Source organism: Geotrypetes seraphini, chromosome 8, assembly GCF_902459505.1.
Source record: "Geotrypetes seraphini chromosome 8, aGeoSer1.1, whole genome shotgun sequence".
Classification (NCBI taxonomy): domain Eukaryota; kingdom Metazoa; phylum Chordata; class Amphibia; order Gymnophiona; family Dermophiidae; genus Geotrypetes; species Geotrypetes seraphini.
In genome coordinates, this window is record NC_047091.1 from 71,192,451 (window position 1) to 71,323,079 (window position 130,629).

Below are 130,629 nucleotides of genomic sequence, written 5' to 3' on the forward strand. Positions count from 1 at the left end.
TAGATTCAAGGAAATACACTATCCTTTCTTTCAGCAACACTTCCATTATTTTTCCAACAACTGAAGTGAGGCTCACCGGCCTGTAGTTTCCTGCTTCATCCCTGTGACCACTTTTATGAATAGGGACCACATCCGCTCTCCTCCAATCCCCAGGAATCACTCCCGTCTCCAGAGATTTGTTGAACAAGTCTTTAATAGGACTCGCCAGAACCTCTCTGAGTTCCCTTAGTATCCTGGGATGGATCCCGTCTGGTCCCATCGCTTTGTCCACCTTCAGTTTTTCAAGTTGCTCATAAACACCCTCCTCCGTGAACGGCGCAGAATCTACTCCATTTTCTCGTGTAACTTTGCCGGACAATCTCGGTCCTTCTCCAGGATTTTCTTCTGTGAACACAGAACAGAAGTATTTGATTAGCACATTTGCTTTCTCCTCATCACTCTCCACATATTTGTTCCCAGCATCTTTTAGCCTAGCAATTCAATTTTTTATCTTCCTCCTTTCACTAATATATCTGAAAAAATTTTTATCTCCCTTTTTTACATTTTTAGCCATTTGTTCTTCCGCCTGTGCCTTCGCTAAACGTATCTCTCTCTTGGCTTCTTTCAGTTTCACCCTGTAGTCCTTTCTGCTCTCCTCTTCTTGGGTTTTTTTATATTTCATGAACGCCAACTCTTTCGCCTTTATTTTCTCAGCCACTAGGTTGGAGAACCATATCGGCTTCCTTTTTCTCTTGTTTTTATTGATTTTCTTCACATAAAGGTCCGTAGCCATTTTTATCGCTCCTTTCAGCTTAGACCACTGTCTTTCCACTTCTCTTATGTCCTCCCATCCTAACAGCTCTTTCTTCAGGTACTTTCCCATTGCATTAAAGTCCGTACGTTTGAAATCTAGGACTTTAAGTATCGTGCGGCCGCTCTCCACTTTAGCCGTTATATCAAACCAAACCGTTTGATGATCGCTACTACCCAGGTGAGCACCCACTCGAACATTAGAGATACTCTCTCCATTTGTGAGGACCAGATCCAATATCGCTTTTTCCCTTGTGGGTTCCGTCACCATTTGTCTGAGCAGAGCCTCTTGAAAGGCATCCACAATCTCCCTACTTCTTTCCGATTCCGCAGTCGGAACATTCCAGTCCGCATCCGGCAGGTTGAAATCTCCCAACAGCAGAACCTCCTCTTTCCTTCCAAACTTTTGGATATCCACAATCAGATCCTTATCAATTTGCTGCGATTGAGTCGTAGGTCTGTAACCCTGGTCTCCCTCACAATGTCTTTGATGTCAGCTCAGCTCTTTGGGTTAGGCACCTGGAACAGGATGTACAAAAAGGTGAGATTCTTGAGCTGGGCGCATGCCGGGCCTGGAGGAAGTCCACTAGGTTGAAAGGCATCCCTTCCCTTACTTTGGGACAAAGTGAGCGTAAGTGGCGCCCCTCCCTTGCCCTCTTCTCTGCCCCTTCTCTTCCCCCATACCGTTTTTAATTTTCCAGGTGATAGCAACAGCACGAACTTGCTGCCCGCATTGTTACAGCTATCCCTCTGACATTAGTTCCTAGGCACGGTGCCCAGAAGTGATGTCAAGAGAGAAGTGACGTCAACACCGATGCAGGCAGCAAGCTCATAATGCTGCTTGTGCAGGAAAATTAAAGAGGTACGAGGGAAGGGAAGGGGCACATGTGTGCGGCCGGGGGGGGGGGGGGGTGTCAGGAAGGAGGGGGCAGAGCAGAGGATGGGTGCCTGTGCCCTTTACAAAGACTGTGCCCAGGACAGACTGTACCTCCCCCCTCCTTACTACACTATTGTACTACACTATTATTCAACACTTTCACTGTACAAGTAATGACCAGTGGGCAATGGGTAAACTCCAGAATGCAACAGGTATATGAAAAGGCTAAGTCACATCTGGTAATTGACCATGGAAACCAAACTCATATCCGATGGTAATTAAATTCAAATCCCTCCCATCCCTGGGATGATGTTCCCTGGCACTGGTGGCCCAACCAATTCAGGATTGAGGCTGTTCCACTCCCATTCCAATCCCGCCTGGGCTGTTCTTTCCCACCAGGCACACAGTCTCACTTCCAGTTCCCCAACTGGGGGAACTCCTATTAAGTACCCTCTGCTCTCCTGCAGAGGTGGCTATGGCCAACAGCCCTGATCCACCTCCTCACCCTTGGCATTATGTGTCTCAACAGGGGCTGGGCAACCAAAGACCCTGTTACAACAATTCAACCATTTTTATCACCGTGCCTCTTTGGGTTGGACCCTCCCCACTTCCACCTTCCTGGGCAGTGCCACTGCTTAGCATCATGGTAGTGACCCCCATGAGATTGGCCCACCTCCTATTCACAGCAGAAGCAGTTTCCTTGGGGGAGTGTGTGCCAGATATTGTTATAATATTAGTGCCCTCCTCAGGGCAGGATTAATTCATCGAGGGCCCCTAGGCACCCAAGTACACTGGGCCCCCCTGCCCCGCCCCACCATGCGCACAGGCGGAAACAGGAAGCTGCGTCAGAGGAAAGCTTTGGGCAAGCAGCACCGCTTGCACAATTACAGTTCCCGTTGCCTTTCTTACCCGCGTTGCTTGCTTGTCTTTCTTTCCGTTGATGGGGGGGTGGGGGCCCGTGTTGGCGATCGATGCTGGAGGGGCCTGTCGCCGTTTGGAAAAAACAATGTTGATGCCCTCCTTCATCGGGACCTCCCCCCTGACCATTTCGGGCCCTAGGCACGTGCCTACTTGGCCTATTGGTTAATCCTGCCCTGGCCCTCCTTTCCAGGTGAAGGTGTTATAATAGTAGTGAGCCCCTCTTGTATTATATTAGTGCCCTCTAGGAGTACATGAGTAGTGATAGTACCACCGTGTTATTGTACTGAAATATTAGTGTCCTCCTCTCGAGGTGAAGGGATAGGTGTTGCTATAATATTACAGCCCTCCTGTTGAGGTGATGGTGCTTTTTGTACAGTATCATATTAGCACCCCTTCCTCCTGGGGGTGTTTCTGGCTCTGGCAGGGGGAGGAGCCGTCGCTCTCGATTCCGTTTCTGTCCCTTTTCTGAAGCGGTTCTGTCGTCTCGGCCGGGGGGTGGGGGGGCCGGTCTCGGCGCCAGGATGTGGTTCTTTTCCCGGGACCCGGTCCGGGATTTTCCCTACGATGCGGACCCCGCGGGGCAGCGGCCGGAGGAGGCTCCGGGTCCCGGGCCATGGCGGCTGAGAAGCGGCAAGAGCCGGGTGAGAAAGGGACTGAGGAGCCCGGGAGTGGGGCTAGAGGCAGAAGGCGGGGGGGGGGGGGGGGGGGGGGCTGAGGGCTGAGGCCGCCTTCGCGTTATTATGGCAGCGAGCCTCTCTGCGCCTGGTGGCCGGACCTGGCTGACGTGGCTGCGGCGGGGCTCGGGCTGTGCAGCGTTCGGGCCTTGGGCCCGGCTCAGACTCTCTATTGGTCTCTCTCGTTGGAGCCCAGTTTATTGGGGGGAGGGGGGGTGTCTCGTGCTTTCTTTTTATACCTCTTAATTGCCCTGGGGACAGGCTGAACTGCCTAAGACAGGGGTAGGGAACTCCGGTCCTCGAGAGCCGAATTCCAGTCGGGTTTTCAAGATTTCCCCAATGAATATGCATTGAAAACGGTGCATGCAAATAGATCTCATGCATAGTCATTGGGGAAATCCTGAAAACCCGACTGGAATAGGGCTCTGGAGGACCGGAGTTGCCTATCCCTGGCCTGAGGTCCGATGCCTCTGGACCACTCTTCCCGGCTTTGTTAAGACGGTGGCTTCAGTGTCTCAGGCTGCCCCGAAGGGTCCCTTCCAGCCTCATAAGGTTTAAGACTCTTATGTGGTCACAGGGGCTATCAAAGGAGTTGAGAGTCTGGATGTGCTGCTTTAGCTGGTTCGGGAACTCTCTGGCTGTATTTGGGAGTTCTAGCCTGTTTTGGAGAGTTTAGGAAGCCTGCCCTGTGTAGGAGAATCTTTCAGTATCTTGGGATTTCTTTGGATCATAGCTTAGTATTTCATGCTGTCTCTGGGATACCTGACTTGAGTGTTTTAGGCCAGTGGTCCCCAACCTTGTCCTGGAGGACCACCAGGCCAATCGGGGTTTTCAGGATAACTCTAATGAATATGCATGGAGCAGATTTGCATGCCTGTCACTTCCATTATATGCAAATCTCTCTCATTAGAGGTAGCCTGAAAACCCGATTGGCCTAGTGGTCCTCCAGGACAGGGTTGAGAACCACTGTTTTAGGCTATTTTTATTCTTCTTCAATTTTCTATACTGTTCTCCCAAGGGAGCTCAGAACCGTTTACATCAGGGATCTCAAAGTTCCTCCTTGAGGGCCGCAATCCAGTCAGGTTTTCAGGATTTCCCCAATGAATGTGCATTGAAAGCAGTGCATGCACATAGATCTCATGCATATTCATTGGGGAAATCCTGAAAACCCAACTGGATTGCGGCCTTCGAGGAGGGACTTTGAGACCCCTGGTTTACATGAATTTATTCAGGTACTCAAGCATTTTTTCCCTGTCTGTCCCTGCAGGCTCACAATCTACCTAATGTACCTGGGGCAATGGGGGGATTAAGTGACTTGCCCAGGGTCACAAGGAGCAGCGTGGGTTTGAACCCAAAACCCCAGGGTGCTGAGGCTGTAGCTTTAACCACTGTGCCACACACTCCCCTTTCTGGAGTACTGACCTGCAGCTAATAGTGGGTGAGGGGATGTGACACATGTTGCGATTTAATTTTCATGCTTCTGTTTTGATACTTTTCTGAGAGCAGGCTGAATAGGAGAGTCAAGCTTTTTCAGCGGTCATCTACTGTGTCATTTTGTTTCTGGGGTTCCAGCTATCCCTGCAGGTCCCAGCACATGTCTCCAAGGTCCTTGTTTGATAATGTCTAGAGAACAAGAGGATGTATTTTTCATGACAATAGTACAGGATGGTCCTGCTGTCTTATGGCAAATAAAGACCACAATGGCTCATCTAGTTTGCTCAGCAGTGATTTGTCTACATTGGGCAAATTCACATACAAATGCCCATTTGGAATCCAATTTAAAAAATGGGAGCACATCACCACTTTTCATCAAAAACTTCACTGGTTGCCAGTAGAGTCCAGAGTTTTATTCAAGTTCTCTTGTATCTGTTATAAAGCAGCCTTTGGGATGCTACCAGATTATCTTGCTTCTCAGTTTTCTCTAACTCTAATAAGAGTACACGTAGAATAAACTTATTTAATTATCTTGCTCTAAAATCTTGTCAATACAAGGAGTTTTTCGATAGAATTCTATCATTCCAGGCTGCTAAACTGAATACATGGCTTGGAAAACCGATATTAGAGGCTTCGTCTTACTTAGATTTTAGAAAGTCACTAAAGTCATGTTTGTTTGATATGCGCACATTTTAACAGGGGTCATTGCTCTAACTTTCCATGCTTGTACCTGATGTACTCCTATCGACTGTCTTATCATGTATTTTATTGACTGACTGTATATATTGTCTTGTGAACCGCTTCGAACTTTTGGTATAGAGGTATACAAAAAAAAATAAAAAATTAACCAGACCCTATCCCCCCTTGTCCCTCACTTAAACTATTAAGATGGTACCAGTGCCTGTCACTCCTTGCAGGTTATCCATCCTTGTGGTTTCTTGCAGGTCCACTGGGAAAAGAGATGGAATTTGATATACTGCTTTTCTGTGATCAAAGTGGTTTTACTTATTATATACAATAACTTATTTTGTACCTGGGGCTATATGGAGGGTTAAGTGACTTACCCAGAGGTTTCAGAGTTATAACTTGTATTCTGTGCTGCTTGTCCGCAGTGCTGTTTTATTTGGGGGGGAGGGGGAGGAGGGTTCAGTGTGTGCTTTAAAGACAAATAAAGTAGACTGAAGCTGATAATGAAGTGGGAGTCAATGAACAGCGAAGTGGGAGTCAATGAGCAGTGAAGTACAGCGGTATCGCCTAACATTGCTTTAGTCTATACCCCTTCACTCCCTTGGTGTCCTGCACCTTCTGTATTGACTAAGGGCTCCTTTTATCAAGCCGCACTTTCAGTTTAACTCACGTTAAACCGCTGGCCGCGCTAGCCTCTACCGCCTCCTCTTGAGCAGGTGGTAGTTTTTAGGCTAGCGCATGATGAAATGTCGCGCGTGTTAACCCCGCTAGCGCGGCTTCATAAAAGGAGCCCTAAATCATGATTCTCAGACCTATCACCACTAGCCAGTCAGGTTATTTACGATGAATATGTATAAGAGATTATTGTTTCCATTGTATGCAAAATTTTGGGGTGTACATTCATTGTGGATAACTTGAAAACCCAAATGGTCTCCAAGGACATGTTTGAGAACCACTGGACTTTGTGCCATCTTTTAATTCAGAATATGACACCCTCCTATCCTTTTTCCCTACAGACTGCAGGTGATCCAGTTTCTATTTTTACATATGAGGTGAAGCCCCATTCAGAGGAGCAGACACAGCTGGCCAGAGCGGCTTTCAAGCGCCTAAAAACCTTGAGGCACCCAAATGTCCTGTCTTTTGTTGATGGCTTAGAGGTACATAATGTGTGGATGAGCTTGATTTAGGGAGACGTTCAGAGAAGCTACTCCCATTGTGTCCTATCCAGTATGTTTATGAAATACCTGACACTGCTCTGAACTGTTCATTGGTATTTAATAAGTAAGTTTTTGGCACTGGATCCTTTTTGGCCTTGTTTATAGGTATCCTTTCTTCTTCTGTTCTAATTTATTTTAAAGTAACCTAATATTTAAATAAATAAATATTCAAATAAATATTTGAAGCTTTTAGTATGTCTAGTTTTTTGTTTTTTTTTAATCTCCTGCCATTTCTGTTCTTTAGCCCTGTCATTAAATAGAAACATAGAAACATGATGGCAGATAAAGGCCAAATGACCAATCCAGTCTGTCCAGCCACAGCATCTACTATCTACTCTCCCTAAGAGATCCCACATGCCTGTCTCATTATTGAATTCAGAGTCTTTGTCTCCACTACCTTCATTGGGAAACTATTCCACGTATCTACCACCTTTTCTGTAAAAAAGTATTTCCTTAGATTACTCCTGAGCCCTCTTATTTTGGAGCTTCCTTTCAAATGAGAGATTCACTTCATGTGCATTTATGCCACATAGGTATTTAAATGTCTCTATCATGTCTCCCCTCTCCCGCATTTCCTCCAAAGTATTCATATTGAGATCTTTAAGTCTGCCTCCATATGCCTTATGACGAAGACCACTGACCATTTTAGTAGCCTTCCTCTGGACCAGTGGTTCCCAAACCTGTCCTGGGGGACCCCCAGCCAGTCAGGTTTTCAAGATATCCCTAATGAATATGCATGAGAGAGATTTGCATACCTGTCACTTCCATTATATGCAAATCTCTCTCATGCATAGTCATTAGGGATATCTTGAAAACCTGACTGGCTGGGGGTCCCCCAGGACAGGTTTGGGAACCACTGCTCTGGACCAACTCCGTCTTGTTTATATCTTTTTGAATATTCAGCTGGAGGTGCCGATAGAGTTATTTACGGATAGTGAAAGCCAGGCCCTGTCTAGACTTTGGCTTTGAATATCTGGTTATTTTTGAGTCGCCTAACACATAGCTGTTTAAGTCGATTTTCAGCACATAAGTAAGTGGCCTTGGGTTAGCTGATGGGTTAGTACAGGGGTAGGGAACTCCGGTCCTCAAGAGCCGTATTCCAGTCGGGTTTTCAGGATTTCCCCAATGAATATGCATGAGATCTGTTTGCATGCACTGCTTTCAATGCATATTCATTGGGGAAATCCTGAAAACCCGACTGGAATACGGCTCTTGAGGACTGGAGTTCCCTACCCCTGGGTTAGTAGGACAGAATTTTTTGTGATCCCATTTATGCATTCAGCTTGGTCACTTAAGGGCTGAATAAATCAGCACTTAAGCAGTCAGGTGCTGACTCCTCCCCTAGAGCACCCCCAACATAGACGACTTTGAGTTATGCGCTGCGAATTTCAGCGGTACCTAGCTGGTTAAGTGCCACTGAAAATTTGCAGTTAGCCCTGATCAAGCTATTTAACCGGTCAGTGGCTGGCTAAATTGCTTTGAATATCAGCTGGACAGTTTTTAGATGTGTTGATCAGTGATTCCTATCTGCTGAATGTGGCTCCTACTTCATACAGAATCAGGGCTGGAATCTGGTGCCATGAATTTTTATTTATAATGGCTTAGGGATTTTTCTTTTCTTACATTCCCTTCTACCCCAGTGTACCTAATGATGGCCCTTACCTGGAGGCCATGCATCAAGACTTTCTCCAGAACCCTGTAACCATGAGTCCTGAATATCTGGCCATTACTTGTCATCCATGAATGATAATTGCAACTTCCTCCCTAGCATCCAATTAGGGACCTTCCACATGGCAGTGTAACCGAGTCACCCTTGTTTTCATTCTTTACATGGGACTCTGAAAAGTTCTCGGCTTCATATACAGTTGCTGCAGTAGTGCAGGTGGTGTTGTCTTAAAAGATTTTAAATGCTGGATAATGATTGTGTCTGGATTGAGTTTTGGATAGAGCAGTGAGTGCCACTGCTATCCAGACAGTAATGATATTGAAACTATCTTACAACTTTTTAATGAACTCACTTTATCCGGATACTTATCCAGAGTGGGCTGGATATTTCTTCTCTATTGATAAATTTCAGCTCCACCCATGGACCACCCCAGCACTATCTGGATAGTGCCAAGGTGGTCTGTAAAGATATTCAGAGGCACCATTGAAAATTCACAAAAAGCTGAAATTAAGCCATTTTTCGAATACTGGCTATCATCCAGATAAATTGTTTTGAATATATGTTAAATATACAGTATATTATGCTGAAGTCCTGCTGTATATGTATCAGTGTGATTTCTGCATTGGGCTGTGATGATCTGCTCTTCAGCTATCTGTGCTGTATTCCTTTTTACATATATTTATGGAATGCCTGCATGGGGCGCTGATGATCTGCTCTTCAGCTTTCTGTGCAGTATTTGTGTTTTAATATCACAGAATAAAGAGTGAGAATGAAATACTGTAGTAGCTAGACGTTATTGTCCCACCCGACTGGTACAAAAGTGGCCATTTTGTATTTAAGTGATAGTGCTGGTTTACATTTTGCCCTGCCATTTCAAGCCCAGGAAATCTCAGCATTAGACCTTTCATTTTTATTTTCCTTTGGAGCAGGAAACAAGTTAATGAACTTCAGTGCACAGATGCGAAATGCTGTTCTCCTACTGGGCTTATGTCTCAATGGAGTCATTAATGTTTATTTCTCTGAGATAACTGGTACACAAGATGAGCGTCTGCTTCTTTTGTAAAATCCTAAAGAACTACAGATCAGAAATGCTGCTGTTGTGCACAGCACAGGCAATCGGAGCAGAAGCTATATTTATCTGAATAAGGTACATGGTATCCTTTAATAGCTCATCTAATAAATTAGAAAGAAGCTATTCAATCAATTTCATTAAAGACAATTCTAATGTATTTTCCAATGACTAGGTAAGACATTCTAGACAGGTGGGTTATTTCCCCATAGCAGTGTACCACAGCAGAAGGAATCTACGCCAGATTTTTCACTCTGCCTCTGCTGTACTTCACTGGGTTCTCTAGCTCCACCTACAGTTCTTTCCTTTTGCAAGCATGCCTGGAGGAGTGTTTGTTCTGCTCTCCCCATTATATTATTTTTATTCAGTGTAATTTTGTCCATTTATTGGGAATTTTGGTGCTTGGAGTGATTTTAAAGCTCTGCCAGCTTGAGAATACGCAGACTTTAATCTGTAGCTGACAGAGCGATCCCACTAGGTACCTACCTGTTAGCCAGCCTGCATAGTTTCCTCTGGAGCTCAGGGCCATCCCTGATGTGATCTCACCTACTGTTACGCAGGGGTCAAGCACAGGCTGTTGGGTGCCCTTAGGAGACTTGGCGGTGTCTCTCAGGGTGCTGGCTGCGCCTTTGCGCCTCTGCCCATCCTAGAGCGCATCTGTTGGTCTTCAGGGGTGGAGGTATAGTCAGGCATAGGAGTCTGACTGGCAGCTCAAAGATCAGCTTTGCAGAAGCATTCCCAGCATTATGGCAGTGAATTTTCTCATCCAGCTACTGTGAGAAAGCTGAGGCAGGCTGCAGCACAGATCTTCTGTCAGGTCACAGTGAGTTCGCAGGCCAATAGCTTGTGAGAGGAATTGGAGGAGGTTGTAAAAGTGGGGTTTTGAGTAAATAACCAGCCAGAATTTATTAATAACTTACTTATCCCATATAATCAAACTAGGACTTTAAGATCTACAGCTCACAACCTTCTTACCATCCCCTCATTGAAACATATAAGTACAATGAGGACTACAATTTTCTCTGTTAGCACCCCCTCTCTTTGGAACAGTATCCCAAATTACTTACGTGAAGAATCAAGTCTTGCCAATTTTAAGGTGAAGTTAAAAACATTTCTCTTTCTTGATGCTTTTGTAACTTAAACTGTCCTTTTAAGGGCGACTTAGATTCAAGAAAGGTTTTTACCTTCAGTTCCCCCTCCCTTTGTTGTTCTTCCCCTTGCTTGTTCTCTTTCTCTCTATCAATTATCGTTCTAACCCTTCTTCCCTTTTGTTCCCGTTTGTCAACGTCTTTAAAATTGTCATTATCCCTGGTTTGTTTCTGTTTAAAATGTATTTTATTTGGCACATTGTTTTGGTGTTTTTGTACACCGCCTAGAAGGCTTGATTGGGCGGTATAAGAAATATTCAATAAACTTGAAACTTCCCTTATGTTCCCCTTCCTGAAAAATTCTAAAATTGCTATTTTAGGAGTTTGGGAAGTGTGAAAAATATTGTGATTTTGTTGTGAATTTCTTGACAGCAGCCATCTTGGATTTTTAGCGATCTTTTTTCTAAAGCTCCCTGCTTCTTCAAAACTGCAAATTTTGCCTAGAAACTTGCTGGGATGGAGTCCTTGGGCTTTCCTCATGTGGAGTCTTGCCAGGATTGTACAAATTTAGCGCTTTGTGGCACAGCCAGGGGTGGCGGCAGCGTTCAGCTTAGCCTCTCCCCTGCTCAGCTAGCCCAGTGGGCTGGCCTTCGTTTTTTGGGGGGGTTCGGCACAGCTGGTAATTCTGTTCGCCAGGCTGCAGACCCTCCGCAGCCTAAGAAACACAAATTTAAGTAATTTGAGGGTGACTCTAAGCCCCAGGAGCCGGACACTTTTTCTAAATTTATGAAATTTTTGTGGTCTGAGTTTCAGAACAAATGTTCTCCTCTTGAGCAGTCCCAATCCGTCTTTGCGGCATCTCTTGTGGTGTTGTGCCTTTGGGCACATCCTTGCCTCGGCCTGAACCTAATCTGGAGGACCTTGATGCAGATGTTTTGCTTACAGATCCCTTGTTTGCAGGTACAGCGCTTCCCAGAGCAGAAGATCAAGGGCTGTGTGCTAGATCTGCGGATCCCTCTGGGGTCTTGGATCCTGGGGATTATCCTACTGTCCTGCGCTTATTTAAGCTTGCGGCTCTACCGGGCCTTAGGAATTGAACTCCTGGCTTTGTGGTGTGCGCTCGCAGTCTGCTACCTTTTCCTGGCACCATGATATGAGTGTTCTGGTCTCGGAGCAGTTTGAATCTCCGGAGGATGCTCTGAAAATTGCTAGAGCTATGTTATGCTTGTATCCCTTGGCACAGGAATGTCAGCAGCTTTTGGGTTAGCCCAGGGTGGATTCTTTGGTGATGCAGGTGACTAAGCGCACTTCTCTTCCCAGTGAAGGTGGTGTAGTGTTAAGGATATGCAGGTCCGCCGTGTGGATGTAGTACTCTGGAAACTCTTTGATGCAAGCTGCTTTAGGTGTCAAAACTGCTTCAGCGATGTCTTTTGTCACACACACCTGTCTCTCGACTGCGCACACTGGAGAGTGAAGCCGTTGGTCACTCTCCTCAATTTCTTTTGGCTGGGACAGATTACATGTCTGACGCATAAGAACATAAGAACATAAGAAGTTGCCTCCACTGGGTCAGACCAGAGGTCCATCTCGCCCAGCGATCCGCACCCGCGGCGGCCCATCAGGTCCACGACCTGTGAAGTGGTTTCTGAACACCTCTACAACCTACCTCAAGTTCTATCTGTACCCCTCTATCCCCTTATCCTCCAGGAACCTATCCAAACCCTCCTTGAACCCTTGTACAGAGTTCTGGCCTATCACATCCTCTGGAAGTGCGTTCCATGTGTCCACCACCCTCTGGGTAAAAAAGAACTTCCTAGCATTTGTTCTAAACCTGTCCCCTTTCAATTTCTTCGAGTGACCCCTAGTGTTTGTGGCTCCCCACAGTTTGAAGAATCTGTCCTTATTTACTTTCTCTATGCCCTTTAGGATTTTGAAGGTTTCTATCATGTCCCCTCTAAGTCTCCTCTTCTCCAGGGAGAACAGACCCAGCATTTTTAACCTGTCAGCGTATGAAAAATTTTCCATACCTTTTATCAGTTTAGTCGCCCTCCTCTGCACTCCCTCGAGTACCGCCATGTCCTTCTTGTGGTATGGCGCCCAGTACTGCACACAGTACTCCAGGTGCGGGCGCACCATTGCGCGATATAGCGGCATGATGACTTCTTTTGTCCTGGTTGTGATACCCTTTTTGATGATGCCCAGCATTCTGTTTGCTTTCTTTGAGGCTGTCGCACACTGCGCCGATGGTTTCAGTGATGTGTCTACCATCACCCCCAGGTCCCTTTCAAGGTTACTCACCCCTAGTAGTGTTCCCCCCATTTTGTAGCTGAACATCGGGTTCTTTTTCCCTATATGCATGACCTTGCATTTCTGTACGTTAAAACTCATTTGCCACTTGTTTGCCCAGTCTTCCAGTCTCGTTAGGTCCCTTTGCAGGTCTTCACAGTCTTCCGTGTTTCTAACCCTGCTGCAGAGTTTGGTGTCATCAGCAAATTTGATAACCTCACATTTTGTCCCCGTCTCCAGATCGTTTATAAATATATTGAACAGTAGAGGTCCCAGCACCGACCCCTGCGGAACTCCGCTCGTGACCCATTGCCAGTCTGAGTATTGGCCTTTTATTCCAACCCTCTGTTTCCTGCCTGCCAACCAGTGTTTGATCCATCGGTAGATATCCCCTTGCACCCCGTGATTCCACAGCTTTTTATGTAGCCGTTCGTGAGGTACCTTGTCGAAGGCTTTTTGGAAGTCAAGGTAAATTATGTCTATGGATTCCCCCTTATCCATCTGGCTGTTTATTCCCTCAAAGAAGTGCAGCAAGTTCGTGAGGCACGACCTTCCCTTGCAGAAGCCATGCTGGCTCGCCTTCAGTTGTCCATTGTTTTCTATGTGTTCGCAGATTGCATCCTTTACCATTGCTTCCATCATCTTTCCTGGAACCGAGGTCAAGCTCACAGGCCTGTAGTTTCCCGGGTCACCCCTTGATCCCTTCTTGAAGATGGGCGTGACATTTGCTATTTTCCAGTCTTCTGGGATCTCCCCAGTTTTTAGGGAGAGGTTACATATTTGTTGAAGTGTCTCTGCTATTTCGTTTCTCAGTTCTTTTAGTACCCTTGGGTGGATGCCGTCCGGGCCTGGTGATTTGTCGCTCTTTAGTCTGTCTATCTGTCTGAGGACATCCTCTTTACTTACCTCTAGTTGAATCAGTCTTTCGTCGTGTTCTCCGTTTATAAACACCTCGGGTTCTGGGATATTGGATGTGTCCTCTCTGGTGAAGACTGACGAGAAGAAATTGTTTAACCTGTCAGCTATCTCTTTTTCTTCCTTTATCGCTCCTTTCCTGTCTCCATCATCCAGTGGTCCCACTTCCTCTCTGGCTGATTGTTTCCCTTTCACATACCTGAAGTTTCTTGCTTCTCCTGCCAGTCTTTCCTCATATTCTCTCTTTGCTTTCTTGACCTCTTGATGGCATTTTTTCTGGTGTCTTTTGTGTTCTTCCTGGTTTTCCTTTGTTGGTTCCTTTTTCCATTTCTTGAAGGATGATTTCTTGTCGCTTATCGCCTTTTTAACTGCAGTTGTTATCCATGCTGGGTTTCTAGTTCGATTTTTTTTGCACCCTTTCCTAAACCTTGGGACGTACAGGTCTTGTGCCTCGAGCACTGTGCTTTTAAGCAGTGTCCAGGCTTCCTTTATGGTCTTCACCTTCCCTGAGCTTTTTCCCTACCATTTTCCTCATGTCCTTGTAGTTTCCTTTTCTGAAGTTAAGTGCTGTCGTTGTGGTTCTTTTCACCTTTGGTGTTCCCATGTTTAATTTGTACTGGATCATGTTGTGATCGCTGTTCCCTAATGGTGCTAGTACCACCACTTCCTTTGCGGGTCCCTCTAGCCCGTTGAGGATTAGGTCTAGAGTGGCCTCCCCTCGCGTTGGTTCCGTGACTAGCTGCTCCATGAAACAGTCCCTTATCACCTCTAGGAATTTAGTTTCTCTCGTGCAATTTGAGTGTCCAATGTCCCAGTCTATTCCCGGATAGTTGAAGTCTCCCATAACCACCACCCTTCCACTTTTGCACTCCTGCCTCAGTTCGGCCTCCAGGTCCAGGTCGTTAGCTTCTGGCTGTCCTGGTGGGCGATAGTACAGTCCCAATTTGATGTCAGCTCCTTCCCCTCCTGTCAGTTTACCCCATAGTGACTCCAAACTGTCTGCCCTTGTTGTTTCTGTTCTGGATGAATGATTTTATTTTATGCGAGTTTTGGCAAAGGTGTCAGCATACTCCATCTCTGCCCACAGAATGCTTTGGATCAGACAGTGGACTGGTGATTCCACTTCCAAGGTTACTTTGAATAGACTGTCTTTTAAGGGGCAGTTATTGTTTGGCAAAGGTCTGGACGACCTTATGGATTCTGTGATGGACCGTCACCCTAAGAATCTGCCTGATAGCAGACCCTGACCCTCCAGGGGTTCTGGTTCTTCTAATTTTTGTGGCTCAGGGCGATCCCGACCATATGCAAGTGCCACGTTGCAGAGATTTTCACAGGGCTCACGACAACGGTATACTGGCTACCGGTGATCCCAGCCTTCCACCTCACATTCTGCGCCCTCTGCTAAAAAGGCACAGTGACGCCAGGCTGAGATAGGGGCCGGCTCTCAGCATTTCTTCCTTTCTGGAGGTGCATTATGTCCGACCGGTGTGTCTTGGATATTATTTGGTTGGGCTACAAGCTGGAATTTGCTTGGCACTCTCCTACAGGTCACCTGGACAAAGCGCTCAAGGTTCAAACCACCGTTCAGCGCTTGCTGAATATTCAAGTTATAGAGCCAATGTTGCCCGACCACTCGGGCTCAAGCAGATACTCTATATAAGAACATAAGAATTGCAACTGCTGAGTCAGACCAGTGATCCATCATGCCCAGCAGTCCGCTCACGCGGCAGCCCTCTGGTCTAAGACCAGCATCCTAACTGAGACTAGCCCTACCAGCGCACGTTCTTGTTCAACAGAAACTTGTCTAACTTTGTCTTGAATCCTTGGAGGGTGTTTTCCCCTATAACAGCCTCTGGAAGAGCGTTCCAGTTTTCCACTACTCTCTGGGTGAAGAAGAACTTCCTTACGTTTGTACGGAATCTATCCCCTTTCAACTTTAGAGAGTGCCCTCTTGTTCTCCCTACCTTGGAGAGGGTGAACAACCTGTCCTTATCTACTAAGTCTATCCCCTTCAGTACCTTGAATGTTTCGATCATGTCCCCTCTCAATCTCCTCTGTTCGAGAAAGAAGAGGCCCAGTTTCTCTAATCTTTCGCTGTACGGCAACTCCTCCAGCCCCTTAACCATCTTAGTCGCTCTTCTCTGGACCCTTTCGAGTAGTACCGTGTCCTTCTTCATGTACGGCGACCAGTGCTGGACGCAGTGCTCCAGGTGAGGGCGTACCATGGCCCGGTACAGCGGCATGATAACCTTCTCTGATTTGTTCGTGATCCCCTTCTTTATCATTCCTAGCATTCTGTTTGCCCTTTTTGCTGCCGCCACACATTGTGTGGACGGCTTCATCGACTTGTCGATCAGAACTCCCAAGTCCCTTTCCTGGGAGGTCTCTCCAAGTACCGCCCCAGACATCCTGTATTCGTGCATGAGATTTTTGTTAACGACATGCATCACTTTACACTTATCCACGTTGAACCTCATCTGCCATGTCGATGCCCATTCCTCGAGCTTGATTATGTCACGTTGCAGATCTTTGCAATCTCCCTGCGTCTTTACTACTCTGAATAACTTCGTATCATCCGCAAATTTAATCACCTTGCTCGTCGTACCTATGTCCAGATCATTTATAAAGATGTTAAAGAGCACGGCTCCAAGCACCGAGCCCTGCGGCACCCCACTGGTGACGCTCTTCCAGTCCGAGTATTGTCCATTTACCCCCACTCTCTGTTTCCTGTTTATTGTACCAAAGAAAGGCTCTGAAGACAGGAGGCCTATTCTGGATCTTCAGCACATGAATGTGACTCTCAAGGTTCCATGCTTTCGAATGGAGACCGTGTGTTCGGTCATTGTAGTAGTATTGGCCCCATGAGAGTTTCTTGCCTCTCTGGATCTCACGGAAGCATACTTGCACATTCCCATTTTTTTGGCCCACCGCAAATTTTTATGGTTTCATGTTTTGGAACAGCATTACCAATTCTTGGCTCTGCCTCTTGGGCTGGCGACAGCACCCTGGACTTTCACCAAGGTGATGGTTGTCATGGCAGCTTATCTGCGAAAGATGGGATTTCAGGTTCACCCTTATTTGGACAACTGGCTGATCAGAGCTCCCTCATTGGCCAAGGGACAGCGCATGGTTGAGTGGGTGCTCCAGGTGTTGGAGGACCTGGGCCAGATTGTCAACTTAAGGAAGAGCCATCTGACACCCACACAGTTGCTGGAATACCTGGGACTTCTCTTTGACATGGCTGAGGGCCATGTCTATCTACCAGAATCCCACAGGCAGAAACTGTGTGCCCAGATTTCTTCCCTTCTAGATTCCGGTTGGCCCAGGCGCCTCAGGCCCCACCTGTGGGCGGGGTTTGAGCCGCCTGGGCCAATCAGGCCCTAAGGCCAGCCATTCGAGAGATGCCTGGCGGACGGACGGGCTTGGCACCTATCCGTCTAGCCAATGAATTTTGCAGGTACAGGGAGGGGGATTGGGGGTGGGGGAGTCGAAGGATCGGCGGGCGGGGGGGCCTATTGTGGGTTCGGGGGGGGGAAATCATTGGAGGGGCCTGGGATCCCTCCTGCCCATATCTTAGTGGGGGTGGGGGGTAGGGAGGTCGCCTGGCCAGGAGGGCTTGAGCTCCCTCCTGGCCTGATGTTGGCGGAGGGGGGTCATGGTTCGACGGATCAAGAGGGCTTGGGCTCCCTCTTGCCCTGATGTTGGCGGGGGGGGGGGGGGGGGTCGCGGTTCGATGGGGCAGGAGGGCTTGGGCTCCCTCCTGCCCGGATCATTGTAGGGGTAGTGATGTATCGCGGCAGGAAAGATTGGCTATCTCCCCTGCTGCGATGCGATCACCCCTCTATCGGAACTGCCACAAACTGCGGCAGGAGAGATTGGGCATCTCTCCTGCTGCGGGTCACGGCAGTTCGGGTACAGGGGTGATCACATCGCGGCAGGGGAGATGAGCCATCTCTCCTGCTGCGATGGTTGCGGTGGGGGGTGGGTAGGATGCCGGCCCGCTGAGCTGATAGCGCCAGCCGCCATCAGCTCAGCGGGCCCTTTTTCAGCACTTATACCTGTTTTGACTTGGTCTAAGTCAAAACGTATAAGTGCCGACTAGGCAACATGTCAAAATCTTTGGTTATACCTGCTGTACGCCTAGGTCAGGGGTAGGGAACTCTGGTCCTCGAGAGCCATATTCCAGTCGGGTTTTCAGGATTTCCCCAATGAATATGCATGAGATCTAGTTGAATGCATATTCATTGAGGAAATCCTGAAAACCCGACTGGAATACGGCTCTCGAGGACCGGAGTTCCCTACCCCTGGCCTAAGTCTAGGTCGGCCCACCTCCCGCCCTTTCCCCTCCTCTAAAAACACCTCTTTTCGCTCTATGCATTTAGAGGCAGGGGAAAGGCCTAAGCTGGTTTTAGATACGTCTAAAACCAGCTTTGATTATGAGTACTTGGACGATCAGGCTTTTTGATTGTCCAAGTACCCATTTAGGCCACTTTTTAAATATATATTTTTTTAAATTATGAACCCCATAGTTTATTAAAATTTGATTAAACGCTTTACATAAAATTTGAAGTGTTCGTTGTACAATAAAAGTTGTTTAAAATATAATTGGGGAACAAGCTACAAATAATAAACATAGTCGTATGAGACAAACCAATTTGAGGGGGAGGATGTTTGGAAAACAAAAGAGAAAAAAGGGAAGAACTACAATATGTAAGAAAAGAAAACTTAAATGGGAAGAAACAGTAGGGTATGATAGGGTAGGGATTGGTAGAGAGAGAAGAAAAAAAAAAGTGAAAAAAAATCCTAGATAAAAATTGTTTTAAAAGGATAAATCAGTTGTAGGCATCTTTAAAAAAAAATCATTTTAAACTACTCTTGAATTTATCCATATTATGTTCTGTGCTGATGTTTAGAGGGAGAGAGTTCCAAATTGAAGGAGCAGTGACCGAAAAAATAGAACCCTAACGGATGCCAATGATTTTTAGTGATGGGAAATTAAAGGCTCCTTTTACGAAAGTGCACTAGGGTTTTTAGTGCACAGTAGCCGAAAATCTACCGCCTCCTAAAAAGGAGGCGGTAGTGGCTAGCGCGCTCGGGAATTTAACGCATGCTATTGCGCGCGTTAGGGCCCAACTGCACTTTGTAAAAGGAGCCCAAAGAGTGTTTTGTGAGGCAGATCTAAGGGTTCTGGGGGGATCATATGGAATTAGAAGTCTGTAGAGTTTTGATAGTTAAAAGAGCAATTTTATAAGTGATCCGATGAGGGATGGGTAACCAGTGTGCATTCTTCAGCAAAGGGGTGACATGATCAAATTTTTTTGAGCTAGTAATGATTTTTGTTGCTGTTTTGGATAAGTTGAAGCCTTTTTATATCTTTTTGACATATCCCTTTATATAATGAATTACAGTAGTCAATTTTTGATGTGATGAGCTAGTGAATTAGGATATTAAGGGAATGTGGCACAGTGGTTGGATCTACAGCCTCAGCACCCTGGGGTTGTGGGTTCAAACCCCGCGCTGCTCCTTGTGACCCTGGGCAAGTCACTCAGTCCTCCATAGCCCCAGGTACATTAGATAGATTGTGAGCCCACCGGGATAGATAGGGAAAATCCTTGAGTACCTGATTGTAAAAACCGCTTAGATAACCTTGATAGGCGGTATACAAAATCCTAATAAACTTGAAACTTGAAACTTGAATTAAAGTCAAGGAGAGGGACATGATTGACTGTTGAAGAAACTGGATATGGGCACAATTCTTCTGCATTATTTGGAGGTCACAAATGAGTTTTGTGTCTCTGACCATTTGTTTTTGCTGACTCATTCAGTTAAGCAGGGCGTTCCCACTTCCAAGGCCATGATTTCCAGATGGATCTGTAGGGCCATTTTGTCAGCCTACATTATTTCTGAAAAACAGTCCTCCGTTTCTGTCAAGGTGCCATCTATCAGGACTGTGGCTTCTTCGTGGACTGAATCTAGATCTGTCTCACCTGAGAAGATTTTCAGGGTGGCAACATGGTCTTCTCTTCACACGTTTGCCAAATTCTACAGAGTGGATATGGTGGTCTTAAGGGTCCCACCCTAGCTTTTTGGGGACTGATTTTGTACGTCCCATCTGTCTAGAATGTCTCACCTATTGCACTGGAAAAAGTGATTATGTACTTACCCTGGTAAGCTCTTTTCCAGTAGATAGGTGAGACATTCAAAACCCCCACTCAGTCCTTACTGCGCTTACCTACTGTTTCAGTCTGTTTATGCTTCTCCAAGCTGATCCTTGGATGCTCGTCAGCCCTTGGGTACTGGGAAGAATTTGTATATATGTTTCAATTTTATATGGGGATAGTTTCTGAGCTCCTTTGAAGCCTGTGCTGGTGGTTAATTTTACTGTTGAGTTGATTCTTGAGCAGAACAATTTTTTTAAGTCTGTTGCTACAGGTGCATCTACTTCACGTTTATTGGGTGGATCTCAGTGCTTGGGTACTAACTAGGTGGAGCTAGAGAACCCAGCGAAATAACAGAGGCTGAGTAAAAAATCCAGAGTGGATTCCTTCTGCAGCAGCATGCGGCTATAGGGAAATAACCCATCTTTCTAGAATGTCTCACCTATCTACTGGAAAAGAGCTTACCAGGGTAAGTACATCATCTCTTTATATTAAACCACCATTCAAAAAATTCCACATTTCATTCTACATTCCAATTTTTAACATTTCATAATGGTGACGGGACTAAAGCGCGCCAGACAATTGCGCGCAGACAAATGAGCAGAGACAAATGCATTCAGGATGTCAGTGCACCGGATTAAAAGTTAAATTTAAAGTGCTCCGAGGGGGTGTGTGGGGGAGGAACCCCCACTTTACTTAGAAGTGTTGGCGCTGCAGTTGGGGGAGGGGAATCATTACAGGGAAAAATTACACTTTCCTCTGTAATGGGGTAGGGGCTTACCCCCCCCCCCCCCCGAACCTCCCAACGGCAGCGCCAACACTTTCAAGTAAACTTGGGGACACCCCCCAAACCCCCCCTCGGAGCACTTTAAATTTAACTTTCAATCCGGCGCAATGACATCCTGCGCGCATTTATCACAGCTCATTTGTCTGCGAGCGATTGTCCTGCACGCTTTCATCTATGAACCTTTCATAACATAACAATAGAAAAACACCACCTTTACAGTTCCATTTAAAAAGTAAAATACTCAAGTGATCACTATTGTATCTGCTTCCTGTTCTCAATCACAAAGAGATGATTAAACAACCTTGCTTCTAATCCTTGTAAAACTTGATGATGTCGAAAAGTTTCATTTAAACTTCTCATTCATTCGATTTTGCGAAAAGTCTTACTACACACACCCATGCCTTCTGCCCAGCAATACTTATTTATTTCTGCAATTATTTAGCCCGTTGTGTTGAATACGTTCAAAATGGATTATAGAATAACATATACAGTGGTAGCTCGGTTTACGAGTGCACCGGTTGCGAGTGTTTTGCAAGACGAGCAAAACATTCGCAAAACCGAGCTTTCCTCGATTTGCGATCTGGCACCCCCCCCCCCACGATCCAGCACTCCCCCCGCCATGATTCGGCACCCCTCCACCACGATCCGGCACCCCCCTGCCGCGATCTGAAGTCCCCCAGACCCACCCGAACAGGCATCTTACTTCCATCTCGGCCTCGGCACCGGCATCGGCATGTCCTGTGCGTTGGTGCTGGTGTCCGAAGATCAGCCTCCTCTTCTTTGCTGGGCCTTGAGCATCTGTGCTGTCTGTCGCTGTCTGTCTGTCTGTCTGTCTTTCTTTCTTTCTGTCTGTCTTTCTGTCTGTCTCTCTCCCTGGCCCCTGTCTGTCTGTCTTTCTGTCTGTCTCTCTCCCTGGCCCCCTGTCTGTCTCTCTCCCTGGCCCCCTGTCTGTCTGTCTTTCTGTCTGTCTCTCTCCCTGGCCCCCTGTCTGTCTGTCTTTCTGTCTGTCTCTCTCCCTGGCCCCCTGTCTGTCTGTCTTTCTGTCTGTCTCTCTCCCTGGCCCCCTGTCTGTCTGTCTTTCTTTCTGTCTCTCTCCCTTGCCCCCTGTCTGTCTGTCTTTCTTTCTTTCTGTCTGTCTGTCTCTCTCTCTCTCCCTTGCCCCCTGTCTGTCTGTCTCTTTCCCTGGCCCCTTGTCTGTCTGTCTTTATTTCTTTCTGTCTGTCTCTTTCCCTGGCCCCCTGTCTTGTCTGTCTGTCTTTCTTTCTTTCTGTCTGTCTCTTTCCCTGGCCCCCTGTCTGTCTTTCTTTCTTTCTGTCTGTCTCTTTCCCTGGCCCCCTGTCTTGTCTGTCTGTCTGTCTTTCTTTCTGTCTGTCTCTCTTTCCCTGGCCCCCTGTCTTGTCTGTCTGTCTGTATTTCTTTCTGTCTGTCTCTTTCCCTGGCCCCCTGTCTTGTCTGTCTGTCTGTCTGTCTTTCTTTCTGTCTCTTTCCCTGGCCCCCTGTCTTGTCTGTCTGTCTGTCTGTCTGTCTTTCTTTCTGTCTGTCTCTTTCCCTGGCCCCCTGTCTTGTCTGTCTGTCTGTCTGTCTGTCTTTCTTTCTGTCTGTCTCTTTCCCTGGCCCCCTGTCTTGTCTGTCTATCTTTCTTTCTTTCTGTCTGTCTCTTTCCCTGGCCCCCTCTCATGTCTTTCTTTCTTTCGTTCTCGTGTGCTGAGACGCTTCAGCTCCAGCCCCCTTCTCCCACCTACCCTTAAATCACTCCTTTTGCCGCCTCAACAACCGCCAACTACAGTCTGGATGCTGAGCGTTGGTATGCCTGCTTCTGTTATTTTTGTGCTGTCTTTGGTCCTGTTAAACAGAGTGAGGGCGGGAGGGGGAGTCGCCGCCTCCGTGCTTCCGTGCTTAAGATGCCTCCGCATATACAGTAGAAGGAGCCAGCGTCGCCGAGGGAGGGCGATGGGGAAACCGCGGTTGGCTCCTTCTACTGCGCATGTGTGACACGGAAGCAGGGATCACGGAGTTTGAAGTGCGCATGCACACTAAGGATTTTATTATGATAGATTGAACATTATACTTGGTAATACAAAACATAAAACAATGATAAAAATATTAGTTCTGGCCTGATAAATATAATTCAGATCAGAATACAGACTTAAATTAAGCTTTATGAAATCCCAATAGATCATTAATCAATCTTTATAGTGGGAGGATTCAAAAGAAATGAACTAAATGGACTTAAACAGGAAAATATATTGATGAAAAACAATGTGGAAAAAATAGATAAAAAGATAAGTGAAATAAATCAGGTGCAAACAACATTGATTAAAGATAACCTTAACCTTAGGAGAAAGGTGGAAATGAGGGAAAATAACATGCGGTTGAATAATCTTAGATTTTTGAACTTCCCAAAGTTTCCTTCTTTATCAGCAAAAGAAGTTTTGAAAAAGTACTTTTGTGAAGTTCTTAATGTTTCAAATGATGCCTTTCCCCCTTTTTCTAAAATATATTATTTGCCAACACCAAAAAATTTGGAAGAACAACATCCATTAGAACAACAAGGCCAAGGTGAACAGATGTATCTAACAACATTATTGGAATCTTCAATGAGGGAGGTAGCTATTATCCCAGTACAAGCAGGCAGATATTCTTGACTGATGGGTGACGGCACCGACGGAGCCCCGGTACGGACAATTTTAGAGTGATTGCACTCTAAGAACTTAGAAAGTTCTAGTTAGGCCGCACCGCGCGTGCGCGAGTGCCTTCCCGCCCGACGAAGGCGCGCGGTCCCCAGTTTCTTAGTTTCCGCGGAGCTAAGAAGACGCGTGTTTCCAATGGCTGTTGGAAAATTTTTTCTCATTTTTCTCGCCTTCCCGCTTGCGCGTTTTTTTCTTGTCGTGAAGTGTTCACGTTCTTGTTTTCTTAAAAAAAAAAAAAAAGTCAATTTTTTTCGACTCTTTTCCGGTCGGCCCTGGCGGGGCCTGTTGGCACCATCGAAGCCTCGGGCTTCGATTTTGCTACGGCCGTATTTCCCTTCATGCCCCCTTCACCGGGTTTCAAGAAGTGCCAGCGGTGTGCACGTCCTATTTCCCTTTCCGACCCGCACAAGTGGTGCCTTCAGTGTCTGGGTCCAGACCATAGGGCTGAAACGTGCACCCGCTGCAGTTCTCTCCAAAAGAGAACTCTAAAGAATTGCCAAATCCAACAGCGGATTCTTTTCGGTGCCGCCATGGAAGTTCCTCCGACATCGACACCGACAACTTCCTCCAAATCGGCACCAGTGACTTCGACGCTGCAAGATCCATCCTTGGTGTCGCACCCTGTAGGTAAGCCGGCTAAGAAGCCATCCCCTACTGTCCTCGGCCCGCCAGTCGAACAAGCAGTGAGTCAAGTCCTGCAGACTGCGCGCCGGCCCCGCAAACGCTCCGCTCCCATTGAAGTCACTGCCTCTTCATCGACATCGACTTCACCTGAGCGTCGAGCTGCACCGCAGGTACCGAGCAAGAAAAAAGCGGTACCGGTGCCATCGGGTCCTTCTTTGGATGAGAGAATAGCATCCATCCTTCAGGCCCAGCTTAAGGAGCAATTACAACACTTGCTTCCGGCTCTACTAACTCCATACCTTCCAGTGTCGGTACCTACTGAGCTTTCGGTGCCGATTGTCGAACAGCCTATTCTGTCGGCATCGACATTATCGGCACCGCAAAAATCTGTCTCTATGCCTGTTCTCTCAGCGGAACCGAAGTCTCTTCGACGCACCGCTTACTCGACTTCTGAGCCGGTACCGTTCTCTGACACCCGTACCGCTGTACAATCACCCGGTACGGTGTCCATGCGATCAGGTAAATCGGTGCGGAAGAATAAGCATACCGAACCTTCTACTCCCCTTTCTCAGGGCCGTCTTTCATCGGTACGGGACCCTGATTTGTGGGATGATTCTGACCCTCTCGGTACCGAGGCAGATTATTCCTCGGATGAGGATGATCCATCAGTGCAGGATCCTGCTAGTAAGCCAGAGCACTCATCCTTCACCAAGTTTCTTATGGAGATGTCAGACACCCTTTCCATCCCTCTAGAGTCTGACTCTAAAAAATCCAAGGCATTTCTTGATGCTTTGGATTTTGACCAACCTCCTAAAGAATTTTTAAAGTTGCCCCTCCATGACATCTTGAGGGAAACTTTTTACAAAAATTTAGAAACTCCTCTAACCGTTCCAGGAGCCCCTAGGAAGCTGGAATCGCTTTATAAAGTAATTCCTATTCCAGGGTTTGACAAACCCCAGCTGCCCCATGAATCTTTGCTGGTGGAGTCAACCCTCAAAAAATCGGCAGGCTCTAGTGTGTATGCCTCTGTCCCTCCTGGTAGAGAGGGCAAGGCATGGATAAATTTGGCAAAAGGCTTTACCAAAATGCAATGTTGGCCAACCGTTCAGGTAATTATGCCTTTCACTTCTCTTTTTACCTGAAACATCTAATTCAACAAGTGGCCTCTTTTCAAAAGTATCTTCCTGACCGTAAACTTCCTGCATTTCAACAATGCACTTCCAGTCTCTTGCAACTCAGGAAGTTTATGGTCCGTTCCATCTATGATACTTTTGAACTCACATCCCGAGCCACGGCTATGTCTGTGGCGATGAGACGATTAGCATGGCTTCGAGTATCAGACCTTGATGTGAATCACCAGGACCGCCTTGCCAATGCCCCCTGCCTGGGTGACGAGCTGTTTGGAGAGTCTATGGATACCACCACTCAAAAACTCTCTGCCCATGAGACGAGGTGGGATACCTTGTTGAAAAATAAGAAGAAGCCTCCTCCTCCTCGTCCTTTTAGACAGCAACCTTCATATCAGAGGCAGTTTTCTGCTCGGCCGGTTTAGCCTCATCCTCCTCAACCTCGGAGGCAACGGCAACAGCATCAACAGGCTCGTCAGCAACAGCAGCCTGCATCAAGCCTGTCACTCAGACGAAGCCGACACAGCCCTTTTGACTCCCTTCTCCAGGGCATTGCCAATCTTCCTCCCTCCTGTCCTCTTCCACAGCCCATAGGAGGTCGACTAAACATTTTTTACTCTCGATGGGAAGTAATCACCACCGACCAGTGGGTGCTCTCGATCATAGCCCATGGCTACTCCCTCAATTTTCAGACTCCTCCGCCGTTAGGCCTGCCAAAAGAGTCTGCTTCCAACAAGTCTCAGTCCCTCCTTCTCGCTCAAGAAGTTCAATCCCTCCTTCTTCTCAATGCCATCGAAGAAGTTCCTCAAGATCAGCAAGGTCAGGGATTTTACTCCAGGTACTTTCTAGTTCCCAAAAAGACCGGAGACCTCAGACCCATCTTAGATCTCAGAGATCTCAACAAATGTTTGGTCAAAGAGAGGTTCAAAATGCTCTCTCTTGCCACCCTCTACCCTCTTCTTACTCAGGGCGACTGGCTATGCTCCCTCGATCTCAAAGAGGCTTACACACATATTCCTATTCATCTGACGCCCAGGCAATATCTCCGCTTTCTCATCAATCAACATCATTATCAGTACAAGGTGCTACCCTTCGGTCTAGCCTCCTCTCCCAGGGTGTTCACCAAGTGTCTGATTGTGGTAGCGGCCTATCTCCGCTCTCACAATTTTCAAGTCTTCCCTTATCTGGACGACTGGCTAATCAAGGCTCATTCACCTCAGGCGGTTCTGCTTGCCACCAATCAGATCATTCACTTTCTTCGACTGTTGGGGTTCGAAATAGAGAATGACACGGGGAAAAAATCTGTCCCCGTCACCGCCCCGTCACCGGCCCACCATCCTCTGCACCGCCCCGTCACCGCCGATCCCTTCACCGCCCCGTCACCGTCACCGCCATCCCTTTCACCGCCCCTGCCATCCCATTCACCGCCCCGTCACCGTCCCTGCTGCATCCATATAAGCCTTTTTCCTTTCACTCCCTCCTTCCAATTTGAGCCGGGAACACTAGCGATCGCACGGTCCCCGCGGCCACTACCTGCCTGCCCGGTCGATCCTGTTGTTTGGCCGGCTCTCTCCCTTCTCCTCACCTTGGTTTGTGGGTTTTCTTTTTCGGCAACCTGCGCGCTTTCCCAGGGAGCCGCACACGCGCGGCTGCTCAGTGTTCGATCTTCTGCTCTGCTGCAACTTCCTGTTTCCGGTTGCGTCAGAGCAGAAGATCGAGGCTGAGCAGCGGCGGGTGTGCGCGGCTCTCTGGTAGCGTGCGGGTCGCCGAGGAGGAGGATCTGCGGACTGGGGTGAGGAGAGGGGAGAGAGCTGGCTGGACACTGGAATCGATTGGGCGGGCGGGTGTGAGCTGCGGGGACCGCGCGATCCTTCATGCCTCACTGCGGGGGACAAGACCATTCACCGCCCCGCGGGCGGTGAATGGCCTTGTCCCCGTCGCCGCAGCGACTGCTAGTTTTCTTCCCCGTTTTCGGCGGGTGACCCGCGGCTAAAATGCGGTGGCCGCGGGTAAACCGCCACCGTGTCATTCTCTAGTTCGAAATCAATCTACCCAAGTCGCATCTCATTCCAACCCAACGACTTCAATTCATTGGAGCCATTCTGGATACTGTTCTGATGAGGGCGTTTCTTCCATCCAACCGCCTTCAGACCATCCTTCATCTCTGTCGGCAGGTGTTTCAACAGATTACATTCTCTGCGAATCACATGATGGTGCTCTTGTGGCATATGGCTTCCACAGTACATGTCACCCCCTTCGCACGTCTCCACCTACGTACTCCTCAATGGACCCTAGCGACTCAGTGGTCACAAGCGACGGATCCTTGCTCACAACACATATCTGTGACCTCGTCTCTTCGACAGTCGCTTCGTTGGTGGTTGACATCTTCAAATCTATCCAGAGGTCTGCTGTTCCATCTACCTCCTCATCAACTAGTCATCACCACAGATTCCTCCCCCTATGCCTGGGGAGCTCACTTGAACGAGTTCCAAACTCAGGGGTTTTGGACTGCTCAGGAAAAGAAACACCACATCAATTTCCTGGAACTCCGAGCAATGTTTTATGCCCTCAAGGCTTTTCAACATCTTCTCTTTCCTCAAGTACTTCTTATTTGCACAGACAATCAAGTTGCAATGTACTACATCAACAAACAGGGAGGGACGGGCTCTCGCCTGTTGTGTCAGGAAGCACAACGGATTTGGTCTTGGGCGACAGCTCGTCATTTATTCCTGAAGGCTGTCTACATTCAAGGGGAGCAGAATTCCTTGGCAGACAATCTCAGCAGAATTCTCCAACCTCACGAATGGACTCTCGACCCCTTGACTCTCCAGTCCATTTTCGCTCAATGGGGCACTCCTCAGGTGGACCTCTTTGCAGCTCCTCATAATCATCAGCTACCCCTGTTTTGCTCCAGATTCTACTCTCCTCACCGTCTGGCTCCCGATGCATTTCTTCTGGATTGGACCAATCTCTTCCTATATGCATTTCCTCCTCTACCGCTCATGCTGCGGACATTATTCAGGCTCAGGAGGGAACACGCCACCATGATTCTCATCGCTCCACGGTTGCCCAGGCAACATTGGTTCTACCTTCTACTTCAACTCAGTTCCAGGGAACCTATAATTCTTCCACTGTTTCCTTCTCTGCTTTCTCAGCATCAGCAGACCCTACTGCATCCCAACCTACAGTCTCTGCACCTGACAGCTTGGTATCTCTCAGGCTGACTTCGGCTCACTCACTCCTTTCTCAGCCTGTCCGCTCTATCATTGATGCTTCCAGGAAACCAGCCACGCTCCAGTGTTATCAACAGAAATGGTCTCGGTTTTCTTCCTGGTGCCTCTTACATCACCATAATCCCATGTCTTTAGCAGTGGGACTGGTGTTGGACTATCTTCTTTCCTTGTCCGACTCTGGTCTCAAATCTACTTCTATCAGAGTTCACCTTAGTGCTATTGCTGCTTTTCATGAGCCAATTCATGGAAAACCCCTCTCGGCTCATCCTTTAGTTTCTAGGTTCATGAGGGGACTTTTTAATGTGAAACCACCTCTCAAGCCCCCTCCTGTGGTCTGGGATCTCAATGTGGTTCTGTCTACTTTAATGAAACCTCCTTTCGAACCTTTGGCCACAGCGCAGTTCAAATTTCTTACTTGGAAAGTGGTCTTCCTTATAGCTCTCACTTCTGCCAGGAGGGTCAGTGAGCTGCATGCACTAGTGGCCGATCCACCTTTCACTGTTTTTCACCATGATAAGGTGGTCCTCCGTACACATCCAAAGTTTCTCCCTAAGGTTGTGTCTGACTTTCATCTTAATCAGTCCATTGTCCTACCTGTATTTTTTCCAAAGCCTCATTCTCATCCAGGTGAACAGGCTTTGCATACATTGGACTGTAAACGTGCTTTGGCTTACTATCTTGAACGCACCAAACCTCACAGATCATCTCCTCAACTGTTTTTGTCCTTTGATCCTAACAAGTTGGGTCATCCTGTATCTAAACGCACCCTATCCAATTGGCTTGCTGCTTGCGTTTCATTCTGTTATGCTCAGTCGGGCCTGACACTGGAAGGTTCTGTCACGGGCCACAAGGTTAGAGCTATGGCAGCGTCTGTAGCTTTCCTCCGTTCCACTTCCATTGAGGAAATCTGCAAGGCTGCTACTTGGTCCTCAGTTCATACTTTCACATCTCACTATTGTCTGGATGCATTCTCTAGACGGGATGGACACTTCGGCCAATCTGTTTTACAAAATTTGTTTTCCTAATGGCCAACCTTCCCTTCATCCCTCTTTTTGTTAGCTTGGAGGTCACCTATCAGTCAAGAATATGCTGCCTGCTTGTCCTGGGATAAAGCACAGTTACTTACCGTAACAGGTGTTATCCAGGGACAGCAGACAGATATTCTTGCGTCCCTCCCACCTCCCCGGGTTGGCTTCTTAGCTGGCTTATCCTAACTGGGGACTGCGCGCCTTCGTCGGGCGGGAAGGCACTCGCGCACGCGCGGTGCGGCCTAACTAGAACTTTCTAAGTTCTTAGAGTGCAATCACTCTAAAATTGTCCGTACCGGGGCTCCGTCGGTGCCGTCACCCATCAGTCAAGAATATCTGCCTGCTGTCCCTGGATAACACCTGTTACGGTAAGTAACTGTGCTTTCCAGCTACCCTATTAGCTACGGTGGTCTTATCACCGGATAAAAATTGGATATTACAGCTTTATTTTAAGAACTAGTCTTTAAGCCCGTTACATTAACGGGTGCTAGAATAGATGTGTCTGTCTGTGTTTCTTTATCTCTCTCTCCTTGGCCGCTGTCTGTATCCTTCTGTCTCCCCCCCTGATCACAGCTGTCTGCCCCCAGGACACACCTCCCCCCAAAGCAGCCCCCTTTCCCTCTCTCTAATTGTCTCTCCATGGCCCTCTTCTGTCTTCCCCCCCCCGAGCAAAGCTGTCTGTCCCCAGCACACCCCCCCCAAAGCATCCCCCTTTCCCTCTTCCTGTCTCTCCATGGCCCCTTCTTTCTTCCCCCCCAGAGCAAAGCTGTCTGTCCCCAGCACACCTCCCCCCCAAAGTAGCCCCCTTTCCCTCTCCCTATCTCTCCATGGCCCCTTCTGTCTCCTCCCAGAGCAAAGCTGGCCCCAGCACACCTCCTCCCCAAAGCAGCCCCCTTTCCCTCTCCCTCTCCATGGCCCCTTCTGTCTCCCCCAGCACACCCCTCCCCCCAAAGCAGCCCCCTTTCCCTTTCCCTCTCCCCCTGGCTCCCAGTATTGATCCCCTTCTTACCCTCCCCTCCATCCCGGCATCTTCTGGCCTGCTCCTCTTCAAAGCAGTCTGCGATCTTGGTGGCCGGCTTTAGCGAATCTAGCAGGCCGCTCTCCAACTCGGTAGCATGTTCCCTCTGACGCGATCCCATGCGTCAGAGGGAGCGTGCTACTGAGGTTGGAGAACGGCCTGCAAGGTTCTTTAAAGCCGGCCATGATCGCAGGCTGCTCTGAAGAGGAGGATCAGCGGTGGTGGCGGCGAGTGAGGTGACACGGCGAGGACGCGAGCAGGCAGCGAGTGAGAGGCAGTGGTGAGTGAGGGCGGGCGGTGACGCACCGAGGACAGGGAGAGAGCACAGTCGCGCGCCTTCAGCCCCCGCATGCGCCGTGAGGTTAGAATGTTGCCACAGAAGCACACCTCACGGCGCCACACCTCACGAATTTTCGAGAGCGCATGCGCGCTCTAGCGTTTTATTATTATTGTTAGACATAAAGAATTTCTTGGACACAAAGTTCAAATATTTCCGGATGTGACAAAGGAATCTCAGAAACTAAGGAAAGAATTCTTGCTTCTTAAGCCTGGGGTCACTGAATGGGGGCATTATTTCTTTTACGATATCCTTGCAAATGTATCGTAAAGTATAAGTCTTGCAACTATATTTTCTTTGAACCCTCTCAGTTGACAGGATTTCTCTCTAGGAAGCACCTTGAAGGGGAGAAAGAAAAACTTAATGTATAAATTTACTCTTGTTTCACTCTCAACTAACCGCCTAATTTGTAATTTGAATTTCTCTTTTTTTTTCATTAAATAGTTTTCTCACTCAGGAAGCACCTTGGATCCCCAAATTTTGGGACTTTAATTTGATTGAGTAAATAGTAATTTAGTTATATTAAATGTTATTTCTTTTGTTAGCTATTATGTTGACTTAATCATATTCTGTACAAGAAGTTTATTCTTGATAATTATAAATAAAGAATAAAATAGTGGGAGGAATCCTATTCTGTAACTTGGGTATATAATGGGAATGGCAGTATTCTTTGTTATATAATATATATATTTTTTACATGTTGCAAATTCTTCTTTCTGAAGGAGGAGGGACAGCCTTTCCTTTAAAACAGAGCTCTAAGGTTATTCAGCTTTGGCATACACTTGTGAGCAGTCACCATGTTATGTCCAGTAGGCATCGTTTCCTTTTTTATTTTCACAGTTTATCTGGCTGAAGTCCAAGGATTCACCCCTACCCCCCCACCCCGAGATGCTGTGTATTTACCATACTAAAACTCACCCAGAACTTATCTAACTTTCCTCTCCCCCCTCACCGATCTTCTGTGGCAGACGGATAAATGCCTGTACATAGTCACGGAGCCTGTGATGCCCCTTGATGTTCATCTCAAGTCCAAGGCAGAATCTGGAAGCCTGAATGGAGAGGAAATTTCCTGGGGTCTGCATCAGATTGTGGTAAGAGCTGGATTCCCACATTTGATGCAGCTTTCATAGTACACACATCTCTTTATCAAGGATCTTGTTGGTGCTGATGTTGTGCCCCTTTGTGTATCTAGTTCTCCAGATCAGAGTTATCAAAGGAGGTTTTCCATTCAGAGGAAGGTTACATGTATTCTGCTATGCAGTGGCAGAAGGAAGTGCATCCGTTATAGCTGGTTGTGGGGAAAATTGAAGCATATCCCCCATATTTTGCTTGGTTTCTCTGCAATGAATTTGCTGCCTTTTGCCTCTGAAAATATTGAGGATTCTGAAGTCCAATGTACATTTTATGGTGGGACATGCTTCCTAGATTACAGCCCTAGAAAAAAGAGAATAGAGGGAGATGTGAGGCAAAAATTCAAATAATAACTAGCAGGTTTCAATAAGGTACCAAAAAGAAACAGAATGAAAAGTTTGGGGACAGGGTGTTTTCAAATTAAGCTGCATGCAAATAGATCTCATGCATATTCATTGGGGAAATCCTGAAAACCTGACCAAGTTTGTCACCTCTGTGATAAGAGTATCCAGAGAAGACGGTAGGGTGCTAGGAGGTAAAACAAACACAAGCAGGAATGGGAATAAGTGCCAATGAGAGCAGGCGTTAATGTTCATGTGTAAAGTACATTTATATAAATGTATTTCGTAGACAACACATGTAAATTATGACTCCACCCCTGAACATGCCTACCTGTGGTTCATATAGAAGGACTTGCCTTTATCCCTGGACAAGCAGGCAGCATATTCTCACTTATGGGTGACGTTGCCAACGGAACCCCGATATGGACCACTTTAAAAGTGCATTGCCACTTTAAGTCTTTAGAAAGTTCGCGATAGCCCGAACCGTGCATGTGCGAATGCCTTCCCGCCCGACGTAGGGTGCGCGGTCCCTCAGTTTCTTAGTTTCTGCAGAGCTAAGAAGACGAGTTTTTTCAATAGCCATTGAAATTTTTTCTTCCGCTGCCTTCTCGCTCTCGCGGACCTTTGACTTTTCAGTCATCTTTTTTTATTTTGTTTGTTTAGTTAAATTCAGTAAAAAAAAAAAAAAGTAACAATTTTCGTCTTTCGCTGGTTCGGCCTAGTGGGGCCTGTTCAACCACCTTGGCCTCTGATTTTGATTTAGCCGGGGTCGCTTTCCCTTCAATGTCCCGCCCGCAGACAGGTTTCAAAAAATGTGGACATAGTGGTTGCCTCATTTCTGTGATTGACTCGTATCGCTGGTGTCTCCAGTGTTTGGGGCCCAAGCACCGTTCCGACACCTGTTCCTGTTGTTCTTCTCTGCAGAAAAGAACTTTAAAGAACCACTTGATTCAACAGCGTCTTCTTTTCGGTGTTGAGATGGAAGGAGACTCGACACCACTCTCAACGTCGGCGGCGCTGTCTAAATCCACCCCGCAACTTTCGACACCGGTAGAACCATCTTCGGTGTCACATCCTTCAGTGGGTAAGCCAGCTAGGAAGCCTTCCCCCACCCCCTCTGGGCCTCAGGTTAAAGTAGCAGTAAGCCAAGTCCTGCCGACCTCAAAGAGGCCCAAAAAGCGCTCTGCTCCGATCTCGGTGAGTGCCTTGACATTGGCCTCCTCATCACCAGAATGTAGAGCCGCACTGAAAGTACTGGCCAAAAAGCCAGTGGTACCGGTGCTTACTCTCAAGCAAAAAATATACAATTTGCTAAGAGAGGAATTGGGTGAGCATTTTCAAATGCTGGTGTCGACCCAACTTCTGCCCACGTCGACATCGACTCTCCCGGTGCCAGTCTGGTCTGAGCCCTTGACACCGATTGCATCTGCAGTGGAGTCTCCATCGTTGCGGACCCTTCTGGTTAAGGAATCGGCACCTCTAACTCGTCGACATCGTTCGTCCTCAACACAGACATCGTCCGAGTCGATGCCGGTGCGGTCTGGAAAAGGCACTGCAGAAATTAAAAGATCTCGAGCCTTCAACACCAAGTGCTTGGCACCGTTCCTGGTCTGTTCAGGATTCAGACCTATGGGAGGACTCTGAACAAGATCCTACCCTGTCTGCAGATGATGAATCTATTCACCACTCTTTTCAAGAGGCTCCTCTACTGTCTGAGAAATCCTCTTTCTCCAAGTTTCTTTGGGAGATGTCAGAAACTTTGTCCATTCCTATGGAAGCTGATTCTAAAAGATCCAAGCAGTTCCTGGATGTCTTGGATTACGCTCAACCACTCAAGGAACTCCTTTAGCTTCCACTTCATGTCATCTTATGGGAAACTTTTTACAAAAATTTGGAGACGCCACTTACTATTCCTGTGGCCCCTCGTAAGTTAGATTCTTTGTATAGAGTGGTACCTATTCCTGAGTTTGACAAACCCCAACTTCCAATTGAGTATTTCCTGGTAGAATCTACCTCAAAGAAATCCTCGGGGGCTAGTGTGTATGCCTCTGTACCTCCTGGCAGAGAGGACAAGGCCATGGATCAGTCTGGTAAATGACTATACCAAAATGCTATGTTAGTCAACCGGTCTGGCAATTACAATTTTCATTTCTCCTTCTACCTTAAGCATTTAGTCAAACAAGTTGCTATTTTCCAGAAATATCTTCCATAACGTAAGCTTCCTGCTTTCCAACATTTTATTTCTGACCTTTTCCAGCTTAGAAAGTATATGGTTTGTTCCACATACGATACCTTTGAACTCACTTCATGTGCTGCAGCAATGTCGGTGGCCATGAGACGCCTGGCTTCAAGACAGGCTAACAATTGCACCTTGTCTAGGAGATAAGCTTTTTGGTCCCTCCATGGACACGGCTGCATAGAAGTTGTCCACTCATGAGACCAGATGGGACACTCTGGTCAAACCCAAAAAGAAGCCAACACCTTCTTGTCCTTTCAGACCAGCTTCTTCCTATCAGAGAAGGTTTGCTACTAAACCTGCACCTTCTCCTCAACCTCAACCTAGGAGGCAGAAACAACAACCACGTCAGCAACAAAAACCACAGGCTGCCCTCAAAAGCCTGCACAGTTTTTTTTGACGTTTTTTTCAGAGCATAGCCAACGTCAACATTCTACAGACTTTGCCTCAACCCATCGGAGGCCTTCTCCAAATTTTTATTGCTCGCTGGGAGCTCATAACATCAGACCTTAACCATTATACATCAGGGTTATACTCTCAATTTTCACACCTTACCACCAGACCATCCTCCAAGAGAGTCTGCTTTGGACCCTGCACAGTCCTCACTTCTTCTCCAGGAAGTTCAATCCCTTTTCCTGCTGAATGCCATCGAGGATGTTCCCCTCAATCAGCAGGAGCAGGGATTCTACTCCCATTACTTCTTAGTTCCAAAGAAGACGGGAGGACTGCGACCCATTCTGGATCTCAGAGCTCTCATCAAATTTCTAGTCAAGGAGAATTTTTGGATGCTTTCCCTCTCCCTGCTTTATCCTCTCCTCAATCAGAACGACTGGCTATGCTCTCTGGACCTCAAGGAAGCCTACACACATATCCCAATTCATCCAACTTCAAGGAAGTACCTCTGTTTTCAAATCAATCAATGTCATTAACAGTACAAGGTCCTTCCCGTCTGCCTGGCATCTTCTCCCAGAGTCTTCATGAAGTGCCTCATTGTAGTGGCTGCATCTCTTCGATCATATGGCCTTCCAAGTCTTCCCTTACCTGGACGACTGGTTGATCAAGGCTGTATCCTCTCAGGAAGTGGTCCAAGCAACATCTCAAACCATTTCTTTTCTTCAGGTTCTAGGATTCAAAGTCAACTTCTCCAAATCATATCTTATTCCGACTCAACGTCTGCAGTTCATTGGGGCAATCCTAGACAAAACTGTCATGAGAGCTTTTCTCCCTCCAGATCACCTTCAGGCCCTCATCCGCCTTTGTCAGCAACTGCTTCCTCTTCAATCCATCTCCGCAAGACACATGATGGTTATTCTCGGCCACATGGCTTCCACTGTACATGTCAAAATGACTAAGATACTGTGAAAAGTCAATGATAGTATATAAAAACACTTTACTGCAATTAACGCATGATGTCAAGTGATACAATATCAGAACAGTACAGGCTTTATAACAAGTTGAAAAAGAAAGAAAAAGCCTCAGACAAGGGCCCTCCCACCTCCACAAAATGTGGTTTCTAAAGGTGGTTGAGCGGTCACCTCATTGGCAAAAAACCTTCATCCGAATTGAAAAAGCTCTGTGCTGTGCTGTGCTATGCTATAGAAGACATAGAAAGATAGGAGAAAAATCTTTTCAACTTATCTTCAGCTGATCGGTACACCAATGGTGGTCAGCGTTTCACAAATCTGCTGCCTCAGGGTGTAACACGACTGATCAGACTGGAACCAAAACAAAAAGATAACATATAGTTAAAAATGGTACAGGGGGAACAGGATAGGGGTACTGCTGGACACGGGGGAGATAAAAGGAAGGGAGAAGGGCTACTGCTGGACAGGAGGAGCAGGCAAGGGGTGGTGGTGGACAGCTGAGGAGAGAGACAGACAGATCGAAAGCGGCCAAGGAGAGAGAGCGAGAGAAAGACAGACAGACAGACACATCTATTCTAGCACCCGTTAATGTAATGGGCTTAAAGACTAGTGAACATATAATCAAAAAGGAGAGAAAAAGAGACTTCAGCAACCTCACCGAAAGATAAAACATTTGTCCATGTCATTATTGGGTCCAAGTATCAATCAATAGTCTAATAAAAAAAGCTCTCCTGTAATTTTAATATAGTTGTGTTTCAGTGAATTTTCTTTTGTGAGCAAGAAACCATCCTCACGACTCTGCTGTTGTGTGTGTTCTTATAGCTAAGGCCACTAGATTGTCATGCTTCATATGCTATTATCAACATACCATTTTTAACTGCTAGACTAAGAAGAAAAGAGAAGAGCCATATGCATTTACAGTGTGGAAGTAGCTATGGAACAGGGGTGCCCACACTTTTTTGGCTTGCGAGCTACTTTTAAAATGACCAAGTCAAAATGATCTACCAACAATAAAATTAAAAAAACCCATAAAGCACACTGTATGCAGAGAAAATGTTAATTATAATTTATATTCTTTTTTTTTTTTTTTCCAAAGAGGTCAAGGCAGATGACTTAAAAATATGCAGTGTCACCTCAGTAGCAACTATACAAAAATAGACAAATATACTTCCTCCCCTTTTACTAAACCGTGATAGTTGTTTTTAGCGCAGGGAGCTGCACTGAATTCCCTGTGCTGCTCCTGACGCTCATAGGCTCCCTGTGCTAAAAACCGCTATTGCAGTTTAGTAAAAGGGGGCCATAGTGCAAAATATAGACAGCTGATATAAATTCTCAAAACGGACACATTTTGATCACTAAATTGAAAATAAAATCATTTTTCCTACCTTTGTTGTCTGGTGATTTCATGAGTCTCTGGTTGCACTTCTTCTGACTGCATCCAATATTTCTGTCTGTCTGTCTTTCTCTCTCCCAGCCCCCTTTCTTTCTTTTTCTCTCTCCCTGCCCCCCAAGCACCTCCTCTGATTTCTCCCTGCTTCCCCGACGCCGCAAAAGCCAGGCCCACAAGCCTACCCTCCCCCTGTCAATTCTGACATCGGAGAGGAAGTTCCAGGCCAGCCAGGCAGCAATTGGCTGGCTCAGAACTTCCTCTGTGACATCATAATTGACATCGGGAGTGGGGGTGGGGGGAGGCTTGTGGGCCCGGCTTGGGCCTGGCTTTTGCAGCATTGGGGAAAGCAGGGAGAATGCAAAAGGCAATGCAGTTTTGACTCGCGTTGTCCTTGCGATCTACTGGTCGATCGTGATCAACCTTTTGGGCACCCCTTTATGTGGGTATTGAGATTCACATTCTGTCTTTACTAACTTCCTGCATCTTGTCTTAGAAAGCCCTCTGCTTCCTGGTGAATGATTGTAGCCTCATTCACAACAATGTGTGCATGTCCTCAGTATTCGTGGACCGGGCTGGTGAATGGAAGCTGGGTGGACTGGACTACATGTTCTCAGCCCAGGAGAGTGACTATAAGCTGCAAAAGGGCATCACGGAGCTGGAGAAATACGACCCACCTGAAGTGGAGGGCAGCAACAAAGTGGCCGGTGAAAAGTGGTATGTTTAATTCTCAGGGGTGCAAGAGGTAGAAATTTTTTTGACTACTGAAAACTCTTCATAAATGGCTGATTCAATGGCTATCTGTTTTTCATACATATGCATACTAATCTCAATTGGGCCCTTTAGCTAATAGAGTGCTATAATAGCTGCTGAACTTGCAAAAAAACAAAAACAAAAAAACCCCCAAAAAACTGCAGCAGATTGTGGCAGTCATATAAGATAATTTAAATGCATAGATGCTACAAAAGCTTGTGGATGATGCTTCTTCCTATCTCATATCACAAGATGACTTATTTTGTTTCCCTGTATTTTTGAGCAGGTCGGCAGATATGTGGCGGCTTGGATGCCTCATTTGGGAGGTGTTTAATGGGCCTCTACCTCGCCCATCTTCTCTGCGCTCTGTGGGAAAGGTAGCATTGCTTGCACTTGTTTGTCCTCATAAGGAAAGCCCAAGAAAGTTTAACATGCTTCCTCATGTACTCACCTCCTATATCTTAAAACACACTATAGAATTTTCTGTCCTCTCCTACCTATGAATGTTTCTTCAGGGTTCCCAACTCACTAGTAGTAACATAGAAATGACAGCATAAGACCAACTAGTTAATTCCTGAGTGCACTTCACTGATATTAACCAGCTGCCAGCAATAGAATCTGACTGCCTGTAACTGCTAACTGGATATATCCATGGCACCATGGACAGGAATAAGTGGACTGAGTGGATGAACAGTTGGTGTTTTTCTACTGTTATTTATAGTATTACTATAAGTGAGATAGGGATCCCAGAGAGATGACAACAGAAAAAAATAGAGGGGTGGGAGGGAATGGAAAGATGGAGAGAAAATGTATTGTATTTCCATTGCAATAGGTGAGACATTCTAGACATGTGGGTTATCTCCCAATGGCCGCGTGCCATTTGCAGAGGGAATCCACTCCAGATTTTATTGTGTGACCCTCTTGTACTTCACTAGGAGCTGTAGCACCACCTGTAGTTTTTCCCTTCTGCACATGTGCCTGAAGGAGTGTTTCTGTTCTGCTCTCCCCTTTTATTATTTTCTTTGATGTTTTCATGCTTTTTGGAGATTTCTTTGTGCTCGGAGTGATTCTTCAGCTCTGTCTGTGGTAAGAACACACAGACTTCGGTCTGCAGCTGATAGGCTAATCCCTGGTGGTACCTGTTAACCAGCTTGCATTGGTTTCGTGGAGCTCGGGGCCATCCCTACTTTTTTCTCATGTACTATTTAACAGGGCTCAAATGCAGGCTGTTAAGTGCCCTTTGGCAGCTCAGCGGTATTTCACAGGGTGCCAGCTGCGTTTTTATGCCTCCGCTCTTCCCTGAGCACGTCCGTCAGTTCACAGGGATTGAGGTACAGTCAGCGTCAAAGAGGCATTCCCAGCATAAGGCAGCAATTGATTCCAGCTACTTTAAGAGAGCTGAGGTAAGCTGTGGCACATTTCCAGCACAGGTCACAATGAGTAAGGCTGTCATAGCCTGTGAGGTGAATTGGAGGGAGGTCTGAATTTAGCAGTTTTGAGGGTTTGCACATCCCCCTGTGTTCCCCCCACCTGAAAAATCCTAAAATCGCCATTTTTGGGACTTTGTATATATTTTAAAAATTGCGATTTTGGCGCAAATTTGCTAGCAGTGGCCATCTTGGACTTTTAGCAATCTTTTTTTCCTAGAGCTCCCTGCTCTTCCAAATTTGCATTTTTTGCCTCAAAACATGTTTTGATGGAGTTCTTTGGCTCTCCTACTTTGAATTCATGCCACGATTGGGCAAATTTAGTATCGCAGAGAGCATACTTGCGCTATGTGCCGCATGGCGCAGCAGGGAGGGGCGCTGGTGCAAAGCTTAGCCTTTCCCCTGACTGAGCAGAGGACAAAACACTCAGCTAGCCCGTTGAGGAAGCCTTTTCTCATTTCAGGGCATGGCAGGGCTGAAGGTTCCATGTGACAGGATTCAGACCTTTCACAGCCCAAATAATGTAAGGAGCAGTCATCAAAAGGTGACTTTACGTCCTAGGGTCTGGAGGCCTTCACAGATGCCATTGAATTTCTCTGGTAGGCGTTTCAGAACAGCCATTCTTTGCTTGTGCTTTCCTGCTCTGCTTTGGTCTTGTCCTTCATGGTGTTGCTTCTTTAGGCAGTCAAACGTTGTTCATGGACTGCTGACCTTGACCTGAGGTATTCTTATTATGATATTGCTCAGCAGACAGACCCCTTATTTTCAGGCGCTGCACTTCCCGTGCCTGGGGATCCAGGTCTGTATGTCGGATCTTTGGATCCGTCAGAGGCTTTAGAACCAGGGGACGATCCCACGGTTCTGTGTTTTTTTGAGTCTGTGGCTTTGCTAGATCTCATTTCAGAGTCTCTGCAGGTTTGAACTTAGCCACTCAGCTGGCTCCATCCACTTCCTCTTTGTGGCTATGAGGTGTGTGGTCACAGTCTTCCTCCTTTCCATGGCTTCCTGATGTGAGCATTTTGATCCTGGAGCAATGGGACTCTCCAGAGGGTGCTCTTAAGGTTTGCTCTTATGGCATGATATTGAGTGTGAAGTTTTAGAGTGCACAGGTTATACTGCTGGGGTCATTTCTACTCTTCTAATTTCTAACTTGAATCCATTTTGAAACCTCTGGGAAAATGTATACATGTATTCTTTCACCTATATAGGAAATTTGTTTCAAATTATAATATAACTTCAGAACTATCTCCTTATCTGGGTGAGAGACAAAAGTAACCAACAATGTTGCATAACCAGTTGGATCTGATTCCAGTAAAGCTTTTACATCTTGTTGTTCTCCAACTTCATTCTTATCTTTAAAAGTCCTTTTCAAAAAATATATTTTTTGTATTAGAGGAAAATTAGACTCAGGAACCTTCAGTAATCAGGAAATTTTTAAAAATTTTCTTTGGAGACATAAATTTAGGAAACGGAAAGTTAGGGCGGAGCTTGGCCACGTTCTAGGATGGCTATGTGAATCAGTTGTTTCCTCTGCCCTGCTATTTTAAAGCTATTTTTGAAGTATTGCAATTGCAGTTTTATACCTTTCAAGTGTATAATTTTATTGTGAGGATGGCCTCGGGTAAACAAAACAAAAAATCGGAAGAGAATATGGGACTTGGAGGGATTGAAAAGCGTTTGAAAAAGGACCCACAATCACCATCGAAAGTTTCCTTGCCTAGAGATACATCTGAACTTTTAGAACAGGTAATAAAGGATCTTGATACTATAAAAGATATGTTGGGTCAAACTACTTCAACATTAACCTCCGTTCAGCTAGAGGTTAGAGGTCTCTGTGTTGACAAATCAGCTAACATTGAATAATGCTCGTGTGGATCACTTAGAGCAGAGGATGGTGGCTGCTGAAGTACATGTTACTCAGTCAGTTAAAGATTACAACTAACCCAGCTGGTTCAAGATCTGGAAGAGGCTAACAGGTCCAGACGGAAAAATGTTAGGATTTTGGGTTTAAATGAAGGAGCAGAAGGAGGTAATGCAATTCAATTCCTCGCTGATTTTGTACCAAAGGTCCTCTCTCTCACTTTTACCCAGTCATTTGAGATTGAGAGGGTACATCGAGTGCCATCCCAGCTGTCTAATTCTCAGAGGGGTCCTAGACCTCTAATATTTAAAGTCTTGCATTTCCAACATGCATTGGAGATTTTTGGGGCAGCAAAAAAGGCGAATTCAGTCACGGCAAGGCAGAAAGCTTATGTTTCTCCCTGATTTTGCAAAAAACACTGTTTCACTCAGAAAACGATTCTTGGACTTAGGGAATTAGGAGCTTAGGGAATTAGGAGCTAAATATGGACTGATTTATCCAGCAATTATGAGGGTTTCTTTGAATAATAATACTAAACATTACAGGGATCCTAAAGACTTACAAGATTTTATTAATAATCAACTGCAGCCGATGTCCTAATGCAGGATTCTAACTGACAATTGGAAAGTCAGTTGGATCTCAGTATTCTTAGAGCTCTTATCAGATTATCTTATTTATTTTCTTATGGACAGTGGGTTTTTCTTTTGAATTTTTCATGATTGCTGGTTTGAGGCGAAGGATATAAGATGATATATAACATTTATTAATAAAAAAAGGGGAAAATACTGACAAGTTGTCTTTTGCTGAGGAGAAAGTGACTTATGGGGTCTGAAAAGTTACTGTACTAAATACATCAGATAGCTTATAATACTTAAGGGATGTAATAGGGCAGAGTATGGTACTGGGGTTTAAGAAAGGATTGGACAATTTCCTGCTGGAAAAGGGGATAGAGGGATATAGATAGAGGATTACTGCACAGGTCCTGAACCTGTTGGGCCGCCGTATGAGCGGACTGCTGGGCACGATGTACCTCAGGTCTGACCCAGCGGAGGCATTGCTTATGTTCTTATGGGTAAGTGTTGTTTTTGCACCCAGGCTCTTCTGGGTAAGCTGCTTTCAAATATCGGAACATCCTGATATCATTTCATTTACTGATTCAGTGACTTCCTTCCTTTGCTAAAACATTGACTTGCCGTGAAATGGCACCAGAGTAGGGAATACGCAGTGTGAAACTTGTAGAGACAGAGCAGCATTTATCTCAAAGGGCTTCACACCAGCGTAGTTCTGAGACACTGTACAGAAACAATCCGATCTGTGACTGATTTGCAGCATTTGGCTTGGCCTTTGAGGATAGAGAAGAAACTGCCATGGGCTGTGCTAATACCATATTGGGGGGGGGGGGAGCTTCCTGCACTGGCTGCCTCTTTGGCAAATCTGTTTTATTGTCCTTTTAGTCTAAATACCTGGGGATGCTGGTGTTCCGCCATGAGATCAAGGCTCACTTGCGAAAACAGAAGCAGAAGACCAGAATGAAAAAGACATGACGTGGACTAGATACATGTGAAACAGGAAATGCAAAGAAACAGCAGGAGAAGCAGACCTTGGCACAACACAGAAAATCTGCAGGAAATAAGCACAGAGGTGTATGATAAAGAGAAGGAAAAGTCCTGCTCCAGTCCTTCAGGTGGGAGGTGGTATAATCTAAACTAGACCTGGGATAAGCTATGAAGCAACTTTAACTTCAGACCATCTGGTTTTCATTTTCATTTGCAGCTTCCTACCTTTGTGAAATGTTTACAAGATTTGCACTATGTGTTGATAATGCTCAACCTGAATGTGCAAATATTTGCAGATATGTGATTAAATTACAATGTTTTAGTTTAAGAGGGAAAAAATAATAATTTATATTTCATGTTTATGTTCTTTTTTATTATCAATTGACGATGAGGGGTACTATGTCCCACTATTCTGATATTGATTTATTTAACAAAGCATAAAGTATATATAGATTAATTTCAGAATCCTTAGGTTGGGGTCTTTACAATAAATATTTTGAGTGTATGTGTTAGAATTGGAGTTTCCCTAATAATATATTATTCTTAGAATTATTCTGTATAGGATATGGGGGGGGGGGTTTCCAGATTGATAGTAGCCCAGCAGCACATCTAACCCAACTTCTAACTTCTAACCTCAATAACTTCTAACCTTTAAAAAAAAAAAATAAATAAATAAAAATTTCTATTCTCCAATTATCACTCTTTCTCTCTCTCTACTTTTTCAGATAACTGCACAGGCACCGCTCCCAAATCACCAAGGCTACAGGAATGGAGGCTACAGGAACCCAGGGGAGCTACCCAGTTTTCTGCATCGAGTGCCATATGTATGACTACCTCCCCTCCGGGAGGCAGGTATACATTTGCAATCGATGTCAGGAACTGGATAGCCTGAAGAAGGAGGTCGGGAGACTGCAGGTTCGAGTACAAGAACTGGAGGGACTGTGCACCCTGGAAGAACAGTGTTGGACAACCGTGGACACCGCCAGAGAGAGCCACATCGCAGAACAAGTTAGGGAGCTTGAGAAATTCATTGAGGAGGCCTGCAAGAGGGTAGAGGCACAGGACCACCAACACACCAGGAGGGAATCGACAGTTGGACGACAGGAATCACCAGACACCATGGAACTAGGACCTTGCGGAGGACCTGGGCAGGCAGAGGAGGAGGAGATCCATCAGAGCCAGGAGAAAGGACTAGCGAACTGCGCAGATGACACAGACCTGAGACCAGGGGCGGAGACACAGCAGAGCCCAGAGGAAGGACAAACGGACTACACATATGACACAGATCTGAGACCAGAGAGACAGTTGAAGAAGGGGAGATCGGCTATCGTGGTCGGGGACTCAATCCTGAGAGGAGTAGACAGTCATATAGCCGGAGGGAGAGAGGACAGACTGGTAACGTGTCTCCCGGGGGCAAGAACAAAAGACATCATCAACAATATCGAGAGGATCCTGGAGGGAGCCGAGACGGAGGAGACAGCAGTAGTGATCCACATCGGAACCAACGACATCAGCAGGAGAAACTTCAACAGGACTACACTAACTGACCAGTTCAGGACCCTGGGGAGGAAACTGAGACTAAGGACAAGGAAGATAGCCTTCTCAGAGATCCTGCCAGTACCGAGAGCGGACACAAAGAGACAGAGCGAACTACAATCAATTAACCTTTGGCTGAGGAGATGGTGCGAGGAGGAGGGCTTCCACTTTATTAGGAACTGGAATACCTTCTTGGGGAAGAACAAGCTATACAGAAGAGATGGACTGCACCTTAGCACAGCTGGGACGAGGATGCTGGCACGCAACGTCCAGAACGTCATAGACTTGGCTTTAAACTGAGAAGAAGGGGAAAGCCGATAGTCGACCTGACCTCGACACATCGGACATCAGTACTTGACAAAGGTACTGAACTGGGACAGTGCAAAAGAGGACTCGGGTCTGAGGGTGTATGGGTTGAAAAAGGACATAAAGATGCATTGCAGGGATCGAGGGCACAAATGGACCAGGTAAGCGGCACCAACACAGAACAACAGGAAACAGAGGGGCAAAGTCATTGTGAAAAAGAGCCCAGGACTGAGTGGGAATTAGGAGAGCAGGAGGTGCAGGGGAAACAGACAGAGGAAGTCACAAACACACAACAGGAGGAGGACGAAGCTCAGGGGCTGGCAAACCATGAGGGAAACTGCAGGAATACCAAAGCACAAGGGAAACAAAGAGAGAGGACAAAAAACTGGGTCTTAAACTGCCTATACACAAATGCTAGGAGCCTGAGGGCCAAAATGGGAGAACTGGAAATCACAGCCAGCAATAAGGACCTAGACATAATTGGAGTCACAGAAACGTGGTGGACTGAGGACAATCAATGGGATGTGGCCATACCAGGGTACAAACTATACAGGAGAGACAGGACACATAAAAAGGGTGGAGGAATAGCGCTGTACATAAAAGACTCCATACCATCAGCCAGAACGGAAACAACAGTACGGGCGGATGGCCTGGAATCACTATGGGTTAAGCTACAGGGAGGAGCAGGAGCAGACATTAAACTGGGTCTGTACTACCGCCCACCTGGACAACCGGAAGAAATCGACCAGGAGATGGAGGCTGAACTGAAGCAGGTATGCAGAAGCGGAAATGTGGTGGTGATGGGGGACTTCAACCATCCTGGGATAGACTGGAGTATTGGGCACTCAAACTGCGCAAGAGAGACAAAATTCATAGAAGTCACGAGGGACTGTTTCATGGAACAGCTGGTCACGGAACCAACAAGGGGCGATGCCACTCTTGACCTAATCTTCAACGGACTAGGGGGGACAGCAAAGGAGGTGGCGGTATTACCCCCACTAGGTAACAGCGATCACAACATGATCCAGTGCAGGCTTGAAATTGGATCATCAAAGGGGAAAAGAACCACAACGACGGCACTCAACTTCAAAAAAGGAAATTATGATGCCATGAGAAAAATGGTGGGAAAGAAGCTCAAAAGCAACATAGGGAAGACGGAATCCGTAGAAAAGGCCTGGACCTTATTCAAGGAGACTGTGCACGAAGCACAAAGCATATGCATCCCCAAGTTCAGAAAAGGGTGCAAAAAAAATAGAACAAAAAACCCAGTGTGGATAACAAGTGCAGTAAAGAAGGCGATAAGCGACAAGAAAGCATCGTTCAGAAAATGGAAAAAAGACCAAACAGAGGAGAACCAAAAAGGGCACAAAGAACACCAGAAAGAGTGTCACCGAGTGGTTAGAAAAGCAAAAAGAGAATACGAAGAGAGACTGGCAAAGGAAGCAACAAACTTCAAGTCGTTCTTCAGATACGTCAAGGGGAAGCAACCGGCGAGAGAAGAAGTGGGACCATTGGACGATGGAGACAGAAAGGGAGTTGTAAAAGAAGAGAAAGAGATAGCTGACAGGTTAAATGAGTTCTTCACGTCAGTCTTCACGATGGAGAATATAACCAACATTCCGGAACCCGAGGAGATCGTAATAGGAGACCAAGACGATAAGCTGGTCGATTTAGAGGTAAGCCAAGAGGATGTACTCAAGCAGATCGACAGACTAAAGAGCGACAAATCGCCGGGTCCGGATGGCATTCACCCAAGGGTACTCAAGGAACTAAAAGACGTAATAGCGGAACCACTTCGACAGATATGCAACCTATCCTTAAAAACCGGAGAGATCCCGGAGGATTGGAAAATAGCAAATGTCACGCCCATCTTTAAGAAGGGTGCAAGGGGGGACCCGGGAAACTACAGGCCGGTGAGCCTGACCTCAGTCCCGGGAAAGATGATGGAGGCACTGATTAAAGACAGCATCTATGAGCACATCGAAAAAAATGGGCAGCTAAAACCGAGTCAACATGGCTTCTGTAAGGGTAGGTCATGCCTCACAAACTTATTGTACTTCTTTGAGGGAGTGAACAGCCAGGTGGATAAAGGGGAATCTATAGACATTATTTACCTTGACTTCCAAAAAGCCTTCGACAAGGTGCCACACGAGAGACTGCTTAAAAAGATATGGAACCACGGGGTACAAGGGGAGGTCCACCGATGGATCAAAAACTGGCTGGCAAACAGGAAGCAGAGGGTTGGCGTAAAGGGTCACTACTCAGACTGGAAAGGGGTCACGAGCGGAGTTCCGCAGGGGTCGGTGCTGGGACCGCTCTTGTTCAATATCTACATAAATGACCTAGAGGCGGGAACTAAGTGTGAAGTCATTAAATTTGCAGATGACACCAAACTATACAGCAGGGCTCAAACCAAGGAAGACTGTGAAGATCTCCAAAAGGATCTAACGCAGCTGGAAAAGTGGGCCGAAAAGTGGCAGATGAGCTTCAACGTGGGGAAATGCAAGGTCATGCACGTGGGGAAAAAGAACCCGATGTTCACATACAAAATGGGGGGAACACCACTAGGGGTTAGTAACCTGGAGAGAGACCTGGGAGTGATGGTAGACGCAACACTGAAGGCATCGGCGCAATGCGCCACAGCCTCTAGGAAAGCAAACAGAATGCTGGGTATCATTAAGAAGGGTATTACGACCAGGACGAAGGAAGTCATCATGCCGCTGTATCGTGCAATGGTACGGCCGCATCTGGAGTACTGTGTCCAGTACTGGTCGCCGTACCTCAAGAAAGACATGGCGTTACTTGAGGGAGTACAAAGAAGAGCAACCAAACTGATAAAGGGAATGGAAAATCTCCCATATTCTGACAGATTGAAGCAGTTGGGACTTTTCACCCTGGAAAAGCGAAGACTTAGAGGAGACATGATAGAAACCTTCAAGATCCTGAAGGGCATAGAAAAAGTAGACAGGGACAGATTTTTTAAATTAAGGGGCACCACAAGTACAAGGGGGCACTTGGAGAAATTGAAAGGGGATAGGTTTAGAACAAATGCTAGGAAGTTCTTTTTCACTCAGAGGGTAGTGGACACATGGAACGCGCTTCCAGAGGCTGTTGTAGACAAGAAAACATTAAATGGTTTCAAAGAAGGTTTGGATAGATTCCTAGAAGAAAAAGGGATTGGGGGGTATAGATAGGTATAGACCATTGCTCAGACAATGGGCCTGATGGGCCGCCGCGGGAGCGGACCGCTGAGCAGGATGGACCTATGGTCTGCCTCAGCGGAGGCAACTTCTTATGTTCTTATGTTCTTATGTTCTTATGTATCATTAATTCATGGTATATTTATAGTTTTTGTTAAATTAATGGTGTATTGGAGAGGTCATTATATATAGGGGGCAAAAGAAGTGGTTAATATTTTCTGATAATTACTGAAATTCTTTATATAGGCTATTTAAAGTATTGTGGATATAAATATTTATTTCATTTGTTTATGGGGTAAAGGTATTATTGGGTATTTGTGATGGGTGAAAGGGTGATTTAGTAATTGCAGGGTGAAAGGGAGCTGAGTTTGTGGGCCTATTGGATGTGTGTCCAAGATCAAATGATTTATCTATTGGGGTGTGGAGGGATATGGGGGGTATGGGTTTATGGATGTGCATGGAGGGTTATTTTATGAAATTTTTTTTATATGGGTGGGTTGGAAGGTGAGTGGGAAGGTATAAGGATGTTTGTGGCAATTATTCTGGTATAATTTGCTTATGTATTTTTATACTTTAATCAATTCAAATGGCTATAAAATTTTACTCGTTAAATGTAAATGGGCTTAATCACCCCATAAAGAGGAAAAAAGTATTGAATTTCTTGAAAATGCAAGAGGCTGATGTCTATTTCTTGTAGGAAACGCACCTCTCTCCAGTTGAAGCCAGTAAACTGGAGGGTGAATGGGTAAAACATTCTTTCTATGCGCCTGCTGTGGGAAAGAAAGCTGGTGTGGCTATCCTGGTCAATAGGAAATGCTCTACGGTTTTAAGTAATGCTAGTGCTGATCCTATGGGAAGATGGATTCATAGTGACATGACCTTAGGAAATGATACCATGAGACTTTTTAATATTTACGCCCCTAATACAAATCAGACTGATTCCTTTAAAAAACTCCAACATTTAATTCTGTTATTTGCTACATCTAATATGTTCAAATGCTTTTTTTTATTATTTCAAGTATAACAGGCAAGAACAAGAAAGAGCATCAATCAAAAGTAACAGTACAAACATGTCCCCCCTCCCCCCCCCCCCCCCCCCCCCCCCCATCCCGGGAGTCCAAAGCCATGCCAAAAGTTGAGAGATAACCTTAAATGTTCAAAAGTCTGCTACGAGCTCGGGGTGTGAGGTCCTGCCAAAAGCATTCCCAAGTCTGACAAAATCTACGACCCGGGCCATGGTCCAAGTCACCCACCAGTCTCCGCTCCAGCGTGGCATGAATTATCATCAGAGATCTCCATTGTGCATAGGTCGGAGGATCAGACGAAAGCCAGTTAATAAGGATAGTTTTCTTCCCCAGTAAAAGCACTCTGGTGATAAAAGCTGACATTCCCCTGGGTTTAGGCGTGGCTATGTTATAAAAACCAAATAGCGCTCTCGGTTGTGGGAGCCAACGCCTTCCCCAAAGCGACGTAACATAGCGTCCCAGGTGACTCCAGAACTGTTGAATTTTGGGGCATGTCCAAAACATATGGCTCAAAGAAGCGTGAGCCTGGCTGCACTTCGGGCAGGAATGAGAAGCCGTAATTCCCATCCGGGCAGCACGTTCCGGTGGAATATAAAGTCTCAGAACAATCTTCAATTGCATTTCCCAGTGGGTTATGTTAGGAGACACCCTTTGAATGTTCTTCAAAACCCGCTGTAGCTGCTGGGCTGTTAATTTACACTGCAGGACCTCGGCCCACGCCGTCGCCAAAATGTCCAGATTAGTGCCCGATTGACAGTCCCGGATCCCCACCACGTGAAACCGCAGTGGGATCCGCTGTTGGGCTGAGAGACTAAAGAGTTCGGAAAGTGCTTCTCTGCTGTCTTCTGTGAGAACAGACCCAGGTAAAGACTGGATATAATGTCGAATCTGGTAATAAGCAAACAGATCAGTAGGCGGTAAGCCAAAGGTGTGTTGTAGTTCCGCAAATGTGGCCAAGTTCCCCTCCTCCGAGAACAGATGAAAGAGATATTGAAGTCCTTTTTCCCTCCACCTAGGAAAGGCGGCAGTCTGCATTCCCGGCCGAAAAGCTCCATTGCCCTGTATAGGTAAATATAATGACACCCCAGCAGGCAGTTTAGCAGTTTTACAGACCCACTTCCAGGTTCGCCGAGCTGGCCCAAAGATCGGATAGTGCGACACCAAAGGATGGATCCCTGGATCCGCCACATGCAAAAAATAGCTCACATGAAACGGAGCCAATAGAGATAACTCCAGAGGTGTAGCAGAAAAATCAGAGGTCCCTCTAAACCAGTCATTAATATGACGCATCTGACATGCCATAGCATACCAACGTATGTTTAATAAACCATAACCCCCCCTATCCCTAGGCAGACACATCCGCAGAAATGTCATACGGGGTCGCTTACCGCCCCAGAGGAAATGTTGTAAGTTTTTCGTTAATCGTGTGTTATGGGCGTAAGATAGGAGCAGAGGCAGGACCTGAAAGCGGTACAACCATTTGGGAAAAAGCACCATATTAAAGAGAGCTACCCGGCCTGCCACCGATAAGGGGAATGTGGACCAATTCTGCAGATGTAGTGTGGTGTCACGAAGCAGTGGGGTGATATTGCTGTCGTATAGGGTCGTAAGGTCTCTAGGAATCCACACCCCCAGATAACGGATCGAGCTCATGGCCCATGTAAATGGAAAGTGGCTGCTCCATGTCTGCTGCAGTGTCAGTGGGCTGGCCAAAGCCAAAGATTTCTGGTAATTCAGCGTAAAACCCGAATAAAATTTAAATTCATCAAGCGCTTGCAATAAATGCGTGACAGAATGATGGGGATCCGTGAGCAAAAAAAGGAGATCGTCTGCGAAGGCCAACACTTTGAGCAAATGGTTCCCAATGTTCACACCCACAATGTCAGGGTCCAAAGTCACTGTACGAAGAAATGGTTCCAAGTACAACAAAAATAGTAGAGGCGACAGGGGGCATCCCTGTCGAGTGCCCCGCTCTATAGAAATTGGGTCAGTAATAATGTCATTAACTAGTAATCTAGCTGTCGGTGTCGAATATAATGTGCGTAGCGCCGCGGCAAACCATCCAGATATACCCATATAATTCAACACCTCAAAGAGATACTTCCAATTGACCTGGTCAAATGCCTGTGCCGCGTCTAAGCTAAGCAAGAGCATCGGAATGTTATTAGCTTGGGTGTGGGCTAAGGACAACAGTGCTTTACGTACATTGTGTACCGCTTGACGACCCTTTACAAATCCCACCTGTGTTGATGCTATAATGTTGGGGAGAAGGGTCGCTAGTCTATCAGCTAATATTTTAGATAGGATTTTAATATCCACATTTAGCAGAGAAATTGGGCGATAGGACTCGGGAGCAGTACTGTCTTTGCCGGGTTTCAAAATCAACGTAATTAGTGCCTCATTAGAGCCTACAGGAAATTGTTCATCATGGATTACCTGCGAATAATAGTCCCGTAAATAGGGACTCAGCTGCCCTGATAATAATTTGTAGAATTCTGCCGTGAAACCATCCGGCCCTGGGGCCGAAAAGTTTCGTTGGTTCTGGATAGCTTTATGCAATTCTTTAGGGGTGATGGGTGCATTAAGAAACTCGACATCCAAATCAGAAAGCGGCTGTAATCCAGAATCCACTAAATAATCCCTAATAAGGGGTTCTGCCCCCGAGTCCTGACAACCGTATATCCCCCGAAAGTGGGACATGAAAAGCTGTGCAATTTGGCCTGTAGAATGTTTGAGGCAACCCAGGCTGTCCCGCAACCCCAACACATAGCGATGACCCTTAGCTTGGGAGGTCAATCGGGCTAATAACTTCCCTGCGCGATTACCATAGCGATGATAGCGATATTTTTGGTACAAAAGCATTTTCACCGTGCGCTCATGTATGTAGGAATTAAGGGTCGTTTCCACCGAGATCAAGTGTTCTCTAGAGGTTCGGGTCGGGTTGTGGGTGTAACGACGTTTAGCTAGGGCAAGTTCCTTTTCTAACCGAAGTATTCCCCGGGAAAGCCGGCGGTTGCGCTCTATTATGTAGGCTATGCAATCTCCTCTGAGCACTGCCTTGACAGTGCTCCAAAACAACTGTGGATCATTGCTATGTTGACCATTAAAGTCTAGGAAGTCCTCCCACTTAGATGTTAAGAATGTTTTGAAATGTTCATCAGAGAACAAATAACTAGGGAAGCGCCAGCGTGCAGGTCCCCGTAATCCAAAGCCCACATTCACATCAATCCAAATCATCGCGTGGTCAGAGATCACAGCCGGGCCTATGACCGCTGCATCCACATTTAGGAAGGCCCTACGCGTGGTAAGAATATAATCTATTCTAGATTGGGTGTTATGGGCCCTGGAGCGATGAGTGTAATCCCGTTCTGAGGTATGGAGAATTCTCCATGGGTCAACTAAATCCAGTGTGGTGCATAAATAAGGGATACCTCTGGTTTGAGCGGAATTGGTGCTGGGCCCCGGCTGAGAGCGATCACAGGTCGGGTCAAGAACCTGATTGTAATCTCCTGCTACATATATCGGTTCTGTAACTCTCCCAAGAAGCAGTGCGGTAATGCCCTCAAAAAAAGAATGGTCATAGGTATTGGGTGCGTATATATTCATGAGATAAAAGGAATATGTGCCTACAGTCAGTTGCAACAATATATATCTGCCCTTCGGGTCAGAGGCTATCACTTTTGCTGTATATGGTATGGTCTTACTAATTAATACCGCTACCCCTGCACGCTTATGCGTGGAGGAAGCCGCATACACCACGTCCACCCAAGACCTCCTCAACTTCTGATGTTCTAGCTCCGTCAATCGGGTTTCCTGGATACAGGCTATGTCCACCTTATGACGTTTGAGCTGTGTTAAAATTTTCGTTCTTTTAATTGGGGAGGTAATACCCGAAACATTCCAAGATACCAGTCTCAGGCTGCTAGCCATCGGGCATCAGGAAGGCAAGTGTAAATAGAAAAGATAGAATGTGTAAAGGAGATCCACCCCGGGCTCCCAGCCACACCCAGGGTAGCCATGAGGCGCTCAGGACCTGCCCGAGCGTCAGTGGTACCATAGAGAATGCAATTAACTGTATTCTCACTGCCGTTGCAAAACCCATCCTCTCCCATAGCTCAACAAGTGTCAACAACAGCCAAAGTGGCACAGGACTCCCCCCCCTTGAACCCCCACCCTCCCTCCCCTCCCTTCCCCATCTACCCCCTGTTCGCATGGTTGTGGTCACAGCCCCAGGGCCGTCCAAAGGCGGTCCCAAAGGTGTGAGGGATCACGACACTATGCCACTCCGGGTCCCGAGTCCCCCAGACAATTAGAAAACAGTTTACACTTTGTTAGCCGAAAGAATAAAACACATTGAGAAAATCCCCAACCACAGTATATATACCAGTCCCGGAACCAGGTCAAAAGAACAGTAGAATGCAAACAAACTGGAATCGTAGTGCAACATTACAGCCAAAACCATGGAATGCAGCCGTTCCCCCGAATCAGAAGAACCCAAAGTCCATCAGCTGCAAATCCAAAGTCACCGAAGAGGTAACAAGCCGAGGCTGGCTCGCATCACGTGCTCTGTCAGATTGGGTCCGACTGGGGTAGCACCTGGGTATTTACGTAGAGAGCTGCCTCCGCTGCTGCCTCGAAAATATGCCATTGTCCCTGGTAGTGAATTTTCAAAGTGGCTGGGTACAAAAAGAGAAAACGTACTTTTTTTTCAGCCAAAGAGGAACAGATGGGATAGAACTGCTTCCTGCGCTCAGTCAGTGCTGCTGAATAATCTTGAAAGATGCGCACCTCTGAGTCCTCAAATGCTAACGTCTCTCGGAGTTGTTTATATTTGCGCAATATTTCCACTTTGTGATTGTAATTTAAAATTTTGGCTATCACCATGCGAGGCCTCATCTCTCGCGCCTGCTCCCTTCCCAGCCGGTGTGCCCTCTCCAGGCGGATGGGTCCCAAGCCCTCTTTCAATGTAAAGGTGCTAGTCAGCCATGCCTCCAGCACCTGTAGTAGTTTAGATCCGGGCACAGTTTCTGGAATTCCTAAGAAGCGTAGATTCGATCTCCTGGATCTGTTTTCCAGATCTTCCAGTCTGTCTGCCTGCTTTTGGGTTAGGGCTTGCAGTTCCTGCAACGTGGTGTCATGGGCCTGCTGCGTGTCATCCAGGCTGGATACTCGGGTCTCTAGAGCTGTAGTCCGGCTAGTAGTTTCCAGCAACAGATGTTCAAGCTTGGAAAGTTGGTCTGAAAGTTTGGTGATACTAGGCTGCATTGCCACTGTCACTGCCTGTGTGATGGCTGTCAGCGCCTCCGGCGCTATTTGCTGGAGCGGTGCAGCGGAGGTTACCGGCGCCATTTTGTCCACGCCGGGCTGCTGGCGTTCCCGATCCTTTTTCTGGGTCCGGGTTGACATCTGCGGCGCGGGCGAGGACAGAAATCTGTCCATGTAGTGTGCGCCCGATGCGCTGCAAAGCGCTGTCCTCCGACGCGCCTCCGATGGTCGGCAACAGTGCGGTTCGGGGCTCGGGGCCCGGGAGCTCAGGCAGTCAGCGTCTGCCGCGGCTCAAGGCATCACGTGATCTCTTGCTACATCTAATATAATTGTGGCTGGAGACTTCAGTGCGGTCAAGGATTCATTGCTGGATAAACAACCTAGTAGACAACTAAAATCACTAGGCTTGGACAATCTATGCAATCATGCGGTTTAAAAGATATATGGAGGCCTTTTCATTTTAATGTCGTGAATTTTCTTTTTGTTCCCAGATTCATCAATCATAATTTAACAAGGCAGGTTACACAGTCTAACATAGATCCAATCCTTTTGACGGATCATGCAGGTATTTGGATTGAGTGCAGAGTTGGTAAAAAGGACTTTACTAGATCTGTTTGGAGATTCAATAATACTTTGCTTGAGGAAACGGAAAGTTCAAGAATTTCAAGTTCAAACTCCTGTTTTGATTCTATAAATTCTCTATTTTCCATAGAAGTAAAGCTTTATTCATTGTCTGTTGTTTAAATACACTTTTTATCTCATTAGTAGTTTTCTCAATTTCTCCTATCTTCTCAGTATGTTTCTGAGCTTCCATTTCAACTTGTACAGTTTTCGTTAATGAAATGAAGTTGAAATGGAGATTTTCAATCGCTGCTCACAGGGAATCTAGTGTTATCACCAAGGGCTTAGTAAGTGGCTTGAGATCGGGTAAATGAGACTACTCTTGTTCAAGCCTTGGATTACCTCCTAGGCTTGTTCCTCCTCCGAGCTCACCATCACTTCTCCTTGGTTCATCTCCCCGGTAAGCTGCGACGCCTCTACGAGCATCGAGGTCATCCTGGGTTTGCTGCTAACAGCGTTCCCTTCCATCTTGCGAGAGTCTTCCATCCGAAGGTATGCCTGTGCTGCCTCTCCGGGAGCTGGGGGAGGTTCAGTTCCCAACAGGCTCAGCAAGAAATTGCCATCCAAGCTGTGTCTTCCCTGCGGCACAGCAGTGGATACACCCAACATCGTTGAAGGTAGTATAAAAGTTGTTATGGAATTTTGACGCGGTGTTGATGTAGCAGAAAGGAGTGGAAGGTTACTCCTCTGTCTCTCTCTTCTTTTAGGCATCAGGAAAGTAGATAGTAATGATTTGTAAAGGAAATTATATCTCAAGAGCTGGAGCCTGCACTCACACATCTTGCTCTAACAGAAATATGTCTTGTATTCTAACAGAAATATGGCCTCCTCTTGGGCCGAAGCTAGAGCAGTATCTCCTGAGGAGACTTGTAGGGCAGCTACTTGGTCCACTCTGCCCACATTTGCCAAATTTTAGAGTGGATGTGATAGCAAGCCAAATTTTAGAGTGGAAGTGGTAGCAAGCCAGGGCTCTACTTTGGTTCCTCAGTCTTGAGGGTCAGCACAGTCAGCCCGCCTTAGATTTTTTTGGGACTTCTTTTGTATGTCCCACATATCTAGAATGACTCGCCTATTGCACTGGAAAAAGAGATTATGTCCTTACCTTGATAATATCTTTTCCAGTAGATAGGTGAGACGTTCTAGACTCCCGCCCTGTCCTTCCTGCGCCTGCCTACTGTCTAATTTTGTTTATATAGTTTATAGTTTATTCAATTTTTGATTAAACGCCTTTTCGTTACTACAAAGCGTTGTACAGAATAAAAAATATTTACATTTAACAATAATGACGAAAAGTATTTACATTTATCTAAAATGACAATTAAACATACTTTCTTATAGTAAAAATACAAGGCAACAGACCGTACAAACTGGGTAAATGTTGACCCTTAGGCCATTAAACATAAGGAAAAGGGGGAAGAAATACACTTGAAATAGAAAAGTGAGAAACATATAAGGGAAGAACACTTAGGAACTGGGGAGCAGTAAAATTAATAGTTAAAAAAAAAAGAAGTTCAATTAAAAGCATCATTAAAAAGAAAGCACTTTAAGTTGCTTTTAAAATTTTTTAAGTTTTTTTTCCATTTTTATATACAAAGGGAGAGCGTTCCAAATTGTAGGGGCTGTAACAGAAAACGTAGAGGTGCGACGCGTGCCAATGATTTTTAAAGAGGGAACGTTAAGGTTGTATTGAGAAATGGATCTTAAGGTTCTTGGGGGGTCGTAAGGAATCAGAAGTCTATCTATGAAAGCTGGTGTGTTGGTCTGTGTTGTTTTAAATGCCAGAAGTGCGATTTTATAAGTTACCCTATGAGAGACTGGCAACCAGTGGGCCTTTTGAAGCAGAGGGGTAACATGATCGTATTTTTTTGCTCCCGAGATTATTTTAATGGCCGTATTTTGAATAAGTTGCAAGCGTTTTAAATCTTTATGAAAGATACCATTTAGTAAAGAGTTACAATAATCCATTTTTGAAATTACTAGTGAATGAATCAGAATGTTAAGGGAATTAGTATCTAAGAGAGGGACCAGTGATCTAATCATTCTTAGTTTATAATAGCAACTTTTTACTATTGCACTTATTTGAGGACGGAATGTTAGCTTATTGTCGATTAAAACACCTAAAATTTTTGTAGTTGAAATTAATGGAAGTGGAGTATTTTCGATTATGATTGGAGATATTAATTGATCTCCCTCTTTTCCGGAGAAAAGAAGAGTATTTGTTTTTTGAATGTTTAAAGAAAGCTTGTTTGTACTTAACCATTCGTGGACATTACTTAATTTTTGGTTAATTGACTGAATCTCGGTTTGATTGTTCGGGTTAAGGGGGTGCAGTAATTGTAGGTCATCAGCATAAGCATACACCGTAAATCCTATTGATTGGCAGAGGGTCAAAAGCGGGGCTAAATAAATATTAAATAATAGGGGAGATAAAATAGAGCCTTGTGGTATGCCAAATTTTGAATGATAGGATTTAGATTCTAAATTCTTGTAAATTACTGATGAAGTTCTATCAGAAAAATAAGAACGAAACCACTCTAGAGCTTGATCTGCTACTCTGATGGAAGAGAGACGTTGCAATAAGAGATGATGATCAATGGTGTCGAATGCTGCGGCAAGATCTAAAGAAATTAATAAAACGGATTTGTGATGATCCAAATAGTAATTTATAGATGTTGTAAGACCGAGAAGCGAGTATTCTGTGGAATGATTTGTACGGAACCCTGTTTGGTTGGGGTGAAGTATGTACGTTTTTTCGACAAAATCTGTCAATTGTTGAAACACAATTTTTTCAGTTAATTTTGATAAAAATGGTAAATTTGCAATTGGGCGATAGTTAGAGCAATTGTCAACATTATTTTTTGAGTCCTTTATGATTGGAGATATAATGGAATGTTTCCAATCTGATGGAATATTGGCTGAAGACAAGCAATTGTGAATAATTGAAAGAATATATGGCCCAAAGACTGTAAAATGTTGTTTGAAAAAAAAAGGAGGAATAGGTTCTATTTTTGAGCCTTTAATATTAATACTGTGTAATATATTTTCAATAGTTTTTAACGATGGAAGGAGAAAGTTAGATAGAGTAGTGTGAAATTTCTGAGTCTTAGTTATTGAATTGTCAGTTTCCGCCAGATTAGATAAGTTAGTACCATTAGTATGATGAGGTAAGTTGGTAACATTAGTTGTTTTGGCATTGATTTTTGATCTAATTGAATTAATTTTTTCTTGAAAATAATTTGCTATGAAATAATATGCTTATCCAAGTTTGTTTCTTGGATGCCACTAATCCTTTTGGGCTTTGAAGAATTATGTAAGTAGGTTCACAGTGCAGGGATACTTCCTGAGCTCCTTTGATGTTGTGGTTGACTATTAGCCGTTTGTTCTTCTAATGTTACTATTTGAGCAGAACAGTTGATTCTTGGGAATGTTCCCATTGATGACCCTACTTCACGTTCTGTGTTGGAGTTTTTGGTGCTTGGATGGTGCTAGAGCTCCCAGTGAAGTACAGGAGAGTTACAGAAGAAATCCAGAGTGGATTCCTTCTGCATATGGCATGTGGCCATTGGGAGATAACCCCCATGTCTAGAATGTCTCACCTATCTACTGGAAAATATATTGTCAAGGTAAGGACATAATCTCTTTGCTAAGTGTTTCCCTTCCTTCCAGAGTGGTATTGCTTATAATGTTAATGCTCTTTTCCCCTGTTCATGGGGTGCTAGTGTTTTATTATAATGGTACAGTGTTACCCCTTCCATTGTCCCAATTTTGGTCCCATCTCATTTGTAGGTAAGCTCTCATCTGGCCAGAACTCTTGCTTCAGTGTAATAGCCTCTCTGTTGTGGAACTCCTTGCCATTGGACCTATGTAAGGAAATCTCCTTGAAGAAATTTTAAACATTACTTATGACCCACTACTTTAATCAGCTTTTCCATTCATTAGATACCAAATTAAAAATAGATACTTGATGGCTATTCCCATGGCTATCCCAATATATTTTCCTTACATATGTCCTTGAGTCTCTTTACACAACCTATCCTTCTTTTTTGTCTCAGGTTGTATGAACCTATTCCCTAACTATTCCCTTTCCCTTCCCATGTTCAACTGTAGAGATTATCTTGTTTCCCTTTCTCATTTTCTGTTCCCTCTGATATTTTAAATTATAAACCACCTAGACGTTTTACTATATGTGGTATAGCAAATAAAAGTGAAATATGAAAAAGTGTGAAATATAACATTCTTTAGCATCTTTCCAGATTGGTACAGCCAGTGGCGTACCAAGGGGGGTGCGGTCCGCCCCGAGTGCAGCCTTAGGGGAAGTGCACAGCAGGACAGATCCAGAAAATTCCTGGGCTGCGACGGCACTCAGCGGCATCGGCGCCCCCCTCCCCTCCGCAACGGCACTCAGTGGCATCAGCGCCCCCCCTGCCCCACGACAGCACTCAAGTTCGGCCTCCTTCTCCCGGCATCAGCAGAACTTCAGATCGGCAACAGGTGCTCAGTCAAAAGCTTCCCCTGACTCAGCTTCCTGTTTCCGCCCATGCAGTTCAGTCAGGGGAAGCTTATGACTAAGCACCTGTTGCCGATCTGAAGTTCTGCTGATGCTGGGAGAAGGAGGCCGAACTTGTGTGCTGTCGCGGGGCAGGGGGGGCGCCGATGCTACTGAGTGCCGTTGCGGAGGGGGGGTGGACGCCGATGCCGCTGAGTGCCGTCGCGGAGAGGGGGGGCGCCGATGCCGCTCAGTACCGTCGCGGGGGGGGGGGCCTTGCCGATCTTGTTGCCAAAATCGGAAAGGTGAGGGAGAAAGATGGGCCTGTGGTGGATGGAGAGATTGAGAGAAGGGGACAGATGATGGAAGTGGGGGAAAGAGAGAGAAGGGGCAGATGATGGAAGTGGAGAGAAGGGGGAGAGAGAAGAGGGCAGATGATGGAAGTGGGGGGAGAGAAGAGGGCAGATGATGGAAGTGGGGGGAAAGAGAGAGAAGGGGCAGATAATGGAAGTGGAGAGAAGGGGGAGAGAGAAGAGGGCAGATGATGGAAGTGGGGGAAAGAGAGAGAAGGGGCAGATGATGGAAGTGGGAAGAAGGGGCAGATGATGGAAGTGGGGAAAGAGAAGAGGGCAGAGGATGGAAGGAGGGGATAAAAGGAGGGCACATGATGGGGGAAAAGGATTGAGTTAGGGAAATACTGGAGGGGGTGAGGGAAAGAGGTGGCGAGCTGTAGGTAGATAGTAAAAATGGAAATTGATGAGAGGGTAGTAAGAACGTAATCTAGATGGATGCAGAAAATAAATTATAAAGGAAAATGAGGGAAGAAAGGGATTGCAGGAGAGAGGTGTGGGAGAGGGTAGGAGAGGAGAGAGATGCCAGACCAATGGGGGTGAAAGGAGAGATGGAAGGGGGAGGCATACAGTTTCTGGAAGGATCATAGAATGAGAGAAGATGCCATATAGGGGCAGACAGTGGATGGAAGGAAGAGAGTAACAAGAAGATGAGGAAAGCAGAAACCAGAGAAGACAAAGGTAAAACAAAAATTTTCTATTTATTTATTGCTTTAGGAGACATGTGTCACTGTTTCTGTGGTGTTGCATTGTATGCAGAGTCCAGCTTCTTGCTGGTTCAATTTAACCTTTGTCTATGTATTTCTATTTTATCCCCCCTTTTACAAAACTGTGGAGAGTTTTTTTAGCGCCAGCCGTGGTGGTAGCAGCTTTGATGCTCAGAATTCTATCAGCATCAGAGCTGTTACCACCGTGGCTAAAATCCACACTACAGTTTTGTAAAAGGGGGAGGGGTTAGTTTGTGATGACATATTCCATACTAGGCGAAGGTGTTTTCTGTGTTCTGTGTATTCGAAAGACATGGTTTTCTGTTAGGATTGACGGTGTAGGATTGATCTGTACTAGTCTGGCTTGTTTAGTTTTACAATGGGTGTATTGATGTACTGCTCACTACAATATGTAAGATGCTGCCTTTTCCTAGATACTCATGTGTGACGTGTGGCTTGTTACTAAAAATCATGTTTTTTGTACAGATGGGGGGTGCCAAAAAATGATGGGCCCTGGGTGTCACATATGTTAGGTACGCCACTGGGTACAGCTTCACTGATGGGTAATAGCTCATCATGACCAGCAGGTGGAGACTGAGACAAAATCTTTTGGCTGTAGTAGAAATAACTATGCATCCCTAACATACCTCGGTCTGCTCTCAGTCTCCAGTAGGTGTGGTAACTATTGAAGTCTTCCCTCTTTAGTGTAGGGCTGTTGGAATTTGTGTAGTTGCCTTCTTGTCCCCATTTGTGTTGTACTGAGCTTGGGAGACCCTGTTTGGGGGTCTGTCCGTCCTCAGGGGTGTCACACTTGATGGGTCACAAGTTGAGTCCCTCCCCCTTCCTCCTCCCCCCCCCAAAAAAAAAAAAATTTTTGTAGAGGTGTCTCAGCCGTAAGCCTTGCCACCGATACTGGCAAGGCATTTGGCTTAGAGCAGCGGTCTCAAACTCGCGGTCCCCCAGGTCCTATTTTGCGGCCCTCGGTCTATACATGTTCTCACACACTGGGCAGGAAGAGAGGCTCCGACGTTAGCTGCCTTGAAACTTCCTGCTGCCATTGCGTATGTCGGGACTCCTGCCTTTGCGTATCTGCCAAGACTCATTACCTCCTTTCTCTAGCCTGATCCTGGGGTACGGAGACAAGACAAAGGCAGGAGTCCTGGCATATTCGATGGCAGCAGGAAGTTTCAAGTCAGCTGATGCTTGTGCCGGAGCCTCTCTTCCTGCCCAGTGTGTGAGATTGCATACAGACTGCGGACCACAAAATAGAAGTTTTGCTGGATAAGGGGTATTGCTGGATAAGAGGAGTAGGGAAGGAGAAAGGGTACTGCTGGACAGGGGGGAGGTAAAGGGAGTCCTTTTGTTTTTTCCCATATATGTTTTCTTTTCTGTATTTATTGTAGTTCTCCCCCCTATCCTTTTGTTCTTATTACATTTATTTTGTGTCTTGTTCATTGGAGTATATTTCATCTGTTTAATATTGTTGTTTTTAATTCTGTTTTTATCTCTGTTCTTATCCCTATTTTATTGCTGTAATACGCTTAGTATTTTGATAAGCGTTGTATTAAATTTACAATAAACTTGGAAACTTGGTGCTGCTGGACCTGGCAGAAAGGGAGGGAAAGAAAATGTGCTACATACTGGAAGGGAGGGTGAGATGGTGCATAGGGAGAAAGCATGTAGGGTTGGGGGGTGGGAAGGAGGGATGCCACCAAGGAAAGAGGCAAGGACAGAGAGAGAGAAAGCATGCAGGAGGCAAAAAGTGTTGGACTTATGGAGAGGGCAAGATGGATGAGAACAGAAAGGAGGGAAGGAGAAATGTTATACTGTGGAAGGGGAAGAGGGCAGAGAGTGAAAAGTTGGACTCATGGAGGGAAAGGGAGAGAGATATTTGGTTGAGGGAAGGAGGATCAGAGGAGAAGCATGCAGGAAGAAGAGAGAAAAAAATGTTGGACTGGTGGAAAAGAGGGAGAAATGTTGGACTGGGATGGGGGCCAGAAAGGAGGAAGGGAAGGGAGATGGACTGCAGGGGGTAGAAAGGAGGAAGGGAAAGAGAAATGTTACACTGGGTGGGGGGAAGGAGAGAGATGTCAGACTATGGAAATAGGGATGGAAGGAGAGAGAGATAGGAAGGGATGGGAAGACATGGAAAAGTAGATTTTGAGAAGAAAGCAGAAAAATGGAAAAATTGAATGTTAAGTTAATGCCAAAGATGGATGCAAGGCAGAAAGTGAAGACAGAGAGAAAAACAGTCAGTGGACAAGAAGGCCCTGGAAACAGTTAAAAGCACAGAAAAGTAAAGTCACCAGAGAACAAAGTTAGGGAAAATGATTTTATTTTCAATATAGTGATTGAAATGTGTCAGTTCTGAGAAAGGAAAGATATTAAACTTTAACTGTGAGGGCCGCAGAAAAAATAGTTGATCTCTTATTAAAGAAATGACAATTTTACATGAGGAAAGATTTATAAACTATAAAGAGTTTTACCTCATGCAAAATTGTCATTTCTTTAATAAGACATCAACTATTTTTTCTGAGGCCCTCCAAGTACTTACAAATCCAAAATGTGGCCCTGTAAAGGGTTTGAGTTTGAGACCACTGGCTTAAAGAGCCAGTGGAGTCTGTTCTGAAAAAGAAAAAAATCCTGGGGCAGTGCCAATCTGAAAAGAGCTCTCTATTTTGTGTACTTGTAATTTTATTTTTAACCGGCACCTTTTTCTCTAGCTAGGTCGCGTATTGCGCAATGAGCACTTTTAAAGGAAAAAAGTACCCATTGTGTTCCAGACGTGTGAGGTAGCTTCGGCTGGCCTGTGCTCACAGTGTAGAGGCCGCCAATAAGGGGAATCCTCATCGGCTTTGGATGGTGGCGAGCAGGGTTCCTCTTCACGAGTACCTTGTGCACCGGCAGCTGACAGTAGGGAAGCCCAGGCTTCCCCTGCTGCCCATGCAGGGATTTCCTCAGCTGCTGCCGGACAGGGAAATAAGGTTTCCCTTACCGCGAAACAGCTGGGGATTCCCTTACTGCTGTTGCCAGCTTGCCTTCTTTAGTGGCTGGAAAGGTTTAGGTTTCTTAGCTGCTATAGGCCTCAGGGGTGTCTTTTTCGGTGAGATCTGTTCCATTTTTGGCGGGAAGCACCTACATTTTGTCTGCAGCCCCAGTTTCTGTTGGGTCCTCTTCTTTGGCAGTGAGTCCCATTGGGCAACCATGGGATTTTTCCCCTGTTTTTGTTTTTGCCTTGTGCAAGGCTTATTTTCAAGCGACCGGGGGTCCTGCTTCTGCCCCGGGGGGGGGGGGAGGTTTTTCCTCCGCGTCCACTCCGGTTTGGCCTCCCTCAGCTCTTGTCTTGCCCCCGTCTCCTCCTCTCTCATCCAAGCGGCCGCGGATCTCTTGGGACAAGGATTTATTATATGAGGAGCAGTTTTCGTTGAATGAGGACCTGGACCCTTTGGGAGATCTTCAGGATCCTTTCAGGGAGATGGATGCCGTTAGTGGTGGCTTTGCGGGTCCATCCTCTGGCGAGGATGCGTCCATAGTGCACATTTTTCAGCGGGAAGAGCACCAGGAGCTGATTCTTCAGGTCTCATCTGTGTTGTGCTTTGAGGAAGATGCGAAGGAGCCCCCGCTGTTGTGGACCCTCTGCTTTGGGGGATCTGCACTGCATCCTGCTCTTTTCCTATGCATCAGGATATTTGGGATATTATCCTTGTGCAGGGGAAAGTGCCAGAGGCGCCTTTTTGTTTGCACACTCTATGGCTCACCTTTATCCCATCCCGGAGAGGGATAGGAATACCTTGATATCACCAGTGGTGGACGCGGCGGTCTAGTCCATCGTGAAATGGCATACGGTGCCTGTCGAGAGCGGCTCAGCTTTAAGGGACTCTGAGGAGCATAGATTAGAGGCTCTTCTTAAGAAGAATTTTGATGTCTCTGCCTTAGGGGCCAGGTGGCGATGTATGGTGTTCTAGTGGCTCGGGCCTGTTTTCGGTAGGCCAAGCGTGTCCTTGACCGTGTCTGATGACTGGTCTTGGTGGAACAGAAAGTAGCCAAAATTGAGCTGGCTGCCTCTTATCTCTCTGATGCCCTGTATGACTTGTTGCAGGCATTAGCCAAGTCCATGGCTCTCAGGGTGGCCGCGTGTCGTACCTTGTGGTTTCAGACTTGGTCAGTGGATGCGGCATCTAAGGCTGAGCTGACAAAATTTCCCTTTTGGGGTCTTTTTTTGTTTGGCGAGGATTTGGAGAAGTTGGTTCAGACCTTGATGGACTCTAATGTGCCCGTCTTTCTGAAGACCCCAACTGCCTGCGCAGGTGGCATTGCTTGGGGGTGTTTGTGTGATTTCCGCAGGTATTGCCATGGTCGAGGGGCTGCTTCCTTTCCTGCCTCTGGAGTTTCTCGAAGCCATTTCTTTCAGCGCATGCGGCCCTTTGGGGGGGGCCCGTCGGGGGGGGGGAGGGGTGAACATGATTCCTACACCACCCGGCCCGCCCAATGACTCCTTGTCGGTGTTTCCCTTGGTTCCGGTGGGTGCTCGGTTGCGAGACTTTTACCAGGGATGGGCCGAAATCACAATGAATCAGTGGATTATGGAGGTGATTCGAGACGGTTATGCTCTGGAGTTTTCTCACTCATTGCCAGATCACTTTCTCACTTCTCCTTGTCAGACGGCATGGAAGAAGAGGGCTTTTCGCCAGGTGCTTCAAAGATTGCTAGATCTCAAAGGGGTGGTGCGATCTTGGGACGGTACTACCAACTTTGTGTGCTTCCTTTTGGTCTTGCTACGGCTCTGCGGACGTTCACCAAGATTATGGTGGTCGTGGCGGCAGCCTTGCGCAAGGAGGGCATTCTGGTTCACCCCTATCTGGACGACTGGTTGGTCTGAGCAAAGTCATTTCAGGAGAGCGCCTGGGTTATGGCTTGGGTTGTGGATTTCCTACAGTCACTGGAATGGGTAGTCAACTTGTCCAAGAGCCAGTTGGCTTCGTCTCAGTGCCTGGAGTACCTTAGGGTTATTTTCAACACCAGCTTGGGGAAGGTCTTCCTGCTGGAGGCCCAAGTAGTCAAGTTACAGTCGTAGATATGCTTTCTGATGGCTTCCCTGTGTCCTCAGTCTCAGGGTTTTCTCCAGGTCCTGGGGTTGATGGCGGCTTCCCTGGACGTGGTTCGGTGGGCCTGGGCTCACATGCAGCTGCTTCAGCATGCTCTAGTTCAGCGTTGATCGCCCCAGGTGCACGATTTGGACTCTCCTGTTAGTTCGTCGTAGTCTCTGTTGGTGGTTACAGTCTTCCAATCTGGTGCAGGGAGTGAATCTGGATCAACCCCAGTGGATATTGTTTCTCACAGATGCCAGTTTCCTCGGTTGGGGAGCTCAGTGTCTTGGTCGCTCAGCTCAGGGCAGCTGGTCTCCAGAGGAGGCGTCTTGGCCGATCAATGTTCTGGAGACCACAGCCATCCAGCTGGCATTGCTAGCATTCCAGATATTGTTGACGGGCAAGTCTTTTCGGGTTCTCTCCGACAATGCCATGGCGGTGGGCTATGTCAGGAGGAACCAAGAGTCATCTGGTGGCGCAGGAGGCAGCTCTGCTCATTGTCTGGACAGAGGTGCATCTTCTGGACATCTCGGCTTCCCACATAGCAGGAGTGGAGAATGTTCAGGCGGGCCTCCTCAGTTGGCACGTGCTAGATCCTGGAGAATGGTGTCTTGGTCCCGCAGACTTTGAGTTGGTTGTGTAGACTTGGGGTCGGCTGGTCATAGACCTGATGGCCACGAGTGTCAACGCCATAGCGCCCAGGTTCTTCAGTCAGCGCAGGGATGTTCAGGCCAAGGGAAGGATGCTCTGGTACAGCCTTGGCCGATGGTGAGCCTCTTGTATGTGTTTCCTTGTATGTGGGCAGAGTTCATCTTCACATTACTCGGCACCCTGGCCGCGTGATCCTGGTGGCCCCGGACTGACCCTGGTGCCTGTGATAAGCGGCTCTCATAGAAGCTGTTCTTCCACTGCCCCTCTCATCTGACTGTCTGAATCAGGGTCCTATTCCAATGTTCGATCCAGGTCCCTTTTATCTTACGGCTTGTCTCTTGAGAGACAGTGCCTAGGTAAAATAGGTTATTCAAATAAAGTGATTTCCACTCTCTTGGGGTCCCGGAGACTTTCCACTTCTTGGACTTATGTGAGTGTGTGGCGTATATGTGAAGAATGGCGTGCAGTGTGTGGGGTAGTTTCCTTTTGCGCCTCTTTCCCTAACATCTTGGAGTTCTTGCAGGATGGCCTGGCCTGGTCTTCCCTCTGGGTTTAGCTGGTAGCTTTGTTGCAGGGTCGGCATTTAACATCTGTTCTGGACATGGTTTGGTTTTTGAAAGCAGCCAAATTGATTCGGCCTCCGGTGCGGCCTTTGGTTCCAGCTTGGGATCTCAATCTGGTCCTGTCCGCGCTTGTGCACCTGCCTTTTGAGCCCCTGGGTTCCTGCTCGGTGAAGAACCTTACCCTTAAAGCAGTCTTTTTGGTGACCATCTCTTCTGCGAGATGTGTTTCTGAGCTGCAGGCTTTCTCTTTTAGGCCTCTCTTCCTGAAGTTCTCTAGGGAGCTGGTTGTGCTGTGGCCTGTTCCTTCCTTTCTGCCGAAGGTTGTCTCACCTTTTCATGTCAATCAGTCCTTGGTCCTCCTTGTCTTAGGTAGTCGGGAGGGCTCTTCTGAGCAGAGGCAGTTGCGCAAGTTGGATGTTTGTTGGGTCCTTTGCTCTTATGTTCAGCAGACCCAGGGGTTCCGGAAGTTCGATCATATTTTTGTACTCTTAGCAGGTCCTCGTAAGGGGACAGTGCTTCCAAAGCTATCATTGTGCGCTGGATCAAGGAGACTATCGCTTCCGCATATCTTCTTCAAAAGAAGCCTGTTCTGGAATTTCTCAAGGCTCATTCAACTTTGGAGTCAGGCAGCTTTTTGGGCTGAGTTTTCTCTAGTGCCTCCGGTGGATATCTGTAAATCTGAGGTTTGTTCTTCTTTGCATTCTTTTGTGCGTCACGTTGGGACGTGGTGTTCGGTGAATGTGTTCTGGTGGCAGCCCTCTGGGAGTCCCACCCATGATGGGTACTGCTTTGGTACGTCCCATTAGTGAAGCTGTACTGGTCTTGAGAGATGCTAAAGAAGGAGAAATTAGGTTCTTACATGCTAATTTTCTTTCTTTTAGACTCTCCAGACCCAGTACAGCACCCCATCCTATCTGTGTATCTGTTGTTCTTACGGTTTTTCACATGAAGAGTGGGTTTTTTTCTGCGGGTTCTAGTATTTTTCTAGGGCTGAGGAGATCACAAGAACGGCTTTTGCTCAACTGGCGAGCTGTGGGGACCTTTACTGAAGGGGCTTTATCTATGCATCTTCCAACCGTATTGTTCTTGGTTCATTATTGCTCTTGTTCAGAGCTTTGTTACTGTTATAATTAGCAATGTTTAGTTCTGCTTGGCTATTTGGCAGACTGAGGTATGATAGGGAAGCATAGCTATTTCTACTCCAGCCAAAAGATTTTTTCTGTCTCCACCTGCTGGTCATGAGTGAAGCTGGAGAGTGTAAAAGAAAGAAAATTAGCAGGTAAGAGCCTAATTTCTCCTGTAATGTTAGTGTCCCTACTCCCCTCTCCCTGGAGTGGCACTATTATAGTATTAGAGTATCCTCCATTCTCCCTCCCGCTCCTCATCCTCAGTGATAACGGTTGGTTGTTTATTTATTAGGATTTATTTACTACCTGTTCAAAGAGATTCACTTATAATCTTCTGTAATACTTCTCTTTACTACATCATGACAGCACTTCCTTCTTTATTTCTCCCCTTAGATCCCCAAATCCTTGGTACCCCACTACTGTGAGCTGGTGGGGGCGAACCCCAGAATACGCCCCAACCCCTCTAAATTCCTTCAGAATTGCCGTGGCCCAGGAGGCTTCATGAGAAACAGCTTTGTGGAAACCAACCTCTTCCTGGAGGAGATACAGGTATGTGAGCCCTTCCTGCAAACCCTTCCTCTCCCCAGCACAGAAATATTACCAACTAGCTAGAACTGCTCACTAAGCCAAGAACCTGAGAGTGGGACAAAAATGAAAATATTTCCATTCTTGAATTAATAAGTTACCTTTGGGAAAAGCACCCCCAAAGCGCATATAAAAAAGCTCACCAGAAAAGTATTACTGCTAGGGGATTCCATCATCAGACCTTGGAACACAGGACAAAGAACTCAAAATAGTGAAATGTCTTCCAGGATCCTCAGCTACCAGGAACACCAGACAAATACTGACTGTAATTAGGGAAGAAGCAAAGATTTCGAACACTGATGTTATCCATCTCAGAACAAATGACCTAGCCAACAATAACCTACCTGCAGCACAGAAAGCTTTTTCAGAAGTACTGCCTAGGTGTCTCAAAGCCTGGTGTCATCAAGAAGGCTTTAGGTACATAGGAAGATGGGGCAATACATGGAAGTACAAGAGACTATATTGTAATGATGGGCTGCACCTTACCATGGCAGGAAAAATAATCCTAGCTGAGAAATTCAGACAATATGTTTCTAGGCATTTAAACTAGACCAGACATGGGCAACTCCAGCCCTCGAGGGCCAAAATCCAAATGGGTTTTCAGGATTCCCCCAATGAATATGCATGAGATCCATTTGCATGCACTGCTTTCAATACACATTCATTGGGGAAATCCTGAAAACCCGTTTGGATTCTGGCCCTCGAGGACTGGAGTTGCCCACCCCTGAATTAGACGGTGGGGGTGGCATATGTATGGAGGTTACTTCCGGTAGCCACCCCCAGCAAAAGACAAGATTTGATGATAAAGATAGCAGTGAAAACAACAATATTAGCAATTCACTTTCTAGCGATGCAACAGGAAATGAGCTGAAATTAACTATAGAAAAAATGCGATTGCTGCGGAATAGTAGCTGGAATGCAATGACCACAAACGCTCACAGTCTAAGCAACAAAAATCAGGATCTGCAAGCCCTGATGTTAGAGGCAGACTTGGATATCGTTGCTATCACAGAGACATGGTTCAGTGATTCCCATGGATGGGATGCCAACATACCAGGCTATAATCTTTTTAGGAAGGACAGAGATGGTTGAAAAGGTGGAGGAGTAGCTCTCAAAGACAGATATCCAAGCGACTGAAATGCAGGGGGCCTGAGGAAAGGAAGAAGCAATAGGGATTGTTTTGAAAAGAGAAGATGAAACTTTTATCCACTTGGGTGATATCTACAGACCTCCGACTCAATCGCAGCAAATTGATAAAGATCTGATTACGGATATACAGAAGTTGGGAAAGAAAGGAGAGGTGCTGTTGCTGGGTGATTTCAACCTGCTGGATGCGAACTGGAAAGTTCCGTCTGTGGAAGCGGAAAGAAATAGCGAGATCGTGGATGCCTTTCAAGGGGATTTCTCAGACAAATGGTGACAGAACCCATGAGGGAAAATGCAATACTGGATCTGGGTCTCACAAATGGTGAGAGTGTCTCTAATGTCTGAGTGGGGGCCCACTTGGGAAGTAGTGATCATTATACAGTTTGGTTCGATATAACAGCCAAAGAGGAGGATGGCCACACAAAACCCAAAGTCCTGGACTTCAAACTTGCAAACTTTAGTAGCATGGGAGAGTACTTGAAGAAAGAGCTGATTGGATGGGAAGAAATAAGGGATGTGGAAAAACAGTGGTCCAAGTTGAAAGGTGCAATAAATAAAGCTACCGATCTTTATGTGAAGAAAATAAATAAAAACAAGAGAAAAAGGAAACTGATATGGTTCTCCAAATTAGTACAAGGAACTAACCTTCTGGACTAAACAGTTGCCAAAAGTCCTACTTATAAATAAATCAATGATTGGCTAACCTGAATAACTTCTTGGAGGGATTGTTTGATCTAATGAGAACCAATGTGAAAGATAAATAACTACACTTAAACTTGGAGGGACTGTTCAATGTGATTTTTCTAACATTTTCTTTTTCAGTGTGATTCACATAATATGGAACAAATGATGTATGAGGTAGTGCTTATTTAGACTTTGTCTGATGCTTGTCATCCATAAGTCACTACCTGAGCTCAATACCCGTCATTTATATCCTAAGAGCTCATACTGAGGCCCTTTAAGTTTAAGTGTAGTTATTTATCTTTCACATTGGTTCTCATTAGATCAAACAATCCCTCCAAGAAGTTATTCAGGTTAACCAATCATTGATTTATTTATCTCCAAATTAGTGACAGAAAAAATAAAGGAATATTGGATGAAACTGAAAGAAGTCAAGAGAGAGATGCATCTGGCGAAAGCGCAAGCAGAAGAGCAAATGGCTATAAATATAAGAAAAGGAGACAAATTTTTTCAGATATATTAGTGAAAGGAGGAAGACAAAAATGGAATTATGAGACTGAAAGAAGGTATGAATCACTATGTGGAGAGTGATGAGGAAAAAGCGAATGCGCTAAACAAATACTTCTGTTCGGTGTTCACAGAAGAAAAACATGGAGAAGGACCACAGTTGGTCAGCAAAGTTACACCTGAGAATGGAGTGGATACCACACTGTTCACGAAAGAAAGTGTTTATTAACAACTTGAAAAATTGACGGTGGACAATGGGACCGGACGAGATCCATCCCAGGATATTGAGGGAGCTTCGAGAGATTCTGGTGGGTCCTCTTAAAGATTTGTTCAATAAATCTTTAGAGACGGGAGAGGTTCTGCGGGACTGGATAAGAGCAGATGTGGTCCTTCTTCACAAAAGTGGTTGCAGAGATGAAGCGGGAAACTACAGGCCGGTAAGCCTCACTTCCGTTATTGGAAAAATAATGGAAACACTGCTAAAGGAAAGGATAGTGAAATTCTTAGAATCTAATGGGTTACAAGATCCGAGGCAACATAGGTTTACTAAAGGTAAATCATGCCAAACAGATCTGATTGAATTCTTTGACTGGATGACCAGAGAATTGGATCAAGGATGTGTGCTAGATGTAATTTACTTAGATTTCAGCAAAGCCTTTGACATGGTTCCTCATAAGAGGCTCTTAAATAAACTCCATGGGCTGAAGTTAGGGCCCAAAGTGGTGAACTGGATTAGAAACTGGTTGACATACAGACGCCAGTGGGTAGTGGTAAATGGAATTCGTCCAGAGGAAGGACAGGTGAGTAGTGGAGTGCTTCAAGGATTGATGCTGGGACCGATTCTGTTCAATATGTTTGTGAGCAACATTGCTGAAGAGTTAGAAGGTAAGGTTAGCCTTTTTGCAGATGATACCAAGATTTGTAACAGAGGGACACCCTGGAGGGAGTGAAAAACACGAAAGAGGATCTGCAAAAGTTAGAAGAATGGTCTAGTGTCTGGCAACTAAAATTCAATGCGAAGAAGTGCAGAGTGATGCATTTTGGGGGTAGAAATCTGAGGGAATTGTATGTGCTGGGAGGTGAGAGGCTGATAAGCACAGATAGAGAGAGGGACCTTGGGGTGATTGTGTCTGAGAATCTAAAGGCATCTAAACAGTGTGATAAGGCAGTGGCTGTAGCCAGAAGGATGCTAGGCTGTATAGAAAGAGGAGTAACCAGCAGAACGGAGGTGTTGATGCCCCTGTATAGGTTATTGGTGAGGCCACACTTGGAGTATTGTGTTCAGTTTTGGAGGTCATATCTGGTGAAGGTTATAAAAAGATTTGAAACGGTCCAGAGGAAGGTGATGAAAATGGTAAGGGGTTTGAACAAAAAGTATGAGAAGAGACTGGAAGACCTAAATATGTATACTGTGGAGGAAAGGAGGGACAGGGGAGATATGATACAGACATTTAAATACTTGAAAGGTATTAATATAGAACCAAATTTTTTCCAGAGAAGAAAAAATGGTAAAACTAGAGGGCATAATTTGAGGTTACAGGGAGGAAGACTTAGGAGCAATGTTAGGAAATTCTTCACGGAGAGGATGGTAAATGCCTGGAATGCCCTCCTGAGGAAAACAGTGATGGAATTCAAAAAAGCGTGGGATAAAAATAATCTAATTAGAAAATGTAAGATGTACATTAAAGAACTAAGGCTGGTATTGGACAGACTTGCACAGTCTGTGTCCCATATATAGTGATTCGATGTAGGATGGGCTGGGGTGGGCATCAGTGGGAACTCCACTAACTTGGAACACGAGGTTGTTACTGGCCAGACTTTTTACGGTAGATATCCTGCAAACAACAGGATGGTTGGATAGGCTGGAGTGAACTTGAATGGCAACTTCAGCATTTGGAACCTAGGACAATACCAGACTTTATAGTCTATGACCCAGAAACATCAAAGAAGAGACAAGTTAATTTAATCATGTATTTTTTAATGGATATAACTTATGGGCAGACTGGATGGACCATTCAGGTCTTTATCTGCTGTCATTTACTATGTTGCTATGTTAACTAGAGCTGCTTGCACTAAGAGCTTGTCCCTGACTGATTTCAGTTCTATTACTCTAGAAAGTGAGGGGAAAGAAAAGGTTGATTTTGGTATCTTTAGTTGATGGTGTATGATTAAGAAACTTGAGCTGACCTTTTCTTTTCTGGCAGATTAAGGAGCCAGCTGAGCGCCAGAAATTCTTCCAAGAGCTTAGTGATGGCCTTGACTCTTTTCCTGAAGCCTTCTGTCGGCATAAAATCCTTCCCCAACTGCTCACAGCCTTCGAATTTGGCAGTGCTGGTGCTGTTATTCTTGCCCCACTTTTCAAGGTGAGTGTGTGTGTGTGCATGTGTGTGTGCGTGCCATCCTCAGCTTGCTGTTCAGGGTATGTATGTCTCTGTGTACCATCCTTAGACTACTGTTCAGGCTGTGTGCGTGTGCTGTGTTGCCTTGTTCTTTGAGGTACATTTCTGGATATATGTGTAGGTAGTACTTGCACCACTGTTCAATATGTGTATTTGTGCAAGTATCATTCTCTTTTTTTGTGTGCAATTGGGTCTGTGTTCACTTGTAGTAATTTGAAGAGGTTCCATGCCATGGCTCTGTCCCTTTTCTCAAGTTGGTACTCTCGCTGCACTATCCCACAAACTGTTGAAACCTCTCTCTGACCCTTTTGTTCTCTGCCACAGGTGGGGAAGTTCCTGAACGCTGAGGAATATCAGCAGAAAATCATTCCTGTGATTGTAAAAATGTTCTCCTCCACAGACAGAGCCATGAGGATAAGGCTGCTGCAGCAGGTATATGCACCCTATCCTGGAAAGTGGTTTGGAATGGTGCAAGCATCTCATGACAAATGGGATAGTGGAGCTTGTAGGGGTCAGTTGCAGGAATGCAGAGCCCATCACCTCTAGGATCTCAGGGTGAGGGGGATACACAGCTTGTCACCTCTAGAATCTGGAGGATTAGGGGTGGGTGAAGGGCCACAGAGCTTGTTACCTTCAGGATCTAAGGGATTAGTGTCTGAATGCAGGTTTACAATCCCACTTTATTACAGGAGCAGTAGGTTGTTTCCCTCTAGCTGCCAGGATCTGTAGGAAGCCTCAAAACTTCAGAGGCCTGTCACTCGAAAGACTTCAGGGGTTCAGGGGATGGATACAAGGGTGCAGAACTTGCCATATCAAGGACCTGAGGGCTTGGGGAATGAGTGAAGAGATACCGAGCCTGTTATCTCTAGAGCTGGATGACACTATTTGAGTCTGACTCTGCTGCCTCCTCCCATTTTAGATGGAACATTTTATCCAGTACCTCAATGAGCCCACAGTGAACACTCAGATCTTTCCACATGTGGTCCATGGCTTTCTGGACACCAATCCGGCCATCCGTGAGCAGACAGTGAAGGTACAGTTGACCATGTTGGGGTAATATTTTCTGCTGTCTTGGACTTAAACACTACAACCCCTCATTGCCTACAATTTTGCCACTGGAATTTATCTAGATTATGTTTATAGGAGTCTGTACTTGAGGTGAATATCCTCTGGTTGTGAACTTTTGCAGAAGGATACCAATCTCATCTTTCAGCTCCTCCTCCTTCACCAGTGGAGTTTCGTGCCCTCTTCAGTTTTTCCTTCTGTAAGCGAACAGAGAAGGTGTGTTCTGATCTGCTTTGTTCAGTTTTTATTAATTTGGGGTATTTTTCCATCCGTTTTGGGAGGCTTCTGTGCTTAGAGATCCCCAATTTAGGGCAGCTCTGCCTGGAAGAGGATGAAGATTCTGCATGGGCAGTCTGCTGCTTGCAGGGCAACCCCAGGTTACCTGCTGATCCAGTCTGCTTGGTGCAATTTGGAAGCTCTGGGACTGTTTCCCTGGGAGCTAACTCATCTTCTGATTTATCAGAGACTTAAATGCAGGCTATGGGGACCCTGTGCTGAGTCCCTTTGGGTTTCAGGGAGCCAGCTATGTTTTTCGCTTCCTCTGTCATGGCATGAGGATTTGTGGGGGTTGAGTTCTTAGTTGGATCCGGTCTGACTAGCAGCCTGAAGATTTGCAGTTTTGGATCCATTTTGGAAAGAATTTGAGGCAGAAAATCTTCTCCCATCAGTCAAGAAAGCTGACAAGACAGGCACCAGCACATCACAGTGAGTACAGTCCATTATTCTCTATGGAGAAAATCGGGGTTGGGGGGGTGTAAGAAATTTTTTTTTTGAGGATTTCTGCGGCCAGAGTTGGGGTAGCCCTCCTCCAAAACACCCTTCTCTGAGTTTTTTAAACTTTAGGGGAGCTCCCATGGGCCATTTTTGTTACAAATTCGCTGGTGGTGGCCATCTTGAATTTTAAATGATCTTTTTTTTCTAAAGCTTCCATCTACTGTACCTCAGAACCCCTCAATTTGGCTCAGATCAGTTGGGATGGACTCCTCGGGCTGTTCTGCTCTCATATCATACCAGTTTTGTACTGTATGGTTGTCTGAGGAGCGTCAGGCTTAGCCGCCTCTGAGTTCTCTGGGGTTGGGTAACTACAGTGAGTCTGGATGAAAGCAAAGAAATCCTTCCTAGTGCCCGCAAATAGCGAGTTCATGAAGCGCAAGTGCATAGAAGTGGCGGAGCCCAAGAGAAGCCAGTCTGAGGTTCTGCAGGGGGCCATGGGGCCTCCTTTTCAGAGGTTTACCTCTGATTTTGTTAATCTTCTGTGGAAAGCCTATTTGATGGGTCCAGGATGCTCTGCACTGCCTGCTTGCCTTGGAGGCCAGGATGTGATTCCACTCCAAGAGTCCTCCACGCCGCTAAGGAACCCGATGTCCAGCCTGAGTGGCCAAGTGGACCAGAACTGAGAGGATTGGAGATCAAACTCCATGCCTTTTCTGTCCCAGAGTGCAATTTCTTGCGTGGAGGACTTGAATTCTCTTTCAGGGACAGGAGATCAGGAGGCATTAGTCCCATTTGACCAGGGAGATGATCTCTCAGTGCTGTGACTTTTCAAGTCAACTAGATAAGGAGATCAGGATCTGAGCAGATACTCCATATACTTCATATTGCCCAAAAAAGGCACCAAAGATTGGAGACCAATTCTGGACATCAAGTCTATAGATAAAGCCCTCAAAGTGCTGTGTGTCCATATGGAGATGGCCTGGTCAGTAATTGCAGCGGTGGCACTGGAAGAATTCCTAGCCTCCCTGAATCTGCTTTCTATATGTATCAGTTTTCATATATTTTCAAATTCCCATTTTCCTGACCCACATGAAATACCTGAGATTCCATGTCCTTAATAGGCATTTCTAGTTTGCAGCCTTACCCTTTGTGTTGGCAACGGCTCCATGCACTTTCACCAAGGTTATGTTGGTGGTGGCAGCTCACCTATGCAGGATGAGAGTACAGGTCCACCTTTACTTGGACAATTGGCTGATGAGAGTCCCATCAAGTCGGAGGGCGAGCTAGCTGTATGGCAGGTAGTAAATCTCCTATAGGATTTGGTCTGGATAGAAAACTTCAAGAAGAGTCATCTAGAACCTAAAGCTTGGAGTATTTGGCATTATCCCAGGACAAGCAGGCAGCATATTCTCAACAGTCACCGACGGAGCCCCGCAGCGGACAGCCTCGAAAGCAGACTTGCTTGAAGATCTTTGTAAGAGCTACCAAGTGCTGCACTGCGCATGCGCGAGTGCCTTCCCGCCCGAGTTAGGGTGCGCGTCTCCTGTGAGGAACCTCAGTTCAACGTTTTCCGCGGAGCTGAGAAGTCCTCTTCTTTTCAGTTCTGCAGCCTTCGTTGCCTTCTCTCACCGCGGCTTTTTATTATTTTATTAAGTCACTGTGCTCGCGTTTCCATTCGTTCTTCAAAATAAAAAAAGAGTTTATTCAGTTTTTTGTTTTTTCTTTCCGGTCAGCGGCCTTTTGGCCTAGGCCTGGCCGCTCACCTCGTTCGGTACGTCAGACTTTGTTTTTTCTATGTCCCGGCCTCTTACCGGGTTCAAAAAGTGTAGCCAGTGCAACAAGAACATTTCAGTCACCGATCCCCATAGTTGGTGTATTGTTTGTTTGGGTCCTGAACATTGCCCCGACGCTTGCTTGCGCTGTGCTACCCTTCAACCTCGGGCCTTTCGTTGACGCTGTGCCAAGTTTCTCCAACTTTTTGGCACTATGGACCAACCACCTGAGAAGGTCTCGACCTCGGCTTCGGGGACGGCCTCAACGCCAGCTTCTGCCTCAACTAAGGCCTTGACCTCGACATCTTCAGTCTCGAAGGCCTCACCGGCAGCTCCTCTGAAGTCATCCTCGACGGGTATGTCTCCTGTCTCTCCTTCAGGTACTATTCCTAAGAAGCCTCCAGAGTTTCAGGCATCCCAGGCCGTATCCGCGGTCCTGCCAGCCTCTTTGAGACCTCCAGCTAAGCGTGCTTCCAATCATTGGGAATACTCATCCCTGAGGTTGCCCTCCTTGGAGCGCACTGCTGCACTTTCGAGACCTGATCCCTTTGTCTCGGTGCCTATATTCGAGGACATGTTAAAAGCCATTCTGACCACTCAGATTTCCTCGGTCATGGCTCAACTCCTTCCGTCCTCGACTCTGCTTCCTTCGAGCCAGCGTGAGCGGCAGTCTGGGACTCCCGTCAAACCACCTTGAGGCAAGCCTCGGAAGTCTCGCCGGTTCTCATCCAGTGACTCTTCACCTACTCCTCGGACACTGTCTCCTCCACCTCGACCGAAGCATCGCTCGAGGCAATAGAGGCATCTCGCTTCCAAGCTTCCTCAGGAGACATCTCTGCCACAGAAGCCTTCGCCTTCTCTGGATACGGAGACTTCTATGCCTTGTTTATCCAAGGCTACTGAGACTTCTTCAAAATCTAAACATAAGTCTCACAAAGCTATTACGCTGGCTGCTTCTCCTCGAAGTCCATCGAGGTCGAGGACTCCTCCATCGAGACCGCCTCCAAGGGAGTCTTCTCCTGCCTCGACCCACTCTGTTCCTCGAACCCCGGGGACCTCACCATCGAGGGTTCTGAAGCGCAAACACTCACTAACTCTGCCTCACGCAGGTAGTGCAGCTTCCTCAATCACTGTGCGCCTGGACTCTGAACCTTTGTATCAGTATTCCAGAGAGGCTTCTCCGTCCTACTCAGTAGTTCCTCGGTCTCGCACTCCTTCTCCAGAAGGTGCCTCAACCTGGAAGTCTGCCTCTTTTGCCAGGTTCGTCTTTGACATGGGACAAGCTCTTCAACTGGATCTTCACTCTGATTCCAAATATACAACTGAATACTTGGCCGACATGGAGCTGCCTCATCCACCCAAGGAGACCTTGAGGCTTCCTATGACTCCAGTATTGAAGCAAACTTTTTTAAGGAATATGGAAACTCCTTATTCCATTAGTCATTCCATCCAAGCTGGAATCTAGGTATTGCACAGTACCTTGCAAAGGCTTCGAGAAATCTCAATTGTCTCACCAGTCTTTGGTTGTAGAATCGTCTTTAAAGAAAGCTCATCCATCTAAGCTTTACGCTGCGGTCCCTCCAGGCAGGGAGGGCCATACAATGGACAAGTTTGGCCGTAGGTTATACCAGAATTCCATGATGGCTAACAGAATTCTCAATTATAACTACATTTTCACTGCTTATTTTAACCATTTCCTCAAATTGATGCCTAAGTTCTATCCGGCTCTGGAGGAACAAAGTCTTTCTGAATTTAAACAGATCATCAGAACTCTGTCTCAACTTCGACTCTTCATGCTGTAAGCCACATACGATGTTTTTGAGCTCTCTTCTAGAGTTTCTGCCTTTGCAGTAGCCATGCGCCGTCTCGCCTGGCTCCGCATTCTTGATATGGATCCCAATCTGCAGGACCGTCTAGCGAACTTGCCTTGCCAGGGTAATGAACTCTTTGATGATTCTTTTGAAGCTGCTACAAAGCGCCTCTCTGAACATAAGCGCCCTTTTGCTTCCTTGATTCGACTGAAGCCTAAGACTCCTCCTGCTCGGCCATACAAGTAACCACCACGTCGTTATCCCCAAAAAACGACACCAGCTTTCTCCAGGCCTCCGACTAGAAGGCCTCCACAACCACAATGACAGCAGAAGGCTCAGAGTCCTGCTGCGACTAAACCAGCTCAGTCTTTTTGACATTCCCAGTCTGAGCATGCCAACCTCCCTGCATCAAAATTCTCTTCTGCCCATAGCAGGTCGTCTTCACCAATTTTATCACCAGTGGGAGATGATCACCTCAGATCTCTGGGTTCTCACCATCCTTCGGGAGGGATACTCACTTCACTTTCTTCAGGTGCCTCCAGATCGCCCTCCAAGAGAGTGTCCTTCCAATTTGTCGCAACTCCCCCTTCTTCTTCAGGAAGCTCAGGCTGTTCTTCGCCTTTGAGCTGTCGAGGAAGTTCCTCTGAACCAACGGGACATGGGCTTTTATTCCCGTTATTTTCTAGTCCCAAAGAAGACGGGGGATTTGCGACCCATTCTGAACCTCAGAGCCCTCAACAAATTTCTATTCAAAGAGAAGTTTCGGATGCTATCTTTACCAACCTTATATTCCCTGATGGTTCAGGGAGATTGGCTATGCTCTCTGGATCTCAAAGAGGCTTACACTCATATCCCGATTTATCCAGCCTCTCGCAAATACCTTCAATTTAGGGTGGGGAATCTTCATCTACAATACAGAGTTCTTCCTTTTGGACTCGCCTCATCCCCCAGAGTCTTCACGAAATGTCTGGTGGTGGTGGCTGCAGTCCTCTGTGCCCAGGGTCTCCCAAGTTTTTCCATACCTGGATGACTGGCTTATAAAAGGCCCCCTCTCAACAAGGGGTTATTGCAGCGATCCAATAGACTATTATATTCCTCCAAAGTCTGGGGTTCGAAGTCAACTTTCCAAAATCCCAGCTGACCCTATCTCAGTCTCTTCAATTCATTGGGGCCACTCTAGACACTGTCCAGCTCAGAGCGTTTCTACCTCCACCACGTTGGGATACCCTCATTTGCCTTTGCCATCAAGTGTCTCATCTCACATCAATTTCAGCAAGACAAATGATGGTTCTGCTTGGTCACATGGCTTCTACAGTTCACGTGACTCATTTGCCAGACTTCACCTTCGCATACCTCAGTGGACCCTGGCATCTCAGTGGCAACAAGCTACCGACCCGCTTTCTCAACAAATTACAGTAACTCCTTTGTTGAAGCAGTCTCTCCACTTGTGGATGCTCTCTTCCAATCTTTCCAGAGGTTTGCTGTTCCACAATCTCCCTCATCAGAAGGTTCTCACAACAGACTCTTCAACCTACGCATGGGGAGCCTATCTCAATGGATTCCGTACCCAAGGTCATTGGACTCCTGCGGGACCATCTTTGTCATATCGATCTGTTGGAACTCAAGAGCGATTTTCAGTGCTCTCAAAGCTTTTCAACACCTTCTTCACAACAACATAGTCCTTGTCTGGAAGGACAACCAAGTCACCATGTACTATGTCAATAAACAGGGAGGTACGGGATCTCACTCCCTTTGTCAAGAAGCTCTGAAGCTGTGGGATTGGGCAATCCATCAGAACATCTTTCTTAGAGCTGCATATATTCAAGGTCAGCACAACTGTCTGGCGGACAAATTGAGTCGTCTTCTGCAACCTCACGAATGGACACTCAATTACTCGCCTCTACATCAGGTGTTTGCTTAATGGGGGACCTCCTCAGATAGACCTCTTTGCGTCTCCCCTCAACAACAAGCTGTTTCAGTTCTGCTCTCGAATATACTCTCCCCAGCGTCTCGAGGCAGATGCTTTTCTCCTGGATTGGGCGGATCACTTTCTCTATGCCTTCCACCATTCCCTCTGATTCTCAAGACTCTTGTCAAACTCAAGACAGAACATGCCACCATGATTCTGATAGCTCCTCGATGGCCCAGACAGCCGTGGTACTCCTATTTCAACTCAGCACCAGGGAGCCTCTGCTTCTACCAGTTTTTCCCTCTCTGCTTACTCAGAGTCAAGGATCCTTGCTACATCCCAACCTGCAGTTTCTACACTTAACAGCTTGATACCTTTCAACCTAACAGACTCTGTACAGTTCTCTCAGTCTGTACAAGATATTTTGGTCGCTTCCAGAAAGCCGTCCACTCGGCAGTGTTACGGCCAGAAATGGACTAGATTTTCTGCTTGTTGTTCCACTCGCCATATGGAGCCAATGTCTACCTCCTTGGCTTCTGTCTTGGATTATTTACTTCACTTATCACAATCTGGACTTCAGTCTATATCTATCCGAGTCCATCTCAGGGCGATTGCTGCTTTTCATCAGCCTCTTGATGGTAAACCTCTGTCTGCACATCCTGTGGTTTCCCGCTTTATGAAAGGACTTTTTAATATTCATCCACCACTTAAACCACCCTCAGTGGTCTGGGATCTCAATGTTGTCTTGGCTCAATTGATGAAACCTCCCTTTGAACCAATTGATATGGCTCATCTCAAGTACCTTACTTGGAAAGTAGTTTTCCTGATTGCCCTCACGTCTGCTCGAAGGGTCAGTGAGTTACAAGCTTTGGTTGCGGATCCACCTTTCACAATTTTCCACCATGACAAGGTGGTCCTCCGTACTCATCCAAAATTCTTACCTAAAGTTGTTTCAGAATTTCACATCAATCAATCTATTGTTCTTCCAGTATTTTTTCCAAAGCCTCATTCTCACCCTGGAGAAGTGGCGCTCCATACGTTGGACTGCAAGCGTACCTTGGCTTTCTACTTGCAATGCACTCAATCTCACAGAACAGCCCCACAACTTTTCATCTCCTTCGATCCAAATAAGTTGGGGCATCCTGTCTCGAAGCGAACCATCTCCAACTGGATGGCTGCTTGCATCTCTTTCTGCTTTGCTCAGGCTGGTCTCTCTCTGTAGGGTCGAGTCACGGGCCACAGAGTTAGAGCTATGGTGGCATCTGTAGCTTTTCTCAGATCAACTCTTATTGAGGAAATCTGCAAGGCTACCACTTGGTCCTCGGTTCTTACATTCACCTCTCATTACTGTCTGGATACTTTCTCCAGAAGGGATGGCCATTTTGGCCAATCTGTTTTGCAAAATCTTTTTTCTTAACTTACCAACTCTCCCTCCATCCCATTATGCTTAGCTTGGAGGTCACCCACTGTTGAGAATATGCTGCCTGCTTGTCCTGGGATAAAGCACAGTTACTTACCGTAACAGTTGTTATCCAGGCAGATATTCTCACAACCCACCCTCCTCCTCTGGTTGGCTTCTTAGCTAGGTATCTGAACTGAGGTTCCTCACAGGAGACGCGCGCCCTAACTCGGGCGGGAAGGCACTCGCACATGCACAATGCAGCACTCGGAAGCTTTTACAAAGATCTTCAAGCAAGTCTGCTTTCAAGGCTGTCTGCTGTGGGGCTCCGTCGGTGACGTCATCCACTGTTGAGAATATCTGCCTGCTGTCCCTGGATAACAACTGTTACGGTAAGTAATTGTGCTGTATACTTCGACATGATGCAGGGCTACATCTTTCTTCCTGAGCCATGCAAACAGAAGCAGATTGCAGATCTAGTGATGCAAGCTCCCACTGCCTGGCATTACCTTCAGGTCTTGGGCTTGATGGCAGCCACCCTGGAAGTGGTTCCCTGGGCAAGGACACACATGCATCACCGACAGGATTCTCTTCTTTCATGATGGTCTCCACAGCATCATTCCCTACAAATGCAGCTTCCCTGGACAGTGGGAGTGAGGAATAGCTTGCACTGGTTGCTCCAGGTAGACTCCTTGTCAAGAGGTGTTCCTCTCCAAATCCCTTCATAGGTGATCCTCACAACTGATACCACCCTGTTATGCTGGGGGGAGGGGCATTTGGGCAGGTGTCTGCTGTAGGTTCAATGGTCTCTCCATCAGAAAAAAATGGTCCATAAATCATCTGGAACTGCAGGCCGTTCGATTAGTCTTAAAGGCGCTGGAAAACAATCTAGAAAGCAAGGCATTGTTCTCAATGCCACCGCGATAGTATATTTGAACAGACAAAGGGGCACCAAAAGTGCTCCATTACATCTAGAGGTGCAGGTGTTGTTCATATGGGTGGAGGCTCATCTTCAGGCAATCTTCGCAACCCATGTGGCAAGAGAAGAAAATGTGCAGGCTGACTTTTTCAGTCAGCACACTTGGCCCGAGAGAATGGTCCCTGTCCCAAAGTGCGTTCAACCTTGTGAAATGCTGGGGAAGTCCGGTGATGGACTTGATGGCTTCAGCCAAGAACGAGAAGGTGAATTGCTTCTACATCCTGTCACAGAAACCCTTCAGGCAATGGCTTAAGGGTAAATCTGTGGCAAAATTATATTTTTCCCATGGGCCAATTTGGACCTCATAGGAGAGCCAGGAAGGCATGTTCATACACACTACCCCAAAAATGTAGTCTGTTATAATGTCCTTTATTAATCCCAGAAAAGTCAAAAGTCAGGAAAACAACCAATCAAGCTTTCATTCAGCAATCAGGTAAAACAAAGTGCTCTTCACAGAATCTTTCATGTTTTACAGTCCAGGTCCAGTCTGGGCTTGCTTTATCCTCAGCCCCGGAAGCAAAAAGGAAAATAAAACCACAAAAATGTTTGTCTTTTCATATAGGCAAGTTCTTCTGTACTTATAAACAGTCTTGGCTTCCATAAGCCCTTACTCCCATGTAACAGCAGTTCAAAGTGCAAACACCCCCCCCCCCCCGAAACAGTACAAACGGTTTCTCCTTTCTCTGAGGTCAGGCTTGTATAGCAAAAAAAAAAAAAAGCCTAGCCCGTGCCAGTATCTAAACACTGGTTGCCAGCAAGTTAATTGCTAGGCAGAGAGTGGCTCTGTGTGATAGAACTCTGGCGTTATCAAAATAATAAACCCTCTTTATTCCACCATTCAAGGGCAAGTTGGATGCACACCTTCTTGCAAAACACATTGAGGGATACGGGTAAACAAGGTCTTGAACAGGGAACACCTGGATTGGCCTCCACGAGTGCGGGTCGCCGGACTGGATGGACCTAGGGTATGATCCGGTGAAGGCATTTCTTACTATCACAGGACTCCCTCGGCCCATCCCCCACTTCACAAACATCAGTAGCAAAGCAAACTTTTTCCTGCTCTCACTACGGCTTTACAATCTCCAGCTTTTTAAAAAGGGGTTACTAGCATGAACAGTCCTTGCAAACTTTCTCAAAAATAAAACACAGCTTGCAGCAAAACAGTCCTTCCAATGGTCTTAGAGCTAGATTCACCAAACCCACCAATCATGTCCCGACCACTTAGTGACCCCGACCTGATTCACTAACCTTCCTCCCGAGCATGTCCGCACCTGATCCAATTTGCGCATGCAAATGAGGGGGAAAGACATGCAAATACAGGCAGGCAGCAATTCACTAAAAAAAATGATGGACATCGACTGGGCTGGCTGATCAAAAAATAAGTGACTTCAGAGGAGCAGTCGCTCAGGTCATTTTCAACTGCCCTGCTCTCTGCCCTGATTCTTGGCTCTTGCTGCCCTGCTCTCTGCCTCGATTCTCTGCCCCGACTCTCCACTCTTCTCTTCTCTCCTCCGACTCTCTGCTCTTCTCTGCCCCGACTCTCCTGCCCTTCCCTGCGGTGCAAGCCTGTGGTTTTAACTCATGGGTTTAAAGTGGGTTAAAACCACAGGCTCGCGAAATAAAAAAAAAAAAAGTAAAAAAAAAGTTTCCAGCTCTGCTGATGTGGCTGTGAATCAGCCCTCCGGCCACGGATCGGATTAGATTGGATCGCTCACGGATCGGATCCGATCTGTGGCCTTTGTGAATCTAGCCCTTTGTTCTGGCTGGTTTTCAGGTTACAACATACCTCCTCCATTGCTTGGTCTTGATAGCTTGAGGGTTTAGTTGATTCTTCCACCCCTGACTCCACCCCCATAATAATAGTACTAATTGTAATGCAATTTCTTCCATCCATTTTTCATATACAGACAATATAATTGTATTAATACACTAGTCTTAACGGGTGCTAGAATATATGTATGTGTGTGTGTCTGTCTTTATTTCTTTCTCTCTCTCTCCTTAGCCGCTTTCTGTATTTCTTTTTTTATGTCTTTCTTTTTCCTCGGCTGTTCACCACCACCCCTTGGCTGCTCCCCCTGTCCATTCTCCCTTCCTTTTACCTCCCCTGTGTCCACCACCACCACCCCTTCACTGTTCCCCTTATCCAGCAGCAGCCCTTCTCCCTTTGTTTTACCTCTCCCCTGTCCAGCAGTAGGCCTCCCTTCCTTTTTCTTCCCCCCTCTGTCCATCAGCACCTCTTCCCCTGTCCATCAGCACCTCTTTCCTGCTTCCCCTGTCCAGCAGTAGGTCTCCCTTCCTTTTTCTTTCCCCCCCCGTCCATCAGCACCTCTTCCCCTGTCCAGCAGCACCTCGTTCCATTTCTTACAGTAACGGGTGCTAGAATAACCCCACCTATACCCTGACACCACCCATGCCCCACCTGTACCATGGCTGGATCGTGCCTCCCACTGATCCCAGTCTCACCACCTCACCTTTCACCATTTCCGTAGTCCTCTGTACCCTTTTGGCCCTCATACCATTTCCATCGCTTCCTTTCACACCATCTACCACCTCTATCTGACCCTGTGCCACCCCTTTTGCCATCTTTTCGTTTCAGGTCCCCTCATCTGTCTCTCCTGCTCCTTCCATCCTCCCTGAATTCCCCTGTCTAGCAATACCCCTTCCCTGCTCCCCTCTGTCCAGCAGTAACAGCATCCATAATTCAGCAGCTCACAATCAACACGTTTGCCACTACCAAACCCCCCTTTTTTTCCTTAGGAACCTTTCAGTCATGCCGCCACAGCCTACTCTCCACGTGACCTGCTAAAGTCCACATGCCGTCTCCAATGAAACCCCCTCCCTCCATCATGTCCACACTTGTAGGCCCGTTTCCTACCACCCGTACAAATATTTGTCGGCGTTAAAACCCAGTCCACGGCTGATAATAACACCTCCGCTGAAGAGTGCCGTTCTCTTCCCTCTCTCGTTGCTCACACTATGCGTTTACCTCCTTTCGCGTCTGCCCTCCGCCACAGACGCCTCAAGCCGCCGCGGCCTGCAGGCGCCGACAGCTGCCGTGTGCGCATGTGCCTGAAGCGGAGCCATAAGTGGGGGGCCGTTTCGGGCCGAAGTTTATTTTTAATTTTGAAGGTGTCACGGCGGCTCCCCTCACGATCGCCGCCTTCGTCGGAATCCTTCTCTATGAGAGGGCCCACTGCAGCGGTGCGAGGAGGAGAGCAGAGAGGCTTGACTGGCGCGCATGCGCACTCCTACCGGCCACAGCCCAACAGATCAGATCTCAGGGAACACGCCGGTAAGAGTGCGCATGCGCGCTTAGCATTTTATTATTATAGATAATGGTAACCACAAAATTAAAAAAACACAAAGCACACTGTACGCAGAGAAAATGTTAATTATCATTTACCGTATATTTGGGGGGTTTTCAGAGGTCAAGGCAGATGACTTTAAAATATGCATGTCACCTCAGTAACAACTATAGAAAAATAGACAAATATAGTGCAAAATATAGACAGCAGATATAAATTCTCAAAACTGAAACATTTTGATCACTAAATTGAAAAGAAAATCATTTTTCCTACCTTTGTTGTCTGGTGATTTCATGAGTCTCTGGTTGAACTTTCTTCTGAAAGCATCCAATATTTCTTTCTTTCTTTCTGCCTCCTGCATGCTTCCTCTGCTCCAGACCTCATTGCATTCCCCAACCAACATCTCTCTCTGTCCCTCCATAAGTTCAACTTTTCTTCCTCGCTCCTCCACTCCTATTGGCAACAACTCTCCCTCTCTCTCTCTCACTGTCCATCTGTCTTGAGAGATCTAGGCATCTCTCCATCCCCTCTACTGCCACATCCAACATTTCTCTCTCTCATCCCCCAAATCATGTGCAGCATTTTTCACCACTACCTACCAACCCCATGCCCATTTCTCCTTCTATCACCCCTCTCCAATACCATGCCACATCTCTCTCTCCACCACCATATCCAACATTTCTCCTTCTCATCCTTCTATTTTCCGTGCATCTCTACACCTCACTCCTCTCTCTGCCCAATTTTCCTTTCTTCCTTTCCCCATGTGCATCATCCCTCACTCACACTCATGCCCAACAATTCTCCCTTTCTGTTCCCTCCCCCCATGTCCCAAGTTAGTACCCTCTCCCTTTCTCCATTCTGTGTTGAGTTTGTGCCCCCTCCTCCTCATTGCCTTACAGCCTTTGTCCCCAAATTAAGTTGCACCTTCCACACACACCCTTCCTCCGCCCCCCTGAAGCTGACCTGCGCCAAAACCTGCCTTCCTCCTGCTGAAGCTGCCGCCAATTCCTCCCTGCCTCCCTGCCCCCCAAAACTGCCCCACCCCTACATGCTCCATCCCCCCCTCGCCACCGCCGCAGCAACTCTGGGCAGGAATGGGCCAGGCGTGTGCAGTGACTGCATGAGGCCGGACTACAAGCCTTCCCCCCGACATCAATTCTGACATCAGAGAGAAAGTTCTGGGCCAGCCAGGCAGCGATTGGCTGGCCTGGAACCTTCTCTCCGACACCAGAATTGACGTTGGGAGGAAGGCTTGTGGGCCGGCCACATAAAGTTGCTGCACGTGCCTAGTCCATCCCTACCCGGAGTTGCAGCGGGGGGGGGGGGGGAATGGAGCGTGTCAGGAGGCAGGGTCAGCTTCAGGGGGGGGGTACAGTGGGTGGGGAGACAGGGAGGAATCTGCGGTGGTGGCTTCAGCCTGGGGGGGCAGGCAGGGAGAGATCCAAGGCGGCGGCCAGCCCGCGTACCCCCAACAGGCGGTACCATGTGTTGAGAAACACTGGTCTAGAGAGAGAAAAGCCTGGCTGTGGCAGCTCTCAAAGTACAGGTAATTCTTCTGAGATTGAATGGGAAAGGTCTTGCTGGCATCTCATCCAAATGTGACCAGATTTTTGAAGGGGGCACTCAGATTGTGGTCTCCGTTATGCCAGCCATTTCTAACATGGAATCTTCACATTGTACTGAAAGGACTTTGTAAGCCTCTGTATGATCCTCTTTAAGAGGTGTCTCTTCTGGATCTCATGGTGAAGACAGTATTTCCAGTGGCAATAGTCTCAGCGAGAAGGGTCTTAGAATTGCAGGCACTCTTATGCAGAGAATCATATCTCAGGATCATAGAGGCAGGAATTGTCTGTCTACCTACCTTTCAGGTTTTGGGTTCAGCCAAGCAAGATAAGACATTGCAGAGATAGGATGTTTGGAGAATTTTACTCCAGTTGGAATAGACAAATGACTTTCATCTGTCTGTTCTAACCAGTCAGTCAAGTCTAGACAAGGCAGACCAGCTTCCAAGGCATCTATTTCAGATGGATTCATATGGCGATTTCGTCTATGTAAGTTCCCTGTGGCATATATCCACCTAGTTCTCTAAAATCTCATTCAACTAGAAATGCGGCAGCTTCTTGAGCAGAGACAGGGCAGTGCTGCCTGAAGAGATCTATAGAGCAGCCACTTTGTATACTCTCCATATCTTTACAAGATTCTACAGAGTTGATGTGGTGGCTCGGGAGGATGCCGCTTTTGGGTCCTTGGTTTGTGGGCAGGCTCATTTGTCTCATGCTCATTGGTTTGTGGGCAGGTTAATTTGTCTGCCACCGCTTTGGCAGATTGGTTCAGTCACCTAAGGCCAAGGGGTGAGTCCTCGGGTGTCTGTCAAGCCTTAGGCACCTCCTTCTGTATCCAGGACACAGAGGGAGGTGCATAAGGCCCTGGCTGGACCAATCAGGACCTTAGGCTCCTCCCTCAGTATCCTGGATACAGAAGGAGGTGTCTAAGGCTTGACTGACTCAGACACCTGAGACCTCAACCCTTGGGCGGGGCCTTAGGTGATTGAACCAGTCAGGGCTTTTGGCCCCTCCCTGTATATCACATGACGCAACGGGGAGGGGAAGGTGTGCCATTTGGCTGATGTAGGAGCTTCTGTGCGGGTTTCCTGCTTCCAACGTTTTAAAAAAAGTACATCAGAGGTTTGGGAGAAGGTTCGGGGTGGTGGTGGGATAGATGGGCGTCCGTATCCTGGGCATCCCTCCTGCCAATTTTTTAGGTGGTGGGGGGACGATGGGGGATTTCCGGTGGCAGGAGGGAGTAGGCACCCCTCCTTCCACATTGCTGCCGTGGGGTTGGGGGTTGCATTTGCAGGAGGGAGTAGGTATCCCTCCTGCCATTTTTGCTGCCATGTGGGGCTCACGGTGCTCTATCAGCAGTGACAGGAGGCTGCTTCCCCTGTCACTGCTGTTAGGGCTCTGCACATGTGCATGTGTCAATTGCTCACTCAACGATTCATCAGTCGTGTTTGCATGCAAATGATTTGCATGCAGACTTGATAGTGCATCAATTGTTGCTGGAGAATCAGCCAGAGAATTGACCAACAGCGATTGAGTCGCTATCTTTTAGTGCATCTAGCCCTTAGTGCCTAGCTAAGGAACAGCTGTGGAAGTAGCTATGGAGAGAAGCAGTAGGGAGAAGGTGGTATTGGTTTATTTGATTGATTGTTTCCAGGCACTAGCTGTCTTTTTTTTTATTTGTCAGTAACCTTTCCTGAGCTGAAGATGTCCTTGTGATCAGCTTATGGACAAGGGCCTGCTGAACTGTTTCCTTTTTCTTCTTGCTGGCCTTTTAATGTTTTCACTTTTTTTCACAGTCCATGCTGCTTTTGGCACCAAAACTAAGTGAAAACAACTTGAATGTGGAATTGATGAAACACTTTGCCCGGCTGCAGGCTAAGGATGAGCAGGGCCCCATCCGCTGCAACACCACTGTCTGCCTGGGGAAGATTGCCCCCTATCTGAACCCCGTTGTAAGTCCCAGCTATCCTTCTTTGTTAACCAGCAGACCTTACTTCCCATCTCTCGGCTGAATCAGCTCTGATGTTTCAAGTTTATTTAAAATTTCTTATACCGCCTAATCAAACCTTCTAGGCGGTGTACAAAAATGTTAAAACCATCTTCTAACTAAAATACAGTTTAAAACACACAACACCACTAGGGCAAATACTGGATTTTAAGGCCTAATAAACTAACAAAAAGTTAACAAACAGAGACAAGAAGGAAAGGAGGGCTGGTACTACAATTTGTAAAGAAAAAGAAAACATGTAAAGGAGAAGAACAATAGGAAGAGGAACAGGTTTTAAGACTCCTTCTAGGTGCTAGGTTGTCCTTAAAAGGACAGTTAGGTATCAAAAGCGTCAAGAAAGAGAAATGTCTTTAATTTTGACAAAGTCTGTTAGTGTAAGTTTTTCGCGTAAGTAGTTTGGAATACTTTTCCAAAGAGAAGGAGCGCTTAAAGAAAAAATTGCGGACCTTAATGTATTTATATGTTTCAATGATGGGATAACAAGAAGGTTTTGAGCTGTAGATCGCAGAGTCCTTGTAAGGTTGTAAGGGATAAGTAGGTTATTAATGAATTCAAGCTGCTCCCAGGCTTCAGAATATTTACCTCCTTTCACTCTGCAATGTTTTTTCAGTTGCATTCTACCCATGCTAGATCTTTATCTAGCATAATCAGCATCAACCCCAGCTCATTTCAGTAAAAGGGCCCCAAAAATTGTCCAAACTGAAATTGTTCACAGAGTCAGTATAAAGTGGGTATTTAAATATGCTATGTAGAAATGTGGAACTTACCCGCATCTCATAGGGGATGCTTTTACTCTCAATGGAGGAATGAACAAAACAAGAGGGCACCCACTCATTTATGGTTCTGACCCTATGTAAACTTGAAAAGAGAATGTTTGGAGGGAAAGCAAGTGGGTGGTTATGTGATGCTTTGATTGGACTTGATGGAGCTGCAATGACCGTACTAATTATTGTCTATTGTTTCCCTTCAGACTAGACAGCGTGTTCTCATATCTGCCTTTTGCCGAGCCACCAAGGACCCCTTTCCACCCTCCCGTGCAGCGGGAGTCCTGGGTTTTGCTGCCACACACAACTTTTACTCCATGAATGACTGTGCTTTCAAGATCTTACCTGTGCTGTGTGCTGTCACCACAGACCCCGAGAAGAGTGTTCGTGAACAGGTGAGGGATGTTTATATGGCAGTGAACTTCTGACACACATTTTTTCCAATTTGCTTTTATCTTCCAAGTTTCCAAGTTTATTATAAGATTTGATTAATCGCCTATTCCAGGTTCTAGGTGATGTACATCATCAATTACAGATTTAGGGTAAAAATACATAGTTAGAACAACTTAAAACAAATCAAAAAAACCTAAAACACGTAACATGACTAAACATATACAATAAAACAATAAACATACATGATGACAATAGGTAAGGTAATGGGAAGAAATACAATTCAATATAAAAGAAACATTTAAGGATAAAAACAGTAGGGAGAGGTGCAAAAATTTGATATGGACTGCAAAAAAGATTCAATATAAAATTTAAAAAATCAATTAATCACTAAAAGCATCTTTAAAAAGAAATCCCTTAAGTTTGCTCATCTTCCCATTTCTCAGTTGTGATTCTCCACTAAGCAATTGCTGTTTTTCTCTAGACTTTTAAGGCAATTAGGAGTTTCCTGACAAAGCTTGAGACAGTATCTGAGGATCCCAACATGTTGCCAGAGATGGGTAAGTACAGCTGATGTCTTCCCATCACTTGCCCTGCACTGCAGCAGCAATACAGTAAACCTGTTACAAAGACCCTCATTTGTGCCAAGAGTGTGTGCCTGGGCTCGAGTGCCTGCCCTAAATTATTATTATTATTTTTTTCTGTAGAAGACCCAGGGTGTACCATGGGCATTTACAGTAGAATTTGTATGTAATGCTGCATTCCCAGGGAAGGGAAAAACACTTGGGCCCACAGGCAAAGAGAGAAGGAAGGCTTGATATTACTGAGATAACATGGACCCTCCCACTCTGCTGATTCAGCTTAGTTTGTGTTAGATATTTGCTGGTAAGAAGTTGAGGTATCCCACTGTTCCTCTCTCAGTCATTGAAAGCCTGATAGCTGAACACACGTTATTGACACTTTCTTTTTTGCAGAGAAGGATGTTCATGCGGCGTCAACTAGTCCAGGCATCACAGCAGCAGCAGGCAGCTGGGCAGGTTGGGCAGTCACTGGGGTCTCCTCCCTTACCTCCAAACTCATCCGCACCAATGCAAGAGGTGGCCAGACAGCATTGGGACGGGACGGACCTGAGGCAGTGACAGGATCTGCTGTGGAGACTGCTAAAACGGGTTCGTGTTGGAGTGGAAGCTTTTAATACTTAATGTAAATTTTACTGCTTCTCATCTGGCTTTCACTGGAGAGACTTGTGAGACTTCTCTCCTTAGTCCTTATCTGTCTCCCTCTCTCTCCTGATTATTCTACATCTGCCTTTCATTAGGGATCCTCCCCTTGAGGCAAAATCTACTCGGTGATGTTTTTAATTGCCAGGATGCAGAGACAGGTTATATTCTGGTAGAAGGCTTAATGTCCTCTGTTATGTGTTTGCACATTTAAGGAGCTGGTTCAAGTCCTGAAGCAACTGCCCCTGCTCCTAGTGCCTCAATTTTGTCTTCAGCTGGCTGGGATACAGAAGAAGGAAGGGTGGAGGAGGAGGAAGAAGAAGAAGAAAACTCAGCAGACCGATGGGATGACGAAGACTGGGGCAGTCTAGAGGTAGGCAGGGGAGGAGAGGATATGTGCCCTGTTTCAATCTTTCAGGAGTAAAAGGGGCATTAAAGTTCTGCTTATGTCACCAGGTTTGACCTAAAAACAAAGAAATGATGTCATTGATGTTGATATTACTAGGTAACAAGAACTACTTCTGCCCAGCAGAACAACAATATACCTTATATTAAAAAAATGAGTGTTAAGGAAGGTGAGGAGGCTGATGAGCTTCCCTTTAGAAACTCATCTAGCGTACACACCATATGTACTTTTGTTTCTCTGAGAACAAGCAAACTTACCATATACCACCCAAAACGATTGCTCTGATCCCAGCACAAGAATCAGCTTAGTATTCCACCAGTACATGAAGTTTGTTTTGTCAGGGTTAAGTTTTAGTTTGTGTACTTTCATCCATGTTACTACTGTTTCAAGTGTTCTGTGTATTGTGCCTACCATGGGAGGGCTCAAGTTGATCGAAGGGGAGGAGTATGATGATGTCATCTGCGTAGCTGTAGGAGGTAATGCCTAGTTTGTCTAGGTATGAGCTTAAGGAGGCAATGCATAGGTTGAAGAGTGTGGGAGACAGGGGTGATCCTTGGGGAACTCCATATGAGTTGGACCATGATTCTGATTTTTCTTCGTTTGTTTTGACTCTATAAGTTCTGGTTTATAGGAATCCTTTGAACCATGTTAATACCTTTCCAGCAATTCCTATTGAGTCTAGAGTTTGTAAAAGGAGTCATGGTCTACTAGATCAAAGGCTGCGGAGAGGTCTAGTTGTATGATAAGCATTTTTTTTGCCTGTGCTGAGGTGTTGTCTCGCGATATCCATGAGTGTTCCTAGTAGGGTCTCAGTGCTATAGTTGGTTCTGAAGCCAGACTGTGTGGGGTGGAGTAGGTTGTGGTTTTCTAGGTATACGTTTAGGGCTTTAGCTATGAGGCCTTCCATTAGCTTAACATAAAGTGGGATTGAGGCTATGGGTCTGTAGTTGGATGGTTGGTCCATTGCTCCTTTGGGGTCTTTTAGGATTGGAGTTATGATTTCGCTGAGGTCTTGTAGGAACTGTCCATCTGTGAGTAGAATTTTATCCATTGTAGGAATAGAGTGCGGAATAGCGCACTGAAGGTTTTCAATAGGTATGGTGGGGCAGTGGTTAAGGTCGCAGGCTGCGTGACTGTATTTGTTGTATAGTTTGTTGAGGTCTGACCATTGTATAGGTGAGAAGTGGGACCAGGTTCTTTCTGCTGCTACTGATTCTTTCTCTGTGGGGGGAGTTGAGATCTCTTCTAGGAGAATAGGTGTTCCATTAAACGTGGCTCTGATATTTGCGATCTTATTTTTGAAGAATGTGGCTAATAAGGTGGCTGAGGTTTGGTCTTCTCTCCATTCCTTTATTCGAAACTACCTTAAGGACATTCAGGTGTGTCGGGACGCAGTGTTTGGTGAGCGTGTTCTTGTGGCAGCTTTTCGGGGGTCCCACCTCATGATGGGTACTGCTTTGGTATGTCTCATCCATTTCTGTGCTGTTCTGGAGGGATGCTAAAGAAGAAGAAATTAGGTCCTTACCTGCTAATTTTCTTTCTTTGCGCCCCTGCAGACTGGCACAAACCCCACCCTGACATTTTGTTTGGTATTTTTGCGAAGAGTACGGGTTTTTTTTGTGGGAATTGGTTGTTTTAGTTGTTTGGGGAGTTTAAAGAGCAGCGGCATTTGGTTTGGCTGGTTTAGCTGGCGAACTGCGGGGTGTTTCTGAAAGATTTTTGTTCTAATCGGTATCCAATAGTGTTTTCCTTTGTCTTCTCTTTGTAAGTGGGGAGTTGGGATATTATTGTTTTCAGCCTAGTTGTTTTCTGCTTAACTATTCATTAAGACTGATTGTAATAGGGACTGCACAGCCCACTTGTACTGTAGCCAAAAGTTAATGTCTCAGTCTCCACCTTCTGGCAGAGTAGTGTAAACCTATCCATTTCTGTTCTGGTCTGGAGGGACTAAAAGAAAGAAAATGAGCAGCTAAGGACCTAATTTCTCCTTAAACTCTACTAGAGTTATGATCCTGGTGGCTAGAGAGTCCCACATATAATGTCAGCTTGTCCTCATAGAAAACAAAGATACTATATTTTTCGCTCCATAAGATGCACCTGACCATAAGACGCACCCTAGATTTAGAGGAGGAAAACAAGAAAAACCCCTTTCTGAACCAAATTCTCCCTGGTAGGCTCTGCACCCTATCCCCCCCCTCCCTGCCAAGCTCTGTACCCTGTCCCCCTTCTGGTGGTCTAGTGGTAGGCAGAAACAGGGCACAAGGCAGGCAAGCCTATTGACAGGCAGGGCCCCCCCACCCCGAGGCAAGCAGGCAGGCAGGGCTTCCCCAATGTGCATAATCTTTCTTCTCTTCTTCACTATCCATGTATACCATCTCTGTGTCTTTATTCCTCCCCTTTCCAGTATTATTCCATGTCCCAGTCCCTATGCTCCCTCCTCCTTCAGTATTTTTTTGCTCTGTCTCTTTCCCTCCCCATGTCAAACTTCATTTCCTTCCTCCTGTACTCCTCATCCCCATCCCCCACCCTGAGATAGGCAGGCAGGGCACCCCATCCCCCGAGGCAAGCAAGAAGGCAGGCAGGCAGGGTCCCCCCCCGTACCCCCTCTGAACTCTCCCCATACCTTATTTTCCTCCTGGAGCCCTGGTTAGACATGTCTTTCCAGAGACGAAGGCTAACTCGAAGGGAGTCAGAGGAATGGCAGTGGAGGCGGCTGAGGCCTGGATGTGCCAACCAGCACTGCCATGGGGGAAGGAAGGGAGGGAGGAAAGTGGGAGGCCGGAACCCACCACTGCCATAGCCGCTCGCTCTCATCAGAGCCGCGCCACCATGCCGGTACTCTCAGCAGCTTCTAGTTCCGATGGCTGCTGCTTGCGCTCAGCCCACAGGGAAGCTGCTGCTCTTGTAGAGACATGGCTGCCTCTCTAGCAGAGTGGTGCGCAAGGCTGCCTGCCTGGTTGGCTGATGCGGCTGCCTCCTCTTCCCTTCTCTAACGGCAGAGCGACGCACAAGGCTGCCTGGTCCCGCGTCGCTTTCCGCGAGAACGGAAGCAGTGCGGAACCAGGCAGGCAGCCTTGTGCGCTGCTCTGCCGCTAGAGGGGCAGCCGTGTCCAGCAAGGGTGGGCAGCCGTGTCCAGCAAGGGTGGGCACTAGAATTAAAATAAGGTAACTGAGGGTTGGGGGTGGTGGTTTGGGTATTCACTCTATAAGATGCACCCTTATTTCCACCAATTTTTTTTTTGGGGGGGAAGTGCATTTTATGGAGTGAAAAATATGATACTTACCTGTAGCAGTTGTTCTCCAAGGACATCAGGCAAATATTTTTGCCTACCTCCCCTAGTTGCCAGTGTCCGCACCAGATTCCATGGATGACCTCACCCACATTTGAGATTATATGCCTGCTGTCCTCAGAGAGCACCTGCTCCAGGTAAGTATCTTTGTTATCCTCATACTTTGCATTTGAATAAAGTCTGTGTGCACTTTTATTCTCAAACTAACTGTCTCATTTTTACCCCGTTGAAGAGGAATAGGGATACAACTTTCAAAATGTATTTTTACACAATTGTGTTTGCTTGAGAAAAACATTAAGCATTATCTCCTATATTTGGTCCAGTATTATAAAAAGGAAAAAAAACACCACTAAAAACCAACAAAGTGACTAAGTTGTAATTTGTTTTGATAGTTGTTTTGGCTCCTGATTATTTTTTTCCTGCTACATCTTTACTAGGTTGAAGGAACCAGCAGACTGCAGATGTCACTGTGACGGGTATGGTATAAAGTGTAATTGTGACCAGACTCTGTCTTTTTCCTAGCATGAAGAAGTAGAGTCTCGGGAACTGGCTGAGGAAGATTGGAACACTCCGGAGTGGTCGGAAATGCCGCGGGCAAAGTCAGCAAATCAAGGGAAGATGGTGAGGGTTAATCTTAACATAAGACTGCTTATCTGTGTGCATATCGCTACTACTATTGTTACTAAGCTAAATTCAAATACTATTATTGCATATAATGTGAACATTTGCATCCAGAGGCACTGCTTGTGTATGCATAGATGAAAGATATTGCCTTTTTCAGATTTTTTCTGTGCTAGAAACAATTACATCTGGGAATGGTGTCACTGGTGAAAAAACTAAAAAAAAAAAAAAACCTTAAAAAATCCAGTCTTCCCCTTTACCAGAATCACTTTAATTACAGGCAAGTTAGATGCATTTCCTTTTCATCCAGCTTAACCAGTCCAATCCAAACCTTAGGGCCTCTTCTATTAAACTACGCTAGCAGTTTCTAGTGCGGAGAGCCGCGCTGAATGGCCCACGCTGCTCCCGATGCTCATAGAGTTCCTATAATTTACAGTATAGACATAGCATCTGGTGAGATTGGGTGGTGTAGGTGTGTTGACCGAATGGCATTTCTGGGTGAATGACTTTAAGGTGCTGGGTTTGTAAAGAGGAAGGTTTTCATGGCCTTCCTGAAATTTCAGAGTCCATCTAGTGATCTAACAGATTGGGGGGATGGTGTTGCCAAAGTCTGGGTATGAAATGTGAGTAGGAGCATTTGCGGGCTGTTTCTGTTTTGAGGGAGCAGCCAGGAGATATGGTCAGTCATTTTTCTCCTTGGGACCTCAGTAGTCTTGTATACCAGGTCATTCCAAGTATAGGACTTGATCCGATTCACAAAATTAATTAAAAGACAAAGGAAAGAAGCCTGTTCTGGATTTTCTCAAAGCTCATTCCTCTTGGTGGCAAGCAGCTTCTTGGGCTGAATCTTCTCTTGTGCCTCTGGTGGATACCTGTAAAGCTACGGTTTGGTCTTCTCTCTATTCCTTTGTTCGACACTACTGTGTGGACATTCATGTGCATTGGGACACTGTGTTCGGGGAGCGTGTTCTTGTGGCGGCTGTCCCACCCATAATGGGTACTGCTTTGGTACATCCTATCTGTTTCTGTGCTGGTCTGGAGGTACGCTAAAGAAGGAGAAATTCTTTAGCAACTCTCCAGACCGGTATAGGTATCTTATAAGCAGGTTTATATCTCATCATGACCAGCAGGTGGAGACTGAAACAGAACTGTGGAATAGTACATAAAAGGTATCTTCCCCTATTCCTATCAGTCTTCTTTCAGTCTCAGCAGGTGTGAGGAGCTGTACCCATCTCCCTTGGTAGGGCTGTTGGAATTTGTTTAGGGATCCTGGTCCCCATTTTTGTGCCGGATTGAGCATGGGTGGGCCCTGTTTTGGTGTCCATCTGACCTCGGGGGGGTGTCAAACCCAGCGGGTCTCGTGCTGGGTCCCTCCACCCCTTTCCTCCACCTCCCCAACATTTTTTTAGAGGTGCCTAAGCAGTAAGCCTTGCCCCCTAATTCAAGCAAGGCATATTGCTTTGAGAGCCAGTGGAGTCTGTTCTGTAAAAAAGAAAAAAAAAATTCCTGAGGTAGTGCCAGTCTGAAGGGTTGCTTTCCATTTAAATATGCTGTAAATTACTGTATTTTTTTAACTAACCGGCACTTTTCTTTTAGCTACGTTGTGTATGGAGCAATTGAGCACTTCTCAGGGGAAGAGGTGCTCAATTTCAGGCTGGTACTACTTGGTAGTGGAGCCTTGTCGGCAGCAGCTGCAGGCATCCGGGGTTCTACACCGCTAGTGCCTTGCGAGTCGGCAGGGAGCAGTGGGGAAGCCCGGTTTTCCCCACCGCCCATGGAGGGATTCCCTCTCAGCTGTTTCTTTAACAGCTGATGCTGGCTTGCCTGCTTTATCTGCAACCTCAGGTGATCTTCCCCCTATATTGGAAACACAGGAGCAGGTTTCTGCTGGGTCCCCTGCTGTGGCAGGGAATCCCATGGACCCCCACGGGGGTTTTCCCCTGATTTAATTTTTGCTTTGTGCAGAGCCTATTTTCAGGCGGATGGGGGTCCCTCATGCACCCAGGGGGTTTCGGGGGGGGGGGGGGGGGTTCAATCTGCACCCCCTGTGGCTTTGCCTCCCTCTATGCCTTTGGCGTTCCTTTTCCTCCTCCCTTGTCCAAGCACCTGAGGGTGTCTTGGGACGAGGATTTGTGGTCGGAGGAGCATGTAAGCCGGGATGAGGACCTGGACCCTTTTGAGGAGTTCCAGGATCCTCTCGAGGGGTGGCTGCTGGTGGCGGGGCATCGGGTTTCCCGCTTTCCAGCGAAGGGGTGTCCGTGGTCTGTCTTTTTCAGAGGGATGATTTAGCAAGTCTACTCAGTGCTGCGTTTCGAAGAGGCGCCACCGGAGACCCCGTGTGTGGGGGACCCTCTTCTTAGGGGAATCTGCGCTGCTTCCCGCTCTTTTACTATGCATCAGGATATTCAGGATCTCATCCTGGTGTAGTGGAATACGCTGGAGGCGCCGTTTTGATCATGCATTTCGGCTGCAAAAACCAGAGGGAACGGTACAGTTTAGGAGATGAAGAACTTATGTGCATGATGGAAGAGCGGGACTTGGGTGTGATTGTATGTGATGATCTTAAGGTGCCCATACAGGTTGAAAAGGTGACGGCGAAAGCTAGAAGGACACAGCGGTTCCAGTTCACTTACATCTCATCCAGATATGACTAGAGATATGGCAGCATATTCTCAACAGTGGGTGACGTCACCGACTGAGCCCCGCAGCGGAAAGGCACCCTGTCTCGAAGCGAACCATCTCCAACTGGATGGCTGCTTGCATCTCTTTCTGCTATGCTCAGGCTGGTCTTCCTCTGCCGGGTCAAGTCACGGGCCACAGAGTTCGAGCAATGGCGGCGTCTGTAGCTTTTGTCAGATCAACTCCTATTGAGGAAATCTGCAAGGCTGCCACTTGGTCCTCGGTTCATACATTCACCTCTCATTACTGTCTGGATACTTTCTCCAGAAGGGATGGCCATTTTGGCCAATCTGTTTTGCAAAATCTTTTTTCTTAATTTGCCAACTCTCCCTCCATCCCATTATGGTTAGCTTGGAGGTCACCCACTGTTGAGAATATGCTGCTTGCTTGTCCTGGGATAAAGCACAGTTACTTATCGTAACAGTTGTTATCCAGGGACAGCAGGCAGATATTCTCACAACCCACCCTCCTCCCCTGGTTGGCTTCTTAGCTAGGTATCTGAACTGAGGTTCCTCACAGGAGATGCGCGCCCTAACTCGGGCGGGAAGGCACTCGCGCATGTGCAGTGCAACACTCGGAAGCTCTTACAAAGATCTTCAAGCAAGTCTGCTTTCGAGGCTGTCCGCTGCGGGGCTCCGTCGGTGACGTCACCTACTGTTGAGAATATCTGCCTGCTGTCCCTGGATAACAACTGTTAGGGTAAGTAACTGCTATTTCTCAGGGGGATGTTTCGCTTGCGACCATCCCTATAACAGCCTTTCCCTACATGCAAATACATTTCTGTTTCTATTTCTCCAGTATTATTCAGAAGTAGCTTGTTCTGAGCCCTGAGCAGAAGACAGGTTTCCTTTCCAAAGCACACAGGATTGCAGCCTGAGCAAAAGGCAAGTCTCCTTTACACAGCATAAAGGATGCTAGCTTGAGCAGAAGACAGATATCCTTTAAAGTTAGGGAACTAACTGTGTAAGGACCCTAGGACTGTACTGCCAGATTCTACCCTGAAAAATATTTTTCTATAGTAACACTGCAATCTAACTTTTCTTGCTTTCCCCAGCTTAGCACCAACACCACCTCCGGGGGACAGAGCACCAACTGGGGTAACTATGGTTGGACAGAGAAGCCAAAAATTCAGAAAGCAGCAGTGGATAATGACTGGGGCAGTGGCTGGCAGACGGAGGAGGCTTCTAGGCAGGCAACACACGAAAAAAAGCCATCTTTGCCTGAAGGAACTGTCCTGGCCAGCGAGTACAACTGGGGTAGTGCAAGTGCCAAAAACAAAGAGGCGGACTTCTTCTCAGCACTGGCTACACAGCCAGTGTCTTCCAGTCAGGTAACAACAGGAAAAGGAGTTACAGACAGATCCAAGATGAGGGGCTGAGTCCCTTTTAGTTAGTTTAACCATCCAGATACAGTGGGAAGAGGGGGGAGGGGGATAGGTGAATTGATTTAGGAATGTGTTACAATGTGAAATTTAGGAAGGGTGAATGTATATGGGAGATGTTAGTGTGAGACATTGGAGTGATTGAATTAATACTGTAATGTATTACAGTGAGATTCAGGAGGAGGTTGAATGGCTACAGAGATGTGCTATATACTGTAATATAAGATTGGGGGAGGGGGCAGTGAATTGATATAAAGGTTTGATATAAGGATGGAATACAAAAAGGGAATGAAAGAGTTACAGAGATATGTTACATTGGGAGCTACAGAAATGGACATATGAATGGGCAAGGAAAGATGCTGCAGTGTGAAATACAGGTGAGGTTAATGGCTACAGGGTTGTTAATTCCTTAACATCCTTACAAGATCAGTCTAAAACTTATAGGTATATCTGTTGATCAGTGGATGGAGACAGAGAATTTAAAAAAAAAAAGTCTTGTCTACTTCGGCTTATAAAAGTGCCAGGTTGATCATCAGTATTTCTCTGTCCAGCAGATGGATGACAGATTAACCATGCAGCTCACAGACTAATGTATATAATAAATCTTGAACCAGTTGGAAGACTGAGGTCATTTGAGGTGGGGGAATTTCTTTTAAGGTTTGGGTTCCACAAGACAGAAGTGCAATCTTGGCTATATTATGCCTGGAGCCGGGGTGTAGCTCAGAGGAGTCTGAGCTCTCTACCCCTCCTTCCTTATTTATTTAATTAAAAAAAAATGTAGCCTGTACTATTTTACAATCCTAGGGATTAACAATAAAAATATTCACAGTAAAATATATATCCTTATTTTATTTTCTGTTACATCCACTCTGGATTCCGTAACGAAAACTGAAAACATTCCTCTTTAAGGATGCTTTCAATCCTTAAATCCTTCTTGCTTCTGTCTTCTGATTCTGCCTAGCTTAGTATTTCAGATGAGATTCCCCTTCCCTCTTTATTACCCTTTGTTGGACTGCTTTTTTATGATGATGGATTTCTACCCCCTCTATCCTCCTGTTTATGCCAGTCTCTTGTTTGTCTCCCCCATTTTTAGTGCTATACTGCTAAAAACTTTTTTTTTAATGTAAACCGCCTAGAAGTATGATAGGTGGTACAGTAAAACTTTGGATTGCAAGTAACTTGGTTTGCAAGTGTTTTGCAAGACAAGCAAGACATTTTATTAAATTTTAACTTAATATACAAGCAATTTCTTGCAATACAAGTATATACAGTATACATACATCACAACTGAGCCGATGGTTCTTCTGTCTCTGACGTTGCAAAAGTGTAGTGACTGTTCTAAATGAGCAAGGTATTACAATACAAGTACATATACACACGTCACATCTTCACAACTGAGCCGATGGTTCTTCTGTCTCTGACGTTGCAAGAGTGTAGTGACTGTTCTAAATGAGCAAGGTATTACAATACAAGTACATATACACACGTCACATCTTCACAACTGAGCCGATAGTTCTTCTCTCTCTGAAGCTACGGGAGTGTAGTGACTATTCTAAATGAGCAAGGTCTTGCAATACGATTATGTATAGTATTTTGTATTAAAGTTTTTGGGTTGTGGAATAAATCGTCGAGTTTCCATTATTTCCTATGGGGAAATTCGCTTTGATATACAAGTGCTTTGGATTACAAGCATGCTTCTGGAACGAATTATGCTCGCAAACTAAGGTTTGACTGTATATCACATTTTTAATAAACTTGAAACGTGAAACTTCAATCCAAACCCGTGAACCAAGTCTTGTAGATGTGACAATCATATCTTTCAGCACCTCCCACGTTGCCAGGATTATAGTGCCCCCTTCATTTTTTTCCTTCTGCAAACGAACTGTGCAGAGGTTTCTGACCTGCTATGCTCTATTTTTTCACAAAAGTTTGACTTTTTCAATGGCTTTGGTGCCCTGAGATTCCTTATTTAGGGGATCTCGGCCTGGTAAAGGCAGCAGGTTCCGCGGAGCCAAACTGCAGCTTCACAAGGCAAACCTTTAGGTGGACCTGTGGGGCCAGCCTGCAGTGTGCCACATCTGAGCTTGGGTGGGGTCTGTTTTCCTGGGAGTAAGCTTGCCTTCTGACACCTTCAGAGGCTTAAGTACAGGCTGAGGGCGCCCTGAGTAAGAACCCTTGGGGTATCAGGGTGCTGGATGCGTATTTCCTGTCCCTGTCGTGCTTTGAGGGGGGTGGAGGTCTCTGTCAGGGTTGGTCTTCCACTTCTAAAACCACTATTTTTGAGTGTTTTGTTTTTTGTTTGTCTCCATAGGCTGTTTTTGGCAAAATTTTTCTGGCGGCGCCATCTTGGATTTTAAATGATCTTTTTTTTCTAAGTCTTTTTTTCTGCCTCAAAACCCTTCGATTTTGTCAAAAATTAATAGGGATGGACTCCTTACAATGTAACCTTTTAAATTCTTGTGACATTTGCGCTGGATTGCTGGCAGATGAGTGTCCATTTACCTTGTGCCACGGCATGCATGAGGAATGGGTGAGAACTTCAGGCTTCGCTTCCTCTGGGTTTTCTGAAGCTGGGGAACTGATAATGGTCCGGGAAATGAGAAGAAAATCTCTCCTGGTACCTGAGTATGGCAATAATGCTAAGTGCAAGCACGTGGAGTCTGGATACCACCGGAATTTGTCCAGCTGATATGGAGCGCCTATTTTACTGACCCAAATTATGCTTTGCAAACTGGAGGTGCGTCACAAAGTTCCAAGCAACTGTCTTCTCTTCCAGCGCTCACTGATCTGGTCCCCAGTACCAGTGTTCACTTAGACCCAGATTGCCTGAGTTGACACTTGAATTCCATGCCTTTTTTGTCTCAACACACAACAAAAACTCCAAAAAGCACTGTCACAGGAACTTACAAAAAGAAACAGCAAATATGCAGAATCCTGGATGCAAGTGTGTGAACCAGGTAAAACACCCTAAACTAATATACATAAGACACCAAAATGAGGAAGTGAAACGGGATATCCTCAGTGTGAGGTAATAGCGAGGGGAGGAAAAACCTCCAGCGCTAAACACAAGGCAGCGGCGGAAAGCCCCTACCTGCACACCATCACTGGATATCTCTCGTGTGCCTAACACAAAAGTGAATACTGAGCTTGGTTGAACCCAGCTTGATGAATAAGTCATTCAATTTGTTTTTGGACGTGTTATCTGAAGGATTTCATCTATTCATCAATTCCAGCTAAGTTTTATGTTTTTGGAGTTGGCTGGGGGGTTCTTAGAGTGGTATCTTCGCCTGTTGGTGTGTGACTCAAATTTATTTATTATCATTGTGTTTATTATTCACTGCACCAGTATTCGCTTTTGTGTTAGGCACACGAGAGATATCCAGTGATGGTGTGCAGGTAGGGGCTTTCTGCCGCTGCCTTGTATTTAGCGCTGGAGGTTTTTCCTCCCCTCGCTATTACCTCACACTGAGGATATCCCGTTTCACTTCCTCATTTTGGTGTCTTATGTATATTAGTTTAGGGTGTTTTACCCGATTCACACACTTGCATCCAGGATACCGCCCTTAGAATCTATTGATTATACTGCATATTTTTTGTCTCAAAGCACTGCTTCCATCTTGGATGATACCTACTGTTTAAGTCGGTATCAGTCCACCATTTTATTACAGATGCAATTAAAGAACTGAAATTGGAAGTTGAGTCTTCCATTTCTCAGTGTACAGTCATGAACTGCTCCAGTACTCAGACCTCCTTTTTCCAGCACATCAACACATCACTGCTCTGGTCACAGAGCAGGGGGAGACACCTGAAATCTTTTTAAGGATGGCTAAAGCTCTGTCTAAGATTTACCCCATTGCACCAGAATTTCAGCAGCTGCTTGACAAGCCAAAGGTGGACTCTGCAGTGGCTCAGGTCACCATGCGCACTGCCCTCCCTAGCGAAGGAGGAATGATGCTAAAGGATTCACAGGATTGCAGGGTAGACATGATTTTAAAGAAGCAATTTAAGATGGTGTCTTTGGGTATCAATGCAGTGGCAGCAGCATCATTTGCTGCACAGGTCTGTCACACGAGTTTGTGATGGGTGCCATTGGCAGAGGAGGACACCTGCATTCAGCTGGTGCTGGAAGGGTTGGATTATTAGGGTCCTGGGCAAAGTCTCAGCATATGCGGTTTCTGCTCACAGGATGCTCTGGAACCAGATAAGCCGGTGATTTTGCTTCTAAAGCAACCTTAAGCAGTCAGCCCTTCAAAGGGCAGATGCTCTTCAGCAAGGGTCTTGATGACCTCATGACCGGTGTGGCCGACCACTGCCTTAAATCACTGCCAGAGAGTAGACCTCATCCCCCACTGGGTGACTTGAAGTAATTTTTGTCCCTTTTGCCGGTTACACCAAAGTAACATGAGGTCCTCCGCCCTGAGAACTTTCCAAGGTACAAAGAACGTTATAGCAATCCCAGATGCCAGTAGACCTCTGGATCTCGCGTCAACTCATCCTCCAAGAAGCCCCAATGACACCAGGATTCAAAGCGCTCCTCCACATGTTGGGAAGCAATTGTCGGTGTTCTGAAGGGAATGGGAACTGATCTCATTGGACCAATGGGCGCTGGACATCAAATGAGAGTTATACAAGATAGAATTCTTTCGTCTCCCTCTGGATTTGTTTCTAGATTCTCCAGCCAGGAGGCCTGAAAAAGAGGCCAGGGTCTGAACAAGGGGGCACTCGGAGAAACTGAAAGGGGACAGGTTTAGAACCAATGCTAGGAAATTTTTCTTCACTCAGAGGGTGGTGGACATCTGGAATGCACTTCTGGAGGATGTGAAAGGACAGAGTACATTAAGGAGATTCAAAGAGGGATTGGACAAGTTCCTGAAGGATACGGGGATTGAGGGATATAGATAGAAGTAGAGATAGGACCATGAATAATAATAATAATAATAATAACTTTATTTTTCTATACCGCCATAGTCAGGCGACTTCTAGGCGGTTTACATTGTAAGAAGGCTGGACATTCAGCGAATAACAAAGGTCTTAGTACAGTACAATGCTAATACAATACAATAAATCCACATATAATACAATACAGTGAGTCTAAATACAATACTATACAATAAGTTTAAATACAGTGCCGAACAAAGAGTCTAGATGCCGTACAATAGTCTAAATGGTAAACTTACATATTAATTGGAGATCTAAGGGTAATGAGTGTCTGAAAGATTTAGAACATCTATGAGGGGGGTCTTAGTGGGGGAGGGGACCGTTTTAGTCAATGAATTTAGCGAATAGGGTGGTTTTGATCGATTTGCGGAATGCATTATAAGTCATATTTGGTTCGTTTATATGGTTTTTCAGCCAGGTTTGCTGTCTGTTCGCTTGGAACTTAAAGGTTCTGTCCAAGAAGGATTTGTATCTGCAGCCTGTAGTCTTTGGGTATGCAAAGATGTTGGAATGAGGAAAATGTCTGGGACACTGTGCTACCGGGATACAAGTTATACCGCAGAGACAGAGTGGGTCAAAAAGGTGGGATGCATTACCCTATACATCAAAGAGGGAATTGAGTCTACTGGAGAGAACACGAGGAATGTTAGTTTCTATGGGTCAAAATTCCGGGAACAAATGGAACAGAAACGAAGATCGGCATCTACTACCGACCCTCAGGGCAATCTGAAGAAATTGATGGAGAAATGACGGCCGAGGTTAAACGCAACTGCAAGGGAGGCAACGCAGTTATCATGGGTGACTTCAATTATCCGAGGATAGACTGGAACCTAGACACCTTCGGCTGCAATAGGGAGACCAAGTTCCTGGATGCTGTAGGCAATTGCTTCATGGAACAACTTGTTAAGGAAAATACAAGAGGAAATGCAATTCTGGACTTAATTCTAAATGGACTATGAGGATCGGCGCAAGGTAAGTAGAGGGGACGCTGGGAACCAGTGATCACAATATGATCCGCTTCGACCTGGACACAGGGGCGAAAGATTGATCCAGAACGATGGCCACGGTGCTGAACTTCCGAAAAGGGAATTACGAAAGGATGAAACTCATGGTGGGGAAGATGATTAAGAAGAGGATAAGCACTATAAAGATGCTAGAGCAAGCATGGTCCCTTTTTAAGGACACAGTCACCGAGGTGCAAAATCTTTATATACCGTGTATCAACAAAGGATCCTAGAGGAAAAAGAACAAGGAACCGGTGTGGCTCACTGTAGCGGTGAAGGACGTGATAAGAGACAAGAAGGCTTTGTTTAAGGCAGGGGTGTCCAATGTCAGTCCTCGAGGGCCGCAATCCAGTCGGGTTTTCAGGATTTCCCCAATGAATATGCATGAGATCTATTAGCATACAATGAAAGCAGTGCATGCAAATAGACCTCATGTATATTCATTGGGGAAATCCTGAAAATCCGACTGGACTGCGGCCCTCGAGGACCGACATTGGACACCCCTGGTTTAAGGAATGGAAAAGGTAAAATACAGACGAAAACTCAAAAAAGCACAAACAGCATCAAAGCAGGTGCCATAAGGCGGTAAGAGGGGCCAAAAGAGACTACAAGGAAAAAATAGCCAAGGAGGCAAAAAACTTCAAGCCGTTCTTTCGATATATTAAGGGGAAATGACCCGCGAAGGAAGCGATGGAGCCGTTTGTCAGCCTAGAGGCTTATGGGAAATTATATCAATCTGACCCTGGCATGGGAAGGCAGATAGACCCTTAGTGCAGGGAAACTGTGTTAAGTTTCCCTGATATGGTTTTAAGTTTCCCCGGATTGAATCATGACTAGCTAAAAGGTGTTAATGTCTGATTAAGAGGGTGCTTAGGACAATGGTGCACAGATCAAGCCAGAGACTTAATCCCATCACCATGCTTGCAGATGTCACACTCTCCTTTGTCAATTAAATTGACCATTGTCTCAAACAGTTTGCAAGTTCTAAACAGAAAGATACTGGGAGATACAATATTTTCTCTAGTCAGAATAAGATTCCAAGGTATAAAAGCCTGCTCTCTGCTCTATCAATTGGGCTCGTCTTCTATCAAGCTATCAGGAGAGGGGTCTTGGCCCTCTCTCTCTCTTTCTATCTAGCTATCTCTTGGCTCTTGGCTTGGCACTCTGGCTCTCCCTCTCTCTGTCTATCCTTCCCTTTATCTATGGAACACGAAACATCACCCCATCCCCCTTTCTCTCTCTCTCTGCCTTTCCCTGAAACTTAACACTTCCTTCTGGACTCTGTAAGGCAGCAAGACTATTTTGCTCTCTGCTTAAGTGTAATGCTCTCTGCTTAATTGTAATGCTTATAAATATTACTTTTCTGTAAGACTATTTCTATAATATATTCTTTATATAATCACCCCTGGCTGTGCTTCTTATTTGATTCTATCCCTAATGAGTCATCTGTGAAGGAACTGAACCTGGGACCAGCGTTTGTCAGGACGCCTTTCACTTAACCCCTCCAACCTAACATTGTGGGGGTGCGACCATCCTTACATTTTATTAAACTGACACCGTTGGATGACCATGGAATAAAGGGAGTGCTAAAGGAGGACAAAGTCATCGCCGACAAACTGAACACATTTTTTGCGTCTGTGTTTATTGAAGAGGATATACACAACATACCGGAAGCCGACAGGTTATACGCGGGAAATGAAGACGGGAAACTGACTGGGTAGATTGATAGGCTTATAAATGAAAAATCCCCGGGACCAGATGGCATCCATCCCAGGGTAATCAAGGAACTAAAAGGGGCTATAGCTGAACTGCTTCAACTAATAGCCAATCTGTCGATCAAATCGGGAAGGATTCCTTAAGACTGGAAGGTGGCGAATGTTACGCTGATCCTCAGGAAAGGTTTGAGGGGTGATCCGGGAAACTACAGACTGGTGAGTCTGACCTCGGTACCGGGAAAGATGGTAGAGGCGCTGATAAAGGACTGCATCATTGAGCACCTTGACGGACATGATCTGATGAGGACCAGCCAGCAGGGCTTCAGCAAGGGAAGATCTTGCTTGACGACCTTGCTGTACTTTTCGAGGGAGTAAACAGGCAGATAGACAAGGGCGACCCGGTCGACATTGTATATCTGGATTTTCAGAAGGTGTTCAACAAGGTTCTGCATGAACGACTACTTCTAAATATTGCGAGCCATGGAATCGAGGGTGAAATACTCACGTGGATTAAAAACTTTTTGGCAGATGGGAAACAGAGAGTGGGGGTAAATGGACAATACTCGGATTGGAAAAGTGTCACCAGTGGAGTGCCGCAGGGTTAAGTGCTCGGACCCATGCTCTTCAACATATTTATAAATGACCTGGAAATTGGTATGACGAGCGAGGTGATAAAATTTGCAGACGATACGAAGTTATTCAGAGTAGTGAAGATGCAGAAGGATTGCGAAGACCTGCAATGTGACTTAAACACGCTCGAGAAATGGGCCGTGACATGGCAAATGAGGTTTAACGTGGATAAGTATAAGGTGATACATGTCAGTAGCAAAAATCTTATACACAAATACAGGATGTCCGGTGCAGTACTCGGAGAGACCCCCCAGGAAAGAGGCTTGGGAGTACTGGTTGACAAGTTGATGAAGCCGTCTGCGTAATGTGTGGCGGCGATGAAAAGGGCAAACAGAATTCTAGGAATGATTAAGAAGGGGATTACGAACAGATCGGAAAAGGTTATCATGCCACTGTACCGGGCCATGATACGCTCCCACCTGGAATATTGCGTCCAGCATTGGTCACCGTACTTGAAGAAGGACACGGTACTACTCGAAAGGGTCCAGCAAAGAGCTACTAAAATGGTTAAAGGGCTGGAGGCAGCGGATTTTAGAGATTCTAGCAATGCCAGCCCCAACGGTATGGCATTATCTACAGTTATTGGGGTCTATAGTGGCAACAATAGAGGTGGTACTGTGTGCGAATGCTCATCACCGACCTCTCCAGAACACACTATTATTCCACCGAGTGCCACAGACAGACTACCTTCAGATGCTTTTGGAGTGGACAGTAGAAGCCTATCAAAGTTTGCAAAGGTAGCTAAGGACAGAGACGCTGTCCAGGTTGTTGCCTTTATGGATGGCAATGTGGCTGACCTTGACTACAGATTGGAGCTGAGAGCCATTTGAATGGTGTTATGGGCCTTTCAAGAGATCCTGGAAGGGGAAGTGGTTAGAGCCTTCTCAGACAATGCTACAGCAGTAGCTTATAACAACTGACAAGGAGGCACCAAGAGTGCATCGTTAAAACTGGAGGCCCAGCTGTTATTTCGCTGGGCAGAGAACCATCTACTAGCCATCTTGGCAGTGCATGTAGCATGAGTGAACAATGTTCAAGCCAACTTTTCATTCAACAGATGCTGGACCCAGGAGAGTGGTCCCTGTCCCAGATAGCATTTGACAGGATTGTTCAGTACTGGAGATGACGTTCAACCTGTGGCATCAGCCCGCAATCACAAGACCACATAATAATTCAGTCAAAGGTGTGAGCGGGAAAACATATGTGTGGACGCTCTAGTACAATCTTGGCTTACCAGAGATCTCTTGTATGTGCTCCCACCTTGGCTAATGATAGGCTGAGTTATTTGAAAAATAGTGATCCTCATAGTTCCAGATTGGCCATGTCACCCATGGTATGCAGATCTAGTTTGACTGCAAAGAGATCAGAGTGTGAGACTTCCTTTCCATCCGACACTGCTCACACAGGGCTCAATCGCCTTAGAGAATTCAGAACGCTTTGGCCTTATGTCATGGCTATTCAGTGTGCAGCCTAGTACAAAAAAGATACTCGGAAGTGGCTATAGCTAACCACCTTCGCTCCAAGAAGCCAGTGACAATCGCAGCTTAAGCGAAGGCCTAGAAATTATTTCAACTCTGGTGTTCAGAGCAACAGATAGAGCTGGTTAGGGTTCTGATTGCCGTGATCCTCTGTTTCCTTCAAGAAGGCCTAGAAAAGGGCCTGGTGGCCAGTTCCTTAAAGGTTCAGATGGCCAGTCTTTCCTGTTTTCAAGCTTGTTTGGAGAGAGGTTCACTGGCTTCTCACCCTGACATTTCCAGGCTATTGAAGGGAACAGTGCATCCAGCTTGTCTGTCATGAACCTTAACTTTGTGTTGAGGGCCCTGAGTAAGACCCTGTACGAGCCTTTGTAGGAGGCCATGCTGACGGACCTCACGGTAAAGATGATTTTTCCAGTAGTCATCGTTTCAGCTAGAAGAATTTCGGAGCTCCAGGCCCTGTCATGTACAGAACCATTCCTTAGAGTTATGGAGGTGGGATTGTGTCTGCGTATGGTTCACTCTTTCTGCTGAAGGTGGTGTCGGTGTTCCATGTGTGGCATTCCAGGCCACAGGCGTAAAGAAGCAGAACAAAATACTACCATGGTTGGATGTAGAGAATGACACGGTGAAAAAATTGGTCCCCGTCACCGCCCCGTCCCCGTCTCACCATCCCCGTCACCGCCCCGTCCCCGTCTCACCATCCCCGTCACCGCCCCGTCCCCGTCTCACCATCCTCTTCACCGCCCCGTCACCGCCACTGCCACCCCATTCACCGCCCCGTCACCGCCACTGCAATCCCATTCACTTTTCTTTATTTACGTATAAAGGAAACATTCTTTAAAACTTTAAAACTTAGTTAAATATTAGTTAATAACTATACAAAAACAAAACACGCAGAGAAAAAATTAATTAATAAAAATTCTCAAAACTGACACATTTTGATCACTAAATTTAAAATAGTTATTTTTTATACAGTTTTTCAATCACTAATCTTCCACCACCCCTGGGGCTAGCAATGCAAAAACAAACACGACATGTACTTTAAATGCTGCCGTGATTAGCATAGTGACCGCGGCTACGGCTGCAAGTCTCCCCTCCCCCCAGCGATCACGGCAGGAGGGCACCCAACCCCTCCTGTAGACCCCCCCCAACGGCCCTCCCGACAATCGCAGCAGAAGGGTACCCAACCCCTCCTGCCGGTCCTCCCAATGGCCTCCCCTAAGATCGCCGGCAGGAGGGTACCCAACCCCTCCTGCTGGACCCCCCCCCAACGAACCCTCCCACCCCGGAACCCCCTTAGTCTTACTTTCCAAGTTGAACCGGACGGCTCCTCACACGTATGGCCAGCAGGCTTGCCTCCGTCCAAATGAGGCGGGCCCGCCCCTACCCTGCCCAACCCACAGGATCCTAGGGCCTGATTGGTCTAGGCACCTAAAGCCACTCCCGCTATAGGAGGGGCCTTAGGTGCTTGGGCCAATCAGGCCCTAGGATCCTGTGGGTTAGGCAGGGGAGGGGCGGGCCCGCCTCATTTGGACGGAGGCAGGCCTGCTGGCCAGACGAGCGAGGAACTGTCCGGTCCAACTTGGAAAGTAAGACTAAGGGGGTTCCGGGGTGGGAGGGTTCGTTGGGGGGGGGGGTCCAGCAGGAGGGGTTGGGTACCCTCCTGCCGGCGATCTTAGGGGAGGCCATTGGGAGGCAGGGGAGGGGAGGGGCGGGCCCGCCTCATTTGGACGGAGGCAGGCCTGCTGGCCAGACGAGCGAGGAGCTGTCCGGTCCAACTTGGAAAGTAAGACTAAGGGGGTTCCGGGGTGGGAGGGTTCGTTGGGGGGGGTCCAGCAGGAGGGGTTGGGTACCCTCCTGCCGGCGATCTTAGGGGAGGCCATTGGGAGGACCGGCAGGAGGGGTTGGGTACCCTTCTGCTGCGATTGGCAGGAAGGGTTGATCTGACAAATGAGGAGCACGGTGAAACACAGGTAAATAGCGGTTCCTAGAAGGGGGTACATTGGCCCGCGGGGACAAACCTGTTCACCGTTTCCGTGGTCGGTGAATGGCCTTGTCCCCGTCACCGCAGCGACTGCTAGTTTTCTTCCCCGTTTTCGGCGGTGACCCGCGGCTTAAATGCGGTGGCCGCGGGTAAACCGTCACCGTGTCATTCTCTAGTTGGATGTCAGAAGGATTTTCCTTCGTTACCTGGATGTCAGATCATCTTTTCGTCCTAATGGGCTCTGGATGCAGAGTAAGGCTGGCCTCAATTTCCTGAGAATACAGGAGGCTATTTTCTCTGTTTACATAGGATATGGTAAAAGTTTGCTAATTTCCTTGAAAGCACATTCCACCAGAGGTGTGGCTTCTTCATGGGTGGATTCCAGGGCGGTTTTACCCAAGGAGATTTGTAGGGCAGCTACATGGTCTATCTTACAAACATTTATTATGTTTTTTTACAGAGTGGATGTAACAGCACAAAAAGACTTCGCATTTGGGTCCAGGTGGCCAATGTGATGCAGATTTTTAAAAAGGGTTACTGATGAGTCTGATATTGGTGCTGGGCAAAATGGTAGAAACTATTATAGAGAACAAAATGACAGAAATTAAAAAAGCATGGATTAATGAGAGAAAGCCAACATGGATTTAGTCAAGTTGAATCCAAAAGCCAGAAAAATAGTTTTGCTTGTGTTGAGCCCTTCCAAGAATGATATGTGAATGAATGTATAGGGGCAATGGTATAGGCCAAAGTACAGAAGTAGATGATGGATACAGGTATGTGATATAGGGCCAAGGTACAGGAGGGGATGAATGAATTTGGGGATGTGTTTTTGTAAGATGCAAGGTGGGGTAATGGTTGAGGGGAATATAGTGAGAAACACAGGATAGAGTAAATGAATATGGGGATATTTATAGGGTTGAACTATGAGGGAGGAAGAAGGAGAGGTGGCAGGGGATGTTATAATGAAATACATAAGGGGGAGGGATGACTGGATAGCGAGTGGGATTTGGTACAGGACAAGGGAGAGATTGGTATGAAATGGCAGTGGTTTGCTTTTGAATTTTTACAGAGGTAAAGATATCACTTCTCTCTTTCTTTGCTATAGAAAGTTGAAACATCCTGGGGCATTGATGCTGGGGACTGGGGATCTGAGGAGAACTGGGAATCATTAGATCCAGATAGAGGTTTGGAACTATTTAAGTTTTGTGTTGTCTGTTTTCTTAGGTTTTGATGGTGTAACTGAGTATAATTCTTCTTAAATAGTCCCATCTTAAATAATACATTCTGTCTTCCTCTTTTTTTGTCTGTTTCTATTGTCTGATCTGTTTTCTCGGTCTGTTCCCTGTTGTCTTCGTTCATATGCTCTTTAGAATTTAGAATTCAATCTGTAAAGCTTTTTTAACCTTGTGACAGCTAGCCGCTAGGTATGTGTGTGTGAATGAGACCTTTGTTCTTGAATGTGACCTGGATTTCTTTTGTCTGCAGGCCCAAGTAAAGCTGAGCTTGCCCGGAAGAAGCGTGAGGACCGGCAGCGTGAGATGGATGCCAAAAGGGCTGAGCGAAAGGCTACCAGAGGTCCTATGAAGCTCGGGGCTCGTAAAGTGGACTGAACACAGTTTTACCCAATAATGTCTGTGTAGGCTGAGAACTATCCTGAAGGGGGAAACTCATGATTTGTTCTACTCTTCTGCTGCTGCTGCTGCCGCCTCCTCCTCTCCTGCTTGTGATTCTTAAGGCTTGATCCTCTTTTTAGGCTAGGACTTGGGGAGCAGCCCTTTTAACAAGGCCAAAATCCTGAGCTAGCTCTTCTACTGGCAGCAATGGGAATAACAGATGCTGCTCAGCCTTCTCTTCCTATGAGAGCCCAAGTGCATAATACTTGTGAACGTGTTATATCCCCTCACAGGACCATAAAGCTTCTGAAAGCCTAAATGGACATGGCTGGATGCAATGGGATAGGCTTTTAGGTTGGGTTTTAATGAATCGGGATATAGCTGTGGGATTCAGGCTCACTGATGGGCTAGGAAACGGAGGCATTTGCCGCATGAACTGGAAGGAGGCAGCAAATATGTATATGAATGAGAAAGTGTACAAGTGATGGAGCTCACCTCCCCACTAATCATCCACATCTATTCCACACAGTGCCAGCACATGTTAAGTTTGAACTGGCCAGGAAATTGGTCTTGGCTACGCCACTACCTCATTAAATATTGAAGGAATGGGATTCATATTGGTTTTTTGGGCACATCTGTTATACAGTCTCTTGTGTACTTCGTTTTCGTGTGGGTGGGGTAGTGAAGGTTTCAGGGACAGAAATCTGCAACCCCATAATGAGACTTTGCTATAAATGTTGTACTGATATTAAACTAAAAGTCAGTCCATACAAGAAAAACTTTTGAGTGTCTCCAAGCTCAGGTCCATAATAGTTGGGCTATTAAAACGGAGTTTAGTTAGCAAATGGGGCATATAAAGATATTTATGTGAGCTGGGAGTCACAGAGCCATGCATTTCCAGGCATAATCTGAAGGGATCGTTTGAAGATTAGTATTAAAGAAAGGATATTCTGAGGGGGAAAGTACATAAAAAAATCATTCCTAATGTTGAATTCAAGGAGAAAGAATGAAAAATGACCATTCAGGGGTTTAAGAGGGACAGATATGAGGAAAATAGAGGCAACTACCAGAGATACAGAAACTGCTGAGTTGAGAGAGGCAACCAGAAAGAAAACAAAGGCAAGATGAAAATTCAATGTACAGTCCGAGCTGAGAATAACAGAAAGTGGAAGTGAATCATAGTGAAAGGAAAGCAGTTTTGTGTCATTTTATCCTTTTGGGGTGGAGTATATGAGGACCTGAGCCAACTTTACAGACTGGATATAAATGTGGAAGGTCTTTAGAGGGGTACTGGCTTTTTCTAGTAATTAGGATATTTATTCTGTACAAATGAATGCTGTGTTTGTCTTTCTGTACAACTGATCAGTCATATAAAGATCTGATTTATAATTCCTTTGCTCTTTCCCTTTCTTTTAGAATTTTTGAAATATATTCCCAAGAAACCAAAACAGAAAAATGGTATATTAATAAGCATGATAAAATAGGAAAAGAATAAATAACTACCCATTCATCTATATTAAGGAGACAGTGGATAATAAGACATATCAACCAAATTTAAATAAGAAATAAAGGAAGACACCTTCTACTAATTAAGCTCTTTCTCAAAACCAGGTCTAAACATATCCTTCTTCCATAATTGTTTCCTCCTATCTTGCAAAACTTTTTCAAGTTGTGCAGGCTCTTAAAATGCATTACTATTCCCATGAATTCTAACAAGGTATTTATTTGCATGAGGAACCACCTAGCGCAAGCATCTGAGGGTTCAATTCATGTCTCGCTTCCAAAAACCTGGACATTTTGACCTCAAAAGATTTTTCTTTTTAACCAAAACAAGATTTCAAGATCAGAATCTTAACCTTTTTCAGTGAAGAAAGTATCCACTAGTGCAGAATGATTCAAAATCAAATCCTAAGAATCTTCACAAATAAACATTAGATTAATGCGACCATTCTCTGGAGACAAGCATGGAAGATGCAGCACACTTGCTGCTGAAGCCTCTGACTGAGCCAGTATGCTAGTGCTCTTCTCTAGTTAAGTAATCCTTTTGACTTACTGAGGAGGTCCTGTGCTTGGCGCAGTTCACTCTTGCTCCTTGTTTTCACTTCTGCTCCTAAAATCACGGCTCTCTTGTATCCTCTATACATTTTCATCTCCTATCAAGCGGCCCACCACATGCAAGAAAAACCATAGCAAGATTATCACATAGACAAAACAGAAGCCTGCAGCAAGAATTCTGGGTTTTTCCAACAAACTACACCAGAAGTTCACAAATCTGGTCCTGGAGGCATCCCAGCTTGTCAAATGTTCAGGATAGAAACATAGAAGATGACGGCAGATAAGGGCCATAGCCCATCAGGTCTGCCCACTCTACTGACCCACCCCCAAGTCTACTATCCTAGGGATCCCACTCCTGGTGACAGGTTCCCTTGGCTTAACCCTCTAAGGGATCCCACATGGGCATCCCATTTGCTCTTAAATTCTTGCACGCTGTTTGCCTCGATCACCTGCACCGGGAGCTCATTCCAAGGATCAACCACTCTCTCGGTGAAGAAATATTTCCTGGTGTTGCCATGAAATTTCCCGCCCCTGAGTTTGAGCGGATGCCCTCTTGTGGCTGAGGGTCCTTTGAGAAAGAGAATCTCTTCTTTCATCTCGATACGGCCGGTAATATACTTAAACGTCTCGATCATGTCTCCTCTCTCCCTACATTCCTCGAGTGAGTACAGCCGCAAATTTTTCAGCCTTTCCTCGTACATTAGATCCTTGAGCCCCGAGACCATCCTGGTGGCCATCCGTTGCACCGACTCTACTCTCAGCACAACTTTTCAGTAGTGTGGCCTCCAGAATTGCACACAGTATTCCAAATGAGGCCTCACCATGGTTCTGTATAATGGCATTATGACTTCAGGCTTCTGGCTGACGAAACTCCTGCGGATGCAACCTAACAACTGTCTTGCCTTAGATGAAGCCTTCTCCACATGATCAGCAGTTTTCATGTCTGCGCTGATGATCACTCCCAAGTCTAGTTCTGTTGAAGTTCTAGCTAAGGTCTCACTATTCAAGGTGTAAGTTCTGCATGGATTTCTGCTGCCGAGGTGCATGATCTTGCATTTTGTAGCGTTGAAGCCCAGCTGCCAGGTTGAGGACCAAAGCTCCAATAAATGTAGGTCCTGTGTCATACTATCGGGTGAATTGCCATCTCTTACTATATTGCATAGTTTGGCGTCGTCAGCGAATAACGTTACCTTACCTTGAAGCCCCTGAGTTAGGTCACCTATGAATATGTTGAAAAGGAGCGGGCCCAAGACTGAGCCCTGCGGTACTCCACTGGTCACCTCCGATGTTTTAGAGAGGGTACCGTTAACTACCACCCTCTGAAGTCTGCCATGAGAGAGGTTTGAATGCCACTACCTCCACATCTCTGTATCTTCCCCCTTCCCCCCCCCCCCCCAGATGAGCACAAGACTGTTTTCTGCAACAGCTCCGTCCACCAACTCATGGTGGGAAGCTCTTCACAAGGGTACTGGATAGTTGATAGTTGCTCCACCTCTATCCCCTCCCTGTGCTCCAACTCCAATTGTTGTCTATGGCATCAGGAGCCGTGCAACCTGCACCACACCTCTCACAAAGTAGTGCACGTAAACAGCAAGGCTCAAACAAGCAGCAGTTCCAAGGATCCAGTTACAGCTCAACCTCTGCCCAATCATGACACTAAGGGCTTCTTTAAGGAGGCGGTAGTGGCTAGCATGCTTGGCATTTAGCGTGCGCTATTCCGCGCGTTAAGGCCCTAGCGCGGCTTTGTAAAAGGAGCCCTAAGATCACTGGCCATGTTGGAGATACCAACCAAAAAACCCAAAACACAGTGGCCATCCAGGGCCCCCTCCTCTCTTTCCATCCCAAGGAGCAACCACCTTATTTAATTCCTCCAGAATGGCAGTGATTGTCATCTGAACTCTCTGCCTATCATGGCTCAAAGCTTATGACCTCAGAGAGGATCTGATTGACTGCCTAGCTGACCCTTCCTGCCCAGAAGACATTCTCTTTGAGGGGAAAAGTTAATGACACCATGTATCAGATTAAAGATAATTGGTGGAAAGAATTATAAAAAATAAAATTGTGGAACATGTAGACAAACATGATTTAATGAGGCAGAGTCAGCATGGGTTCGGCCGAGTGAGATCTTGCCTCGCCAATTTGCTTGACTTCTTTGAAGGTGTGAATATACATGTGGATAAAGGTGAGCCTATTGATATAGTGTATCTAGATTTTCAGAATGCTTTTGACAAAGTTCCTCATGAGAGGCTGCTGAGAAAATTAAAGAGTCATGGAATAGGAGGCAAAATTCAGTTGTGGATTAGGAATTGGTTATTGGATAGAGAACAGAGGGTAGGGTTAAATGGTCATTTTTCTCAATGGAGGAGAGTAAACAGTGGAGTGCTGCAGGGATCTGTACTAGGACCGTTGCTATTTAACTTATTTATAAATGATCTGGAAATTGGAACGATGAGTGAAGTGATTAAAGTTGTTAATAACACATGCGGACTGTGAAACATTGCAGGCAGACCTTAGGAAATTGGAAGACTGGGCGTCCAAGTGGCAGATGAAATTTAATGTGGACAAATGCAAAGTGATGCATATTGGGAAGAATAACCCAAATCACAGTTACCGGAAGCTAGGGTCCACCTTGGGGGTTAGTGCTCAAGAAAAGAATATGGGTGTCCTCTCCATTCTAAAGTCCCTTGCTAAAGTCTCTAACGATCTGTTCCTGGCCAAATCCAATGGACTGTTCTCTATCCTCATTCTTCTCTATCTGTCTGCTGCCTTCAACACTGTTGATCACCACCTCTTTCTCAACATGCTGTCCACACTGGGATTCCAGGGTTCTGTTCTCTCCTGGTTTTCTTCCTATCTCTCTCATCATATTTTCACCGTATGTTATGGTGGATTCTCCGCCACTGCCATCCCACTGTCTAATGGCATACCCCAAGGCTCTGTTCTGGGCCCTCTCCTCTTTTCCATATATACCCACTCTCTTGGTACACTGATCTCCTTTCATGGTTTTCAATATCACCTCTATGCTGATGACTCCCAGATCTACCTCTCCACACCAGATATCTTTGCAGGAATTCAGGCCCGAATCTCAGCCTGCCTGTCCGACATTGCCACTTTGATGTTTCATCGCCATCTCAAACTGAATATGGCTAAAACTGAACTCCTTATCTTTCCACTTAAACTCATCTCCCCCCCTCTCACCGTTCTCTATTTCTGTGGATAACACTATCCTCCTCCATGTCTCGTCAGCTTGCAACCTTGGGGTGATTTTTGACTTCTCTCTTTCCTTCTCTGCTCAGATCCAACAAACCGCCAAAACCTGTTGCTTCCTCCTCTATAATATTACCAAAATCCATCCTCTCCTCTCTTAACACACTACCAAAACCCTTATCCACGCTCTCATCACCTCACGTTTAGACTACTGCAATGTACTTCTCTCAGGCCTCCCGTGCACCCATCTCTCACCTCTTTAATCCATTCAAAATTCTGCTACACGACTCATTTTCCATGAGAGCCACAATTCTCACATTACCCCTCTCCTCAAGTCACTTCATTGGCTCCCCATCCATTTCCGAATACAGTTCAAACTTCTCTTACTGACTTACAAGTGCATTCACTCTGAAGCCCCCCAATATCTCTCTTTACTTATCTCCCCCTATGTTCCTTCCCATCAACTCCGTTCATCAGGCAAGCCCCTCTTATCTGTACCCTTCTCTTCCACTGCCAACTCCAGACTCCGTCCCTTCTTTCTTGACACACTGTATGCCTGGAACAGGCTGCCTGAATCAACACGTCATGCTCCATCCCTAGCAGTATTCAAATCCAAGCTAAAAGCCCACTGTTTTGAAACTGCTTTAACTCTTAACTCCCAATTACTGCTGCCTGATACCTATACACACTGTATCATTTCCTCTACCATAATCTTCCCAACCCTGAGATGTCCTGTCTGTCTAATTAGATTGTTAGCTCTTCTGAGCAAGGACTAACTATTATATGTTAAATGTACAGTTCTGCGTATGCCTTTCAACACTATAGAAATGATAAATAGTAATAGTAGTAGTAGAAGATATGATTGAAGTCTACAAAATCCTGAGTGGGGTAGAATGAGTATAAGTGGATCAATTTTTCACTCCGTCAAAAATGACAAAGACTACGGGACAATCGATGAAACTGTAGGGAAATATTTTTAAAACCAATAGGAGGAAATATTTTTTCACTCAGAGAATAGTTAAGCTCAGGAACGCGTTGCCAGAGGTTGTAGTAAAAGCAGATAGTGTAGCTGGCTTTAAGAAAGGTTTGGACAAATTCCTGGAGGAAAAGTCCATAGTTTGTTGTTAAGATATGGGGGAAGCCTCTGCTTGCCCTGGATTAATAGCATGGAATGTTGCTACTCTGGGTTTTGGCCAAGTACTAGTGATCTGGATTGGCTACAGTGAGAACGGGCTACTGGGCTTGATGGATCATTGGTCTGCCCCAGTAAGGCTATTCTATGTTTTTATGCTTTACAGTGTGTAAATTATCCAACCAGCCTCCAAAGCAGAACAGTCAATAAAGGAAAACTCTAACACCCACTTATCAAAAACCTTATCATCAATAGTTCTTCAACCAGTTCTATATGAGGTGATGCTTTGCACCTTATAGAAGATCAGCCCCGCAGCAACAAAACTACCAGCCCTGCGCTCAAAAACAGAGGAGAATGCAAGTAAAACACCAGCTCCTAGCTTACCACTCTCAAGACCACCACTAGTTTTTCACATGCTGCCTGTGGGAAGAAGGCTCATCCACTTTGCTCTAGACTGGCAAGGAATAACATCATAGCAATGAGTCGTAAGTACCATCTCCACTGGATTCTGTCTGAACTTCTACAACTTCCCAGGCACCCTCAAAAACTCCCTGCCACCATATGCCCATCTTGGCTACAGAGCTCGTTACTCCATTTTACAGCAATACAGTGAAAGAAGTATCTTTTGCATCAAAGAACAGGTCTCTACGCTAACTTCTTTCTCATCCTCAAAAAGACAGGGGACCTCACACACTCAAATCAAAACTGAAAAATTCTGAATGACCACTCTTGCCACAATGTTCCACTTCTCGGGACCACAAGGATTCTTACACCTATATCCCCATTCACCCCAATAACTGGAGATTTCTCAGACTCAAATTCATGAACCACAACTATGGGTACAAAGTGCTGCCATTCAGCCTGTTGTTGACGCCCAGGGTGTTTACCAAGTGTCTTGCAGTGGTAACAGCACATTTAAGAAAGCAGGGTGAGTTTGTCTACCCATAGCTATGTGATTGGCTCCTATCAGTACACACCAAAGAATACCTACAACTGACTGTACAAGCTACTCAACACACCCTGTAAAGCTTAAGCATATCTGGACACCACGTCAGCATAAGCCGTTTGTCCATTTCTGCACATCCAAGACTTCTGAACCACATAGCAGCTACAGTATTTCTAGTGCCCCACACCAGATTTCATATAACACCGGCTCCAATGGCATCCAAAATGTCACAGGAACATAGGTGTAGTTTGATTCTCAAAAATATCAAAAGTGCTACACAATCTTCTCAGTCTTAAATAGTGTATATGGCAATTTTTTAGACTTCTGGTATGAGAACTATTGAAATGCAGAAATTGATTTTTATCTGTGGGCTTCATGTAGACAGTGGTCTCAAACCCATGCCTGCTCTTTGAAATAAGAATGCCCAAAAAAGGAATACTTTCATAGTCATGATGCATAGTAAATTCCAAATTGTCATCTAGTGAATTATTATTCCAGACAACAAACTTTCAACATATTAATACTACCTCTTCAAAGAATTAGAATATCGTCTCAGCTCCTCTTGAAAGGACATGGTTTTAAAAAGCAGGATTCAAAATGAGCCACATATAGAATAGCAATGTCTGGGGCCATAGTAGCCCTCACTGCAAAAATTGGCCTTGGAAACAAAAATGTTTTCTTTTGAGAGCTAGTAGGGACCCTTAGGTTGGTAGATCTATTCAAAACTTCCATGAGTACCTCTAAAACCTGTTCCTGAGGGATATTCGTGTATAATTTCATATTTCTATACCGCATAACGATGACTTCAATGCGGTTTACAAAAGTTACATAATTAACAAGGAAAAGATTAATTAATAACTACTTGGCCAGATATTTAGAGAAAAGATAGGACTTCAGTTGTTTTCTGAAGTGTTCATAAGAGTAAGATGTAAGTAACAGTGAACGAAAAACCTTATCGTGAGAAGCTGCTTGAAGAGAAAGCAGTTGGTCATGGTATTTCTTGCTTTTACAACCTTTAACAGTGGGAAATACAAAGAGGGCATGTGTTTTTCTATTATTCTTGTGGGATGCAATGGAAAATCTGTCAGGTTGAGTGGGGCTTGACCAAAGATGACCTTGTAACATATGCAACCCAATTTAAAAATAACACATGCCTCCACAGGGAGCCAGTGCAACCCACGATAGAAAGGGGTCACGTGATCATACTTCAGACCGTAGATCAGTCTTACTGCAGTATTCTAGTTCAATTTCAGTCTAGTAATATTTTTCTTGGTAGTAGTTAAACAATATTACAGTAGTCCAAAAGGCTCAGTTGTAATGACTCGGTAGTATAAGGCCTCAATGTCAAGAGTGACAAGTATTTCATGAATGTCATCATCAAAATCATGTAGAACATTAATGACATTAGAAGAATCTTTGACATATGATTTAACTTGTGGTGTAAATGGTATTAAAAAATTGGTCTTCCAACTGGATTATCAATGATTTGTGCACTTTGTTTCTGTTCCATTATCACAGAAAAAGTCCAGATTTAAAGCCATCCCAAAACACTCCTCCAACACGCCCCCTTGCTGCTTGGACAAACTCAATGAAAAACGGTCCAGTTCTGCTTTTTTAAAAATCGTGATTTAGTTGTTTTGGTAAGAAAACATCTCTGCCATTTTGTGCTGCTTTTGAGACATTTTTTTCTCTTTTGAAAATGAGTACCATAGGTTTTGTTACCATACTATAATGCTTAGCCATGATCTCTCTCACACTCTTCCAACATAGTATAATGCAAAGCCCTCTCTCCATCCCTTTGCAAACAACCCTATCCTCTCCCCATATAACAATAAATCCTGCTTTTACATATCACCTATCCCATTTAACACAGCCTATGCCCCTTCCCCTTATACTACAGATATTGATTGTTGTGATTCTTTATCAAATCTCCCTTTTAAAAGACAAATTGTCTAGTATAAGCTCTTAGATCCCTCTCCCGATTTCGTGGAGCTGGTTTGAAAATCCCTATCTTATCTCCTTGTGTGGAAACAAGTCCTAGTAAGCAATTCAGGATAAAAATCCAATAAAAGTTTCTTTCAGGTCAATCTGCTCTCTTCTGACGCTAGACAGCTGAAATGACACAAAAATTAGACTGCTCATTCCTGCTCTCCATTTCTTGCTGTTTCAAAACAGAAGACTTGGTCCTTTTACACAGTCTGCTGTCTCATAGCAAGATGTGTTACAGAAAAACTTGGCTTTGTGCAGAGGCCCTGCTGTTTTATGGCAGTATGTGTTACAGGAATACTCAGGCCTAGATGCACTAAGAGGATCAGTAAGACTGTGTAGGTCTGCACTGATCTGATTTTTTGGCTGATTCAGAAAGAGCTATTTATGCACTAAAAAGTTTGCATGCAAATGATTCACGTGGATGGTCGCCGCAATCCCTGATTCACTGATCCTATGGATTGCTGTTACACACACACACACAATATCTGCCCCATTTAAAAATAAAAAGACCCCCCCGGTGGGTGCCCCTCTCTCTTCATCCAACCTCCTCTACTTCTGTTCCTGTCTCTCCCCTTTCAAGCAGCACCACTCTACTCCATGCTGTTTTCTCCAGCCCTCCCTCCATGCTATTTCTGCAGCCCCCTCCATGCTTTTCTCCCTCTCTCCTTCCATCCATGCTGTTTCTCCAGCCTTCTCTATACTTTCTCCAGCTCTCCCTCCCTCCTGTTTCTCCAGCCCTCCTTCCCTCTATCCATCATTTCTCTAGCCTCTCTCCCTCCATCCATGCTGTTTCTCCAGCCTCCCTCCTTCCCTCTTTCCATGCTGTTTCTCCAGTCCCCTTCCCTCCCTCCTCCGACCTCCAATGCTACTTCCCTCCCCCCACAACCTCTCTAGCTCCTTATTCCCCCACCTACCTCCTCCCCAGGCTTTTGATTAACTGTATGACCTTTATGGTTTATAGACTTGGGTTGGGAGGGGAAGGAGGCTGAGTTCTTTTATTTTGTACACGTCAAGCTTCTTTTGGTGAGACATATTGTCAAATCATGCAAAGTGAAGTCAGAAGTTGTGATATAATAAGCCTTTATTCACTACTGCTTGAGGATTTCTCTCCCAGTTGTAATAGATTCTTCTTCTTTTCCTAGTCTGGTCATTAAGTGAGCTCTGGAATTAATCTGCTATTATCTTGGGTTGCTTGTTGGGGTTCTGAGCTTCTGTGGCTGCACTAGTGAGGCCTTGAGTTCTATTGTTATCACAGTTAAGTGTACAGATGATGACACTTTTATGAAGGGAAAATTGCCTGTCTGAGGATCCTCTTGAGCACCTGTTAAATGAGGATGAATTAAAGACGAGGCAATGGAAGTGTCTGAAGCCCTGAAATGTGGGATCTTTTATGTGAATCACCACTTACTTGGAGTGAGGACTTATGCTGCAATCCATAGGCTGCTTTCCTTTGTGACCACATCCTGCATTGGAATCCTGCACTGAGTTTTCTATCCATTAGACAGCCTCTGGCAAACTCAGCTGTCCATCCAATTCTTGCAAACTTTGTTTTAGCTCCAGCACACTGAACACAACAAATGTTTTTCTGTGGCACACACAAAAAAATAGGACACAGCCCCGCCCCATTCCTCCCAAGCCCTGCCCCTTCACCCCCAGCCCTGCCCCCACATGAACCTCATCTCATCTTCCCTGAGCTCAGGTCTGTGTCTAGAGGGCCTCCAAGCATGTGTGGACATTGACACGATAATGTTGCACACGTGCATGACATCACGTTGACGTCTCATACTCAAGAGGTCCTTCAGCCACAGCCCTGAGCTCAGGGAAGATGAGATGAGATTCATGTGGGGCAGAGAGGAGGAGAGGTGCCGGTAGTGACAGACTCATATACACATCATCTATTCTTGAATCCCTGGCAGCACACCTGGAATCTCTGCATGACACACTACTGTGCCTTGGCACACAGTTTGTGATACACTGCGTTAGATTGTGAGTCTTCCTGGAACAGGGAAACACTGCACCTGAAAGTAAATCACCTTGAATTACTACTGGAAAAGTATGAGCTAGATATAAATGTTGCTCTGCTTGCCCATCCAACCTATGGAAACTGCCCTTGCTAAAGTCTCCAGTGGCCTGCTCCTGGCCAAATCCAAAAGCTTCTACTCTGTCCTTGTCCTCCCTGATCTTTCTGCAATTTTTGACACTGTAGATCACCGCCTACTCATTGATATGCTATCTTTGCTTGGATTTCAGGGCTCTGTTATCTCATGGCTTTCTATTTATCTTTCCCATTGCACTTTTAGCATTTGCTCTGGTGCATCCTCCTCCACTGCCATCCTGCTATCGGTCAGTGTACCTCAGGACTCTAATCCTGGGACCTTTTCTTCAGCTATACTTCTTCCCTTGGTGTTCTAATCTCCCGTGGCTTTCAGTATCACTTCTATGCTGACAAAGCCGACAATTCACAGATCTAGCTCTCTACACCTAAAATTTCTACAGGAACCCAGGCCAGAGTATCAGCCTGCTTGTCTGGCATTGCTACCTGGATATATCACCACCACGTAAAATTAAACATGGCCAAGTCTGAGCTCCTTATCTTTCCTCCTAAACCCACCTCTCCCCTTCCTCCATTCTCTATTTCTGTGGATAACACTCTTATCCTCCCTGCCTCGTCAGCTTGCAACCTCAGGGTCATCTTTGACTGATTTTTCTCCTTCTCTTTACATATCCAACAGACCGCCAAAATCTGTCAACTTTTTTCTCTAAAACGTCGCTAAAATCCAAACTTTCCTTTCTAAGCAAACTGCTAAGACCCTCATCTACACTCTCATTACCTCTTTGCAAAGACTACTGCAACTTACTTTGTACAGGTCTTCCGCTAAACCATCTCTTTCCCCTTCAATCTATTCAGAATTCTGCTACATGCCTCATATTCCACGAGGGTCGTTATGCTCACTGCACTTCTCTCCTCAGGTCACTTCATTGGCTTCCTGTCCACTTCAGTATACAGTACAAACTCCTCTTATTGACTTACAAGTGTATTCACTCTGCAGCTCTTCAGTGTCTCTCCTGACTCTCTATACTACTCCCCGGGAACTCCATTCATTGGGTAAGTCTTGGCTGTATCTTTCTCTACTACCAACTCCTAACTCTGTCCCTTCTACTTTGCTGCATCGTATGCCTGGAGCAAACTGTCTAAGTCGGTACATCAGGCTCTGTCTCTGGCAGTATTCAAATTCATTCTAAAAACCCACTTTTTTGAAGCTGCTTTTAAATCCTAACTCCAGCCCACTTGTAAAGCACCCTTATCTGTTTGTCATTCCCTCTATAGCCCCCTACCAGATCTGTCTTATCATTCCCACTGTAATTCCCTACTGAGCAGCGTGTAGATTCACCTTTTTTGTCCTATTTGTCTTTCATAATTAGATTGTAAGCGTTCCAGCAGGGACTGTCTCTTGCGTGTTTAATGTGCAGCTGGTAGTGCTATTGAAATAAGTATCTCTTCTCTTTATAATGACTGATCCTCTATCCATCACTCTTGTGACAATTCGGACCTTGCAGTCAGCCCTGCCACCCAGAAAAAGAAAGCAACAGTACCTCCAGGCAGTAAGAAAAGGCAGGCACACAATAGAAATCAATCCAATGCATTCAGAGCTGCCTATCCCCAGCCAGAACTCAGACAAATCCCTTTTATGAGGGAGCAGGAAAATCTCATGGGTGGCCACAAGGGGAAACAGAGGGATCTGAAGGCTGCTTCCCTCTCAGCCAGGTTAGGGTGTGTCCCTGGAAAGTAAATCCCAGTTTACAGAAGCTGAGCAGAGTAGTTACTGCAAAAAGCTCTCCAGGCCAAGCAGTGGACAGAAGAAGGCCTGATGGAATAGCAGAGTCCTGAGGAACCCCAGAGCCATGTGAAGAGATGGAAAGCATGGAAGTTGCTAAACTGGAGCCAGAGCCTGTGCCTTCAGAGGAAATTGAAGTGAATCTATCTTTGTTGGGCAAGTAACAATTTGTTTGCTTGTCTCTTTTGAACTGAGAAAAACTGAGGCCTGTTTCTGGCATTTTGGAAAAGCCATTACAGTTTAAAGGACTGCTGAAACAGGTTTTTTTTTTTTTTTGCCTTTTGGGAAAAATAAAGTTTTGTCTTTCTCTGATGTGGGCCTTGAGCATTGTTTTTTCTTGATTGTTACCAGAGCCTAAAAGCAGGTGGCATTGCTGGGGATTGTTAAATTGGGGAGTGTGTTGTAACATCTGGGTGGGAAATTCTTTTTGAGGGATACCTTTTGTGCTATCAAAATGTAGTTTAAAGCAGACACAGCAACTTTTGTCCCACAATCAGCTCTGTGTAGCAAGAACCTGCCAATGCTTGTGTGAGGCAGGAAAGGCACTGTAATTGATGTTATAAACTCATATAAGATAAACTCTTGTGTTTGTGGCAAGGGCCCGGTGAAGGGAACTTTGCAAGGACTACTGAAGTCCGGGCACCTTGCTGGGTTGTGGCCTGTTGCCAGCCCAAAGGACTGCTGTAGTGTTTTGCTTCTTTTTTTTTTTTTTTTTGCTTGTTACTTTTGGCCTGCTTGAAGTAAGGCAGCCCAGAAACAGTTGGACACTTTTTGGGACTTAGTGATAACTTGTTTGAACTGTTAAAAGCAAGTGTTTTTTCTCTTTTGATGCTGGTGCCTGTTGCACTAAATTGTATAAACTTACCTGAGAGTTTGAGCTTTCTGCCTTTTTGGGAAGTGAATATAATAAACCTGAGCTTTTCTTTTGAAGCAAGAACTGTTTGGGAAGTTTTCTTTCCTGTTTGAGTGCAAAAATCACTCCCTTTGTAACCTTTTTGGCATTTTCACCCTGAAGGTCCATTCTCCCTTTTGAGAGGCGCTCTAGTCTCTGTAAAGTCACCCACCACGGCACTACGGCTAACCTAGTGAAGGCTGGGTGGGTGACACGCTCTCTAGAACCTAGCTGCTATGATAATTGATCCCGATCTTCTCCTTTTAATTGACTGATCTCTATCCAATATGTTCACTAGAACCTAATTGCTAATGTAATAATTGATCCCAATCTTATTGTAAGCCACAATGATTCCTTGCTGAAAGTTGTGGGACATAAGAAACTAAATGATATGGTATGGTAGTAGTGGTAATAATAATAGTAAAAGCTGGTATACATGCTTGTACCTAACTGCTGTCAGGTATGAACATGGAAGTATTCTAGAACTCTGTGCCTAAATTCTGGGAACTTCCATGAACCGACTGTGTCCCTCCCTTGGCCATACTCCCTTTGGAGTTGGATGTGAAATGAATTAGATGCACGTTATAGAATAGGGAGCAAAGTTGATATATGACTAACCAGTAATTAGTGCCAATTAGAACTTAAGGCCAATTATTGTTATTACTAATTTGGCCAATTATTTTATGCACTTATCTGTGATCCATTCCCCAAATTGCACGCTTTACTGTGGGCAATTTAGAGTATATGACCAATGTCTAAGCATGGTGCCATGATATGCAGTTTGAGACCAGCTCTATATCAACCCTTCAATCAGTGCCTAAATGTTCCATGCCAGTAGGACATACTCTTTACTTTTAATTCTAACCACTGATCTTTTTTTTTAAACCCTCCCTTTTGTTATTTCCCTTACTTGTCTTATTTACTTTCATATATTGTATTTCTACCCCCACTTCCCTCTTGGTTCTGTCTACACTATGTGATATGCTTATGTTATTTATATTATCTCCTTGAATATTGTGATGTACTAATTTTTTTACATTTGTTCATCGCTTTGTATTAGGATTAAGTGATTCATCAAATTTTAAATAAAACGAAACTCAGCCTGTTTGAGGTACCTGGAGAAAGCTGAAGGATCCTCCTTTTCTTCTGCTCAAAAGGTGCTCATGCCAAAACTGAAGGCACAGTAACAGAGGTGATGTCATTCTAGGCAACCAAAAGGGATACAGTTACAGTAGTGGCATGGACTTCTGGAGATTACTGTGGCTGTTAGCAAAAGAGAGGCTGGGCTCATCTTTTTATATACTGTACCTGCTTGGGAAGGAGCAGTGCAGTAGCCTCGGTCCCCTTGTTCATTGCCCTGAGCAGAAAAGAAGGATGGTCTCTTTGTTCTGGTGATATCTGCCTTGATTCCTTGAGACCAAACTTAATGTGGAAGAATCCTTTTACCAGATGGCCAGTGAAGCATGGGCTGCCTGTTGCTCCTGCCCATCTTGAGTTTTGGCTTCAAGGATGCTGATTTATGCCAGTTTTCTAATTGACTGCCAATGGACACTGTGGCTCTTAACAGTACCAATATTTTTGGTGCCAGTGAAGGCACTTTGTTTTTTTTAAATTCTAGATGACTTTGGCTTAATACCAATGTTTAGAGCTTGAGTGCCCTCAAAGACATCTTAGTGCAAATCCCTCAAATAAGGATAGGGAAGCTTCTCTGGGGAGAAACCAAACATTATGTTGATGAGAAATGGGCATCATGGAGTGCTGAGAAATCTTGCATGCCCATAAGTGTTTTGAGCTTTTCTAAAGTTATGCAAGAATTGCTCCATGTGAGTCTTGACAAATAACATTACCCATATATGTGGCTGATGACGGAGAAAGCACAGTTACTTACCGTAACAGATGTTATCCAGGGACAGCAGGCAGATATTCTCACATGTGGGTGACGTCAGCCACGGAGCTCGGTAAGGACAGTGCTAAAGTGTGCTGTCACTTTAAGCTTTGGTGAAGCTTCAAGACTGCCCATACTGCGCATGCGTGAGTGCCTTCCCACCCGCCGTAGGTTTGCGGTTTCTCAGTTCCGTAAGCAAGCTAAGAAGCCAACCGAGGGAGATGGGAGGGATGTGAGCATATCTGCCCGCTGTCCCTGGGACAGCATTTTATCCTAGGACAAGCAGGCTGCATATTCTCACATGTGGGACTCTCTAGTTTACTGAAAAGGGATGCAGGGAAAGTTGCCATTAGGAAGAAAAAAATTTCTGTAAAACTGCTTAGCCGAAACGACCATCTCATCTGGAATAGGATTCTAGACAGTAATGAGATGTAAATGTGTGAATTGAAGACCAAGTAGCTACTTTGTAAATATCTTCAATGGGAGTGGAACACAAAAAGGGCACTGATGCTGCCTTAGCTCGGACCTTGTGTGTTGTAACACATTCCTTGAGCTGCAACCCAGCCTGAACATAGCAGAAGAAAATGCAGACTGCTAACCATGTGGAAATAGTCCATTTGGTTATAGGCAGACCCAATCTTTTACGGTCAAAAGTGATGAACAGTTGAGGTGAAGACCTGTGTGGCTTAGTCCTCTGTATGTAATAAGCCAAGGTAGTACAATGGATTGATTAAGGTGAAATTCTGTGACTACTTTGGGAAGGAATTTAGGATGAATTCTAAACCACTTTGTCATGATGAAATACTGTAAACGGTGGGTAGCAAACCAGCGCTGGAGGTTCATTCACTCAATGAGCAGAAATGACACAGTTCAAGAAGACCACTTTGCAAATGAGAAATTTGAGATGAGTAGTTGTTAGATGTTCAAATGGAGGTTTCATCAGGCTAGTGGGACTACATTGAGATCCCAGATAACTGGAGGTGGCTTTAGTGGAGGTTTTGAGTTCAAGAGTCCTTTCATAAACCTGGAAACAAGCAGATGAGCAGCTAAAGTTTTATTGTTGTAAGGAGCATGGTAAGCACTAATAGCACTGAGGTGAATCCTAACTAAAGTGATTTTAAGTCCAG

General features: G+C 45.8%; 1 protein-coding gene across 1 annotated transcript; it reads left to right on the plus strand.

The window, feature by feature from the left end:
- Positions 1 to 2,991: 2,991 nt before the first annotated feature.
- On the plus strand, positions 2,992 to 114,949 carry SCYL1 (SCY1 like pseudokinase 1). The gene is made up of 18 exons (XM_033955691.1): positions 2,992 to 3,228; positions 6,399 to 6,539; positions 31,594 to 31,716; positions 37,581 to 37,801; positions 38,124 to 38,214; positions 67,999 to 68,154; positions 72,729 to 72,887; positions 73,248 to 73,355; positions 73,843 to 73,956; positions 89,236 to 89,391; positions 90,418 to 90,606; positions 91,086 to 91,161; positions 91,576 to 91,770; positions 92,037 to 92,194; positions 96,040 to 96,138; positions 99,872 to 100,147; positions 113,053 to 113,131; positions 113,433 to 114,949. Exons 1-18 carry the CDS (start codon positions 3,109 to 3,111, stop codon positions 113,555 to 113,557), a joined length of 2,586 nt encoding a protein of 861 aa, XP_033811582.1. The 5' UTR covers positions 2,992 to 3,108; the 3' UTR covers positions 113,558 to 114,949.
- The last annotated feature ends 15,680 nt before the right edge of the window (positions 114,950 to 130,629 follow it).

Coding starts and splice junctions, on each gene's coding strand:
- SCYL1 (XM_033955691.1), top strand. CDS start 3,109: ATGTGGTTCTTTTCCCGGGACCCGGTCCGGGATTTTCCCTACGATGCG. Junction 73,957..89,235: donor TCCGTGAGCAGACAGTGAAG/GTACAGTTGACC, acceptor TTTTTTTCACAG/TCCATGCTGCTTTTGGCACC. Junction 91,162..91,575: donor CAACATGTTGCCAGAGATGG/GTAAGTACAGCT, acceptor TCTTTTTTGCAG/AGAAGGATGTTCATGCGGCG.